The 105,571-nt window shown below is 42.1% G+C and overlaps 3 protein-coding genes across 6 annotated transcripts; 1 reads left to right on the forward strand and 2 right to left on the reverse strand.

Moving 5' to 3' along the window:
• The first annotated feature begins 1,554 nt into the window (after positions 1-1,554).
• On the forward strand, positions 1,555-66,884 carry LOC121640440 (butyrophilin-like protein 2). Of its 4 annotated transcripts, none has more exons than XM_041986192.1 (9): positions 1,555-1,687; positions 1,769-1,919; positions 11,069-11,416; positions 12,708-13,043; positions 13,153-13,254; positions 19,286-19,612; positions 41,633-41,959; positions 66,235-66,567; positions 66,652-66,884. In XM_041986192.1, the coding sequence occupies exons 2-9, from the start codon at positions 1,883-1,885 to the stop codon at positions 66,729-66,731; spliced, it is 1,890 nt and encodes a 629-aa protein (XP_041842126.1). In that variant the 5' UTR covers positions 1,555-1,687; positions 1,769-1,882; the 3' UTR covers positions 66,732-66,884. The 4 variants fall into 4 exon arrangements, with proteins under 4 accessions (XP_041842126.1, XP_041842127.1, XP_041842129.1 ...); XM_041986193.1 differs by having other exon boundaries at positions 1,772-1,919; XM_041986195.1 differs by lacking the exon at positions 19,286-19,612.
• Positions 66,885-83,712: 16,828 nt separating this feature from the next.
• Positions 83,713-88,379, reverse strand: LOC121640450 (zinc finger protein 721-like). The gene has a single exon (XM_041986213.1). It carries the CDS (start codon positions 88,377-88,379, stop codon positions 86,259-86,261), a length of 2,121 nt encoding a protein of 706 aa, XP_041842147.1. The 3' UTR covers positions 83,713-86,258.
• A 23-nt stretch (positions 88,380-88,402) lies between these two features.
• Positions 88,403-103,690, reverse strand: LOC121640290. Its single transcript, XM_041986001.1, has 5 exons — positions 103,642-103,690; positions 102,627-102,844; positions 101,370-101,554; positions 101,187-101,270; positions 88,403-88,793 (listed from the first exon to the last, which is right to left on the reverse strand). The coding sequence occupies exons 1-5, from the start codon at positions 103,688-103,690 to the stop codon at positions 88,628-88,630; spliced, it is 702 nt and encodes a 233-aa protein (XP_041841935.1). The 3' UTR covers positions 88,403-88,627.
• Positions 103,691-105,571: the final 1,881 nt, after the last annotated feature.

A 105,571-nucleotide genomic window follows, 5' to 3' on the forward strand; every position in this document is an offset into this window, starting at 1 on the left:
ATCCAAACGAACCAAATAGTTTCAGGCCCATATCGAAGCTACCCTTCCTGTCCAAAGTTTTGGAGAAAGTTGTTTCGGAACAATTGATTTCCTTTTTAGAGAATTTTAACATCTTTGATCCTTTTCAGTCCGGTTTCCGTAGGCATCACTCAACAGAAACTGCTTTGCTCAAAGTGTCCAGTGACATTTTGATGTCTGCGGACTATGGGAAATGTACCGTTTTAGTCCTGTTGGATCTCTCCTCGGCATTTGACACTGTTGATCATGACAGCTTGCTAACCAGATTGCGCGATCAAATAGGAATGTCAGGCCCCGTTTTATCATGGTTCACTTCGTATTTGTCAGGTAGGAGTTTTTGTGTATCAGCTAACCAGATCCTGTCTGACTCAGCTGATTTGCGGTGTGGAGTACCTCAGGGTTCTGTGTTAGGTCCTTTATTGTTTTTATTGTATGTTCTTCCACTGGGAAAGATAATCAAGGACTTTGATGATGTTTCTTACTACATTTATGCTGATGACATTCAGCTGTACTGTTCTTTTAAGACTTCTGAGATCCATAAATTGGACTCCCTAATGAGCTGCCTAAAGCAAATTAAACAATGGTTGGGTGCTAATTCACTGCAGTTAAACTCAGACAAAACTGAGGTGCTGGTGATCGCCCCTGATGATGCCAGCCCATGTATTAAACAGTACCTGGGTGTTTTGAATGAGTCATCTAAATCCCACCTTAGAAACCTCGGTGTCATCTTTGACAAAGATATGTCCTTAGAACACCACTCTAAGCAGCTAACTAGGAACTGTTTCCATCAGCTAAGGAATATCTCTAAACTGAGAACTGTTGTTTCAAATAAGGACCTTGAATTGGTAATTCATGCATTTGTATCGTCTCGTTTGGACTACTGCAACAGCCTATTTACTTGTCTAAATAAAAAGGAATTGTCCCGTCTGCAGCACGTCCAAAATTCTGCAGCCAGGCTTCTGACTCGCACGAACAGATGGGCACATATTACGCCAATTTTAAAGTCTCTTCACTGGCTTCCAGTCTCCGTTCGTTTTGCTTTTAAAATCATGGTGCTGACTTTTAGACCCCTACATGGCCAGGCTCCTTCCTATATTAGAGACTTATTTTGTCCCTACACCTCCCCGTCTCGGAAGTTGAGGTCTTCGGACCAAAATCTTCTAATGATCCCTCGTACTCATTTATAAGTCCCGGGGTGACCGCTCCTTCCAGGCCTTTGCGCCGAGGCTATGGAATGACCTCCCGCCGTCCCTGCGTTCCCCCAACTCTATAGATGTTTTAAGAGTAACTTAAAACTCACACTGTTTTCTCAGGCTTTTAATAATTGACGTGCGAGGGCTTGTGTTATGCTTATTAGTGTCTTTCAGATCTTAATGTCTTTTGCTTTTATTTTAACGTATTTTATTTGTATTTTGGTTACTTGTTGTGTTTAATTTATTGTATTGATGTAAAGCACCTTGTGATGTTCATTGTCTGTGAAAGGTGCTATAGAAATAAACTTTACTTACTTACTTACTTACTTACTGTAATCATCAGGTAACGACACCATAAACCAGGGCCACACATCGCTATGTAACCAGTTTAAGATGGAGGAGACAAACTGGTTTACCTGCACTGTACTGAACTGGAGGAGGGGCCTGTTCACACAGGAAGAATAACACAGGTGGAGGTGAGTTCCAGCAACACTGAGGCAAACTGGATGAACAGGAATGAAACTTTGAGGAAGATGAACGTCCTCCTCTTTCCTCAGAAGTCGTCCTGAAGCTGATTGTGTGATAAGAAGCTTCTCTGGAGGTGAAGTGAAGTGTTGTCAGAGCTGCTGATGTCCTGAAGGACTTAAAGTCTCTCTTAGTCTGACAGGAAGATGAAGATGTTGCTGGTGATGGTCCTCCTCCTGCATGGTAAGATCATCTTCCTCTCATCATCCTCACTTCCTTCATCTTCCTCTCTGATGGTGAAAACGTCACATTTCTTCTTCTCGTGTGTGTGTGTGTGTGAAGCAGAAAGCAGCTTTGTGTTGGAGTGTGTGAAATGTTTCATGTAGAGAAACTGTGGAGAGCTGCCGCTGTTTCCCCTAGATCCTCCTTGTAGCTGAGGGAAACGTTTAGTCAGTGAGGACGGTTGCTGGAATTTACTTTGGAAAAATCCAGGAATTTCTTCTGGCTGGAATACTGATCTGCAGAGAATCCAGCTGATCCACAAACGTAACTACCAGATTCTACTAAATGATCTGTTAGTTCATGGCTTTCCCATCATTTCTCAGAGTTTGTTGGTCTGCTGCTGCTTCATGAAAATATTCCAGATGAGAGGAACCAGTCTTGGTGTGTTAGAGCCAACAGTCAGAATAAACAGAGAATCCAAAGCAAGGAAAGAGTCCACGTATCAGAACAGGTTAGAAATATGAACCAACATGCAGAGGAAATAAATGACATGCTGTACAGATTGTTGAGGAGAGTTCAGGTGTTCACAGGATGAAGTAGGATGAAGTTTCTCATAAGAAAAAGAAGGAAACTTTGAGAATTTCAGAGCTAGAACTCAGAATTAAATCCTTAGAGGACGCTTATCATGTCTCCCCAGAAGAACACACACTAAAGGCTATAAGAAAGCTAAAGTTGAACTTAATGAAATAATAGATAAAAGACCGCAATTCTTGGTACAAAGACTTCGCTTGGAGAACTTTGAGCATGGCAACAAATCTGGAAGGTTCCTGGCTAATCAGTTAAAAACAACAAGGAGAAAACAACCATCTCCTCTGTCAGAGATCCAGAAGGAAACATCAGCCACGGCCACTGACAAGACAATAACACTTCAAAGAATTCTATAAAACATTATATACATCACAACTAACTACAACAGATGACAATATTGATAAATTTCTTAGTAACATCAATCTTCCACAATTAAAACATGAAGATAAAATGGTCCTGGATTCCCCCCTTTCAACTCCATGAAGCTCTCCAGCATATGCCCAACAATAAAGCTCCATGTCCAGATGTTTACCCAGCAGAATTCTACAAAGAATTCTCGACAATGCTGGCACCCACTTTCTACAATATGATATTAGAAATAAAGGAAAAACAAAAAATACCTTCAAATATGAACCTAGCTAATATTACTCTATTAAAACCAGGTAAAGACCCGACACTTCCTTCCAGTTACCATCCAATTTCATTAATAAATGTAGATCTCAAAATAATTAGCAAAGCTTTGGCCAGAAGAATAGAAAAAATAACCCCTCTAATAATACATCCTGACCAAACAGGCTTTATTAAAGGTATACATTCCTCTACTAACATGCGTAGATTAATTAACATCATAGATTATTCTACTCTACATAACCTGGAATCCACAGTCATTTCTTTAGACGCAGAAAAAGCATTTGACCGAGTAAACTGGAAATTTTTATTTGTAACGTTAAACAAATTTGGGTTTGGGTCATCTTTCATAGATTGGATAAAAATATTATATAACAACCCAAATGCATGTGTGAAGACCAATGATCAAACTTCTCCAAGCTTCTGTTTGCAGAGAGGCACCAGACAGGGCTGCCCGCTTTCCTCCATCACTCTTTGCTATTTTTATTGAACCCCTAGCTGCTGCCATAAGACAAAATAAATAGATTAAAGGAATCCATGCCAAAAATATAGAACACAAGATAAGTCTTTATGCTGATGACGTATTACTTTTCCTCCAGAACTCACCTACCTCTCTCCCCCAGACAATCACACTTATTAACACATTCTCATCAATATCTGACTACTCTATTAACTGGTCTAAGACTATTATTATGCCCATCAGCTGTGACCTACAAAACATACCCAATACTACAATACAGTCTGGAAACATTAGATATCTAGGCATAAACATTTCCCCCAGGTTATCAGAACTAACAAAGCTAAATTATGTCCAGCTACTTAAAGCAATAGAGGATGATCTCTCACGGTGGAGGTGCTTACCCATATCACTCATGGGGAGGGTTGCCACAGTTAAAATGATGGTTCTATCTAAAGTAAACTACCTGTTTTTAATGATACCCACTAAACCATCCTCCAGCTGGTTTAAGTCACTGGACTGACATATATCAAAATTTTTATGGAAAAATAAGCCATCACGTATCAGTCTAAAAACTTTACAACAGACTAAAGATAGAGGCGGATTGGAGCTACCCAACTTTAATCATGTTTTCTTAGCTAACAAGCTGCAGTATATCTTCAAATGGCTTAAACCTAGCAGTCTGGATGAAACATGGTTAGATGTAGAGCAAGCATTATGTGAGGATGTGTTTATCTCTGACCTGCCATTCATCAGCTCAACCATCAAAACACATAAGTGTTTTAAAAGCATCAATATCAGTTCCTTTTTAGTGGCTTGGTGGGATTTTCTAAAAATAACCAAATCCTCACTTTTTCCATGTAAGTTTACACCCCCCTGGAACAACCCTGACATCCTGCAAAACATAAAGCTTATCAATGTTACTCAATGGAAAAATAAAGGAATAAAACAGAACATATAATAGAAAATGGAAACTTCTTGTCTTTTAATATTCTCACTTCACAATATGGAATCAGTAGCAAAACATTTTTAGAATATCACCAGCTTAAATCTATTATATGTAAAAAATATACCATTAATCAATTAAACTTACAGCTACCTATTAGGGTGGCAGAATTCATGAATTTCAATGTCCCAAAGCTATTATCAAAAACATATAGACTATTATCTAAACTAGAAGACTCAATCTGTCTTCCAACTTCAAAATGGGAAGGTGACTTATCCAGTAACTTTAATAAAGATAAATGGTCCCAAATATGTTTAAACACCTTTAAAATGACTAAGAATTCAAATATGCAACTAATACAATTCAAAATTCTGCATAGAACTCATTATACAGGACAAAGGATGTTCAGGATGGGTCTGTCACAATCAAAGATCTGCACATACTGCAATGAAAACACACCAGACAACTACCTCCATGCCTTGTGGTCCTGCACACCTGTCCGCAGGTTCTGGCTTCAGGTATGTGTGGACATGTCAACATGGTTTAAATGTAATATTCCTACAATCCCAGCACTATGTCTACTAGGTGACTTGGGTGACATTAATATGGCAATTAACTCTGCACACATGATTCGCACAGCATTATGCATTGCAAAGAAAATCATCCTTGTGAACTGGAAAAACAAAAATAATCTGTGTATTCAGCAGTTTAGGAATCTCTTAGTTGACCACATCAGTAGTGAGACAATGTCTGCCTCCTCAAAGAACTATTTAGCTGAATCTCATTCCTTCTGGTCCCCTGTGCTTAGTTCCATCACTTAGTGTAGGTGGAGGACTGTGACCTCGGTGCTATGGGGGTTTGAGAAATGGCCGGGAGTGACTGGTGGTTGCGGGTTCTTTGTGGTTGCCCGTGGTGCGGGACCGGGCTGCTCTGCGGTGGGGGTGGCTCTGGGTCTGGCCCCGTCGGGGGCTGTGGGGGCCAGCGGTTGGAGTCGCCTCGTGGCGGTGGGTAAGGCCACTGGTGGTGCCTGGGTTGATGGGTGTCGGTCCTGGGCCGGGCGGCCGAGCTATTCCGGGGCGGGCTGGGCGGGGGTTCTGGGCTCTGGTGCCCGGGGGTGGTCCTCCTCCCTCCAGGGTGGTGGGCTCCCTATGCGCCGGGGGTCTGGGCCTGCCCGGATGTGCTGCCGTGGTGTGGGTTGGTGCATGCCCTGGTGTCTGGTTGACGCTCTGGGACCCAGGGTATGGCCCGGGGGCAGGGGGGTGCAGGGGTTTGAAGGAGGGCTGAGTGGGATTTGGGGGATTATAGGGGGAGGTGCTGAGGTGTGAGACAGGGATACCTGTATGTTGTGTGTGTGTGTGTGTGTGTGTGTGTGTGTGTATGTACTTTGGATGATGTTTGTGTGGATGTGGGGGTATGTTTGTGTGCATGTGTATGCATGTGTTAGGATGAGTGGGGGTGTGTCTGGGGAGTGAGAGTGGGAGGGTTGGATGCTGTGTGTGTGGGTGGGGCTGAGAGGGCATATATGAGTTAGGATGAGCGGGAGTGTGCAAGGAAACAGGTGTGTGCATGTGTTTATGTGTGGTTGGGGCGGGGTTAAGTGCACTTGTGTTGGGGGGGCCTGGGGGTGGTGGGCCGTGGGTCTGCCGCTGTCCCCATCCTCTCATTCCCGGTTAGGGGTGTGGGAGGGTGGGTACTTTCTAGGGTTGGTGGCGGCTCACTGGCTGTGGTCCCTGAGTGGCCCTGTCGTGGGGGGCGGCCTCTCCTGGCCTGACTTGCCCTGGGGGGCCTCCTGGGGAGCGGGGGTGCCTAATGCCACTAAAGGCTCATCATCCAGAGGGAAGTTTGCTTCCCCCTGGACGTACATCCCCAGACCCCTCCTACTTCCCGCTCTCTCTGTCTCACACACACACACGCTCACGTAGGGAGTTGAGAGGCGTGGAGCCATGCGTGGTGGAACGGAGGAGACCATTCAGTGGTGTCCTTGGATGCACCCCGTGGCGACTCGCCTCTCAGTTTTAATTGCACCAAGACACCAAAACACAAGAAACACAACACACAAACAACACCTGGGGGGCATGGCATGCGGTGCATGTCGGGCGGGGCCACTTAGGTGGCCCGGCTCCCTGCTCATTGCGGTCATTGCCCCTCAATTTTAATTGCACACAACACACACTACCTAAACAGTCAGGAGCGGGGAGGGAGAGGATATTGGGGACCTCTCACATCCCTGTTCCCCCTGTGTGTGACCGTGGGCGGGCGGGGGGAGGTGGTTGCCCTGGGGTGGCTGCGCTGGTGGGCTGCTGGCTCTGTGGGTGTTGGGTCAAGGGGGGGGTGCTTGAGGCTCGCTGTCCTCTGGTTCCCCTGGGGTGTTCCCCACGGGGCATGGTTGGTGGGTTGTGTGTGGGCGTGACTGTGTGGTGGTGAGTGATAGTGGGTGCGGCGTGGGGTAGGGTGTGAGTGTGGGGTTATATAGGGTGCAGGTGGGGAGTGGGGGGAGGGGGCCGACAGCACCCTGGTTCCCGGGGTGTGCTGCTGGAACATTGGGGTGTGTGCTGGCCTGCGCCGGGTGGCTGTCTGGGGGGGCCTGGTCCTCCTAGGCATGTTGCGGGCCCTCTGCCTTTGGGGGGTGGGGCGGCTGCCTCTGGGCTCCTGGGGCCCTGGGCCCTTCGCTTGGACTGCCCTGGGTTGCCGTCAGACATTGCTTTTCAACTATACTTCATCAGAATTACTTAAAAAAATAAATTCATGAGACAGGCCTGGACAAAAATGATGGTACCACTTTAGAATAGTCCAGTGTTTTCCTCTTAGCCATTCTTCTGTGTTTTAGCTGTGTTTTGAGTCATTGTCCTGTTGCAAGACCTATGACCTGCGACTGAGACCAAGCTTTCTGACACTGGCCAGCACATTTCTCTCTAGAATCCCTTGATTGTCTTGAGATTTCATTGTACCTGCACAGATTCAAGACACCCTGTGCCAGATGCAGCAAAGCAGCCCCAGAACATAACAGAGCCTCCTCCATGTTCCACAGTAGGGACGGTGTTCTTTTCTTCATATGCTTCATTTTTCCGTCTGTAAACATAGAGCTGATGTTCCATTTTTGTCTCATCTGTCCATAGGACATTCTCCCAGAAGCTTTGTGGCTTGTCAACATGTAGTTTGGCTTTTTTTCATGATTTGTTTTCAACCATGGTGTCCTCCTTGGTCGTCTCCCATTAAGTCCACTTTGTCTCAAACAAGGACGGATGGTGCGATCTGACACTGATGCTCCTTGAGCTTGAAGTTCACCTTTAATCTCTTTAGAAGTGTTTCTGGGCTCTTTTGTTACCGTTCGTATTATCCGTCTCTTTGATTTGTCATCAATTTCCCTCCTGTGGCCACGTCCAGGGAGGTTGGCTACAGTCCCATGGATCTTAAATTTCTGAATAATATGTGCAACTGTAGCCACAGGAACATCAAGCTGCTTGGAGATGGTCTTATAGCCTTTACCTTTAACATGCTTGTCTATAATTTTCTTTCTAACCTCCTGAGACAACTCTTTCCTTTGCTTCCTCTGGTCCATGTTGAATGTGGTACACACCATGTCACCAAACAGCACAGTGATTACCTGTAGCCTATATATTGGCCCACTGACTGATTACAAGATTGTAGACACCTGTGATGCTAATTAGTAGACACACCTTGTATTAACATGTCCCTTTGGTCACATTATTTTCAATCTTTTCTAGGGGTACCATCAATTTTGTCCAGGCCTGTTTCATGAGTTTATTTTTTTAAATAATTCTGTTGAAACATGGTTGAAAAGTAATGTCTGACTTTCATTGGTTAAATTTCATAGAATTTTATTTATTATTACTTTTGTCAGATTCAAGTTATTTCTGTGAGTTTTTCTTTCATTAATCAAAGGGTACCAACAATTTTGTCCACGTGTGTATGTCGTTCTGTATAATCTATTCTATTCTATTCTACAGTCATTTAGCAGACGCTTTTATCCAAAGCGACTTACATTTGAGAGTAAGAACAACACAGGCATGAATTCAAACAAGATGGGACGTCATAATTAAGTGATAGTCAGACTGCTTTGAGTCCAGTTGGACCCAGGTGCTGTCATGTAGTGCTAGAGGCAGTGCATATAATTTTTTTTTTTTTTTTTTTTTTTTTTTTAAGTCATTTTGTTTAAATACAAGATCACGATTTCATCACACAATATCTCGGGCATAAGTGCACACAGCTTCTTCAGTACTTGGTTGAGCCAAAGAGCTGGACAAATCTTTCTAACTCATTTAGTTAAGCTAAGTGTGGAAAAGCTCGTTAAACAACTGAGTCTTTAGCTTGCTCTTAAAAGTAGATAAGGACTCTGCGGAGTTTGATGGAGTTTGGTAGATCGTTCCACCACCGAGGAACAACAGAGGAGAAGAGTCTAGCTACTGATTTTGTGCCACGTTGTGGAGGGAGCACTAGGCGTCTTTCACTGATTAAGGAGTGGAGGTAGACAGGAGCCGTTTGGGTTATTGTTTTGTAAGCCAGAAGCAGAGCTTTGAATTTGATGCATTCTGCAACTGGAAGCCAGTGAAGAGCAATTAGCAGCGGAGTGACATGAGCTCTTTTGGGCTGGTTGAAGACCAGACGTGCTGCTGCGTTCTGTATCATCTACAGAGGTTTAACTGAGCATGCAGGAAGGCCAGCCAGTAAGGAGTTGCAGTATTCAATGCGTGAAATGACCAGAGCCTTTACCAGGAGCTGGGTCGTGTGTTCAGTCAGGTAGGGTCTGATCCTCCTGATGTTGTAGAGAGCAAATTGGCAAGACCGGGAAACCGAGGCAACATGGTCTTTAAAGGTCAGCTGGTTGTCTACCATGACACCAAGATTCCTGGTAAAAGACGTAGGCACAAGTGTGATTGAGTCAAGCTGCACTCTTATCTGTGGCGGTAAAGAAGGATTGGCTGGAAAGACAATAAGCTCAGTCTTGGACAGATTTAGCTGAAGGTGGCTATCCTTCATCCATGCGGAGATATCAGCAAGGCATGCTGATATTCGCATTGAGACGGTTGTGTCGTCAGGTGGGAAAGAAAGGAAAAGCTGAGTGTCATCTGCATAGCAGTGGTAGGTGAAACCATGAGAGCTAATGACTGCACCGAGTGAGGAGGTGTATAGTGAAAAGAGAAGAGGGCCAAGCACTGAGCCCTGATGCACCCCTGTTGTCAGCCCATGTGATCTGGACATTCATCATTCTCTACTGTGTTCTAGATCATAATGCAGAATTCATCCAGCATCATCTCACCAACCATCTACACATGATCACATGGTGAGAACATCTGTCATAAAACCACCAGATGTTGACAGATGAAGATAAACAGCTGATATTGATGAAGAAACTGATAAAACTGATGATCTGGCTAAAAATGCAAAGGTCTCATTTGTGCCCCTCTTCTCCTGGCCAGTACCCCTACCTGACCCCCCTTCAAAGTTTTTCTAGACAGTTTTTTAGCTGTAATCTACATTTGTGTTATTGAATGTATGATTTACAAAGTTTAATTGATTTGCTTTCATGACATAACTTTAATAGCTAGCACTAAACCAGAGTGAGCCTGACCAGCAGGGTTTTGCTGGGGGAAAGATTATTATAGGCCATTTTCCCTCTATAGTTTTGAAAATAGCTTCGAGCATCGAACACCATCTTTAGTGTCCAGTTTGAAATTTTACTATCATGACAACCCGATTCAGACCTGTCAGTCAAACATCCCTTCAAAGTGGACGTGTCCATCAGAAAACATGTCAAAGACAAACATGAGAAGATCTCAGAAGGTTTGTTGATGTTAGCTGGTTCCTCACTCTGTGGCCCAGAGAACTGAAGTCATATGACCAGATATTAGGGGACAACAGGAGGACGGGGAGTGTCTCCATTTTTATTGGACGTTTCACCCTCTGATGGAGCTGCTGACATGGAGCTTTTTCACAGGGTAACAGATGCTTCTTCTTCTTCTTCTTCTGTGGTGGATTCCCAGCAGTCAGTCCTGCTGTGGTGTTGTTTCTGACATCAGCACATGTGGACGATATGATGTCTTCAGGTCCATCATCTGCTGCATTGATTTGTCTCAGCTGAGGACAGACGAGGAATGAGACATGAAAGCTGCTGAGACTGTTCCTCTCTGTCTGTCCTCACAATGTCCTCTCTGTCTGTCTGTCCTCTCAGCGTCCTCTCTGTCTGTCCTCTCGGTGTCCTCTCTGTCTGTCTGTCCTCTCAGTGTCCTCTCTGTCTGTCCCCTCAGTGTCCTCTCTGTCTGTCCTCTTAGCGTCCTTTCTGACTGTCTGTCCTTTCAGTGTCCTCTCTGTCTTTCTGTCCTCTCAGTGTCCTCTCTCAGACAGTAAGACATCAGGAATCTGGTCTGTAGGACACTATCTGGTCCAGTTTCCAGTGTTTCTCTTCATTCTTCCTGACTTCTGAGCTGCTGCCTGTCGGCCAACTTAACACCATCAACTTCATTAAATGAATCGCTGTAAATGAATGTGAGACAAACCCACAGCTGATCTGTCTTTCTGTTTGTGTCCTCACAGTTTCCCAGCATGCCCTGCCTGGCGTGGTGGAGGTGAATGAGGGGGCGGAGTCGGTCCTTCTTCCCTGTGAGTTGCATGGTATTCCAACTAAAGAAAACTTAAGAGTCGTGTGGACTTGCAGCGATCTCAGTCCCAGATTTGTCCACCAGAGAGGAGAAGAAGGTGATCTGGAAGAACAGAACCAGCGTTACAGAGGACGGACATCAATGAAACCTGATGCTTTAGACTCTTTAGACTTCAGTCTCACTCTGAGAAAACCACATCTGTCTGACAGCAGCAACTACACCTGCTCCATCACTGACGGAGTAAATGTACGGAGAGTAACGGATGTTGAGCTGAAGGTGAAAGGTGAGCAGCAAACACCTGCTGTAGATACAGGTCAGAGGTCAACCTGAAGGGAAGAACAGAGTGAAGGAACAACCTGATGAGTCCTTTATTAGAAGAGTAGAAGAAGAAGAGAACAGAACTTTATGTTCATGCTGCAGAACAGTGAGAAGCAGCTTGTGGGTAGAAGATGTTCCTGATTCTGTTCTGGTTTTGTCCTGAGTGCTCTGTAGAGTTCTCCAGAAGGCAGGACGGAGACCAGGGTGTGTCCAGGGTGTGTCAGGTCCTTAATAATACAGCTGGCTTTCTGCTGGAGTCCACCAGTGTAGATGTCTCTGAGGGGGACATGTGGTCTCAGTCTCCACTCTGGTCCTCTCACCACCTGCTGGAGGTCTTTACTGTCCTCTGCTGAGCTGGTGTGGATCAAAATCAACAGGGACCAGCTTTGATGTGAGAGAGGACGAGTCTTTTAAAAACATCTGGTGGTGACGGGGTGAGAGCGACTGGACAGGAATCATTCAGACAGTTTGATGGAGGCTGACTTAAGGCAGGTGGGGACCACAGACTGCTGTAGCAAGAGGTTGGAGATGGTTGTAAAACCTCTGCTGGATCATCTGCTCATGACTCCAGTATCCGTCCAGTAAGTCCATCTAGAGCAGCTGGACAGGCTGGTTCTGACCTGATACTGCTGGTGGACTGGTTCTTCTCAGGAAGACCAGGATCAGTGTGAGCCTCTCTGTTGTGATACTTGAAGTGAATGAAAAAGTGGTTCAGAGGGTCCGGTAGGGTGCAGTCCATGGAGTCCTTCTCCAGGCTCTGGTGGGTCTTTATAAACCTGCAGATCCCCGACTTGAAGGCAGCATCTTGAGTTGCCTTCAAGTCCACATTCTCACTGTTGGCTCCTGGTTCAGGAAGACTTCAACAGTTTTAGTTGTGGTCAGACGTTGATGGAGGAGAGTCCAGCTGATGTGTGAGCGTCCAGGTCTGTCCCCTCTGCAGATGTCCCCCAGTCTGTAAAACTGAAACGGTTTTTACTAAAGGTCTCTGTCTACCGATGAGGGTTCATAGGCAGGGATCAGGGACAGAGATAGGTGGTCTGAGAGTCCCAGATGTGGTGGAGAGGTTCCTTCATCGGCATCTTGGAGGTTTGTGTAGAACTGGTCTAGATATTAGCAAACCACTGCATGTTTGTGGTTCACTTCATGTATTCAGGAGAGTCCAGTAACTAAAATGGTGTAAAATTATTTAGTTTTCTTTCTGTTCCTGATAAAAAATGAAAAAGCTGTGACTAAATAACATTCTTCTGTCTTCTCAGACCTTCAGGAGGAGGTGAAGGTGACTGAGGGGGCGGAGTCTGTCATCCTGCCCTGCAGAACAACACCTGACCTGCCCAAAGACGTCACTGTGGAGTGGACTCGCTCTGATCCAGATTTAATGATGGTTCATGTCTATCCAAGCACAAGTAAGGAGTTTATGAAGCAGAGCAAGTTTTACAGAGACCGTACAGAGATGTACGAAGACCTGCTGAGATCTGGAGACGTCAGTCTGACCCTGAAACACCCCACAGACAGAGACACGGGAAGCTACATCTGCACGGTCTACAGAGACAAAGACATCCTGAGACAGAAAGTAGTTCTGATACACGTCAAAGGTCAGTGATGTAGATACAAGTCAGAGATGTAGATACAGGTCAGAGATGTAGATACAGGTCAGAGATGTAGATACAGGTCAGAGGTCATAACTTTTCCTTTTTTCCACAGAACCATTTCCATCCTGGGCCACAGCTGTTCTGGTTCTCCTGGTTCTGGTTCTTATTGTCTCTGCTGGTGTTTTATATCATTTTAGGTTCTGTTTCATGTCAGGTGAGTCTAAAAAACTACACTACCCATAATGCTGATGGTCAACATGAGTCTTCTTGTGTTTTTTTTTTTTTTTGTTTCCAGATGGAAAGTTTATATTTATAACACGTACATCATGCTGCAAAACATAATCATAGATGATCAGTAACAAGAACATAGAAACAAAAACAAAACGGTCCACTGTGGGTTAAACTTAAGTTTATCTGCCAGACGCACGTTTCCAAGTATTCCAAAGCACTTCTGAGTCAGCAGCGATACGTTTATTCTTTCCATGCATAGTTCCAATAAACAAATCCAACTAATGAATAAACGATATTCTAACTGAAACAAACTTATTATAAATTATGTGATACGCGGTCAACAGAAAATGTGACCACCACTGAGCTCACCCCACCTCCTCATCCATTCATCCTAAACACGGTGAGTTGGTACCTTTCAAACTTCATGACACACATGCCCACAGCAACACACCCACCACCCAGATGCCGATGCTGCGTGTCACCTGTGCCACCTCATAAATATGCAAACATACTAATATGGCTCCTACACAACATGTTAAAAAAGCAAAAATAAACACTACATACAGATAATTCACAAGGAGGTTCAAACAATGATATATTTATAAAGTTTACACAGATGTAGGTTTTATTAAGCTTTATTTTACCACATTTCAACTTGTTGAAGTACATTAAAATAAGAACTCAGTTCAGACTTTTTAAAAAGAGAAAAAGAGAAAAGTTTCTTCAAGAATTTCATTTTATGTTTGTAAAACTTTGCCAAAATAATCAGTAAGTTGATGATATGATTCATTGTTAGTGGAGTTAGAATTTCTAAATATAAATATCAGGTCAGACTCATTTAGAGAGAAATTCTTCTCCAGATGTTTCTTGAGATCAAACTGAAAGTCAGACCAGAAATTAGACACGTCCACAAAATAAGTGTTTTACAGTTTCAGAGTCATTTTGGTAAAAACTGCACTTTTTACTTAAACCGTGTTTTTATTTATAAATGAGACAGTTAACAGGAGAATATTTATGTGTAATTCTGAAGAGCCGTTCTTTCATCTTGTTGGGCAGTATGAATTTATAGGGAGGAGCAGATCTAGCGTTCCAGGTTCTACCATCTAGTGATGCTTCTAGCCATCTGTATCCAGCAGCTTGTTTTAGTAGAAAGCAGTTTTCTCATGAAAGCGCTGTTAACCTTCTTATCAAAGATGGAAACTCCGTCCACTTTAACACTGTGGTTAGTTCTACTGAAGGAAACGTGTATATTTGGTGGCACCGTGATGGAGCCGTGGTACCGGATGGGAGGGCGTTAATAACAGTGTTATATTCTCCTGGAGGAACGGGAACACTGGATTTGCTCTTAAACTCATCGTATGAATATAACTGAGCATCGTTATCACAGAGCTGCCTCACTAGCAGGATGCTGCTGTCAAAGCAGTGTGTGTAGAACAGACTTATCTGTGTGTGTGCTGCAGGCGATGTTCCACAGAAAGAACCTGTGTGGAGAACAGCTGTGTTTAGAAAGAAGAACCAACACAAGAGAAGTCGTCTATGGAAACTTGACTTGATAGGAAGTTTTCCAGCAGCATACGGGCGTATTGATAGGAACTTCAGACCAGCTAGTTTTTAAATAAAACATTTGGGAAGATGTTCCACGTACTATCAGGGTTTTTAAGAATTTCTTTAACCAGTTTACTTTGATTGTAACATTAAGAGCATGAAGTCTAAACGATGAGCCTCCCTCTGAGAGAGACAAGCACAGAACAGCTTCTACCGTTTTCTGAGGCTTGTTTTCCACATAAAGTCAAATAAGAGTTTGTTTAAATGGTTCATGTTTTCCTTGGTTACCTCCACAGGAGAAAATACATCAGAGGTTCTAGAGAGACCTTCAGCTTTACTTAATAGCTCTCGTCCATAAAGAGAGAGCTGATTTTTTTATTGGTTCAGATTTTCCTTCATTGTTTATCATCTTTGGAGATTGTAATGCTGAAGTATTTGACTATTATTTTAACTGGAATAGCACCGATATGAGTGTGTAAAATGTCTTTAACAGGGAGAATGTCACACTTATTCAGATTTCCATTCAAAGCAGACGCTTCAGAGAAGTTTCCAACAACAGAGAGGACAAAGGGGACTAAAGAAAAGAGAAGCTTCTTCATCCAGCTGGATGTTTTCATTTGTTTCTCATTAAATGTGAAGCCTTTAAAGGAATGCTGAGTGATTAGTAGGTGGAGAATTTCACCCACAATAAGGAAAAGATGAGGAGAGATGGGGCATCCCTGGTGAAGACCTCTTCTTCCTTCAGACCTGGTGATGTTCCCTGATGGAGCTGGAGTTTTATTATACAAGGTTTTTATTGTTTTTAAGAAGAAATGATGGAATTTGAAGAATCTGAGGGAGTCAAAGACAAAGTTATGAGATGCAGCATCAAAGGCTTTTTGAAGATCTAAGACTAGAATTAAAGGGGAACATCAATTAGATCTTTCTAGTTCATCAAGTGGATGACAGGCGGATGTTGTTAGAAACATGGCGACCGTTCATGAAGCCGCTTTGTGATTGGTGGCTTCATTTAGGCCGAACTTTAAACCTTTTGCTAAACCAGAAGCAATAATTTTACAATCATTGTTTAAAGAGTGATTGGCCTCCAGTTATCACGGAGGAAAATCTCTTTATTTGCTTCTGGAATGAGAGCGAGTCCTTGTTGCCATGATGGCGGCCGTTCTTCTTTGTCAGCAGCTTCATTACAGAAGCTGGAGAAATATCTCCATTTCTCTGTCACACCTTTTATAAACTCAGAGGCTAAGCCCTCAGACCAGACTGGAATGGCCTCCTAGAAGGATTTTAGCCAAAGGGAGTTTCTGTATGAGAGCTGTGGTCGTTTCCTCTCATTCTTCCAGCATTAATGAGTGAGATGTGGAAGAGTTATAACCGTAGACATTTCCCAGTATAAACTCTTGGTCAGATATTTCAATAGTTACAATCAGCCAACGGCCATCTGAGTCTTTTAGATTCTTCTATTTGTCTCTGAGGAGGGCGACCCCAGCTGAGTGGTCTGGGCCATGTGACCACCAGGTGTCACTGCCCCTCTGAGTTTTCCACAACTTCATGTCATCTGCACAAGAACGACTTCTTCTAAGCCTGGATTGCTTTAACAGAACACATCATGAACGGATCCTGAGGGAAAGTTTTTAAAGATTTTTTTCATTTTTTTTATGACATCTTTGCTTATTTTTATGTCATTGATTTCATTGTGAACATATTCTAGTGATTTTTAAGTTCTTAAATCGTCTCCATGTTGCTGCTAATCAAACCTTCCAGTTTGTCTGCTCGTTCATTGATTCTGATGGTGTTGATAATATTTCTTTGTAGTTCCAGCAAGGAGGGATCCATGCTGTTACTGTTCTTGGGAGGCGGGCTGTTTAACGATGTGTCTGGGAGAGGCTTCAGGGTTATGTCTTCCTCTTCTTCCATGTTTATGCAGCTACATTTATCACTCACCTCAGAATATAAGTGGTTGTTTGGAGTCTTCAGAGTTTTGGCTGTCTTCTTGTTTTTCTCACTGTTGGGCATGTGACTTCGAGCTTCGCCAAGAGAGCTATCTGTGCATATAGGCTGTGCAGAATTATTTGGCAAGTTGTATTTGTGAGGATTAATTTTATTATAGAACAACAACTATGTTCGCAATGAACACAAAAGACTCATAAATATCAAAGCTGAAAATTTTTGGAAGTTGGAGTGGGGCTTTTTTAGTTTTAGTATCTTAGGAGGATATTTCTGTGTGTGCAGGTGACTATTACTGTGCATAATTATTAGGTAACTTAACAAAAACCAAATATATACCCATTTCACTTATTTATTTTCACCAGGGAAACCAATATAACAACTCAAAATTTACAAATATACATTTCTGGCATTCAAAAACAAAACAAAAACAAATCAGTGACCAATATAACCACCTTTCTTTGCGAGGACACTCAAAAGCCTGCCATCCATAGATTCTGTCAGTGTCTTGATCTGTTCACGATCAACATTGCGTGCAGCAGCAACCACAGCCTCCCAGACACTGTTCAGAGAGGTGTACTGTTTTCCCTCCCTGTAGATCTCACATTTGATGAGGGACCACAGGTTCTCTATGGGGTTAAGATCAGGTGAACAAGGAGGCCATGTCATTATTTTTTCTTCTTTTAGATCTATTCTGGCCAGCCACACAGTGGAGTACTTGGATGCATGTGATGGAGCATTGTCCTGCATGAACATCATGTTTTTCTTGAACGATGCTGACTTTTTCCTGTACCACTGCTTGAAGGTGTCTTCCAGAAACTGGCAGTAGGACTGGGAGTTGAGCTTGACTCCATCCTCAACCCGAAAAGGTCCCACAAGCTCATCTTTGATGATACCAGCCCATACCAGTATCCCACCTCCACCTTGCTGGCGTCTGAGTCGGAGTGGAGCTCTCTGCCCTGTACTGATCCAGCCACGGGCCCATCCATCTGGCCCATCAAGACTCACTCTCATTTCATCAGTCCATAAAACCTTAGAAAAATCAGTCTTATGATATTTCTTGGCCCGGTCTTGACGTTTTATCTTGTGTGTCTTGTTCAGTGGTGGTTGTTTTTCAGCCTTCCTTACCTTGGCCATGTCCCTGAGTATTGCACACCTTGTGCTTCTTGGCACTCCAGTGATGTTGCAGCTCTGAAATATGGCAAAACTGGTGGCCAATGGCATCTTGGCAGCTTCACGCTTGATTTTCCTCAGTTCATGGGCAGTTATTTTGCGCCTTGTTTTTCCAACACACTTCTTGCGACCCTGTTGACTATTTTGAGTGAAACGCTTGATTGTTCGATGATCACGCCTCAAAAGTTTGTTAATTTTAAGAGTGCTGCATCCCTCTGCAAGACATCTCACTATTTTTGACTTTTCAGAGTCCGTCAAATCTCTCTTCTGACCCATTTTGCCAAAGGAATGGAAGTTGCCTAATAATTATACACACCTGATATAGGGTGTTGATGTCATTAGACCACACCCCTTCTCATTACAGAGATGCACATCACCTGATATGCTTAATTGGTAGTAGGCTTTCAAGCCTGTACCGGTTGGAGTAGAACAACATGCATTAAGAGGATGATGTGATCAAAATACTCATTTGCCTAATAATTCTGCACACCCTCTAGATGTTTTAGGTTTTTATCAGGTGTGTAGCTGTAAAAAATACAAAAATGCAGATGAATTTTACGACACATAAAACGTATGTCTTAACATGACGCCATCTTGGCTCCTCCCCTCTTCTTGTGGTTCTCTGACAGTCAGATTTGTTCCAGAAGCTGAGACAGAAATGTGAAGAGAAAGTTCAGGTTTTGTTCCAGAAGTCAGGAAAGCTCCTTCAGACTGAGTCCTTCACCAGTGAAGCAGCTCCACATCATGACTTTACCAAACAGAGTTGAAGCTTCACTGCATTTATCTCACACAGAGTCTCCATGTGGAGCAGCTGTTCTTCTTCTGTGGTGGTAAACAGCTGGATGCAGCAGCTTCAGTACATGTTCCTCCTGGAGCTGAGCTCAGTCGTGGTGGAGTTCAGATCAGAGAAGACTCATCAGATCTTCATGTTTCTGAGCTGATGTGTGTCAGACATGAAGACTGTGGAGGATCAGCCAGCGTCTGTTTAAGGAGTGGAGAGTTCTCAGCTCTCTGATCTTTATCTACTCCACTCTCTCCTCACTCATCCATTCATCTGATTGCTTCCTCCTCAGCTTCTGACTTCTTCTTTGGTAGCTGCTCCAAATGTCCTGAAGAAGAAAACAGGTCTTCATCAGAAACTGGTTTCACTGGTTTCTGTCAGACGTGTGATGGACGTCAGGTGAGCTCAGGTCACCTGGTTGATCCACGTCCTCAAAGAAACTGCTGGAACTTCTTCTGTCTGAACACTGAGAGTCCTCCACCAGCATGAGACCCAGAGACCAGGATGAGACGGTCATGTGACCATCAGAGCTGCTGCTGCTGTCTGTACAGCTGATGGTGTTTGTTTCTCTCAGTCTACCAGGTGAAGGTGGAGTCAGGGGCGGAGTCTGTCCTGCTGCCCTGCAGAACCACAGTTCACCTGCCTGGAGACGCCAAAGTGGAGTGGAAGGATAATAAATACAGGAGGGTCCATGTGTATGAGAACAGTTCTGACCAGCCTGAAAAACAGAACCAGTTCTACAGAACCAGAACAGTGATGGAGAGAAACCCTCTACAATCTAGAAACCTCAGTCTGACTCTGAAACACCCTACAGATGTAGAGAGTACAACCTTCACCTGCAGAGTCTACAGCAAGGAGGGAAACATCCTGATGGAGAAACAAGTTCGTCTCACAGTCAGAGGTCAGTGGATTAAATCTGATGTTTGAGTATTTTTCCAATCAGCTGATCAGTTGTGATCAATACTGATCAGAGTGTGATTAGAAGGTGAAAGTGAAATGTGTGTGTGTGAGAGTAAATGTGATTGAATGAGTTCAGCATTTAGCTGCAGTCTCACAACGCTGCTCGTAGAGTTCTTGTTTGATTGGACCTTAGGACCGCACAGGAACCAGGACCAGTTCAAATATGAGATCTTTATTTAACTGGTCTTCAAAGTCCAGGACATAAAATAAGAACCTTAAAGCACAAACAGAGAACATGAAATATCATGCTCAACCACTTATATCATTATAATTATAATATAATTATAAAATTTAACAATTAAAATAAAAATTACGATTATCTTGTAAAGAAAAGTGAAAATGTAGGAAAAATTAATTTTTTTTTATTTTAACTTGGACTTTTGTTCCAACATGTCCATTCTCATCTATTTAAAACATTTAAGATAACAAATGGAGAAACAAAGAATCCTCACAACCTGAACACAGTGAATTCTGAACATCCCAAATATGCAGAAAACCTCCTGCTTTCTTTGTGAGTGTGTAAAAGTCAAATTCTACTTTAATTCGAGCAGCTAAAAGCCTCTTCAGCACCACAGTCCTGTGATGACGTATGGAGGGGGTTGGAGCGTGGGGAGGTGGGCTTTATGTGTGTCTAGCTGTCCTGGATCTGAGTTTAGGACAGCTGGTTTTGTCCATTAAGGTCAGGTCTCCTTAATTCAGCCAGTCTGGACAGGACCGGAGAGGACACAGTTTCTTTTAACTGCTGCTGACACTTTGGACAGAAGTCCATCCAGAAATATCAGCAGAGCTGCTTTCAATGTGTCCCAGTAGTTGTCCAGGTCTGCGGGATGCTGGATGCCTCCATATGGATCAGAAAGCTTTGTGAGTCTGGTCAGGAAGTGGACAGATTCATCTTAGACCAGATGACTTTGTCTTTTCAGTCCATCCCAGAGTTCAGTGACTGGAACTCTGGACGCTGCGTTTCCATCTGCATTCTAGTTGAGCTGTTCACACCTGGCCAGTCCCACAGTCTTTGCAGCAGGTTTCTGGAAATCTGCAGCTGACGTTCTCACGGCTGACAGATGACGGATTTCAGGCCTGGTTGCTCTGAATTCATGACAAAAGTCTTTAAGGGCTGCTGGGAATTCTGTGGTGCTGTCAGCTGGGTTTGAAAGTTCTTTTCTTTTTTTCAGTCCCAGACTGGAGTCCCCATCTTTGTACAGATCACACTGGCCCCTGCACAAATAAAAATACTCTTTTTATTTTAATGCTAGAACACCAGCGGTAATTCTGACGCTGCATTTAAACTTCATTCATTCCCTTTAGAAGTTTAGAGTTTAAATAACATTAGCTAATTCTAATCAAAGAAGCTTTTAGGAAACAAAGTGTGAAGCAACAATTGTCGTCTTGTTTGCCACAGAAACCATCAAAGTCTAAACTTAGAACCAGAACCAGAATCCACTTTATTGTCGTTGCACAGGGTGCAACCAACCTGAGGAAGCAGCTTTCATGTTAAGATAAAAACACACTCCCGATAAAATAATGATGAAATGAAATAATTAAAATACATTTAACATTTGACGGACAGCAAGAATTATTGCACAGGCTCTATTTCAGCCAAATGACTCAGTACTTCATGGAAGCAGAGTTCAGGCATGAGACAGCTCTGGGATAAAAGCTGTTTTTCACTCTGTTGCTTTTTGCTTTTATCTTTGCTTTTATTGTCACAGCCTGAATATTAGTAAAAAGCGGAGCAGGGGTGGAGGAACCTGAAGTGATGGAGAACAGCCAGACAGCATGACAGAAGTAAGAGCTCGGCTATATGAAGGCAAGAAGAGGAGATTTATATGATCATGAGCGTCTCCACTAATTACTATGAGCTTAAATCAACTATTCAGAAGTGTCAGCAGCTCAGATCAGGTCTCTGCTCCTGCTGCAGCACCTGCACATGACTATGCAGCGTGTGCATTTAATACCTTAAAAGTCCTTAAATTAGACAGTTTGACCTTAAATGTTATACGGTAGGTCTTAAATCATGTCGGTCTAAAGTTGTAACGCTGTGTTGAGTTAAAATGTGTTGGGAAATGTCTGAACTGCAAAGTGACGGAAGTGAAGTAATTTCCTCCCGTTCCAACCCGACCATTATATTGAAATTAGGAACCAATTATCACTGACTTTGCAGGGAGAAATGATTGGGGAACATTTAGCCCGACACACACGAAGCCTTTATTTTCGTGTGAAAGAAAGCTAGCAGACAGTAACTTGAGGATTTAGTGGGTTCGGTGAGTAAAATGTGAAAGTGTAAATGTAATATTACATGGCTGGACAAAGGATCGTTCTCGGCCTGGTTGACACCGGTGGAGAACCCATTCGAAGCTCGGTGCAAGAAGAACATCAAACTGGGAACGATGGGGATCGAGGCTTTGGAGGCACATGAGCAACCAGCGAAGCATATCACCGCCTTCAAAGCAAACAGCAAACTCCCCCTGTGTTTATGTCTGGACCGTCAGGTATTTGTACCTCGCAGGCTCCATCTGGCAGGGTGACAAGTTCAGCAGCAACATCGACTAAAGTCGACCTCCGCGCGACGTTTGGCTGAACCCCAACCCTGACCACGAGAACCAAGCAGCTGGATGTCCACCATGTTTCTGGGATTAGGGACAGGTTCATTCAAGGTACCTGGGGTCTCATGGGACACTCGACAGCACAGGACCTGCTGGTCAAGTTTAAAGTAACTCATTTATATTATTTACTATTTTATTATTAGTATTATTATTGGTGTTGCTTAATAACATACAGCCTTAATAACCTGATTATAAATAACAACCTTAAAATCAGTTCTGCTGAATTATTTATTCATGAGCTCTGGAACAGGTAACCTCCCCATTACAACATTACTGTGTTAATATGACTGTTGCGGCAAAACGCTAACTTATTTGAAGGCCGCTGTGGGCTAAACTCGAGGTTATCTGCCAGACGCGTGTTCCAAAGTATTCCCATGCACTTCTGTCTCAGCAGCGATACGTTTATTCTTTCCATTCATGATTCCAAAGAAATCCAGACAACAACTAAACGATATTCTAACTGAAACAGACTTATACTATCAATTATACGATTACACGGTCAACAGAAAATGTGACCACACCGAGCTCACCCCACTTTCTCACCCATTGATCCAGAACACCTGTGAGTTGGTACCTTTCAAACCTTGTGACACACACACGCCCACAGCAACACACCCACCACCCAGATGCCGATGCTGCAAGTCACCTGTGCCATCTCATAATTATGCAAATATATGTTGCACCCTTGAGAAGGACGATTGCACTCATGTGGGTTTTTATGGAGCCTTTAATGGAACAGTTCTGTAAACAGACATAGCATGTATTTATCACTCCTGTCAGGGTGCGTTTCATGCAACAACTGGCCCTGACAGATTACCTTCTTGCCCTACTCACTTCAGGGGATACTCCCTCTGGTGGTGAGGTAGGGAAATCATGCATGTTCGTCAGCGCTATGTCTTATGGGGATAGAATTACAGTTTTTGAAAAATAAAAATATATTACAACAGGAACACAATTATATAACAACAAAATATATTTGGGGGAGGGGCTTTTCCCCTTACACTCTCCCCTCAAAAATAAAATGGTGTCCCGACATGACACTAACTGACTTTAAACAGCAATTATCTATTGCTTCCAGGCAGGTTACGTCTAAGTAGGAGTCAAAGTTGAACAATGTCCATAAGGATGCATGGTTTGTGACCACAGTAACTCATATGACAGGTATCTCCCATTAATGCCATATGTTTGCAGTTGATGTCATTGTGCACGATGACAGTCCACTGCTACTTCCATCACTAGCATGGGTATCTGCATCCTCTCTGAGTAAGGTCTATTAACATAGTTTTGACCTCCTGTTTATATATATAGTACAATAGTCATAGTCAGATGCCAAAATTCCATTCTATATTTCCAATCTACAACTGAAATATCACAACCTTTAATGATTTTGCTGTTCTAACAATAATCAACATTCTGAACTGAGCTCCTTCTAATAACTTCACCATCACATTTACTCTGCACGTCTAGCACCTCTTAATCAGATGCTACAGTAGGATGTCCTAGCCTATCCTAAGTAAACCTCAATTTTGGTTTTCTCATTCTGAAAGGATACTTCTTTCCTCTGACAGGTGATGGCTCAGCATCTTCTTGATCACTGCTCACAGCTTCAGGCTGATGATCGGGGTCAGCACATTGAGTAGTTTCAGGCTCCAGTGTCACAGCATCCTCACAGTGTTGATCCCTTTCCTTTCCTGGATCCTCTTCATCCTCCTGGTCCCTGGATACTGCTGCAGCATTTTCCGGTTCAGTTTCAGGTCCCCTTTTCCAATGATGCTGTATTCAAATTCAAATTCAAATTTCAAATTCAAATATTTATTCGTCACGCACAAATTATACACAGTACAAAATGCAGTGAAATGCTTAGTACGACTGTCCAAGATGTAAGAAAGATGTAAGAAATATACTATTAACAATAAGTAAAAACTTTAAAAGATTTTAGATTACGGGGGGTGGGGGGTAGAAATAGTAAAGTAAAATAAAATATGCATATAGCAAAAATATAGGATTCCAAAAAAATAAATAAAATAAAATAAAATATATAAAAATATATAATGTATATGAAATGTAAAGAAAAATGTAAACCATATATAAACATATCTGCAACGTAGAGAATGTAAAACATGTCAAATATAAAGTATAAATGTGCAAGGCTTGAGAGTCCGAAAGTGTCTGTGTGTAGAGGAAAAGTGACAATGTCTGTAAAAATGCCAACGTGTCGTGTGCAACAGTCAGCCGAGGTAGATGTTGTGTGTATGGAGTCTACAGTGTCCAGGTACTGGCGTTCTGGTTCAGTACCACCTGTTCCTGGTACTCTGATGGCAAAACTCTAACTCCTCTCCAGTCATCCTCCTCCTCTGAACTGTGCTCTTGCTGAAGTTGTTCATGTCTGTTTTTGTTGTTTGTTTGCCTCTTCTTTCTTGGTTCTGTATGTGAGTCTTCCTCAACTGGTAAGAAGTTACACGGCAGTAGAAGATTCCTGTGGACCACACGGACTCGTCCTTTTCCATTTTCTGGCTTAATTTCATATACTGGGCTCTCCTTGTATTTTTTTTGTGTCACCACAAACACTTGGTCCTCCCAGAATGACCTCAGTTTCCCTGGCCCTCCTTTTTCGTTTAGATTTCTGACCAGTACTCTGCATCCTGGGTCCAACTTTGCACCATGGGCTTTCCTGTCATAGAGTGTTCTCCCTCGCCTGCTCTCTTTGCATGCTGTTTCAGAGGCGAGTTTGTAAGCATCACTCATGCGAGCCTTCCACCTTTCAGCATAATCTCTGTGTGACAGACTTTGGTCTTTAACCGTGATGTCAAACATGAAGTCGATGGGGAGTCAGGGATTTCTCCCAAACAACAGAAAGTGGGGTGCATATCCGGTTCCTTCACTGCGTGTACAGTTATAAGCGTGGACCACTTTTGCCAGTGATGTCTTCCAGTCTGCCTTAGCTGTCTCTGGGAGGTTTCGGAGCATTGCCAGCAAAGTTCTATTAAACCGCTCCACCTGTCCATTTCCCTGGGGGTGGTACGGCGTAGTTCTGGACCCTTTTACTCCACTGTATTCTTCCAGCTTGGCGAACAACTTGTTTTCAAACTCCCTACCTTGGTCATGGTGGAGTCGTGTGGGAAAGCCGAACCTCAAGACAAAATCCCCAAATATTTTCTCACCAGCTGATTTGGCACTTTTGTCTCTGCAGGGGTAAGCCTGGGCGAACCGCGTGAAGTGGTCCATCACGACTAGGATATATTTGTATCCTCCCTTACATTTTTCTAAATGCCAGAAATCTATAGAGACCAGTTCAAACGGGTAAGTGGTGATGATGTTTGTGAGGGGTGCTCTCGTAGGTCTATTAGGACGCTTGTTTTTCAGGCAGCTGCATTCTTTCTTAGTGCTCAATATCTTTCTGCATGTGAGGCCAATAGAAGCGGTCCCTGGTGAGGGTCAAAACTCTCTCAACCCCTAAATGACCCATGTCTTCATGCAGTTCTTTGTAAACAAGCTTGTGAAACTTCTTTGGCAGGAGGAGCTGTGACCGGTTAGAAGTTTTTCTAAACAGTAAACCTTCGTCGTCCAAGTGCAGCTTCTGTTTTTCTCTTGCCAGCACAGCTACCCCCTTGTTGAAGGTCTGTTTCCTACCTTTTGGCCAGTAGTTCCCGGTGATATACTTGAGCACTTCACCAATTATAGGGTCCTCCTGTTGGGCCTGTCTTAAATCAGCTTTTGGAATCTGCCCCACTGACAACTCAATTTCCTTTTGCATTTCTGCTACTGCTGTTGAGATGGTCAGAGGACACAGCCATGGCTCATCTTTTTGCAGCTGAACAGCCAGAGCCTCAGTCACACTGTTCATTCCCTCAGGTGTCACAGCTTCTGTACAGGTCTGGATGTACTGATCCATATCTAGAGGCATGCGTGAAAGGCCATCGGCATCTCTGTTAGCTCTGCCCGGTCGATACTTAATGGTGAACTGGAAATCTGCAAGTTCAGCTACCCATCGGTGGGTTGTAGCATTGAGTTTTGCAGTTGTGAGCACGTATGTGAGCGGATTATTGTCAGTGTAGACAATAAACGGAGGTGAGTAATAAAGGTAATCCCTGAACCTCTCACATATGGCCCACTTCAGGGCAAGGAACTCCAGCTTGCCTGAATGGAGGTGGTAATTCTTTTCGGAAACAGTCAGCGATCTAGTCCCGTAAGCAATCACCACCAATTTTCCGCTCTGCCTCTGATATAACACCGCCCCAAGTCCTTCCTGTGATGCATCACAGTGAAAGATGAAAGGTTGCTCAAAATCAGGATACCCCAGAACTGGAGGCTGAGTGAGGAAGTCGACCAACTGACCAATCACCTGTCTGTGTTCAGCTGACCACACCACTGGGAAGGATGATGGTAACTGTCCCCCTTTGGATTGTGTCCTTGGGTCATGTTTCCTTTTTGTGTCTGTCTTTTTTCCAGTGTTTCCTCTAGACAGAAGGTCATACAGCGGTTTGGCTATCTTTGAGAAATCTGGAATGTAGTTGCGGTAGTAAGAAATGAAACCCAACAACTTTCTCACTTCTCCAATGGTGGTGGGGTTTTTTTGTTTTAAAGCTTGAACTGGGGCGATGTCAGCAGGGTCCATGGTATGACCATCTGGAGTCACCAGCCTCCCCAGGAACCTCACCTGGGTTTTAAAAAGCTCACATTTTCTGGGTGTCAGCTTAACCTCGTGGCTCTCATAGCGCTGCAGGACCTTTCTCAGATCCTTTAAGTGGTCCTCAAAACTCTGAGGGTGAACCAGATTGTCATCCAAGTAGGGTAAGCATACATCATCTCTCAGTCCAGTCAGGCATTCTTCCATTGACCTCTGAAACTCAGCAGGGGCGGATGTGAAACCAAAAGGGATTCTTACCCACTCATACAGTCCCCATGGTTTAATAAATGCAGTAAGAGGACGGCTGGATTCTTACAGGAAGCCCTGATGGTACGCCTTCCCTTGGTCTAAGACGGAGAACCAGGAACTTCCTTTCAAGGTGTTGAGCATATCCTGTATGCGTGGAATGGGATGCCGGTCGGGGATGGATTTCATATTTAGCTCCCTGTAGTCACAACACAAGCGTAGACTCCCATCCTTCTTCCTCACACAGACAATAGGACTGGAGTAAGGCGATTTGGATTTTTTTATCCACCCTCTGTTTAACAAGTCTTCCAGGTACTCTTTTACCTCTTTATGTAGGGGTTTTGGGACTGACATGTAAGTTCTTCTTACCGGTGTGGGGTCACTGAGGCGAATCTTGAGTTGTAGGGATGGTATAGTGCCCACATCATATTCATCACGAGCAAAGGCTCTGCACTCTTCCCTTAACAGCTTTTTCACCTCTTGTTGCTTTGCTGGAGGGAGGTGGTCAAGAGGGACAGGAGGGTCCCAGGGATCATCATTGCTTGTGTAACTCCCCTCTGATGAACTACGGACACAAGGCGTTCTTTGTCTACTGGCATTTATTTGCACACACGTGCTGTCAATTGTGCCGTGAGAACTAAAGGAAAAATACAACACATTTATATTACATAAACATTACAATCACATGAAACATATTTAATAGAGTAAATGATCATAAACTTGGAGCTTATAACAATCGCGTTCCACAACAGAGTAGGTAAAGTGTCACGTGAACTCAGCTAACACATTAGCATGTACATTAACAGATAAAGAAATCAACACATAAACCTGCATACCTTATTGGTCGCATAAACTCAAAGGGGGTTAAAAATCATCCCGTTGTGAATCTACTTCAGCCCCAAAGTGCTGTTTGAGCTTTATCATGTTGTAGAAAACATCTTATTACATTCTGACGGAATATCAGGCTGCCTCTTGTCAGTGCATAGTGAGCGACAACAAAACAAGTCCTGACTTCAACAGCACCAAAACTTTGGTTCCGCTATGAATGCTGATTAAACACATATGGAATAACAATAACACAATGAAATATATTTCCTTTTAACAAACAGGAAATATTTATCTGTCTAAATCAAATTATTAAATGAACTTAAATGCTGACACTGATGGCAGCTACAGCTTGGGTTTGTTCTGTTGTCTGGTTCTATTGTCAGATTCTTTTGTTGTGTCTGTGCTTGCTCAGTGGTTAGTGCCTGTCTTGTTTCTACAACTTTTGCATGGGCGGGGTAACTTGTCCTAACCCTCTGAGTTTGCCCCAGCACTGTTCTCGGAGGCAGAAAAATCTCATGAGCTGTATTATTAGTAACTGGGAGGGTAACGCAGGACCATGTACCTTGCTGTAGCTGTACGATACCTTCCTGTACCTCCAAGCCCTCTGGCAGCTGCACGGGTGAGTTCGGCTCAAATAGGGCCTCCTGACGTTCTGGGAGTGGACCTGCTCTCACGCAGCACTTGACAACCCTTGTCTGGCCAGCGGGGATGCTCATGACTTTTCTCCCTGTCTTCACTGTACCCTCCTCAATCCCCTCGTCTCCACCTTTCATCACTTTGAGGAAGACTTTGGCTTTCTTACAGTCTATGGAGAATGGCGCACTGATGGCCTCTGTCGCAACACGTGGTGGTTCAATTCCCCGGTCCAGCAGGTGTTCAATCACATTTAAGCCAATGATTGGCTCCTCTGCCACCCCATCTTCCTGAGAAACAAGAACTGGAACTAATAAATCTAATGGTGCTGGCTTTGTTGTTGGTAGACGAAAGTGGACTTCAACCCACCCTGAGAAGGGAATTGTAGTCTGTTTACTGCTCTTCCCTCCAGTACACCGGGTCCAATTATGCCTGTTAAATGTCTCACACTGGTGTGTGGAATGTTCTGTTGTCTCCATTTTTCATTTATGAGGCAAACCTAAGACCCAGTGTCCCACAACGCTTTTGTTTCTGTGCCATCTAGTAGACAGGAAATCATGTGTTTCTTCCCAACCAGGTTCATGAGCTGAGCCTTCCGTTTCGGGGAGAGGAGGCTAACGGTGACTGCACCATTCAGTTGGTCTTGGGTGTTCGCTTCCTTTTTACCCTCCAGGTGTTTGATACTGTCAATGATGAGTTTGTATGTGTCTTGTCTCTGTTCACCCTGGACAGGTGTGTGTTGGGATGACGTCACTGTGTAAGCCAACATACCAATTGGCTCTGACTTGTCTGTGGTTTTGCGTTGGGCTCTGCATCCTTTCGACAGATGACCACTCTCTCCACATTTAAAGCAATGATCACAATGCTCTCCCTTGTTTCTGTCCTGACAGTCTCTGCAGCCCCGTTTCCTTGCTGTCTGACGTGGTCTAGGGGTTCGGTGTGAATCCTGAATGGCCCCTTTAGTTTCAGCTATTTCTCCCTTTAACTGACTGATGATCTCAAGAAGCTCTGTTTCTTTATGAGTAACTGCTGGTTGTGTTTTAGCCATTTTATTCTTTGCTGATGTGGAAAATGACTGTTCCTGTCCACCTACTGCACCAACTGTTGTTTCGTGGACTGGCTGTGGCTCAACCTTTACCTCCCTCACCCTCGGTTCTTTGATGTTCTTCCTGAACTTTTGTTGTCTCTCCCACTCAAAGCTTGCTGCTTCATTGATCTTAGCAATCAGAATATCATCAGTGGTGGTAAGGTCATCTAGATAGCTTTTAATCTGATATTTTACATTGTCACTGATTAAACCTGTACCCACAGCTCACAAAAACTTCTTTTGTATCAGTTCAGCACTGTACTGTTCATCTGCACCTGGTTCTTTGGATGATGCAAGGAGCCTCTCTTTTAGCTCTATCGTCCTGAACAGGAAGTTCTGTGGTGACTCATTATGCTCTTGGACAATATTTATCAGCCTATGATAAAGATCAGTAGAGCCATCTTCCTTGTAATGTCCCCTCAGGATGGTGCGAAGCTGTGCGAGTGTGAGGTCTGTTTTGATCTCTAACATGTCACGGAGGCTTAAACCAGGACTGATGGCTCTGATAACAGCTTCGATAATTTCAGCCTCGCTGTGGTTTCTTCTCTGCCCTGTTTCAATTTGATGAATCAGATTTGAGTAAGAAAGTTTGTCTTTTTGGCCTCGTTCTCCAATTTGACCATTTATTCGGAATTCTCTGCGAATGGTCAGCTCCGGTAGTTGCATTGTTGGGGAAGCCGTCAAGTTGTAGCTTGGACGATGCCCTGGTCCCTGGGAGGACATTTTTTGGGTAAGCTGTGCCATTTCTTCCTCTAACTTCATGGTTGCAGTCTGAAAACTTAGCTGTAATGCTGCATACTGTTCGTGAAGACTGGTTAAGGCAACAGCATCTTGACTAACATTATCTTCACTGTCCTCTGAATCGCCGCCTCTTTCTTTAATTTCTTTTGCAGTTGTAATTAATCTTTCCAGAAATGCATTTGCAATCTCCTCATCTTCCTTTTCAATAACTGTTTCTACTGTTTCACTCAAGGCTCTGATCAGCGCGTGCTTCTTTGTCCATTTTTCCGTGGAGATCTTAGCGTGAACGCAAACCTCCTGTAGTTGGTCAAACTTCAGCTGCAGGAGGACCTCACTCAGTTTATCCTGCAGTTTCTCCAACTCCATCTTTACTGTTGCACTATGGTCTTGCATCCTCAGCAGCACTGCTGATCCCACCAAATTTTGTTGCACCCTTGAGAAGGACGATTCCACTCATGTGGGTTTTTATGGAGCCTTTAATGGAACAGTTCTGTAAACAGACATAGCATGTATTTATCACTCCTGTCAGGGTGCGTTTCATGCAACAACTGGCCCTGACAGATTACCGTCTTGCCCTACTCACTTCAGGGGATACTCCCTCTGGTGGTGAGGTAGGAAAATCATGCATGTTCGTCAGCGCTATGTCTTATGGGGATAGAATTACAGTTTTTGAAAAATAAAAATATATTACAACAGGAACACAATTATATAACAACAAAATATATTTGGGGGGGGGGTGGCTTTTCCCCTTACATATACTAATATGGCTCCTACAATGACACATGTGGGAAGGACTAAATCATTTAAAGATCATATGACAGCTTGCTGTGAAGTCACGTCTCAAATTCCAAACTTCATCACTGACAAATTTTCCATAAATGACTGATGAGCGGTGGAAAAAACTCCGGACAGAAAAAAGTTTCTTGTTAAATGTCCTGATTAAACAGTTTTATTCAGTCGCCGCACATATTCTTAAAGTTCAGATCTCAGAAAACGTGGTGACGTTAACAAAGCCTGTAAAGAATAGTAAATCCATTTTAAGCCGTAATGCGACTTAGAAATGAAAATGACGTCAGATTCAGGCTGTTCTGCTGTGCGCGTTCCCGTGATGTGCACGGCTTCATCAACGTAACACCGCAGTGAGAGAAACACTCCGGTTGCTCCTCGGTGGAGAGCGAGTGTTTCACCTCCTGGTAGAGTTTAAAACACAAACAAATAAAACTGGGTGTGTTTTCAGGTGGTAGATGACTGTATGCGGTGCTGGCAGAAGTCAGCTCACCTCCCCCACTCTTCACTACATACACAGGTAGGGCTGTGGGAGGTGTGCTTGTTGCGCTGGGCGGGGCAGGGGGGTCATCATAGTGGCCCTGTTGCTTCGCCGAGCGGCAGCATGCCTCCCAGCTTTTAATTCCACTTAGTCACTGAGCACAAATAACATTTGCAACATACAAACACGTTTTGGGGGGTGGAACATGCGAGGTCAGGTGGGTGGGACTGCTCAGGTGGCCCCACCCCCTCCTCAATGCAGTTACTGCCCCCCAATTTTAACCCTCTTTTTTTAATTGCAAACAGCACATAATATATTCCATCACTAGTGGGGGAGGGAGGGGGGATGGGGTCTTCAAGCGCCCCTGTCTCCATGGATGGCCCGGGGGCGGGGCGGGCCGGGTGGCCTGTCGCGTTGGCCCGGGGCGTAGGCGGGCTGTCCCGGGGGGTTTTGGCTGCTGGCCCTGGGGGGAAGGTGCTGTTTTGGGGGTGGGGGGGCGGGGGCGGGGTGGGGGGTTAGGGGCCTGGCTCGTGTCTCCTCGCCTCCTGGCTGGGGCTGTCCCCCCGTGGCGTGGGGTGGCGGGAGGATGGTGGTGGGGGGATGGTGTTTGTGTGTGTGTGTGTTTGGGGGGGGGGGGTGGTGTGTGGGTGGGAGAGTGGTGTGGGTGTGGGGGGATGGGTGGTGGAGGGATGGTGTGTGGGAGGGTGGGGTGTGTGGAGGTGGATGCGTGGTGTGTGGGAGGGGGGGTGGTGTGGGTGTGGGAGGATGAATGGTGGAGGGATGATGTATGTGTGGGAGGATGGGGTATGTGTGGGAGAATGTATGGTGCAGGGATGGGGGAGTGTGTGGGAGGATGGATGGTGGAAGGATGGTGTGTGTGCGGGAGGATGGATGGTGTATGGGAGGGAGGATGGTGTGTGTGTGGGGGAGTGGTGTATGTTTGGGAGAGTGGGTGATGGAGGGGTGGTGTGTGTGTGTGGGAGGATGGGGTACGTGAAGGTGGATGTTTGGTGTAGGAGAATGATGTATGTGTGGGAGGATGGGTAGTGGAAGGAAGGTGTGTGTGTGTGTGTGTATGGGAGGTGTGAAGGTGGATGAATGGTGTGTGAGAGGGAGGATGGTGTATGTGTGGGAGGATGAGTGGTGGAGGGATGATGTGTGTGTGGGAGGATGGGATAGGTGTGGGAGAGTGTATGGTGGAAGGATGGTGAGTGTGTGGGAGGAAGGATGGTGTGTGTGTGGAAGGATGGATGGTGGAAGGATGGTGTGTGTGTGTGGGAGGACAGAGTATGTGAGGGTTGAATGGTGTATGCGTGGGAGGATAAATGGAGGAGTGGAAGGAGAGTGTGTGTGTTTGTGTGTGTGTGTGTTGGTCTGGGGGGGGGCAGGACTGGTTCTCGGGGTGTGAGGCTGGGCGCTGGGGTGTGGGGCTGGCCTCTGGTGGTGGCCGTCTGGGCGGGCCGGGTCCCCCCGGGTGGCGTGCTGGCCCTCGGCCTGTGGGGGGGGGGGGGGGGTGTCCCTGCGCTCCTGGGCCCGGGCCCTCTGCCCCGTCTGTCCCGGGCGGCCGGTGCCCGGGGGGGTCGGGGACTGCTGGCCTCGGCCCGCCGGGGCCCGTGCCCTGGGTCCGCGGGGCGGCTCCTGCTGGGGTCTCCTGCTGCTGCCTTCCTGGGCGGGCAAGTGGTCGTCTCTGTGGACCGGTCGGGATCTGTTGCCTGCGGGGGGGCTGGTGGCTTGGGTCTCGGGACCGCTGGCCTGACTCTGGCCTCTGTTCAAGTGAGGTGGCATCTGCATGATCACTCTGCATGGTCACTCCTTCCTGAACGTCTCCACACAGTCTTTGCGTCGCCGTGTGGCCGAGTTCTCCAACACATCCACACAGGTTTCTCTGCGCGTGTTCTTGAATACAGCAGTTTCACTTATATCTATTATCATATTTTGTTTCTTTTTTTAATTATTTCTGTTCTTATTATTATTATTATTACTCTTACTCTTATTATTATTATTGTTACTATTATCAACTAGTTGTGTAATGACCTACTGGCTAGGATGATCTTAGCTATATATGTTGTAAGTAGTATGGATTACATGGTCTTCTGTATGATGTTTCAAGTCCCCACCCGCACTCCCCACACCCTTTCTGTCCCTCTCTCTCCCCTCCCTCTTCTCTCTACTTTCTTTTCTCTCTCTCTCTCTCTGTCCCCTCCGGTCGAGTCCAGCATTAAGAGTCTGATTTAATAAAGTTTTTCATCAAGAGGGACTTTATACATGTAGTATAAATCCCTGCTTGATAGAGTAAAATTGCCCAGCACCAGACAGCAGCCAGACAATCATTCTGTTTGCAACGATGCTGGACAAGACAGGTTAAAAAAAAAAGAAAAAAAAAAAAAAAAAAAAAAAAAAGAAGTCAGCTCACCTGTGTGTGCGCGCTGGTCTGTGTGCGTCGCATCACGCCAAACTCCAAGAGCGTGACACAGAGCAGCTGACACACTTCAGACTGCTTTGTTTTAATAAAGCTTCTATCTACACTGAGACTATAAATAAAAGGCTGTGTAGTTTTCAGCAGTAGCTCAGTCAAGTCCATTATTCCTGTAAATGATCAGTCAGCTGCTGCTTGTCGCTGCCTGACTTCTACTGGCTGGTCTTGCTTTGATAAAAACCACTTTGAATTGCTTTGTGTTGTAAGGTGCTAAACACATTTTTCAAGCAGTGTAAATGAAGCATTGCACCTTACACACACACCCAGGTCATTGTAATAATCACTGCTGATGTAAATATATACATTTTCTTCAATTGTAGGAGTCATTTTTGACAATGTGGCCCTGAAATGGGTATTAAATTATGTTCCAAGTTGTCTTAAAAAGGTCTTAAAAAGTCTTAAATTTAACTTGTAAAAACCTGTAGGAAGCCTGGAATGAGTCAACTAAATGTGTGCACCCAGTTAGTTAACCACCCAGCCAAAGCTGCTAATAAAATGTCAAATATAAAAGAAATGGTCCTTGTTACAAATAAAGTGTATATTGAATTAACTGAAATAAAGAAAAAGGTTACCAGACCGAGCTCACATCACAACATGGAACATTCCAGAATTGGAGGACATTTTACGTCCCACCTGTAAAATATCAAGTAATGTGTGTACAGTACACTAATACATGCACTGCTTGTGTAAATTCTACTTTTCTTGAGAAAAAATGTAAATATAGTTGTTGGAAGATTTGTTCCAAAATATTGTTCAGGCTACCATATAGACCTCAAGCACCCTCTAAAATGTCCTTTTTCTCCTGTCCTTACTTCTAGATGACAAACTTGCATGTGAAATAAAAGCATTGGAATAAGTTTTTACTGCACTTGTTTTGGACGATCTTGTCTAAGTGTTTTATTATTGGAACAGTTAACTTAATAATCAGCATATCTTAAATAACAGTAATAATGTGCTGAAGTTCTGTTCCACAACATGCGTGCAGCCCTGTTACTAAAACCTACTGAGCATGGCAGAAGAAGAAAAACAGTGGGTCACATGACACAGGGGAAAGCACTCATCAAGATTTATGCTAACAGCATGGACAGACCAAGGTTCAGGTTTCTCTGCAGATTTTTCATATTTTCTCAAACATTGCAGCCGTGACTGAGTGTGTCGCTCTAACCAAAGCAACCCTGTTACTCAGTTGTTATTTTCTTTATTATTTAATATAACCAACTCTGTCCTCAATGTTAACAGTAACATTACATTTCACAGCGAGCATATTGTCGCTAATACAAGCTAACGTTAGCATTGATTTTCAACCCTGTTACTTTAATTGCAGGAACAGGGTTGCATCTATTTCCTGTTAATGCTGGGATGGGCTCCAGCTTACCGCGACCCGTAATGGACTAAGCAGTACAGAGAATGAATGATGAATGGTTGTTTAAAAGTACTACTGTAGTATTTATTATATGACTAGCCCCTCTTTTCATTTTATTGCCACCTGGCAGCATAATGTCAATGTGGCAAAAACTTCCTGGATTATTAACTGAACATGAATTCAGCTGTTTTACTGTAAATGTTTTTAACTGTAAGTTATATATGTCCTGAATATTTACAATAGACATGATGTTTTTAAAATGTATTTATGCAGAGTTCCTGCACGCCACTCAGTGCTGCTGAAAAACAGAGACGGTACCGTGCAGGCGTGATGCTGATGAACAGAGGAGACAGCAGTACTTAGAAAGAGAGCGAGAGAAGTGGAGGAAAGATGTAGAAACAGGACAGAAAAAAGGCAAAAAGACTGCAGTTTGAGAGAGCAGCGTGTCCAGAGAAAGAACTGGAGAGACTCGCAAGAGGTGTAATGCTAGGAAAACTTTACTTGGAGGTTTAAACACCCTCCAGTCAGCCCAGAATCTGAAGTCATTTCTCAACCTGGAACGTCAAGGTCAGGACAGAAGTATGTAGGGATGCAAGTTAGTGGAAGCACAGATCAAATACCAAAGTATTCACAATGTTACAGCAAACATCTATTTTGCTGCAGCTGAAATAAAAGACATTTATAAAAACATGTTTCTTTTTGGCAACGTGATCTGGGCAGAAGAAAAAGAAGCTAAATTAAAAAGAAAGTTGAAGAAACTTTGAAAAAGTTGAACACAAAGCAGAAACATACAGGAAGCAGCTTCAAAGACTGAAGAAGAACATCTATCTCCAAGATCTACGGTGTTGTAGAAAAATGACCAAGAGTCTGGGATGAGTGAAAGTATATAAGGTTTATTACAGGAGAAGTATAAAATACAGGCAATACTAGCATGTTCGAGAACTATCTTGCTGACCCCGAAGCCGACAAGAGGACTCTGCCTTGCTGCATTTTCGGAATCAGTTTTATTCAAACTGATCTTAGCTGAAGGCCAGTCTCTGAACTGATAAAAGGAGAAGAGAGACTAGAAGGTGCCTCTCTCTTACTGTCTCGCCCAAACAGGCTGTTATTTTCTAAACAACTGTTTGTATCTAGCAGCTGCCCATCAGTCTCTACTTTCCCCATATCACGAGTCTGGAAGAAAAGTGGTCAGCCTGACCTCACACAAGAACACAGCAGGAGAATAATAACTTCAATGTTCTGTATAAGGAAAATACACATTATGAAATGTAATTTGAGGGTAATGCATGAATATATGTATTATATGAATAAAAGAATGATTACACTTGTGATTATTATATGAGTAAGTATGATTGATTACCGTATGCATTACAATTACTTCCACACAGTTAACAGGAGAATATTTCTGTGTAATTCTGAAGAGCCGTTCTTTCATCTTGTTGGGCAGTATGAATTTATAGGGAGGAGCAGATCTAGCGTTCCAGGTTCTACCATCTAGTGATGCTTCTAGCCATCTGTATCCAGCAGCTTGTTTTAGTAGAAAGCAGTTTTCTCATGAAAGCGCTGTTAACCTTCTTATCAAAGATGGAAACTCCGTCCACTTTAACACTGTGGTTAGTTCTACTGAAGGAAACGTGTATATTTGGTGGCACCGTGATGGAGCCGTGGTACCGGATGGGAGGGCGTTAATAACAGTGTTATATTCTCCTGGAGGAACGGGAACACTGGATTTGCTCTTAAACTCATCGTATGAATATAACTGAGCATCGTTATCACAGAGCTGCCTCACTAGCAGGATGCTGCTGTCAAAGCAGTGTGTGTAGAACAGACTTATCTGTGTGTGTGCTGCAGGCCATGTTCCACAGAAAGAACCTGTGTGGAGAACAGCTGTGTTTAGAAAGAAGAACCAACACAAGAGAACTCGTCTATGGAAACTTGACTTGATAGGAAGTTTTCCAGCAGCATACGGGCGTATTGATAGGAACTTCAGACCAGCTAGTTTTTAAATAAAACATTTGGGAAGATGTTCCACGTACTATCAGGGTTTTTAAGAATTTCTTTAACCAGTTTACTTTGATTGTAACATTAAGAGCATGAAGTCTAAACGATGAGCCTCCCTCTGAGAGAGACAAGCACAGAACAGCTTCTACCATTTTCTGAGGCTTGTTTTCCACATAAAGTCAAATAAGAGTTTGTTTAAATGATTCATGTTTTCCTTGGTTACCTCCACAGGAGAAAATACATCAGAGGTTCTAGAGAGACCTTCAGCTTTACTTAATAGCTCTCGTCCATAAAGAGAGAGCTGATTTTTTTATTGGTTCAGATTTTCCTTCATTGTTTATCATCTTTGGAGATTGTAATGCTGAAGTATTTGACTATTATTTTAACTGGAATAGCACCGATATGAGTGTGTAAAATGTCTTTAACAGGGAGAATGTCACACTTATTCAGATTTCCATTCAAAGCAGACGCTTCAGAGAAGTTTCCAACAACAGAGAGGACAAAGGGGACTAAAGAAAAGAGAAGCTTCTTCATCCAGCTGGATGTTTTCATTTGTTTCTCATTAAATGTGAAGCCTTTAAAGGAATGCTGAGTGATTAGTAGGTGGAGAATTTCACCCACAATAAGGAAAAGATGAGGAGAGATGGGGCATCCCTGGTGAAGACCTCTTCTTCCTTCAGACCTGGTGATGTTCCCTGATGGAGCTGGAGTTTTATTATACAAGGTTTTTATTGTTTTTAAGAAGAAATGATTGAATAAGAAGAATCTGAGGGAGTCAAAGACGAAGTTATGAGATGCAGCATCAAAGGCTTTTTGAAGATCTAAGACTAGAATTAAAGGGGAACATCAATTAGATCTTTCTAGTTCATCAAGTGGATGACAGGCGGATGTTGTTAGAAACATGGCGACCGTTCATGAAGCCGCTTTGTGATTGGTGACTTCATTTAGGCCGAACTTTAAACCTTTTGCTAAACCAGAAGCAATAATTTTACAATCATTGTTTAAAGAGTGATTGGCCTCCAGTTATCACGGAGGAAAATCTCTTTATTTGCTTCTGGAATGAGAGCGAGTCCTTGTTGCCATGACGGCGGCCGTTCTTCTTTGTCAGCAGCTTCATTACAGAAGCTGGAGAAATATCTCCATTTCTCTGTCACACCTTTTATAAACTCAGAGGCTAAGCCCTCATTACCAGGAGATTTATGGTTTTTAGCTCTTTGATGCTTGTTAGAATCTCCTCCAAAGTTCATTTCTGAACATTTTCTGTCATCATTTCTGCTGTTTTTGGTTCTTTAATTGTTTCTAAAATGTTAGTTTTGGTAGAAGGTTGATAAAGTTTAGCATAAAAGTCTGTTATGTGTTTGGTTATGAGCTTATTGTCTTTGCAGATTGTGTCATTTATTTTCAGTTTGGTTCTACTGTTTACTTCAGCATTCCTTCTTTCTAAACTAAAAACACATTTAGTATTTCTCTCCTTCCTCCAACCATTCTTCCCAGAGTGAATGAAAGCTCCTTCAGCCCTCTCTGCAGGAACATCATCCAGTTCCTGCTGGAACTTTTCCAGCGTGAGAACGTGGACTTCATGGTTCAGGTTCTGAGCAGAGGGAAGCTCAGATATGTCTGTAATTCATTGGTTGGTTCTAGATTTTCTCACCCAAGCTTTTTCTTTCCACAGGAAACGGCTGGTTTTCATATTTTAGATTTTAGAAGTTTCCGGTGTTTTCCATCTTCTCTGCTTCCTAAAGCATCTGCCAGAACTTTTTAATAAGACTGTCCGTGTTCCAGATCAGCTCGTTATCATGAAGAAGAGAGTTGTTTCACTTCCAACAGCCCACATTTCTTTCTTCCTTCCCTTCTCTAGAATAAAAAGTTTAGTGTTATCGTGGTGTGATGGGTCATGATAGAAGGGGAGGTTTCTCTTCACAGACGTGGGGCTCAAGTTCTGCTGAGATCAACAATCAGTCCTTGATGTGATGTAAAACTTTTGTTTGTCCAAGTAAACTGTATGTTTGTTTTGTTCTGGTGCCTCCAAACATCCAAAAGTTGCATGCAGCTGCAGAAATGAACTAGTTTATTTTCAGGATTTGTGGTTTGAGGTGGGGATCGGTCGCAGGACTTAGACCAGACCAGACTGGAATGGCCTCCTAGAAGGATTTTAGCCAAAGGGAATTTCTGTATGAGAGCTGTGGTCGTTTCCTCTCATTCTTCCAGCATTAATGAGTGAGATGTGGAAGAGTTATAACCGTAGACATTTCCCAGTATAAACTCTTGGTCAGATATTTCAATAGTTACAATCAGCCAACGTCCATCTGAGTCTTTTAGATTCTTCTATTTGTCTCTGAGGAGGGCGACCCCAGCTGAGTGGTCTGGGCCATGTGACCACCAGGTGTCACTGCCCCTCTGAGTTTTCCACAACTTCATGTCATCTGCACAAGAACGACTTCTTGTAAAAAGATGATGTCTGCTTTGATTTCCCTACAAAACAAGAAGAAAGCTCTTCTCTTTACTTTGTTGCGTATTAATAGAAAGCAGCTTTAAATCATCACATGTGTGAGAACAGCTGGAACGGCTCCTAACAGCTTTTATACCTGTGAACCTGTGAAGAGTCAGTGTTGTGTAAAACACCGCTATGTGTTACCAACATCCATCACTTATGAAACAAGTTTAACTTCTAAGCCTGGATTGCTTTAACAGAACACATCATGAACGGATCCAGAGGGAAAGTTTTTAAAGATTTTTTTCATTTTTTTATGACAGTTTTGCTTATTTTTAAATCATTGATTTCATTGTGAACATATTCTAGTGATTTTTAAGTTCTTAAATCGTCTCCATGTTGCTGCTAATCAAACCTTCCAGTTTGTCTGCCTGTTCATTGATTCTGATGGTGCTGATAATATTTCTTTGTAGTTCCAGCAAGGAGGGATCCATGCTGTTACTGTTCTTGGGAGGCGGGCTGTTTAACGATGTGTCTGGGAGAGGCTTCAGGGTTATGTCTTCCTCTTCTTCCATGTTTATGCAGCTACATTTATCACTCACCTCAGAATATAAGTGGTTGTTTGGAGTCTTCAGAGTTTTGGTTGTCTTCTTTTTGTTCCCGCTGTTGGACATGTAAACTTATGTGTTCTTTAGCTTCTCCAACAGAGCTAGTTAGCTGGGGGACAAAAAGGGTCTAGAGTTTGTTTAGTGTCTTCACAGGATTTAGTTCTTTATCTGTACATAAATGTTTTAGGCTTTTATCAGGTGTGTAGCGATAAAAAATACAAAAATGCAGATGAATTTTACGACACATAAAACGTATGTCTTAACATGACGCCATCTTGGCTCCTCCCCTCTTCTTGTGGTTCTCTGACAGTCAGATTTGTTCCAGAAGCTGAGACAGAAATGTGAAGAGAAAGTTCAGGTTTTGTTCCAGAAGTCAGGAAAGCTCCTTCAGACTGAGTCCTTCACCAGTAAAGCAGCTCCACATCATGACTTTACCAAACAGAGTTGAAGCTTCACTGCATTTATCTCACACAGAGTCTCCATGTGGAGCAGCTGTTCTTCTTCTGTGGTGGTAAACAGCTGGATGCAGCAGCTTCAGTACATGTTCCTCCTGGAGCTGAGCTCAGTCGTGGTGGAGTTCAGCTTCAGATGGTTCAGATCAGAGAAGACTCATCAGATCTTCATGTTTCTGAGCTGATGTGTGTCAGACATGAAGACTGTGGAGGATCAGCCAGCGTCTGTTTAAGGAGTGGAGAGTTCTCAGCTCTCTGATCTTTATCTACTCCACTCTCTCCTCACTCATCCATTCATCTGATTCTTCCTCCTCAGCTTCTGACTTCTTCTTTGGTAGCTGCTCCAAATGTCCTGAAGAAGAAAACAGGTCTTCATCAGAAACTGGTTTCACTGGTTTCTGTCAGACGTGTGACGGACGTCAGGTGAGCTCAGGTCACCTGGTTGATCCACGTCCTCAAAGAAACTGCTGGAACTTCTTCTGTCTGAACACTGAGAGTCCTCCACCAGCATGAGACCCAGAGACCAGGATGAGACGGTCATGTGACCATCAGAGCTGCTGCTGCTGTCTGTACAGCTGATGGTGTTTGTTTCTCTCAGTCTACCAGGTGGAGGTGGAGTCAGAAGCGGAGTCTGTCCTGCTGCCCTGCAGAACCACAGTTCACCTGCCTGGAGACGCTAAAGTGGAGTGGAGGGATAATACCTACAGGAAGGTCCATGTGTATGAGAACAGTTCTGACCAGCCTGAAGAACAGCACCTGTTGTACAGAACAAGAACAGTGATGGAGAGAAACCCTCTACAATCTAGAAACCTCAGTCTGACTCTGAAACACCCCACAGATTATGACAGTAGGACCTTCACCTGCAGCGTCTACAGCAGGGAGGGAAACATCCTGATGGAGAAAGAAGTTCGTCTCACAGTCAGAGGTCAGTGGATTAAATCTGATGTTTGAGTATTTTTCCAATCAGCTGATCAGTTGTGATCAATACTGATCAGAGTGTGATTAGAAGGTGAAAGTGAAATGTGTGTGTTTGAGAGTAAATGTGATTGAATGAGTTCAGCATTTAGCTGCAGTCTCACAACGCTGCTCGTAGAGTTCTTGTTTGATTGGACCTTAGGACCGCACAGGAACCAGGACCAGTTCAAATATGAGATCTTTATTTAACTGGTCTTCAAAGTCCAGGACATAAAATAAGAACCTTAAAGCACAAACAGAGAACATGAAATATCATGTTCAACCACTTATATCATTATAATTATAATATTATTATAAAATATAACAATTAAAATAAAAATTACAATTATCTTGTAAAGAAAAGTGAAAATGTAGGAAAAATGTAGATTTTTTATTTTAACTTGGACTTTTATTCCAACATGTCCATTCTCATCTATTTAAAACATTTAAGATAACAAGTCAGAAATGGAGAAACAAAGAATCCTCACAACCTGAACACAGTGAATTCTGAACATCCCAAATATGCAGAAAACCTCCTGCTTTCTTTGTGAGTGTGTAAAAGTCAAATTCTACTTTAATTCGAGCAGCTAAAAGCCTCTTCAGCACCACAGTCCTGTGATGACGTATGGAGGGGGTTGGAGCGTGGGGAGGTGGGCTTTCCAAATTCCAAACTTCATCACTGAAAAATTTTCCATAAATGACTGAAATGCGGTGAAAAAACTCCGGACAGAAAAAAGTTTCTTGTTAAATGTCCTGATTAAACAGTTTTATTCAGTCGCCGCACATATTCTTAAAGTTCAGATCTCAGAAAACGTGGTGACGTTAACAAAGCCTGTAAAGAATAGTGAATCCATTTTAAGCCGTAATGCGACTTAGAAATGAAAATGACGTCAGATTCAGGCTGTTCAGCTGTGCGCGTTCCAGTGATGTGCACGGCTTTATCAACGTAACACCGCAGTGAGAGAAACACTCCGGTTGCTCCTCAGTGGAGAGCGAGTGTTTCACCTCCTGGTAGAGTTTAAAACACAAACAAATAAAACTGGGTGTGTTTTCAGGTGGTAATTTTTCAAGCAGTTTAAGTGAAGCATTGCACCTTACACACAAGGCAAGGCAGTTTATTTGTACAGCACATTTCATATACAGGACCATTCAAAGTGCTTTACATAAAACAAAGACATTACAGATATTTAGAATAGTAAAAGGCATCAACACATAATCACAATAAAATAATAAATTACATTAAAATGATTAAAAGCAAGATAAATTTAAAAAATTACCGTGCAGATTTCATGCATAGGTGCATGAGAAAAGAAATGTTTTTAACCTGGATTTAAAAATGTCTACATTTGGGGAAAGTTTAATCTCCACTGGCAGTTTGTTCCATTTGTTTGCAGCATAACAGCTAAATGCTGCTTCTCCATGTTTAGTCTGGACTCTGGTCTGGACTAGTTGACCAGAGTCTTTGGATCTAAGAGCTCTGCTAGGTTTATATTCTCTGAACATAACACAGATGTATTCTGGGCCTAAACCATTCTGGGATTTTTAAACAAGCACAAGGGTTTTAAAATCTATTCTGTGACTGACTGGAAGCCAGTGTAAAGATTTCATAACTGGTGTGATGTGTTCAGATCTCTTAGTCCTGGTTAAAACTCTAGCAGCAGCGGTCACACACCCAGGTCATTGTAATAATCACTGCTGATGTAAATATATACATTTTCTTTAATTCTAGGAGTCATTTTTGCCAATGTGGCCGTGAAATGGGTATTAAATTCTGTTCCAAGTTGTCTTAAAAAGGTCTTAAAAAGTCTTAAATTTAACTTGTAAAAACCTGTAGGAAGCCTGGAATGAGTCAACTAAACGTGTGCACCCAGTTAGTTAACCACCCAGCCAAAGCTGCTAATAAAATGTCAAATATAAAAGAAATGGTCATTGTTACAAATAAAGTGTATGTTAAATTAACTGAAATAAAGAAAAAGGTTTCCAGACCGAGCTCACATCACAACATGGAACGTTCCAGAATTGGAGGACATTTTACGTCCCACCTGTAAAATATCAAGTAATGTGTGTACAGTACACTAATACATGCACTGCTTGTGTAAATTCTACTTTTCTTGAGGAAAAATGTAAATATAGTTGTTGGAAGATTTGTTCCAAAATATTATTCAGGCTACCATATAGACCTCAAGCACCCTCTAAAATGTCCTTTTTCTCATGTCCTTACTTCTAGACGACAAACTTGCATGTCAAATAAAACCATTGGAATAAGATTTTACTGCACTTGTTTTGGACGATCTTGTCTAAGTGTTTTATTATTGGAACAGTTAACTTAATAATCAGCATATCTTAAATAACAGTAATAATGTGCTGAAGTTGTTCCACAACATGCGTGCAGCCCTGTTACTAAAACCTACTGAGCATGGCAGAAGAAGAAAAACAGTGGGTCACATGACACAGGGGAAAGCACTCATCAAGATTTATGCTAACAGCATGGACAGACCAAGGTTCAGGTTTCTCTGCAGATTTTTCATATTTTCTCAAACATTGCAGCCGTGACTGAGTGTGTCGCTCTAACCAAAGCAACCCTGTTACTCAGTTGTTATTTTCTTTATTATTTAATATAACCAACTCTGTCCTCAATGTTAACAGTAACATTACATTTCACAGCTAGCATATTGTCGCTAATACAAGCTAACGTTAGCATTGATTTTCAACCCTGTTACTTTAATTGCAGGAACAGGGTTGCATCTATTTCAGTTCACTCAGAAGGGCCAATCCATTACCTAAAGTAAGATTAAATGTGTGTATAGGAGCCAATTATTGTAGATGTTGTATGTACCCAGTAGGGGGCACTGTATTGTTACCTGGAAAGGTAATAGACAAGGGTATATAAGAGGAAGACGTCATTACGTCACCAGGTGTTTTGACCCGGAAGGGCAAAAAGGTTTTTGATCGCAGTGGCGCGAGTTAACAAAACTGTATTGTCTGTCTTGAAATGCATGATTGCAGAATAAATAGAAAAGGTCTGCATAGCAATTAGAAATGGACATTTATTATTGGTTTAATGACAGCGACAAGGCGCGTCAACCACCACCGAGTCAAACATTCTCAGTGCTCTGCAATAGGCTTAGCTCCTTTAACATTAGTCAAAAACCTTTTCTGTTGGAACTTTGTGGATTACTTCGGCACTTTGGCACGGATCGGAGTACGGAGGACAAGGTTAGCTGCTGGATCGGATTGGAAAACGTCTGCGGTAGAGGTGAAGGGGAACGTTGGAGCAACGGTGCGACGGCTGAGCTGGATATGGAGCATCTGACAACCTGTTCACTGGATTACCTGTTTACCGGACGACAGCAAGGCGCCCAATGCATCGAGGTATTTGTAGCGCTACACAATATGGCCTGTTAAATGTGTGCACACAAAATTGGGTATAAATCCAATGCATTGGTTCCCGAAGTGGAGTAGCAATAAACTGTGCGCGTTCTTTCGCCGCAGATTGTAACCGGATTGACGTTTCATAATGGAGACGCGCGATGAAGTGTCTGACATTAACTTAACCGGAGCTGATGTGCAAACTGACAAAGCATTTAGTAGTGAGTTTGACTATGACGCAGCACAAACTGAAAAACGCGTGGTTAAGCTTACGTCAAAGGCGCTTGCCAATGAATTGGAAAGATTGCAATCTGGTAGAAAGGCAAAATTAAATAAAGCAGCGAACATAAGGAAAACAATACAAGAGTTGATGTTAAAACAAGATAAAACACAGGTGCAAAATGCTCTTGAACAATTGATTGAAGTGTGTGGTGATGTGATAAAAATGCATAACTCTTTGCTGGGTTTACTGCCTCGAGATGAAAAGGAAAAACATGATGTATGGTTTAAAGCAAAAATGTTATCTGTTAATGAGTGTATTGCTAATACAAAAGGATGGATCTCATGTGATGAAGGAAATGCTAATGAAAATTATGTTGTTGTGGATGACATTAATCCTGAGGATAGTGTTTCTAACATCAGCAAACGCTTAAGTCATAGGAGCCATCACAGTGGCAGGTCAAGCACCACATCTTCTGCTGTCAGAAAGGCTGCAGCAGAAAAGGCTGCACTTGTTGCTCGTGCTGCAGCATTAGCAGCCAAGCATGCTTTGGAGGAGCAGGAACAGCAGCTGAGGAGGAAAAGAGAGCAACTTGATTTGGAAGCTGAGATAGCTGCATCAACAGCTAAGTTGGCTGTATTACAAGCTCCAGACAAAGGAAGTTCTTCTCAAGGTCTCACCAATGGTATGAACTCATACTTGGAAAAAGGAAAACCGAATCCATCAAGATGTTAAATCCTTTGGCAACAGAATATCAACCTGAAGCAAGTAAACCAGCTCAACAAAGGGATTCAACACAATGTTCATTACAACCTTATAAAACTCTATCAAAGGATGTGCGACCAAAGGAAATGCAGCAATGGGCTACAGCAGCATCAAGGCAACAGTGCAACTACAAAAGACCAAATCAGGAAAACATGTTGGGAGCATCACAGCATTTTCAACAGACATCTTCTCATCAACAAAGCATTCTGAATCAACCTGGAGAAATGCTCACCATTATGCACAAGCAAAATGAAATTACAGCAGCTTTGGTGCAGCAGCAGCATTTGACAACACTGCCACCACGAGATATTCCAATATTTGATGGGGATCCTCTCCAATACAAAACATTCATTAAAGCCTTTGAGCAAGGAGTGGAGAAAAAGGCTGGGAAGGCAGACTGTCTGTATTATTTGGAGCAGTTCACCAGAAGGCAGCCACGTGAGTTGGTGCGTAGCTGTCAGCACATGACTCCTGTTGTGGAATTTTATTATCAAAGATCACACACTAAGTGAGAATCAAACAGAGTATTTTATTAAGAGCTGATCAGCAATGAGAGTCACACAGTCAAACAGTTTTGGCTGAGCAAATCCGCAGAAACACACATGGGCTTGGTTAATATAGACTCGCATGACGTGATGGCATCAAGGTCGTTGGTTGCAAATCTTCAGTACATTGTCTGCAAACCCTGCACAGCCTGGTACAATGTTTTCTAAAGACTGTTATCAACATCTGCGATGGGGAGGAGAGCTCACTAAATATTATCTGGGTACAAGTCGTTCTCCTCCCCAGTGAAGCATAAGTCAAGGTTGTTAATAATACAAAAGGTAAATTATAGAGTATAAGGGCTATGTGTATAAATTTTCCATTACACTCCAGAGCGCGGCTACGCAGTGGCAAAGGATCTTCTTCAGAAGCATTTTGGAAACCAGTACAAAATTGCATCTGCTTATATGGAAAAAACGCTGACTTGGCAAATAATAAAATCTGAGGATGTTAAACCATTTCAAACTTATGCATTGTTCTTGAGAGGATGCTGCAATGTGATGGAGGAGCTTCAGTACATGCAGGAGCTGGATATGCCAGTAAACATGAGAGTTATTATATCCAAGTTGCCCTTTAAATGGAGAGAGCAATGGAGGACAATAGCTCATGACATAATGGAGACAACAAATCAGCCAGCTTGCTTTAATTACCTGGTCATGTTTATTGAGCGTCATGTCAGCAGTCTTTCTGATCCACTGTTTGGAGAAATAAAGGATTCACCTAATACTGCTGGCGGGAAGACCTTTTCTGGTTTTATAACACAACCTAGAACCAGAATAAAGGGAAACATTGTGGCCACCACTGTAACATCTATGGAAACACCAGAGGGAGACAAAGAGTCAACATCCCAGCAAGAAAGGATTAAAAGGGCTGGATGTCTTTGTTGTGGTCAAAATCATTCTTTGGAGGAATGCAACCAGTTCAAGGAGAAGAAACACAAGGAAAAGATTCACTTTTGCTTTGCCTGTCTACGTGTAGGACACGAGCCGTGAATGTGCCAGGCGCATGACATGTAAAGTTTGTGGCCAAACCCATCCCACTGTGCTTCACATTAAAAGACAACCAACATTGGAACACCAGGGAACATTTACCCAGCCAACTTCATCTCAAACATGTGGACATACAGGGGCCGGTCAGGATCGGTGTGTATTGCCCATCCTCCCTGTAAAGGTCAGAAGTGCAAAGGGAAATCATTTCATACAAACTTATGCCTTTTTGGATTCCGGAAGTTCAGCAACATTTTGCTCGGAACATCTAATGCAGCAACTGAAAGTCACAGGGAGAAAAACAAACGTTTTGTTGAGCACAATGGGACAACAAGCAGTGGTTCAAGCCTACTCGCTGACTGGTTTGGAGGTTTCTGGTCTGAACAGTAACAACTATCATGTTCTTCCAGAAGTTCTCACACAGACAAAAATGCCAGTCAATGTTGACAACATGGTTACACCTGAAGAGCTTGCAAAACGGTCATATTTGTCCAAGATTAACATCCCAAAGACAAAAGCAACCGTCGACCTGTTGATTGGTACCAACTCCCCCAAAATATTAGAACCATGGGAAGTCATTAATAGTTGCGGAAATGGTCCGTATGCTATTCAGACGGTGCTGGGGTGGGTGGTCAATGGCCCACTGACTGGTAACAGTGGTGCGTCAGAGGTGGAGCTGCCCTTGGCTACTGTAAATAAGATCTCTGTTTGTAAGTTTGAGGAAATGCTGGTCAAACAGTACAACCATGAGTTTAATGAAAAAAAACCAAAGGAGAATGAGATGTCCAGAGAAGACCTCAGATTTTTAAAAATCATGAAGCATTCAGCAGTACTTCAAGAGGGAAGATATTGTTTGAAATTGCCCTTTAAGAATGAAGAAGTGCATCTGCCTAACAACATTGCAGTGGCTAAGCAAAGGATCCAAGGTCTGAGGAAAAGATTCCTGAATAATAAACAACTACATCATGAGTACACCGAGTACATGAACATGCTCATTAGTAAAAACTACGCAGAACAAGTGCCTCAGGAACAACTCCACTGTAAGAACGGGAAAGTGTGGTACATTCCCCACCATGGCGTTTACCATCCAAGGAAAAAATCTTTGCGTGTGGTGTTTGATTGTGGAGCCACATTTCAAAGTGCATCATTAAACGGTGAACTGTTGCCAGGCCCTAATCTTACCAGCTCGTTGCTTGGAGTTCTGCTTCGTTTCAGAAAGGAACCTGTGGCCTTTGTTGGTGATATCCAAGCTATGTTCCATCGTGTGAGAGTTGTTGAAGAAGATAGAGATTTTCTTTGCTTTCTGTGGTGGCCAGATGGGGACATCACTCAGGACTTCATAGAGTATCGAATGACTGTACATCTATTCGGAGCTGCATCATCTCCTAGTTGCGCAAGTTATGCTCTGAGGAAAACAGCTGATGATAACCAGTCTATATTTTTGGATGAGGTGGTTCAGTCCATCAAACAAAATTTCTATGTGGATGACTGTTTGAAGAGTTCAGCCACAGAAGGAGAAGCCATCCAAATGATTATGGATCTTACTGCTTTGTGTCAGAAAGGAGGATTCCACTTGGAAAAATGGATCAGCAACAGTCGTGCTGTATTGCAGGCCATCGCAGAAGATCAAAGAGCCAAGGACCTAAAGGAGTTATATCTGGCCCGAGATAAACTGCCAGTGGAAAGAGTTCTGGGTCTACAATGGTGTGTGGAGACGGACTCATTCAGATTCAAAATGGATATGAAACAACAGTCTCTGACCTGACGTGGCATGCTGTCAGTTACCAGCTCTGTGTATGACCCGCTAGGTTTTCTAGCACCAATCACTTTACATGCCAAGATGATGCAACAAGAGCTCTGTAGGAGAGGTTGTGGATGGGATGAAGATTTACCAAATGACATCTTGCCTCAGTGGAAAAGGTGGTTGGAGGGCTTGGATCGACTAACTGCATTCAGCGTGGAACGATGCATCAAACCAGTGAGTTTTGGAAAGATAAAGCATGCTCAACTACATCACTTTGCAGATGCCAGTGAAAAAGGATATGGAACCGTGACATACATACGGATGTTGAATCAGAAAAATGACATCCAGGTTGCTTTCCTGCTCGGTAAAGCCAGAGTGGACACCACTGAAGACTGTAACTATTCCCAGACTGGAGTTAACAGCAGCTGTCCTTGTTTCCAGAGTGGATTTATTGCTAAAGACAGAGTTGGACTTTCTGGTGGAGGAGTCAGTCTTTTGGACGGACAGCACATCTGTGTTGAAATACCTGAACAACAAGGACAGACGGTTTCATACATTTGTGGCCAACAGAATTTCAACCATCAGAGAAACATCTGAACCCTCACAATGGAGACATGTTGGCTCAAAGGATAATCCAGCGGATGACGCATCGAGGGGAATGAAGATCTCTGAGTTTCTGAACAGTAGCAGATGGCTGGAAGGTCCCACATTTCTTTGGAGGCATGAGAAGGAATGGCCTAAAACTGTGTTGGATGTCTCAATGGATTCTGATGATCAAGAGCTCAGAAGGGAGACGACAGTAAATGCCATCAAGGTGTGTGACATCTCCAGCCCAACTGACCAGCTTATAACCTACTTTTCAGACTGGAGGAAACTCAAATTCGCAGTTGCCTGGATCCTCAGATTAAAGGCTATTTTGTTGGATCAAAGCAGCTTGAAGAAGCAAGGACATCAGGTTGATTCAAGTCTAGTTAATGGAAAGGGGGTTACATCAACAACTAGGAGTGGCATTCTGACTCTAGATGAGTTATCGGCTGCAGAGAACGCCATAATCTGCTATTGTCAGCGACAGACATTTGGCGAGGAAATTTCTGCTCTGTCAAAGGGAGGAACAGTGAGTAGACAGAGTCCCATATATAGGCTGGATCCAGTTCTGGAAGATGGGCTTCTGCGAGTTGGAGGAAGACTGAGCAGGGGAGCAATGCCAGAAGAAACCAAGCATCCGCTCATTCTTTCCAAATACCAGCACATCTTGTTGTGGAATTTTTAGTTATCAAAGATCACACACTAGGTGAGAATCGAACAAAGTATTATTTATTAAGAGCTGATCAGCAATGAGAGTCCCACAGTCAAAGGAGTTTGTCTGCGTGAGTCTGGGGAGATACAAGTGAGCTTGGTTAATATACTAGGAATGAACTGATAACATCACAGTAGGTCATTGTTGTAAATTCCTCACAGCCTGGTACAAAGAAGAAAAGTAAAAAGGGGGAAGGGGAGCTCACTAAATCCTTATCTGGGTACACAGTCATTCTCCTCCCTCAGTCAAACATAAGCCAAGCTTTAACAATGCAAAGTGTAGTCTACAGAATATAAGGGTATGTGTATAAATTTTCCATTACAATCCACCCCTTTGATTAAAATGCAACATATTAATCACACATAAAGAGAAAATTTACTCAAAGAACTTCAAACCACCATATGGAGAAATACAAGAACCACTAGTAAGCCAGTCCCAGAGATCAGTAAGGGCATCATGGATCACAGACAAGTTAACAGATGTATCAGGGACAAAGGTACAACATTGATCTCCAATCAGATCACAAGTGTCACTTTGTGTAGCTAATAAAAATCAAGAGCCATCCTGTTTTATAGAGACATTATTCTCAAAGCCTAAACTTCTTTTTGCAGCAAACTAAAGCCAGAATCCACTAAAGAGGTTAAATTTTCCAAAGAGATTGATAGATCTTCCACAGTCCATGCTAGTTCCCCAACCCCCCCAACCAGGGCAAAGCCATCATAAATCCTTTCATCTGTGGAGAGAAGATACCGCGTTTAACAGATGGGGGTGATAAAAGGGGTCAGGAAAAGGCCGTAATGTTTAAACACAACAACTCTTAAGCCTCACTCTGTAGAAAGAGAACAGTCAGGGAATAATCACAAGAATTTAAGGTGAACGAGTCAGAGCATTTGGGGCAAGGTGAGGATATACATGAGACTGGAATAATACGCTGACAAACTAGAGTGTCCTAAAAAGAATAGTGCATCTGTCCCGTTTCGCTAAAAACAGAGAGATGGAGAAAAATATGATCTCTTAAGCGGAAAACAGTTCTGGATAAAACACATGTGGAGTTTGTATTGTTGGAAAATTCAGCGTTGTCATGATGCTGAAGGGTGTGGTCATCTCGGCGGTGCCTCCTCAAAGAGGGTGCTTCTGTCCCCTGCAGTCATCTGGCGGGTTGGGACGAAGCTAGGGTGCACTGTGTTGGGCGAGGACCGGTTGGGTCCAGGTACCAGAGGAGGAAGGCGACAAGGATGAAGAGGATGACGCACGACCATCCCCTCCCGGCAGCCTGGGTGTACTTCATGTTGTCACGTGGAGAATGGACTATCTCGCACGGGGCTGACCTCAGGGATTATTCTGCCCTGTGGTTGAGAGGTCAGCTGGAGCTCGGGTTGGTGTACCTTGGAACCTCCTACAGTGGGATGTGTGAATCCACGTGGACCTTTCAGCGACCTTCACTGCTGTATGAGTGACCAACAGGACCTGGAATGGACCCAGTCACCTTTCAAAACGCCAGTGCTTTCTTCTCGTCTCCCTGACCAAGATCCAGTCTCCCGGAACCAAGGAGTGGAGCAGATCTGATGCTGGCGTGGCAGGCCTTCCTTAGCCACACTGTGCACCTGTGAGAGAACTTTGGACAAATTTTAGCAATAAGCAAGCATGTTACCTTCACAGTATGTGGTAGACACGGAGAGTCCTGGGGGATCCAGACTAGTGTGAGGAGGTCTGCCAAACAGAATCTCAAATCTTGCTGAGGTTCGTTTCGGGCACATTTCCTCATTCTCATGTGCGAGTGGGAAGGCTTTAGGCCAGGACTGTCATGGCCCACGCTCATCCTCACCCCTGGTTTCCTGTTGACCATATTTGACACACCCTTGGTCACCGCAATCAGGACGGCGCAGCTAGAAGACACCTACTCATCATCTCACCTGCTCTGAAACTCCACTCAGACCTCCAGTCGCTTTCATTATCTTGTCTGCACCTTGTGCTAACTCAGCTAACCTTCGAAACCTTCTCTCTCTTCCCAAGAACCCATACCTGGACCAGACCGTGCCGCGAAGATCCCAGTCTGCCCGCTCCAGCCGTACTCCCAACTAACCTGACTTTTCCTCTGCACAATAAAGTATTCTTTGATCATTCTCAGTTTTCAACTTTCCTTTAATCCATACATCAAGCCCTGACAAGGACAATCCTGTTTCTTCACAACATTTTGCCAGCTTACCTTACAAAACGGTATTTTCACGCTCGATTGCTCCGCCTGATTTGTGGGTGATAAGCACAATGAGTCTTAAGCTGGAACCCCAACAGTCCACTTACCTCTTTCAGGGCTGCATTGACAAAGTATGAACCAGTGTCAGATGAGACCTTAACTGGAATCCCCATCTTGGAACGATCTCAGTCACCAGAGCCTTAGCCACGACTGAACTTGTAGCATGCTTTGCTGAAAAAGCTTTAACCCATTTTTGGCCACATGTCAACCATGACTAAACAATATTTCTTATCTTCTGCAAGTGTTAACTCAATGAAATCCATCATCACGTGATCAAAAATGCTGATTAGGTGGTGTATGACCAGCTGGAGGGCAGGCAAGAGGGCGGGCTGTATTGTAGCCTGCACAGATCAAACATTTTTGCAGTACTGTTCAGCCACCACAGTGAAGCCTTTTGTAAACCAAGATGTTATAGAAGATACCATCCCCCCTTTTGGCACATGGTCCACCCCATGTGACAACTTAGCAAACTAGGGGAAAAAATTGACAAAGAAGACAAGGTCTTCCATCAGTAGAGCGCACAATACCTGCAGAACGAGAGGTGCATGGTGGAATAGTCAATTTACCAAAAAACTGACATACTTTCCATTTTTGTTAATATGTGACAGTATCCCAGGTAAGAGTAAAATCGTACACAAAACATTAAAATTCTTGTATACTTGAATCCTGGAGTTGCTTGTTCTGGCTTCCTCCTGTGAAACAATCCTCATCAGTACAAGCACATGTGTACAAGTTTAATTTTCTCCACCTGTAAAAGTTCTATCTCAAAATGTCATAAGGGTCAAAGCCATTTTTGATTTTAAAATGCACATACACATATTTTACAAAAAGAGATGTAGAGTAGACGTCTCCTCCTCCTGTAAACAGATTATCAGACCTTCTTTTCATGACAATAAATGTGTGTAACTGTTAATGGCAGCAGAATTAACAGCATTATAAAACATCAATCAGCCCTCTGTGGAAACAATCCTGGATAAGAACCTGCTGTAAGGAAAGTTCATTCAATATCAGTCCATCAGTGGTTTGTCGTCAGGTCAGAGTCAGAAAACTTTGTCAAAGTCACGTCAGTAGTTCTGCGCAGAAAGGCCAAATCAGAGCAGGTCAATTTTTCCTGCATTCATGAGGATCCTTAAAGTTCATTTTGAAATTGTTTGGAAAACATTAATTGTTTTTGAGATTTTTATTATTAATGCTTTCAACTCCAAGATGATATGGACGTAAACCCAATTGGAATTTCTATGAATAATGTGTCCATCATCAGCCAAATTTGCTCGAGCAGCGCTTTCCTCTTTTAGTCTTTTACAAATCCCTTTTTTCATTATTATTATTTGTATAAGAGAATCAGTTTAAAATATCCATGGATATCAGACCAATATAAAACAAGTTTTAATTTTCTTCTGGTATCTCAATGGTCATCTTATAGTGCATTTTCCTGTTTTAATGCAGAGCTAACAATGACCTAAAAGTAATTTTATCTGCCTCAACATTTGTTGTTTAAGTGTTTAAGGTTTTCTTTGTTTTACTTAAAGTAATTTGCATACAGTTACATCTGATAACAGTAAATAGAGGAGCTCCTTTAACGTCATTTAATTTATACATCAGCATTTTCTTTAGGTCATAGGAAATTTCCTCTAAGCAATTTATTTATTGATTCATCTGTTTTCAGACAGATGTCAGATCCTTAGTTAGCTTGACTGAAAAATAAATCTATTATGTCTTCAGTTTGTATCTTTAAAACTGTTTCAGATTCAATCCTTGTTTAATATAGATTATAGATACCATACCAAGAGTACTAAAACCTTAACTTAAGCCATTTGTGAAAGATAAAAATTTAAAATAATCAGGACCCAGAGACACATGAACGGTTTTGGTGCAAATCACGCACACACTTAAGGTTTTCAGGAAATCAGGGGACTTGCAGTTTGCATCACCACACAGAACCAAGCAGGGAAACTGCCATTCAGTATTACAGAAATGTACATAAGAATCAGTATGTTGGCATTTCCACCTCTGGCAGGAAGGTTTTACTCACTCTCACTACTTCAGCTGTAGTAATGAGAGAGAAACCATCTTATCTGATCCTGGGTCAACGGTTAGACGGGTAATGTAGAGAAAATATAAATTCATGTGTCAGTGAGTAACCATTAGAATGCATCTAGAGGGATAAAATAAACAAAATATTATTTTCACCCCGTTTTACTCATTTCTTTCTTTTATAAAACAATGAGCCGATCAGTGTTGGATAACTGAGGAAAGGTTGTTGTCACCAGCTCACTAAACATGTTCTGTTCTTTCTAAATCATGAAAACAAACAAGACAGGGTTAGTAGCTCATCATGTCATGTTATGTGATGTCAGTAGCAAGCAAGTACTTCGTTGCAGTGAGCGTGCGTGTATTTGTGCATGTAAATGTGTCTCTCGTTCCAGCTGTGAACGAGTCTATTGTGTGTGAAATGTCTAGAAGTGAAGCTTTCTTCTGTTTACTCTTTAGCACTTTCTTTCCATAAAAGATGTAGATCTGCTTAACTTCACTAAAGATTTTGAATGAAATCATTAATTATTTCGGGTAAGAAATCAGAACAATCTCACCATCATTGTTTTAACTGGTCACATGACTGCTTCATCTCCGAGTCAGCTCTGCCGTGGATCAGTCAGATGGCCAACCGCCTTTTGATTTTTATGGCCAATGACCCTTTTTCACCACATGGATGTTCTCTCTCTGGTCAGTAGAATCGGATGGTGTTTCACCCTTGGGTCCCAGCACCCACCTCTCTGTTCGCCCCGCAAAGTCCAGCGGCCACGCCACCTCGGAGCTGGTCGAAGAGCTCTTGTCCTGGTTTGTCCTCTGAATAAACGCATGATCAGGAGCGTTGTGAAGGATGGTGTTCTACCATCCAAAAACAGATGTTTACATGTCCATCAGACATCTGGTTTCAGTCTCTTTGAAACTAGAAGCAGAGGAACTCTGGTGGTAAATGCTGGATATCAGATGTCTTTGTTTCTTCTCTTGAATCTTGTAGAACTTCAGGTGGTGTTGGTAGATATGGCATCCGTATCAGTTCGTAGGACATGGTGGTGATAGAAATTTTATATATATATATATACATATATATATCAGTGGGTCTCTGCTGACTTTTATCCAGGCGGAAGAACTGATTCGGGTCAGGTATGCAGCCTGTGAGCTTCAGGAGAGGGTGTCTCCGACGGCGACGGAGGAAGGAGGAAAAGAAGGAAAAGAAAATAGGGGTCAATATTTATCCTACAGAGATTATGTATGTGTCTGAGGAAAGCTGCAAGTGTTTTCTCTCAGAGATTTGACAATGCTAAAAATAAATCTTCAGTGTGTATATAAGCAAAAGCATTCTTCATTGTAAGCAAAGTGTCGTTCAGATTTAACAGATCTAATTTCCTTTAAGGTAAAATTATTTATGTTTTACAAGTTTAAAAGAACACACAAATTAAGTAGAAAGAAAGCAATAAAATTAAAGTATTGTGATGAAGGTGTCCATAAGAAAGGAATGAAATTCTTATAAAAATATTTTATAAATGCAAATACAAGCCAGCTGAGACTCAAAAAACTATAGTTTTTCAGATAGACTTATGGATAAAATGTTCTATTTTTCTTTCCAAACAGACAACCAGCTTTTACAACCCGAAAGTGTCCTTAAGTATTCTGGAGCAGAGCAAAACATTTCCTCAGCCTGATCAGATCATTTTTCATTATCTGGATCTTTTCCATGCGTAAATTTAGCATCTCCTTCTAATTTAGTTTTTTCTGTTAAAAGTACCCATATTATTTCTTCATGAGATTTCTCAATCCTACTTAAACTGTTAGACAGAGCTTCGTTATTACCAGCAACGTGTCCTCTCTCTCTGCTGCTTCGGAATGTGAGAGAATCTCCAACCACACACACACTCACACACTCTTTGACTCTTTTTGTTGTTATCTTCTTCTTTGGTTTCATTATTCTTTCCTTTTATGCTTCAGCAATACGCTTATTTATTTATTATATATTTATTTCTTCTTTATTTTATAAGGTGCACCTATTTGACATCTGTTTTTTTTATTTTATTACTTATATTTACCCTTAAATATTATTGTTTGGCCCTTTTATCTATTTATTTATTTTTTCTTTGTTACATATTGGGGGTCCCATTTACCCTCCTTCTCCTTAACAGCTGTATTTCCCATTGCAGCTAGGACGTCTCCTTGCTGGATTTTTCTTCTTCGAGGAGCCCAAACTTAGGCACAAAAATTGACTAAAACGCCTATTATTCCCACCGAAGTTTCCACCTCAGTGCCGGACTAACCCTACCCTACCGCAGTAGAATAGTGATCTATCGTGGGACCCTACCCTATTTTACATAAGATAGTGAGAGAAGGGTGGTAAATGAGACTCCAATATGAAAACTTCTCACCGTGTGTGATTCTGGGTGCTGCTCCACACGCAGTCTTCGTTCTGGATATCAGTGGTGTCTGAACGGAGTCCCTCCGCCGTCCCCTGACGGTTAAGGCTGACCCAGGGGCTGAAGTATCCTTCAGGATGCGCGATCACGGGTTCTGGTCCTCCGGTCAGTCACTCAAGATATCCTGTTCGTGACGCCAAATTGTTGTGGAATTTTTAGTTATCAAAGATCACACACTAGGTGAGAATCGAACAAAGTATTATTTATTAAGAGCTGATCAGCAATGAGAGTCCCACAGTCAAAGTAGTTTGTCTGCGTGAGTCTGGGGAGATACAAGTGAGCTTGGTTAATATACTAGGAATGAACTGATAACATCAGAGTAGGTCATTGTTGTAAATTCCTCACAGCCTGGTACAAAGAAGAAAAGTAAAAAGGGGGAAGGGGAGCTCACTAAATCCTTATCTGGGTACACAGTCATTCTCCTCCCTCAGTCAAACATAAGCCAAGCTTTAACAATGCAAAGTGTAGTCTACAGAATATAAGGGTATGTGTATAAATTTTCCATTACAATCTCAACACTCATTCTTAGACACGTTCATCAGAACCTAGGTCACAGTGGTCGAACCCACACACTGTCCAAGCTGAGAAGGAAGTTTTGGATCACAAATGGCAATTCAGCCGTCAGGAGAATTATTGGTGATTGCAGCTTTTGTAGGCGTTACCATGGAAGAGCTGTGGAACAAAAAATGGCTGATCTGCCAAAGGTGAGAATCCTTCCTGATTTACCACCATTTACCAACACAGGAGTAGATTACTTTGGACCAGTTGAAGTGAGGAGAGCACGATCAACCTGCAAGCGGTATGGAGTCATCTTCACCTGTATGGCAAGCAGGGCCGTCCATCTGGAAGTAGCGGTTTCCTTGGATACAGACGCATGCATTAATGCATTACGGCGTTTTATCAGCAGGAAGGGACAGGTGAAACATCTGACTTCAGACAATGGCACCAACTTCCTTGGAGCAGACAGAGAATTGAAGGAGGCTCTCAATGCTTTGAATCAAGACAGGATTCAAGAAACTATGGCACAGGTTGGAATTCATTGGAGCTTTAATCCCCCAGCAGGCTCACACCATGGTGGTGTGTGGGAAAGAATGATCCGCCTGGTGAGAAGAGTCCTCAGTTCTATCCTGCATTAACAGAAGCTGGATGACGATGGGCTTCATACTGTGTTTTGTGAAGTGGAGGCCATTTTGAATGACCGTCCTATCACCAAGCTTTCTGATGACACTAATGACCTGGAACCTCTCACACCAAATCATATTCTTCTCTTAAAGGGTAAACCAGCTTTGCCACCTGGAGTATTTGAACAGCATGACCTGTACGTGAAAAGGCGCTGGAGGCAAGTCCAGTATATCTCAGATCTTTTTTGGAAGAGATGGATACAGGAGTACTTACCTTTGCTCCAGGAAACACAGAAGTGGAACGAGAGGAAGAGGAGTTTGAAACCTGGGGATATTGTGGTGATCATGGATTCTTCAGCTCCACGTGGTTCATGGCCACTTGGAAAGGTTCTGGAGGTTTTTCCAGACAAACAAGGACTTGTGCGTTCTGTAAGGTTGCAGACTAAGGTCAATATTATTGAAAGGCCAGTGACAAAGCTTTGTTTGGTTCATGAAGTGTAAACTGGTCTATGACGTACTTTATGGATCATAACTTTTTTTTTTTTTTTTTTTTTGGGCTCCTTTCTTTTCATTGATGTGTGTTTGAATTGTTATGTCAGTCTGCCATTAACAATTAGGGGCCGGTGGATAGGAGCCAATTATTGTAGATGTTGTATGTACCCAGTAGGGGGCACTGTATTGTTACCTGGAAAGGTAATAGACAAGGGTATATAAGAGGAAGACGTCATTACGTCACCAGGTGTTTTGACCCGGAAGGGCAAAAAGGTTTTTGACCGCAGTGGCGCGAGTTAACAAAACTGTATTGTCTGTCTTGAAATGCATGATTGCAGAATAAACAGAAAAGGTCTGCATAGCAATTAGAAGTGGACATTTATTATTGGTTTAATGACAGCGACAAGGCGCGTCAACCACCATCGAGTCAAACATTCTCAGTGCTCTGCAATAGGCTTAGCTCCTTTAACAGTGTGTATAATTTAGCATAATATGCTTGTTTAAATCTCGGCTGGGGGAGGTTCAAACCTTGAGGGCGGTGGCCTTTCTGTTTGGAGTTTGCATGTTCTCCCCGTGTTTGTGTGGGTTCTCTCCGGGTTCTCTGGCTTCCTCCCACCGTCCAAAGACATGCATGTTAGGTTAACTGATGACTCTAAATTCTCCCTAGGAGTGTGTGTGAGTGTGAATGGTTGTTTGTCCCTATGTGTTGGCCCTGCGATGGACTGGTGACCTGTCCAGGTGTACCTGCCTCTCACCTGTTAATGCTGGGATGGGCTCCAGCTCACCTGCGACCCGTAATGGACTAAGCAGTACAGAGAATGAATGATGAATGGTTGTTTAAAAGTATTACTGTAGTATTTATTATATGACTAGCCCCTCTTTTCATTTTATTGCCACCTGGCAGCATAATGTCAATGTGGCAAAAACTTCCTGGATTGTTAACTGAACATGAATTCAGCTGTTTTACTGTAAATGTTTTTAACTGTAAGTTATATATGTCCTGAATATTTACAATAGACATGATGTTTTTAAAATGTATTTATGCAGAGTTCCTGCACGCCACTCAGTGCTGCTGAAAAACAGAGACGGTACCGTGCAGGCGTGATGCTGATGAACAGAGGAGACAGCAGTACTTAGAAAGAGAGAGAAATGGAGGAAAGATGTAGAAACAGGACAGAAAAAAGGCAAAAAGACTGCAGTTTGAGAGAGCAGCGTGCCCAGAGAAAGAACTGGAGAGGCTCGCAAGACGTGTAATGCTAGGAAAACTTTACTTGGAGGTTTAAACACCCTCCAGTCAGCCCAGAATCTTCAGTCATTTCTCAACCTGGAACGTCAAGGTCAGGACAGAAGTATGTAGGGATGCAAGTTAGTGGAAGCACAGATCAATTACCAAAGTATTCACAATGTTACAGCAAACATCTGTTTTGCTGCAGCTGAAATAAAAGACATTTATAAAAACATGTTTCTTTGTGGCAACGTGATCTGGGCAGAAGAAAAAGAAGCTAAATTAAATAGAAAGTTAAAGAAACTTTGAAAAAAGTTGAACACAAAGCAGAAAAATACAGGAAGCAGCTTCAAAGACTGAAGAAGAACATCTATCTCCAAGATCTACGGTCAGTAAGCTGCTTCGGCTAATCTCAGGCACATCCTTAAGAAGAACCTTCCTTTTTCACACAGCAGTGGCTGAAGAAGTTCGTACGAAGTGACAAAGTACACACTTTGAAAGAGAGACAGTCACCGACAAACAATCGCAGGAATATTTACTAGTAAAATCTTAAAGAAGCACAGGCTGCAGAGATTGGCAGAGGAGGTGTTTGAACTTTCAAGGAGGAGATGGAAACAACAAGGTATTGAAAATGCCTGCAGGTACCAAAAGAAGAAAAATGAGGGTCTTGCTGCCGAGCTGAGATCAACAGTGACGTTGTTGTTTTTACGTGACGATGTCAGCAGGATCACAACAGGAACAAAGCAAACTGTGACAAAAAAGAAGAAGAACGTACAGAATCTATTACTGGTGGATTAAATAAAGATCCTCCATTTGAAGTTCTTAGCTGAACACACCGACCTCCATCTATCACACTCACTTTTTTTACACTTCCCCCTACTGGGTTGAGCATCCAACACTGGCAGATGGTGAAACATACATGTGCAAACTGCATGAAAATTTAGGCTTTCTTGCTAAAAAGCTTCACCAGATGCACATCATTGATACATCAGATTTGGAGAGCCTGACCCACGCTATCACATGCAACACCTCAAGAAAGAAATGTGTGTATGAGGGATGTGAGGAGCGCAGCAATAACACCTATACAGACCACTACAGAGCCACCGATCCATCACCGACCTTCACCGACCTTCAGTGGGCCACAGTGAGCACAAAAATGATCCTGGAGCAATCTCAAAGATAACTTTTGGTGTGGTGGCACATTGAAGAGGAGGGCAGGCAGGCTTGTCAGCCAAGGGGTTGATATTCCCACAGCTTTCTCCTTGTACCAGGTTCTGAGTGAGGGACAATCCGAGGTGAAATAGTTTTCCATTAAGGAGCAGCTGTGGAAGATGCAGTGGAGGAAATGCCAGCTGACCTTCCAGCTGTACCGTCTACAATGAGGCTCCACCAGGTGTCACTCTGTCACCCGCCAAGATTCTCTACCGCCATGTCAGCTGTATGTGCTCTGCCACAGGGAATCTGGGGCGTGATTGCCAACAAACAAAGTGCTTCAGCTTCAATCTTACACAGAACCACACAGATGATCCCGTCACACACACCAGAAGAAGAGCAATGGTGCTATCCAGAGAATGTGGGAGAATGGTGTGTCCTGGTGTATGACCATACAATCTACCAGCCATCATCCAAGAGATGAATGCGGCCCACTGCCAGGTGAAATGTATGCAGAGTAGGGAAAATAGTCTTTCTGGCCATTGAGGGATGATCTCCACTGGTATCCTCTTGAGGATGTGTTGACCCTCATTCCTCCCCAAAGAACGTTCCCTCACGCCACCTGGCCGTTGTAAGAGACGTACGGGACACTTTGTCCAGCCATGATTGTTAAACATGGACATCACCCAACTTGTGTTCTTGTTCACGTGTAAATGTTTTTGTATTTTATTCCTGCTCGATGTTCCTTTATTGCAAATGTTACATGATGACAACTAGTTATAATTTACAGCCTTTATGAAAACATTCCTGTGGTTCTGAGTATCTATTTCTCACATTTAAGTCCTGATCTACAATCAAAAGTAAGACGTAAATTCAACCCTGTTACTTTAATTTCAGCTCTGCTACCAAATAATTTTTATTTAAATAATCTTAAATGGTTTTCTAAATTCATACAGCGTTGAGCTGTTGTCCTTGTAATAGTTTCAGTTATTTATGCAACAAATTTGGGCGAATACTTGAAAATAAAAAGCATCCAGCCAATAAAACGTTCCTTAATATGATGAAGATTTATCTAAAATAAAATTTTATTTCAGCATGAATATGATTTTTTTTATGTCAAAGCTGGACGAATGAAATTTTTTCTTTATTATGCTGTTTTCAAAAATACATGACAAAGAAAATCCTTAAATAAAAAGTTAATTTTTCTAATGTTTCTATTCCCAAATTGTTCTCCAATTCTGGAATGACCCAGTTATTGATGATGAGGAAGGAAGCAAGGAAGGAAGGAAGGAAGGAAGGAAGGAAGGAAGGACGTCTAGCATGCGTATCTTCTCCAGTTACTTTGTCGTTTTTCTCCAAATCCAAATCATGTGTGTTTAGTTGGTGTAAACGAAGCTTCCTCCATAGCGCTCCTGTTCCTCAGTCACCAGGAACGAGGAAAGCAGAGACCACGAGCAAAGTTTGAAAGCAAATAGTGTTTTAAATCGTGTCGTTTGGCTGGTGTAGAAAAACTAAAACGGAAGGAAAACAACATAAAAACACATTCAACACGGGAGCTGCTGCAACAGGCGACCGTCTGGCACAGCGCCGTCTTTGGCCATGAAATCCAGCATGGATCCATCTCTGCATATCAGCCTTTACAGAAAACGTCTACATGGTCTGATCCAGAACGTCGGGAATCTAAACATAGAACAGCACAGAATCCTGTGTGGTGGAAATAAGCTGAAATAGGTAGAAATGATCATATTTCCTCTGTTTACAGACTAAATATTAAACCTAGTTTTAATGAAGATTCATGTAGTTTTAGGAAAAGTCAGGGACCAGCAAGGCTTCATGCTTTTATTGGACAAAGTTGAATATGCACATTTTAAACAGTCAATATGTCCACCTTCATCATTCTAGAGTAAAAATTCTGCTCAGATTACAACAAACGCAGCATCATTTAATATATTAGAACAATTCCAGTAATGTTAAAATTATTTCCACAGGATCTCTGTCCCACTATCAGCTAGTAAACATCTCAGTTTTATTAGAAACGCTCTGCTATGACTTGATTAGAAAATCAGCTTTAAATAAACCACATTTCTGAATAAATAATGTGTGGAACACCAGTAACACACCAGTCTGGGCTCCCTGCTACGGCGGCCATGTTTGCTTCTCCACCGTCTCTCAGGAAGGCAGGAGGTCCGCTCGGTACGGTTCGGTCCTGTACGGTGTGATGCCCCCATCTTCTCCAGCATCACCACACTCTTCTGAACTGGAACTGGCTGATGGTTCCACCAGACAAAGCAGACTGGATGTACTGGAACCATCATCCATGTTCTCATGCATGTAGAATGATCTTCCAGCCTCCAGCTGTTCTCCCGCTGACGTAGATCCGACCCAACAGAACTTTTGTTGACATTAAATAATAAAGTGCTGCTGGTGGTGGGCAGGGGAGGGAGGGATGGAGGGAGAGGGGGTGTTTTAGGGTTAAAGGATTTAATCCATAAAACCATCTGACTGATGACATCATGTGTTTAGTTTTCCAGGAAAAGTTCCAGAAAATTTGCTCTTTTTTCCCAGTTTGAGAGTTTCCATGAAGGGATGAGGAAGCTCAGGTGCTTCTACAAAGATCTTCTGTCTTTTAATGACGAGTCCGTCTGGAAGCAGAGGCTGAAGTTTCCTCTGTTCTTCCTGCTGAAGGAGTCACATGATCAGGACTTCCTGTATGCTGCTTCCCAGTAGTGGACTTTGTGTTTGACAGGAAGCTTCCAGACAGAAGAAGAAGGTCCGTGTTGAACATGTGTTTGTGTTCAGAGGAGCTTCTTCCAGCTCTGATCTGAGCTGCTTTGAAACGTGTGTGTTCATTGAAGCTGTTTGACTTTCATCTGTTAGATCATCTGAAGCATCTAGAAGCTTCTCTGCTGAAAGAACTGCCAGTATCTTCTCCTGATGGTGGAGAAGAGAAACAGGACGCAGCTGTCCAGAAGCAAAGAGGCTGTTTTTGGTTGGGAGGGGTTCTGTGGGGGGCCGGGGGAAGGAAGTCCCTCTCAGTGCTTCCACTGGATCCTTCCTAAACAAAAGGGACTGGTTCTGCTGGGAATCATTTCTACCAGTGGGATCAAACACCATCAGAGCTGCTGACTTCTTCTTTCCATCAGACCAACACAAACAGCAGCTCCATCACAAACGTGTCTGAGTGAAACTTGAACTGATCCACACCCACATAAAGACGGAGAGTTTTCCTCCGTCTGGAGGTTCATCACTGGGACCTGTGTGTGTGTGTGTGTGTGTGTGTGTGTGTGTGTGTGAGGACGTGACAAACACTCCTTCAGCCTCACATTTAAAGAGCATCCAGCTTCTTCCTCCTCACAGCTGGACTCATTTCTTCTTCTACTGTTTCTTCTCAGCTCACACACTTCCAGACTTTCTGACATGTTTCACACATGACCAGTTTCCACTTCCAGCTGAACTGGTTTCCAGCTTTCTGACACACCTCTCCATGTGTGTGTGTTGGGCGGTGTAGTGTGTGTTAGATGGACTCACTGAGTCTCAGATGGAGACCTGAACCTTCATGGAAGCTGGTCTGGGATCTGCCAGTGGACTGTTTCCTGCAGCATCCTGTGCTGAGGAGACCCAGATCAGCTGTGTGAAGTGGAAATGTGAGTGTGAGGGAATTTCTCCTCCACATCTCTGAGATCAAACGCTGCAGAAATCATCTGATGCTCAGACTAGTGGAGGAAGGAGGACCAGGGTTCAGGTCTCCTCCAGGATGTTGAAGCAGCCAGTAATGTAGAGCAGCTTCAGGAAGAGCTGAGAGAGAATCCTCTTCCTTCTTCCAGAGGCTGAACTCTTCCTGATGAGCAGCATCCATGGTGTCCCTGAGGATCCAGTCTGAGCTGCTGTTTCAGTCAACAAACAGCTGCTGAACGTTGTGCTGCAGGAGAAACCACAGCAGCTTTCCTCCTCAACACATCTGGAGGAAGCTCATCTGTAGGAGACAGCTGGGTAGATGTAGCTGGAACATCTGGAAGAATCCAGTTTGGAGTCCTAAAGTCCAGAAGTCGGGCTGAATGTGGATCAGGAGAGATTTGGGACTGAAAGCTGTGGTTCTGCTCTCAGAGACTGAAGCTTTGTCACGTTTGCTTCATCCTGCAACGATGCTCCATCTTCCACCAGGACTGATGGAACAAATCCAGTCAGAGATGCAGTTTGTTGGAGGAAGCAGCAGATCTGAGGTCAGTCTGGTCAGCAGCAGCTTCCACTGGGATTGATCTGGATTCATTGGTCATCATTTGACAGTAAACTGGAGCAAAGTGGGACTCCAGTGAGAATCAAAGCTGCTGTTTGATGGGAAGAAATGAGGCTGGAAAGCTGCTTCTCAGATGTGATGTTGATGTGAAGCTGGAGTCTCTTCACTGATCCAGATTCTCTTCTTCTCTGCAAACATGATGTTTGTGATGTGAAGAAGAAGAAAGAGCAGCTGCAGCTTTAAATCCACTCACTTCTTCATGGATCTGCTTCTGCAGCAGCTTCTTCACACTGGATCATCTGATCTTCACTCACTGTTTGATCCCACTTTCTGATCACTCATCAATAAGCTGATCAGCTAATTTTCTTCTTCTCTCAGACTGTCAGGTGGAGGTGGAGGAGGGGGCGGAGTCTGTCCTGCTGCCCTTCAGAACTACACCTGACCTGCCTGGAGACGCTGAAGTGGAGTGGAGGCGCTTGGAAACTAAACCAGAAATGAAGGTCCACGTGTACCAGAACGGTTCTGATCAACCTGAAGACCAGGACCAGGTCTACAGAAGCAGAACTAAGATGAATCAAGATCCTCTGAAAACTGGAGACTTCAGTCTGACTCTGGAACATCCCAAACATGGAGACAGTGGACGGTACATATGTAGACTCTGGAGGGGAGGAGATCTCATGAGACGTAAAACAGTTCAACTCAAAGTCAAAGGTTTGTTTGTTTGTTTATTTATTTGTTTGTTTGTTTGTTTGTTTGTTTGTTTTCTTGTCTGACTGTCTTCTGTCTCCTCTGCAGGGAGAGTTCAGGTCCAGGATCAGAGGACATCAGGAACAGAAGCAGATCCGACTCCTCTGATGGCTGATCAATCAGTCTGATCTTTGATTATTGATCCAATCTGACTTTGGATCAGAGAGAAAATATCAGTGAAGGATCTGATGGACGATGGATGAAGAGAGGACTTGTTCCAGCCTGCAGACGTAGTATTGATCAGTAGTGATCAGTGATGTCAGAGTGGAGTCAGTGTGATGTCACATGTTGATCAGCTGTGTGTTTTGGACTCCAGCATCTTGTTGTTGTTTGTTTTAGACTCTTAGGCCCTGATCTATTAACGCTTTGCGTGTACTAAAACAGGTGCAGACGGCTTTGCTCAGCTAAAATCGGCCCAAGCTTATCTATCAAAGCCGCAAACATGGAACTGCGTCAGTTATCCTGGCAAAACTGCGCCGCTCTCCACTTTGCGTTTCTGAAGCTACTGCATATGCATTATGGGCGTTCCGGCCAGAAAGTGCACATTAGTGGGAGGAGACTATGCAAATAAATCTGGTTTGCGCAGCAGTGGGATTCATGTAGCCCGCAAATAGTTTGCGGTGTTTATGTTTGCTCTAAAAATAGCGTTTCTGAAAAGCAGGTGCTAATTGGCACAACAGTATACGCGCAATGGCTGCAGTAATAATTTTGAGGAGGCACAGACACCATGAAAGGCGACTAAGATAATGCATTTTTTTCTATTATATTAATATATTTAGAATGCCAGAGAAGAGGATTGTGGAGACGATCCAGCGTTGCAATATTAGAATTGCTGGATAAGTTTAAAGACTTTATCATGCCTGTCTTTTATTATTATTATTATTATTATTATTATTATTTCTTTATAGCTTTTAAACCTTTATTATTTCTTATTTGTTCCTTGCATGTTTTTATATGTACAATACCTTGGTTCCTAAAGGTTGTTGTTAGTGTGCCTTATAAATAAATTGAACTTGAATATGAAACTATATTGCAGCATTTCTGGTGACATTTAGATTTTTTTCCTCGACTTCCGCAATATTTTTATTTGTCTCCTTTATTTGTCTCAACTTCTATCGGATAAAAGTTAATTTTGCGTTTGCGGTTTCCTTGCTCTCCAGAACCTTACATGACAGAGCAAACAGCGCCGCTAAATCCTCATTTAAATACTGCTGTTTGCTCCGCAAATGATAACAGGAGCAGTCTTAATAGATCAGGCGCTAATCGTAGAAACATAACCAGAGCAAAACTGCGCAGCAAATGTTAAATAGCGCAGCAGTTTTGCCCTCGTCATAACTCAGCCCCTTAGTGTCATGAAGGCGTCCTGCTGTAGATCCTGTTAACTGTGACAGAGGTCTCACTCTGGACCAAACTTTCCAGCATCGTGGAGGACGTTCCCTCACCGTAACATCTGGAGGAAGAGGAGAGGGAACTTTCCAGATGTTCCCTCGCTGTAACATCTGACCCATCCCCCTGATATTATGTAGAAAATCATTCAGTTTTTGTCTTGTTTAGCAATAAATATGCAATAATTCAAACCGGCATTTAGAGGGTTAAACTAGTGATGTGCTGATCGATTCCAAAATATCGATACTACCGATACCAGCTTTTTATGTTCTAGAATCGATTATCATGTTAGAATATCGATATTTCACTGATTTGGGGTAAAAATAACGTCCATCATGAAGTGAAATAAAGTGGAAAGTAACTAGAATATCAGGATCTTCTCTAAATTATACCAAGTTCTCAGGAACTACTTTTTCTTCCGCCTGCCATAGTCCTATGTGAAGTGGCCCAGTGTAGGGGCGCAGCAGCATCTCTCACTCAGGTCGTAGCATCACGTGTGGAGCTGAACAGCAACGGTGTCATGTATGATGTGTGTGTGAAGACATAGAGATGTTGTAGCAACACCACAAACCTCCTGAAACATCTGAGAGTCGACCAGAACACAGAATATAATTAAATGATGATGAGGAAGAGGAGGAGATTAGCGGGACAGGTGCTGCAAGGTGAGACACGTCACTCTTGCAGTCCTTTGATGCTGCAGCAGGTACTAACCACTATTCAGAGGGAGGAGACGTGGAGCTGTGGACCACTGATGCTACATGTTGGGAAAGTGGTTTTCATCTGTCTGCTGGGTTCAGGTTTTTGTGTTGATGTTCAAACAACAGGAGTTCCCCTCGTTCTAAAGACTATTGCATCTTGTTTGTTATGTGCAGCATTAAATGTGGTTATGAAATAAGAAAATGCTGCAATAAATATCTGTATGAGTTCAGCTTGGAGTGAAATGTGTCCCTGAGATCAGCTCACATCAGTTCAACAGGCCCAGATTCAGTCGGTAAGGAAGCTGCTCTCATTAAATATCTAGTAAAACAGCCATTGGAGGGTTTTATAAATAAAAATACAGATGAAAATATTTAATAGGATAGAAAGACAATAACATCGATTCCCTCTCATTGTTTAGACTGATGGTAACTAAATATTTTAATATGTAGGTGATGACAAACACATGAATTATTGTGGCATTTCTATATTTATTGATGTATTTTGCTGGTAATTTCAGTTTGAGTCAGAAAGTTTTCTATAAAAATGGAACTAGCGCTTCCTTTCCCCTCAGCGTAGCTGCTTTGAAAGTAATTTTCCAAACACATGAAGTTTCTGTACAAAGTATCGGTGTGGGATCGGTATCGCCGATACTGGCTTGTATTTTACTTGGTATCGGATGGGAGAGAAAATAAATGGTATCACACATCACTACTCAGTAACCAGCAGCAGGATGGAAACCAAGTTCCTCCAAACTCGGTCCTGTTGTAGTAAGAGGAGCTGATCATTTCTCCTGTAGAAGAAATTTTATTGCTATTCATTTACTGCGTTTATTATTCATTAATCATCCTTTATTACATTTATTCATTGATCATTTTTACATTTATTATACATCATCCATTATATATCCATTTTATCCACATTAACATGTTATTCCACTTCTACATGATGTGTTCATATCATATCATACTTTGTGTTTTCTGACTTTTCTGTGTACAAAGTGATGACCTGAGAGTCTTGGACCCTGGGCTGGAACAGTCTGGCTCTCGTGGGAGACACTGAGTTGTTTGCAGACGGGACATCTGCAGGATCAGACCGGTTGTTCTGAGAAAGGTCTGAAGGAAGGAGACGGTTTTATCTGGTCTCTCTCTGCATGGTGAACAACACAGAGCTAGAAAACTACTTGCCTTAGTCCTGGTTCTGTAGAACCTCCTGAGACCTTTCCTGAGTCTGATGTGATGTTCTCCTAGTACAAGCATTATTTTTCTTTCCTGTAATAAACGTGGTTAAACTTCCCTCATCCAGACTCTTGGTAATGTATTTTTCTCCAACACTCCCCCATCAGAGTCTTCCTCATTCCTTTGTTGGAGCAGAGCCGAAGCTGAGCCACATGTTTTTATTCTGTTTTCACTGCTGTTAAGTTTGTCTGTCAGCAACATCACTCTAAACGTTATAGATAGATTTTCATTAAATACTCAGAAAACGGCAGAAATGGAATAAAAGAACTGATTAGATTTTCGGGACGATCCAAATCAACGTCTAGATCCAGGGATTTTTTTTTAAGGATTCTTTGTTATGGGGAGATAATTTTGCCGTCAAAGCTTCTAACTCTGCAGAAAATGTCCAAAATTAAAAAAAGAAGACAAGATTTCATCATGGTAGCTGTTATAATCTCACATTGTTTGATTTGGATCATGTTGATATTCTGGATCTGATGATCCAGAAGGTTCACCTGTAGAGACCTTCATCAGACCTGGTAACACAATGGAGGGTCATGTGACCTGTAGACTCAGTCCTGATGAGGGAGACAAAACTGATGCTGGTTCTCTCCACCCATCATTTTTCTCCTCTCAGTCCATCCAGCAGAGCATTGGTCCTCCTCACAGCTCAATCTCTAGAGAACAATTCCCACTTTGACCACCAGAGGGCAGCGTTGCCTCACAGTAACACCAGTTCAGACTGTTAATTTATAGTGAAGAACAACTTCACATTATGTCTACTTTACTTGAGTATTTCACCTTTTTTCTTTACCTTTATAACTTCATAAATCAAAGAGAAATGTTTAATTTTTAATCCTTCTTACATGTTAAAAGCTGACTTAGTTATTTGGTTAATGAAGGAGAGATTTTCTTCTTCTCTGTATTGAGACAAGGGAAAATCCTGGAACTGCCAAGTTAATATAAATTTAAAACCAGGTCTCACAACTAAACATGATACGCTGCAGAAACAGAAGAATATTTGTTTAGTTGGTTTCTCCCACAGTGAGTATTGATCAGTGTTGACTTATTGATCAGTGATCAGAAAGTGGGAGTCAAACACTGAACATGATCCAGTGTGAGGAAGCTGCTACCAGACTCCATTAATAGTTCACTGCTTTCATTCTTCTTCTGCCACAAAGTTTCAGCAGAAACATGATGTTTGTGGAGAAGAAAAGAACATTTGTTCCTCATCTATTTTCTCAGAGAGAGATCAGATGGAAACGATCAATCCTTCTTAAATCAAAACCACAGTTTAAGACGTTGTAATTAGCAAATAGCAAAGCAGAAGGATTCGTGTTACACAACGCCTGGTCCAGGTTTCACATCTGCAGCATTCATGGTTTTACAGCTTCCTTCTTCCTGTCGTCTTCCATGTGAGACAGACTTTATATTTCATTCAGTAAATCACAACTCATTTTAAAATCAAACACCTTCAATCAGATGTTGAATGAAAAAGGAGCAGCAAGAAGTAAAGTCATTTAAACATCATGGAGCAGCTACACTCAGCTCAGAAGTCTCGTCTTCAAACCTCATCACGGAATAATTCTCCAGAAATGAGAGAAAACACAGAAATGTCCTGATAAGACGGTTTTAATGAGGAGAGTCGCTCTAAATAATCTGAAAGTTCACATCTCAGAGAACGTGCTGATGTTAAGAAAACCTACAAAGATTACTGGATCCATTTTAAGCCGTAACACGACTCAGAAATTCCTCCAATGACGTAGATTCAGCTTGTTCAGCTGCGTCTCTGTGATGGACATGTACGGCGAGTGGAAGGGGCCAATTCTGTGTTCACCTAACACAGAAGAGGATTCTTCACCTCCATGGGAGAGCTTTAAAATGCAGATTTTTCTCTGGTTTCCAGGTGGCTGATGCCACATATTGTCCCACATCTCATGTAGAAATCTGATGTAAAACAAATATTTCTGCAGAAACACTGAGTGGAAGCTGGAATTTAACACATTTAATCACAATATCTGACAGAAAAACCACAGTTAGATTTTATTTCCCTCATCGTGTTCACACAAAAGAGGAACTGATATCTTTTTTCAAGATGGCTGCCGTGCTGATGTGTTGAAATGACGTAGCTCCACATAGCTCCATAATCTTAATTATATCAAGAAAATAAGACAGCATCCAGCTCACCTGCAGCAATCTTTCATTTGTCTGAAAGAACGTGGACTTCAGTACGAAAGTATTTTGAGTTTTGATTAAATATCTACACATTCATGGACAAGTGGCCCATATTTCTGTGTAGCATATATTGAAGAGAGTCAAGACCAAGTTAGCTTGCATAGCCTAACTAATCTGGGCACATTTGTGGATACAATGACCAGTAAAAAACTGGCTGAAGATATTGAAGATATCAAGAAATCTTTGGGCTTCATGTCTCAGGAAATAACTATTGTGGCAAAAGAGCAAAGAGGCCTCAAGGAATTGCTTGAGGAAATCAAACAACTAAAGAAATTGGCACAAGAAAAGGACAAAAAAACTGATCAACTGGAAAGAAGAATTGACGATTTGGAACAGTATTCAAGAATGGATGATCTCCTGATATCAGGGCTTGCCATACAATGTACCTATAAACAGGCTGCAGCCGGCAGTGAGATGGATGGAAACCTGCAAAATCCTGTCAAACCCTGATCTGATGACACTTGAACAACCGGTAATAAAGTTCTTTGACAGCAAAGACATGATAATGGACAGTAAAAACATTGCTGCTTGCCATATTTTGCCTCAGAAACACAGTAAAAAGCCAAATATTATTATTCGCTTTACTAATAGGAAGTACAAAATGGAGGTGATCAAGAATGCCAGAAAATTAAAGGGTACAGACGTCGATGTGAATGAGCACCTAACCAAGAGAAATGCTGAAATAGCAAGAGAAGCAAGGATGTTGAGCAAAGAAAAGAAGGTTCAAGATACCTGGACAAGAAACTGTAAAGTCCTGATTAAGCTGAATGGATCGCCAGAGCAAGCAAAAGTAATAGTCATAAAGGATCTGAAAGAACTGGATCAATATAAAGACCAAACCATGTTGTGGATTACCAAGAAGGAAGAATGAAGGTAACAGAATATGATGAACAATTACTGGTCTCATGACAGATGGAGCGGACTCGACTACAAACACAGTAAGAACAGACTTTGGTAATTCTGATTCTGATTCTGAAAGACTGCAGTTCAAAATGTTTGACTATACAGAGTATAAACAACATGATATGCAAAATGATCTCGATCCTGAGAACAATTTTTACATAAAAATGCAGAACAATTGTGAAAATTTTACTGAGAATCAATTTGACACCCATTTGATTATCAAAGACTCATTATCCATTATTCATTTCAATTGTAGGAGTCTTAACTTTAATTTATCCAAAATCTTAAACTGTTTGAGACAAACAAAAGATAAATTCTCTGTAACTGCAGTCTCAGAGACCTGGCATTGTGAAGATCAGACTTCTTTGTTTTAAATGGAAGGATATAAAGCATTCTTCAAAAGCAGACCTTCTGTTAAAGGTGGCGGAGCAGCGTTATCTACTGATCAGAATCTGAGATGTAAACTGGTTCGTAACAAGAGTTTAGCCGTGGACCAAGTTATGGAACGTGTCACTGCTGAGATTGAAATAGAAAAGTCAAGAAATGCTCTGATAATTGTGTAAAATCGAAAACCAGGGTCTTGTATTAATACATTTCAGAAATTAATGATTGATCTGTATGAGAATAGAAATAACAGGAAAATGATCTTTGTTTGTGGGGATTTTAATATTGACTTGTTGAATCCTAAAGAACAAAACGCAGTCAGAGTTTATCCACCATGTATAGTTTATGTTTGTATCCATCAATAACTAGACCATCTCGCATCATAGCACAACTTTGATTGACAATATATTTACCAACGTTATAGAAAGTGAAATATCTAGTGGACTTTTGATTACTGACATATCTGACCATCTACCCGTCTTTACAGTAATAAAGAGGCTGATTCAATCAGCAAAAGAAAACTAAACCTTTGTAGTGACTCAAGAGGCTTTTCATGCATTTAAACGAGAATTAATGGAACAAAATTGGGACGATATTTATGTAGATGGCATAAATATGGCTTATGAAACGTTCTTGAACATTTTTACCACTCTTTATGAAAATCATTGTCCTCTTGTTTATAAAGAAAAGAATAACAAATTTGAAGAAAAGCCTTGGATAACAAAAGGTATTCAAACAGCATGTAAGAAAAAGAATAAATTGTACAGAGATTTCCTGAAAAAAAGGACAAAAGAGACTGAGTGTGCTTATAAAACATATAAGAATAGACTAACAGGTATTATCAAATCAAGTAAAATTAATTATTTTAGTACTGCTTTTGAAAAAAGTAGAAGTAATATTAAAAACATCTGGAATGTATTAAATAAATTAATCAAAAAGGTAAATCAAACTGTTGACATTCCAACTCAATTTTTAACAAAAAAATCAAATGATTAATCAATCTAAGTAAACAGCAAACCAATTTAATGATTATTTTACTAATATAGGGCCAAAATTGGCCAAAGAAATAGTGAATGGTAAATGGTCTGTACTTATATAGCGCTTTTATCCAAAGCGCTTTACATATACGTCACATTCACCCATTCATTCACACACTGATGGCGGAAGCTGCCATGCAGGGCGCTAACCACGACCCATCAGGAGCAAGTAGGGGTTCGGTGTCTTGCTCAGGGACACCACCACATGAGCTCTCCGGGCCGGGATAGAACCGGCAACCCTTAGGTTATAGGACGACCACTCTACCCATTGAGCCATGCCGCCCCACCAGAGTGAACTCCTGTCAAGCTGATGATGCTTTAAGTAAAATACAGAATTTTGATAAAACTATATTTATTCAAGCCACTGATGAAAATGAAATACTTACTATTGTAAGAAAATGCAGATGTAAAAAGTCAGCTGACTGGAACGGACTGGACATGTCAATGCTGAAAGAAATGATCGAATGTGTTGTTAAACCAATCACCTTTATTTTTAACCTGTCCCTAGAGTCAGGTGTATTTCCAGAAGGGATGAAGATCGCAAAAGTAATTCCTGTTCACAAGGCTGCTGATACACAGGAATTTACTAATTATAGACCTATTTCCATTCTGTCACAGTTTTCTAAGATATTGGAGAAGTTATTCCATAAAGATTATATACTTATATAGAATCACATAACATACTATGTGAACAACAATATGGCTTCAGACCCAACAGGACCACGACCTTAGCGTTAGTGGATCTTGTAGAAAATATTTCAAAAGCAATAGAAAACAAACAATATGCTATGGGGGTATTTCTAGATTTAACCAAAGCTTTTGATACCGTGAATCATAAATTATTATTAAAAAAAACTGTACAGATATGGAATTAGAGGTGCAGCACTTTCTTGGATCAGGAGCTATTTGGAGAACAGATCCCAGTATGTCCACATTAATGGTTCTGGTTCCCAGCTGCTGGCAGTGACCTGCGGTCTCCCACAGGGGGCAGTGTCGGGTCCTTTGCTGTTTATTTTGTACATAAATGACATGTTTATTTTAAAAAAAGTTAACATTTTGTCTTATTTGCTGATGACACTAATATACTTTGCTGTGGTCAGAACTTAGAAACATTGATAGATACAGTCGGAAGAGAATTAACAGAGTTTAAAAAATGGTTTGATTTAAATAAATTAACTTTAAATTTAAACAAAACTAAATTTTAATTTTTTGGAAATCGTGCTGTGAACAGGGACAGAAAATTAATAATTAACGACACTAACGTAGAACAAGTGAATGAAGTCAAATTTCTTGGAATTATTATACAAAATAAACTTAGCTGGAAACCTCATATAAACCATATTAAAGCAAAGATCTGTAAATCACTAGAAATTATTTCTAAAGTCAAATTGTTTTTAAATGAAAAGAATTTATATCTTTTGTATTGTTCTCTGGTTCTTCCCTACATGACCTATGGCTTAGAGGTGTGTGGAAATACATATAAAACTAATCTTAAATTGATCTGTATGATTCAAAAAAGAGCGATCAGAATAGTTCATAAAGCGGCCCATAGAGAACACACAAACCAGCTTTTTATTAACCTGAACGCTTTAAAACTGAAGGACATGGTCGTCTTTAAAACATCACAATTTATGTAAAACATTAAGAATAATAAATTACCAGCTTAAATTCAGGGATTGTTTAAAAAAAGAGACTCTGTTTATAATTTTAGAGGGGGTGAAATGTTCATAAAACCTCATGTGAGAACAAATGTAAAGCAGCTTGTATTTCTGTTGTTGGGGTTAATGTTTGGAGTAAGTTGGACCCAGAACTAAAAGACTGTCCAACATTAATTCAGTTTAAAAAAATGTTTAAGAAAAAAATGATACAATCCTATGTTGAAATGGAAGACTTTCTAGTTAAAAATGAAATGATAATGTATATTGTTTGCATCCTGTGGAATGTGATTTTGAGTTAGTATTGTCATATAAATTGTACAAGTAGTAAAAGTATTATATGAGATGTGATCTACAGAATAGGCAACTATGCTTCTGTTAAGTTAATGTAATGTGGGTGAGTTAAATAAGCTTAGGCTTCTCCCCACTCCTTTTCAGACATTTATGTGGTGTTTTTTTTAAATGTATTTTTTATTTACCTATTTTTCTGTTTACTTATTTTTTTGTTTACTCATATTTTGCTTATTTATTATTACTATTTCCTATGTTTAAGATGTCTGAATAAAGTGTTTTTCATCATCATCATATAGCCAAGCTCTTACTATTCAGGCTGTGACAATAAAAGAAAAGATACTTGCTCTACATCTAACCATGGTTCATCCAGACCACTAGGTTTAAGCCATTTGGAGATACATTGCAGCTTCTTAGCTAAGAAAACATGATTGAAGTTAGGTAGGTCCAATCCACCTCTATCTTTAGTCTGCTGTAAAGTTTTTAGACTGATACGTGATGGCTTGTTTTTCTATAGAAATTTGGATATATGTGAGTCCAGTGACTTAAACCAGCTGGAGGATGGTTTAGTGGGTATCACTGAAAACAGGTAGTTTCATTTTCATTTTCAGCCTGGTCATGAAACATATAGAGGAGGTAAAGTGACACAGTGAATTAATTAAAAAATCACTAAATAATTACTTAAATGTGTCATTAAATAATTAAAATGATAATTAAATACACAAATGTATTGTTAATTAATTAAAAGTGACACAATGAATTAATTAAATATATCATTAAATAATTACTTAAATGTGACTGCAAGTTTAGAAGTAGTACTCCACCACTTCTCTGGTACCAGGGCACAACAAGCAGAACACACACAGGGACGGGAGGGGCTGGAGGTTCACATGCTAGCTGCAGTTCTGGAGCACCAAGTAGAAGTTCTGTTTAGAGCTTCCATAATTAAATCCGTTGCTTCTCTCAGCAGCTCCTTCACCTCGCTCACTGCCCAAAATTCTGTGGTCGTTAATAAAATTTGTTCTATGGGTTTCTTTAATAGAGTATCTAAACCAACATAGAGGAATAACGCCACACAGTGTATTGGAATGCGTTCACTAGCTCTGCACAGTCACTCTGTGGTCAATATTTTGGTCAAAAAGTGACGAAATATGTCCAATAACTTCAATAAATTCTCTGCTTTCCTCGCTACATGCTCTGGGTTAGCCCCACCCACTGAGTTTGATGGGCTAGGTTGACAGATAAAATAAATTCATGATGCTCTGCAACACAGAACCATGAAATAATTAATTAAATAATAAAATAATTATATATAATAATTATGTCTCCTCCCTGAGCCACCACCTTATCATGGTGGAGGAGTTTGTGTGTCCTGACGATTCTAGTGGCTATGTTGTCGGGGGCTCATGCCCCTGGTAGGGTCACCCATGGCAAACAGGTGTCTATGAGAGGGACCAGACAAAGTGCGGCTCAAATCACCCCTATGATGATGAGAAATCAAGGACCAAGGTTTCCCTTGCGCAGATGTGGGTCACCGGGGCCCCCCTCTGAAGCAAGGCCTGGAGGTGGGGCACGGAGGCGAGCGCCTGGTGGCTGGGCCTTTGCCCATGGGGCTCGGTCGGGCTCAGCCTGAAAGGGTGACATGGGCCTCTCCTCCCGTGGGCGGCTGCCAGAGGCGGGGACCCTGGCGGTCTGATCCTCGGCTGCAAAAGCTAGCTCTAGGGACGTGGAATGTCACCTCTCTGGCGGGGAAGGGGCCTGAGCTGGTGCGTGACGTTGAGCGGTTCCGGCTAGAAATAGTTGGACTCACCTTGACGCACAGTTTGGGCTCTGGAACCACTGTCCTTGAGAGGGGCTGGGCCCTCTTTCATTCTGGAGTTGTTCCCGGTGAGAGGCGCCGAGCAGGTTTGTGCATGCTCATTGCCCCCCGACTTGGCGCCTCTATGTTGGGGTTTACCCCGGTGGACGAAAGGGTAGCCTCCCTCCACCTACGGGTGGGGGGGACGGTTCCTGACTGTTGTTTGCTTAACTTCCATTTTAAGCGTTTTTGAAGCCTTTTGAGCCATAAGCCCCTTTCTAACTCTAGGAACCTTTTGCAGTTCCTATAACCTTTTCAGGAACCAGGCCGTTTTTTCGCGCATTCGGACATATAGGAACTAGGGGCCAAAGCCCTCAGTTCCTATAACCATTTTAGCTCCTGCTCCGAGGCAGGGTCTTTTCGAGGTTCTATAGGAACCCTCATGACGTAGGTCTTTCGTAACTGGTAGCTACGCCCCTTGCTAGATTTCTGCATCTTGTGTACCCGCCACATTTAAAAATCCCGGTTGCACATACGGACAAAAACAACAACAGAGCATGTGATAAATGGACCGACGAGGAGGTCGAAGCTCTTCTGACCGTCTATGCCACAGAGGATTTTCAGAGAGGTTTTGAAGGTTCGCAGCGGAATATAAAAATATTCCTGACGATCAGTTCTCAGTCAGAGAACGTGGGGATAAGGCAAAGCAGCGCAGGTAGAAAACTCACATAAGACTACAAATAAATTAAGGACCACGGCAACCGGAGTCGGATGAACCGAAAAATCAGTAAATTCGACAGCTTGGACCAACACAGGCAAAGCCGCAGCAAATGACTCCTGCGTGCAGAGGCGATCATCCGCAGTGAAAACATCTTCAGAGGAGTTTGAAGGTTAGTAAACAGGACAAAAAGCATTAAAGCTTCTGTATAGACCTATGAGTTGTTATCAGATACCACCCGGATAGCTGAACTGATCTACTTGACCTGTTTTCCATCTTTTTTGTATATAATATGGTTCTGATCCATGTTTACTTCATCAGAGGAGCCAAACTGCATCCTGCTCCTGCTGCCACCAGCAGCCCTTGCCGCATCGATCAGGTAAAGAAAGTAGATTTAAAGCACATAAAAATCTCTGCTCTTGATTTAATGGAGATAACAAAGTTAAATGTTAACATGTATGCTCATGGGACTGATGGAGCCACACAGAACTGATTGTAAAAGCAGACTCAGTCATTTCAACTGGACTTAAACTTGTTTTATGTTTAATTCCAGTTTAAATGACTGCTATTACAACTTGTGTACTTCTGGACAATTGAGAATTTTACACTAAATATTATAATGAAAAGTTGGCTTTATTAGCCATCCTTCATGTTTATAACTTGTATTTTAATTCTAAAATGTTTATCCATTCAGCAGCTACCAGAGCCAGCGTCAACCATCAGCCTGCTGCCAGGTAAAAACATCCTATTGTACATGCATCTTGTTGAGTGTCACTATTACAACTCAACATATTTTATTATAGTTGCTGTGTGTTAAGTATCTGTCTCCACCCTGTTTTTTCCATGAAATAGGAAAAGGGCCGACACTCTTCTGGCTGCTGTGCAGGACGAGCTGTTAGATGCTGAACAGCAGAGGCAAAGCGATGCAGCTTCAACATGCTGAAGTCTTTCAGGAACAAAGGAGGCAGAAGAGCGGAGGTGAAGCCAGCGGAGATCTGTGATGGAGGGTCTCTGGGTGTACTGGACAGGATGGCAGGAAAAGCCAGTGTGATATGCAGAATCATATACACACATGTAAATAGTTATTTTTGCTCTGCTGTATTCACTATAAAAAAATAAATGACTTTGTAAAGAGTCTGAAGTTTTCAGTTTGTGTCCGTTAGATGTGGTTTGGCCACATCTATAAAATATTAGCTAATGAAAATATTGAGTAGTTATTAACTTATCACAGCTATGAAATATTAAATAATCCATCTTTGGTCGCTATATTTTAAGTCTTATCCATGGGTGTAATTACATTAGTTAATCACCTTTATAATATGCTCCAAATCACAGAACAAAGTTTATCATGTTTAACCAAGATCTGGCATCAAATACTTGAGGACACAAATTACACACCTGTAAACATTTCACCAAACCTTTCTATATTTTTACCTTCATATACACTAAATCTGTAAAGCATAAAGGCTGTTCTCCATCTCCTTCAGTATCTGCAGCAGGTGGTTGTGTCCATTCTCTCCAGTGCAGCTTCAGGTGGCCACAGATGTATTGAAATGTCTCCCTGGACATACAGAAATGCTCTACCTACTGCTCATCGGTAAAATTGAGAACAACCTTTTCCCACTAGTTATCAGCTTTGCTCCGGACCAGCTGGACGGTGAGGAGTGTTAAATGAGCTGAAACAGAACACGAGTTACAATAAACCCGCCGTCTGAAATATTTACTTATTGTAATCTGCTCAACACAGACAGTAGAAAACCGTCTGAAATGTTAATTCATACAACACGTATACAATCGGCGCATATTTAATAAGTTAAACTTAAACGTCGTCTCCTTTCTCTGCGGCGTATCTCCTGCCACTGGATTCTTCATCTTCTGACTTTCAGGAGTCTTCCAGCCTCGACGTGAGACGCCTGATTTTATCGTCCATCAGTAACATCTCCATCAAGCAGAGCATGAACACTACGATCTCTTCGTTCTCCATATTAGCTTGCCGGTGTTACTTTGAGCTGTTTGGTTTTTCATGTGTTTTGTTTTCTTGTTATGTGGCGCTAAAATCACACGTCACTGTCGCAGACGTATGTGTCTAATTGGTCCAGCTACCGCCCCCAACTCATGTGGGAATGCAACATGGAACAGTTCCCCTGGAGAAGGACCGTTCATAGAACTAGGACAGTTATTAGAACTACGTTCTTAGAACTTCTCTGTCCAAATGTGCCTATACATGATGTCTGGATAGACTTCCTTCTGCATAAAAATACCAAAACAAACGTAAGATAAGATGAAATAATACTTTATTGTCCGCTTGCTTGCTCAGAAAATTGCACTGCAGCACTGAATCAACAATTATTCATTAGTCATACAAAAACAAAGTCTATAAATATCCATTAAAATATCAGCAAGAACAAAAAACCCCATAAAAACATATTTTAAAATGTGAATGTATACTTCTTGTTGTCTTTGTGTGTTTTAGGTGAAAACACATTAACACTGTAGAAAAGCCAGAAAAACATAAAATATACCATGAGCCTTTTAAATGGTTTGAAATTTCAATAACTTGTTTGCACAGTTTTTTTTTCTTTATCCAGTAATAAAAATTTTCTTGTGTCCCTTTATTTTCTTCAGCTCTCCCACAACATGTCATCAAAGAAGAGGAGGTTCTTGCCAGCCAGCCCTGTGATCCAGAGAACAAATCCAGCCAGAACCAGGAGGAACCAGAGTCTCTACCCATTAAAGAGGAAGAGGAGGACTTCATCCCTACTAAGAACTCAGAGCAGTTGGTACTGAAGCAGGAGACTGAAAGTTTGGGGTAATTCCTATTTATGAAGATAATGACCTCTGTAAACAAGAGCTAAACAGAGAGCAGCATATCTCTGACAACACTCCTGTTCCTGAGAACCAAGACAACATGTAGACTCAGGATCAGCAACATATACACGACAGAAGAAAAAGAAAAGAAGTAACAGGAACAATAAAGACGACTCTCCCTTATGGATGACTTGGTGTAACAGTGATGAGGTTAATAAATCTACAAACTGTGTCATTTGTGGAAAAGTCTTTAGAGTATAATGATGAATCATGACAGAACCCACACAGGTGAGAGACCATATTCCTGTAAATTCTGTGGGAAAAGTTTCAGATGTGGTCGACACTTACAGATCCACATGAGGATCCACACAGGTGAGAAACCTTATTCTAGCAAAACATGGCAAAAGCTTTATTCACTCATCACTGTTACATATTAAAGGCCACACTGGAGAAAAAACATATACCTGTAAAACATGTGGGAAAAGTTCATTTCAAGTTGTAGTTTAAATGCAAGAAAATCCACACAGGAGAGAAGCCATGTCCTTGTGAAACGTGCGGTAAACGTTTCAGAGATTCTGCTAAACGGTCGGCCCACATACGATTTCACACAGGTGAGAAGCCATTTATATGTCATACATGTGGGAAATATTTCAGGCTTCAGGAAATACCGGTGACCAAAAAAGAAGCCACACAGACGAAAGGCCATATTTTATATTCAAAGTGGTGCTTTAAATAAAAAGTCACAGAGAAGCTGCTTCATCTTTGTACAACGTGGTGAAGATTTCACATATCGTGGTGCATCGTTGGTCCACGCGAGAATCCACACAGGTGAAAAGTCGTTTTCTTGTTAAACATGTAGGAAAGGTTTTATTATAAATGTCAAAAGTGGACGCAAAAAAACTCCCACGGGTGAGAGGCCACATCCATTTAATTTACTTGGTAAATATCTGAAATTTAAGTTCTTGGAGTAAGAATCTAATTTAGTTTTGAGCCACAAATCTGTGGAGAAAGAAATGACTGTAAAAAGGGTCGAGTCCCTACTGTTGTTTTCAGCAGTGATCAAACTTATTTTATTTAGGAACTTTCAGATCTTTTATTAGAGTCATTTATTGCAGTCATCCTCAAAATAAGTGTCTGCACTTTTGTCTTTGTTCTTAGCTTTCAGAAAGTCTTCTGCATGTTTAGCATATTCCAGCACCTCATCTGGACCTGTTGTAGGTGTGTTACCATGTACTGTGTAATGCATGTCTGAATTGGGCTCAATACACCTGTTATGAAAGCATTCATTAAATGTTGATCATAAATGTTGGATTTGGTGGGTTTGGTCTGGTCAGACCACTGTTTGTATCAAAAACGCATCTCAGTCTGTCAACTGCTTTCTCGTCTCCTTTCTGAGTACATCTGTTAATGTTAGTCCAGTCTGTGTGTTTCTGACATCTAGCTCTCATTCGTTCATACAAAGCATCTATTCTCTGAATTAAATCAGCATTGTTAAATGAGAGAGGATTACCATCTGCATCATTTGCATTCCAGTCTCCAGCAACAGAGTGCCACTGTGCACCCAACCAACATCTCAGCACTCTTTCCACCTCCAAACCATTCAATCTGAAACTCAGCTGCAAACCAGTCACATCTCTCACACATGCTTCAACTAGGGCTGCAACTAGTGACTATTCTGATGGTCGATTAGTTACCGACTATTAAAACGACTAGTCGATCAATCGGATTATGTATCTCATGATTATTATAAATGGATCTTATTTCACTTTCAGCATTGAAATCTTGCATGAGGTTGTTAAGTAAGTCCGACGTGCCTCCTCTTTAAATGTTCGAGCGACTTTATGTGCAACTCTCAGCAAAGATAAAAAAAGAAGACGATGTCTCACTCTTTATTTTTTCCCTTCTTTGCACATGTGCATTGCACAACTCTGAGCAGAGATAGGATTAGAAGACGATGTCTCACTCTGTAGTTTTTTTTTTCTTTTTGCTGACAATAGTCGACGGCTAAATTCGTTGTCGACTATTTTTATTGTCGACTACTGTCGACTACTGTCGACAACGACGACTAATAGTTGCAGCCCTAGCTTCAACAGTCCAAGGCTTGGGAATTCCTTCAGTTGTCTTCATTACATCAGCGTTTGTCCATGCTCTGTACACATACATGTCTGGCTGACGATTTACACCTTCACCTGGATTTGGGTTTGGCACTACAGGATTCTTTACCAGGCGAAGGTCTAGCTTATTTCAAGAGAGAATACACACCACACTCACCCCGCACAGAACTTTGGGATTTATTTGCTATTTTGGAGGAAACTTCTCATGTTTAATAATAATAATAATAATAATAATAATAATTACAATAGGCCTTCGCACCGCCTTCGGTGCTCGGGCCTAATAATCGTTACGACCCACTTTTGGGGTATGAGAGAGTGCAACAAATAATGTCAGCAGTGGACAGCTGTTAAAGTTAAATAAACCAGTTTCTATTGTTTTGAGTGAAAATGAAGCCTGAGCCTCCATTAATGTCTCGCTAGCTAGTGGTAATATGTCAGAATCAGGGTCTGATGACAAGACTTCTCCGCTAGTCTGTTCATCAGCTTCTGATGGAGCAACGTCCTCATTGAGAGGAATGTGAACAGGAACAGGTTCCTCTGCAAATAAATGTGACAAGGCTGTGTCTGAAAGACTAGCCGCATGGCCTTGGCTTTAAGCTTATGCACAAATTACTGCGCAAGCTGGATACAAACTGAATAACAAACGGGAATCTGGTGAAGCATCAACTACAGGAACATCTAATATTACACGACCACCAGATATATCATTCCCCATTAGCATATTAGCATAGTTATCCCCTTCAGAGGTAATTCTGGACATACGGCTACAGGAAAAATACCACTAATTAAATCTGTCCTAATGTGCACACGATGTACCGCTCTGGGCACATATGCCATCTCTATTCCTTTGTTCACTACATTATGCCCACATGAAGTAGCGTCGGAGAAAGACAGTGCGTCAGCCAAGATGAGGGACTGGGAACCTCTGCAGTGAGCCTGTGTCCAGACCAAACATACACCTTGCGGCTGTGGTTTGCGGTGGTTCTTGCATCTCAAAACTTCACACTCAGCAATGAGATGACCGAGTTTGTGACAATAAAAGCACTCCTGCACCTCAGGACTTCTCACAAATTAAAGTTCTTTCACAGGGTGAGTGCTTGTTACCTCAGCACTTTTCTGAAAGTTGGAACAGTCAGAACGATTGAGGAACTTATCCTCACAGACTGGCAGTGATATTTTGTGTGTCAGCACATATTCATCCACTAACAACGCAGCAGATGAAAGCGAACTCACCTTTTGCTCGTTTAGATACAACACGATGCACTCTGGTTTGCATTTCTTAAACTCTTGTCAAAGAGAGTACTTTTCATTTCCATCTGTGCTCCACATAAGTTTGACCCGCAGATTGTTTCTGCTGGCGAAATTTCTGGCAATAAGCTTCAGGTACGAGTTCGTAAGCATGGAGAACTACGGGTTTGACTGTGTCGTAGCTCAAGCTGTCCTTTAATGGCAGAGCTGAAACAACCTCTTGTGCTTTTTCAGTTCACTTTCACTGCAACAATGCCACACGTCATATGGCCATTCCAACGTACCTGCAATGTACTCAAATGGAGCGAAATACGAGTCCACCTCTGTATCCCAGAAATTAGGCACAGAGGAAATGCACTTGCTCACATCAAAGGTGGCAGAAACAGAAGGAGCTGCCGCTGCAGTGGTGGCCAAAGTGGGCAGTGCCTGGGCTTGAGCTTCCAGCTCCAACCTTTGGAGTCTGACAGCTTAGTCAGCTTCTATTTCCAACTTTCATAACTCAAACTCAATGTGCGCTTGGTGAGCCTCAGCCTTCTCACGGGCTTCCAGCTCCAATCTTTCCAAACGGACTTTCAACCGAGCCCCAGCATGGGCATCCAAACTGTTTGAGGAAAGTGGATCACACCGGGCCAGAGTGACGGGTGTCACCGACTTTTCAGCCCCCGGCCCCTCCTCAGTCTCCGGGCTGGGAGTTCAAATTCTGCTTCTGCAGACACTTTTAACACCCCACAAGCTTCCAACTGCTCCACCAGTAGAGCCTTAATCTGGCTCTTGATGGCCTGTTTCAGGACCAACAGGGAAAAGGCTGCATAAGATCAGCTTTGCGGAGACAGTCAAGAGCTACACAGGAAGGAGCAGCAAGAAACCGTTCCAAGTCAAAGGACGTAGCCATCTCGATCAGAACAATAAAGCACACTGCTTCACACCAACTGTGCTAAATATACTACGAGAAAATAAGCTCCCGGACGAGCCCCCACTTTGTTACGACCCATTATAGGGGTATGAGAAACTCAAACTCAAAAAGCAGCCAAAACAGATGTATGCAATGTACACAAACAGTCAGGTTTAACCCTGCTGAAAACTCAGGTGGCAGCCGTAACAATAATAATAATAATTTATTTATAACGCACTTTAAATTTTAGAAAACATTCTCAAAATGCCGTTTCTATGTTGCATGGACACGCATGTGTCTGTTTAAAGAGACAGGCCACCTAAATAATTCACCACACACCTCACAGGGAATAGGTCTCTGACCTGTGTGGATTCTCATGTGTTTGTTTAAGCTTGTCTTGCAACTAAATCTTTGTCCACATTCATCACAGCTGAATGGTTTGTCTCCTGTGTGGATTCTCATGTGTTGTTTTAAGCTTGACTTGTGACTAAATCTTTGTCCACATTCATCACAGTTGAATGGTTTGTCTCCTGTGTGGATTCTCATGTGTTGTTTTAAGCTTGACTTGTGACTAAATCTTTGTCCACATTCATCACAGTTGAATGGTTTGTCTCCTGTGTGGATTTTCATGTCTCGTTTTAAGCTTGTCTCGTGACTAAATCTTTGTCCACATTCCTCACAGTTGAATGGTTTGTCTCCTGTGTGGATTCTCATGTGTCGTTTTAAGCTTGTCTCGTGACTAAATCTTTGTCCACATTCCTCACAGTTGAATGGTTTGTCTCCTGTGTGGATTTTCATGTGTCGTTTTAAGCTTGTCTCGTGACTAAATCTTTGTCCACATTCCTCACAGTTGAATGGTTTGTCTCCTGTGTGGATTTTCATGTGTCGTTTTAAGCTTGTCTCGTGACTAAATCTTTGTCCACATTCATCACAGCTGAATGGTTTGTCTCCTGTGTGGATTCTCATGTGTTGTTTTAAGCTTGACTTGTGACTAAATCTTTGTCCACATTCATCACAGTTGAATGGTTTGTCTCCTGTGTGGATTTTCATGTGTCGTTTTAAGCTTGTCTCGTGACTAAATCTTTGTCCACATTCCTCACAATTGAATGGTTTGTCTCCTGTGTGGATTTTCATGTGTCGTTTTAAGCTTGTCTCGTGACTAAATCTTTGTCCACATTCATCACAGCTGAATGGTTTGTCTCCTGTGTGGATTCTCATGTGTTGTTTTAAGCTTGACTTGTGACTAAATCTTTGTCCACATTCATCACAGTTGAATGGTTTGTCTCCTGTGTGGATTTTCATGTGTCGTTTTAAGCTTGTCTCGTGACTAAATCTTTGTCCACATTCCTCACAGCTGAATGGTTTGTCTCCTGTGTGGATTCTTTGGTGTATGTCTAAGCTTGTCTTGCGACTAAATCTTTGTCCACATTCCTCACAGCTGAATGGTTTGTCTCCTGTGTGGATTTTCATGTGTCGTTTTAAGCTTGTCTCGTGACTAAATCTTTGTCCACATTCCTCACAGCTGAATGGTTTGTCTCCTGTGTGGATTCTTTGGTGTATGTCTAAGTTTGTCTCGTGACTAAATCTTTGTCCACATTCCTCACAGTTGAATGGTTTGTCTCCTGTGTGGATTCTTATGTGTATGTCTAAGCTTGTCTTGCGACTAAATCTTTGTCCACATTCCTCACAGAAGAATGGTTTGTCTCCTGTGTGGATTCTCATGTGTATGTCTAGGCTTGTCTTGTGACTAAATCTTTGTCCACATTCCTCACAGAAGAATGGTTTGTCTCCTGTGTGGATTTTCATGTGTTGGCTTAAGTGTATCTTTTGATTAAATCGCTGTCCACATTCATCACATCTAAATGGTTTGTCTCCTGTGTGGATTCTCATGTGTTGGTCTAAATTTGTCTTCTGACTAAATCTTTGCCCACATTCATTACAGCTGAATGGTCTGTCTCCTGTGTGGATTCTCATGTGTTGGTCTAAATTTGTCTTCTGACTAAATCTTTGTCCACATTCATTACAGCTGAATGGTTTGTCTCCTGTGTGGATTCTCATGTGTCGTTTTAAGCCTGACTTGTGACTAAATCTTTGTCCACATTCATCACAGTTGAATGGTTTGTTTCCTGTGTGGATTCTCAAGTGTTGGTCTAAATGTGTCTTCTGACTAAATGTTTGTCCACATTCATCACAGTTGAATGGTTTGTCTCCTGTGTGGATTCTCATGTGTCGTTTTAAGCTTGTCTTTTGAGTAAATCCTTGTCCACATTCCTCACAGGTGAATGGTTTGTCTCCTATGTGGATTCTCATGTGTCGTTTTAAGCTTGTCTTTTGAGTAAATCTTTGTCCACATTCATCACAGCTGAATGGTTTGTCTCCTGTGTGAATTCTCATGTGAAGCCCAAGTTTTCTTTTATGACCACAGATGTGACCACAAACATCACATTTAACGGCTTTTGTCTCTGTGTGAACTCCTCTACGCAATTTTATATTTTGTGTTACTTTCAAACATTTCTTATGGTTCAAACAACTCAAAGGATTCTCTGTTAAATGTCTCTGGAGAGATTGTTGGTTGTCAAACTCTTCACCACATACAGAGCAGCTGAGGGAGTTATTGGCAGTATTACACTCTACATCAAGGTTTACACCTGACCCATGTGCCCTGTTGTCATTTGAACTTTTTCCACTCTTTTCACATCCTGATTGGGCCACAGTTCCTCTTCTATGCAGAGGGGATCTGGATCCAGCTTGTCCTGACTCCATTTCCAGGGAACCCCCTCTTCAATCACCAACAGCTGCTGCAGGTAACACTGAAATAAAAAAGAAAGATAAAACTGGATTTGAAGGAGCCTGAACAGTGATGTTGATAGGTTCTCAATGTAGTGAGTCTCCGGCACCCATAGCTGGTGATTTGAGTCGGTCCCTGGGAAATTCAGTGGCTTCCCAATGTAAAAAAATCTATCTTTTAATTTGTTATATTCTTCTACCTCTTAAACTGTAGTGTTAAACTTCTTTGATGGGTGTATGGGGTATGACATGGTTATAATTAACAGTCTCCCTGTGTTGCACTTTGGTCCATATCAAGTGTTAGGATAAGTAAAAAGTAATAAAATAAGGAATAAAATAAATAACAATGAAACAGACTCTTGTATAGTGTTTACTATACAGAGCAATATATGCAAACATACATGCATTATTGTCTGAAACTATAAATAAAGTTTATAGAACTTAATTTCCTATTGTCACATGCCCAGGTCTGTGGCCTGTGGTTGTGGTAATTTACATTCTGCTGCTCGGTTGCTTCTCTGCAATTGGGTGTGGATGCGGCAGTGACCTCCCTCCTCTTCCACCTCCCTGATTGGTCGCCTCCAGTCCAGCTTACCCTGGGACCAACCTCCGAAACCCCTGCTCTTCTGTTATTGGATGACTACAGTCCCGCACTTCCTCTCTGCCATCCAACCAGAAGGACTCCAGGCCTTTAAGGAGGAGGAAGTGCCAGCATTCAGGGCAGCTGTGTACCATTAGGCCCACACCTCGCCACATTAGGCCCACACCTCGCCAATTGGGATTGTTGCTGGTCTGAGTAACCCTGGTGGTGTTTTGTAAGAGCATTTAGAATTCCCTAAGTTTAGTACACAGTTGTGTTTTTGGTTGAGATAATTGAGGATATACGCTCTGGTCGTGTGTGAGTGGCTTTTGAGTTAACTTTTATAGCAGATTTTGGTTTGTAGTTTGAATAGTTTTTCGTTTGTATTGAAGGCTACCGTTTGGTATTGCATTTTGGTTTTGGTTTGTATAAAAAGCTCCATTTTGGTTAAGATTAAGGTTAAGAGTAAGATTTTTGGATTTGTATTAGAATAAGTATTTTGTTTTCGTATAGTATTTGGGTATTCTAATAAGTAAAGAGAATTGTTTATTATTTTGTTTAATTGTTAATTGTTATTGGTAATTATTACCTCAATTGAGGATACATTATGTTAATTGGTTTACTTTTTACCTTTACAGTTCTTGATATACCGACTATTGGACCCCTTTTGTTGTTTTTTTTCTTTTTTGAACCTGGTTTTGTAATAAATTTATTGTATATATCTTTAAGTTTGGTCCAGCTCGTTTTTGCTATTGAACCCAATTCCCCTGGATTTGAGACAGGGTTGTAACAAAAGTGGGGGCTCGTCCGGGAGCTTGTTTTTTTTTTTTTATTGGAGGATACGGTGCGAGCATATAATCTCAATTTGTGTAGTAGTTGCCCGTTCCTAACATCTGTATTCTTTTAGGGAATGACATCACCGGAGGCAGAGTAACTCCTGCTCTGGAAGTGCTGGATGCCCCTAAGATCAGTAAACAGACATGTGTGGTAACACGCTCTCAGGCACTCCGACATAAGTTGAAAGAAGATGATTGATTTGACTGACAGTTTTCTTTCAACATCTCTTTCAGATGATGTTAAGCTGGTGGGAGAAACAGAGGAAACGGCAACAGCCTCTGACGTAAAAGTTCGGGAGGCTCAGCCGTCCCGTTAGCTCCCCCTTACCTATTTCATGTGCACGCTTGGGTGACGCACAGAGGAGGGACCCTACGTTACACAAGTGCTTCAAAGAGGTGGTAAGTGCTGACAAGTTAGCAACAGTTAGCAGTGGTTTTTACATGAAAGACAAAGTGCTAATGCGACGTTGGTGTCCGGTTGCTATGTGAGGACTGGAATGTAGAAGAACAGATTGTAATACCGGCGCCGTTCCGACAACAAGTACTGCACCTGGCGCATGATGATCACTGGTCAGGACAGATGGGAGTAAATAAAATGTACAAGCATGTGTTGAGGCATTTCTTTTAGCCTGGTTTAAAGAAAGACGTCATTCACCATGTTAGTAGCTGTCATGTGTGCCAGATAACTGGGAAGCCTCATCAGAAGAAGATTCCATGCGCCCCGTTGCACCTGATCCCAGTTGTGAGTGAACCACGTGAAAAAGTTATTATCGATAGTGTAGGTCCGTTGCCGCGCACACGATCAGTTGTTAATTGTAAATTGTCCAGAATTAAGGACACCTTTTCTCATTTATTACCTTTTGTTTCCGAACTTGATATACTACCTGAGATAAGGATACCTGTTGTTGATTATTTGAGTTTGTGTCTTTATTTTGAACCCGAGTTTGTATAATAAATTATTATTGTATATCATTTTGTTTGTCCGGCTCGTTTTGTTACCGACTCCGTCACCCCTAGTTACAGAGGGGGTCGTAACACCTTCTGTGAACTTTTACCACCTGGTTGCACATATTTTAACAATCCAAGGGCTTCTGGTCGTGGAGGAGGAATGCAGCTATTTTTAAGAAGAATTTTGCGTGTAAGCAGGTTGCACCGACATCTCTTCCCTTCCCTTTTGAAGTTAATTTATTTGAGATGTGCTTCACCCCTCGGATGGTGTGCGCTGTCATTTACAGACCAACTAAGTACTGTAAAGATTTTATCCATGACTTTGGAGAACTTCTGGCTGAAATAATGCCTAAATATGACAGAACTTTAATCCTTGGAGATTTTAACATCCATGTGTGCCGTCTTGAGAAACCGTTGACAAAAGACATTTTAAATTTACTTGATAGCTTTAATCTTTCTCAGAACGTGTCGGGTCCAACTCACGAGTGCGGACATACCCTTGATTTTGTACTATCACATGGTTTTGATGTGTTGAATTTGGAAGTTCATGGTGCTGTGTTTTCAGACCATATGCCTGTTGTTTTTGATATACCGTTGTCTTGTCATGTCATTGAATCCTGCGCTCCAGTGCGGCACTCTCGGGTTATTAACCCCTTCACTGCTACTAAGTTCTCTGCTGTTTTTTGTCATGATTCTGTGTCTTGTTCCATTTTTAATGTTGATACTTTTACTTCTCACTTTGACTCTGTGTGTAAAACCACATTAGACATTGTGGCTCCATTGAAGACAAGACGTCTCAGACCCAGGCATGAGCCCTGGCTAAATGACATTACACACGCTGCCAGGCGTGTGTGCAGAAGAGCTGAACGTAAATGGAAAAAAGACAGGTTGCAGGTGTCTTTCCAGATGCTAAGAGATAGCTGGCAATCTTACCAATGTTCTGTGAAAGCTGCAAAAACTAAGTATTTTTCCGATGTCATTGTTTTTAACAGGCATAACCCCTGTGTTCTTTTTAAAGTTATTGACTCTGTTCTTTGTGCACCAGAAACAACCTGCCTGGAGAACTCGACCAATATGTGAGGATTTTTTTTAGTAACAAAGTGGTGAGCGTTAGGGCCCTTATCACACCGCCCTCTTGTGATCCCTCTGTTGCAACTTCAGGCTCTGCTGTTTTTCACCAGTTTGAGCCTGTTACCCTGCAGTTTCTGGCTGATCTAACAAGACATATTTATAAACATATATATATGAAGAAATATTTTAACTGTTGCTGTTTAAAGTGAAAACTGCTGCTAAATCTGTTTGTGTTTAGTGCAGGTGTCTGCAGCCTTTCCAATCCAAAGAGCCATTTTTCCCTCAGCCAGCTAAATAAAACTCCTTTAGAGATGCAAATGTTACAAGACTTTTCAAAAAGGAAACTTAATATATATTTTTAATGAAGAACCACCATAGGATATTATTTCCATTTTTAGTTTTAAAATAAAGAAAAACCTTTACAAAAAGAGGACAAACAGACTTTCTTCTAAGGGATGGAGATATTTGTGGAAAATTATGTAAAAGAAAAAAAAGCCCCTGGTTTCCAACCTAATGAAGATAAGAAAGATAGATTTAAAAAAATATTATAGCCACGTATTTAGAGACATTGTGGAAGGTCCAGAGTTGCAGGTTGGAAACCCCTGATGTAGTGTTTGTAAACCAAAATTTCCTGCATTTTCTTTAAATAACCGTAGGCCTTCTTTTAAAGGACAGAGACATTTTGCGCGTAATGCAAATAATCGCGATTAAAAATCTTATTCGTTGCCCAGCACTAATATATATATATATATATACACACACACACATATATATATATATATATATACACACACACACATATATATATATATATATATACACACACACACACACATATATATATATATATATATATATATATATATATATATATATATATATATATATATAGATAGATGCGTGTGTGTTTGCGCATTTACATGTCTTGTTATTACATATACAGTTTATATTACAAAATTCACTATAGTACATAGAACCTAAAGAAGAACTGCATAATAAAATATAACACAATGTGCTGTTAAATTGGAAGTTGGTTATGAGTTTAATCTACACTATGCTTATGGCTCTGGAGTAAAAACTTGTTAGAAATTGTGTGGTGCTTCTTCTTAATGGATCTGTATCATTTGGAAACCAGATTTTCTAAGATTTATCTCCCTGAGTATTTCTAAAATGTATAACAGTCAATGCTATTTACTCCCAACTTGTTATTAACAGAACATGAGTGGTCCTCTGTGATGTGGGTGCTCAGGAATTTAAAGCTTACATCTTCTCCAGATTCTCACTACAGTGTTATCATCCTCCATCCATCCATTTTCTTCCGCTTATCCGGAGTCGGCTCGTGGCGGCAGCTGCCTAAGCAGAGAAACCCAGACTTCCCTCTCCCCGGGCACATTCACCAGCTCATCCGGAGGGATCCCGAGGCGTTCTCAGGCCAGCCGAAAGATGTAGTCCGTCTAGCGTGTCCTGGGTCTGCCCCGGGGCCTCTTTCCGGTGGGACGTGCCAGGAACACCTCACCAGGGAGGCGTCCAGGAGGCATCCTAACCAGATGCCCGAGCCACCTCATCTGGCTCCTCTCGATGTGATCTCGTTCTTTCGGTCATTACCCACAGCTCATGACCATAGGTGAGGGTAGGAACGTAGATCGACAGGTAAATCGAGAGCTTTGCCTTTTGGCTAAGCTCCCTCTGCACTACGACAGACCGATGCAGAGTCCGCATCACTGCGGACGCCGCACCGATCCGCCTGTCGATCTCCCGCTCCATCCTTCCCTCACTCGTACACAAGACCCCAAGATACGTGAACTCCTCCACTTGGGGCAGGACCCTATTGCAGACCCGGAGAGAGCACTCCACCCTTTTCCGGCTGAGGACCATGGTCCTCATTCTCATCTGCTGATTCTCATCCCAGCCGCTTCACACTCGGCTGCGAATTGCTCCAGTGAGAGCTGAAGATCACGGCCCGATGAAGCCAACAGAACCACGTCATCCGCAAAGAGCAGAGACCCAATCCTGAGGCCACCGAACCGGATCCCCTCGACACCTCGGCTGCGCCAGGAAATTCTGTCCATAAAAGTTACGAACAGAATCGGTGACAGAGGACAGCCTTGGCGGAGTCCAACCCACACTGGAAACGATTCTGATTTACTGCCAGCAATGCGGACCAAGCTCTGACACCGGTCGTACAGGGACCGGACAGCTCGTACAAGCGAGTCCGGCACTCCATATTCCCGGAGTACCCCCCACAGGAGTCTTCGGGGAACACGGTCAAATGCCTTCTCCAAATCCACAAAACACATGGTTGGGCAAACTCCCATGCCTCCTCAAAGACCCCAAAGAGGGTGTAGAGCTGGTCCACTGTTCCACGACCGGGATGAAAACCACACTGCTCCTCCTCAATCCGAGGTTCGACTATCCGATGGACCCTCCTCTCCAGCACCTCTGAACAGACTGAATAGCCAACGGATGGTGGACCAGAATCTCCTCGAAGCCGTCCGGAAGTCATTCTCCATGGCCTCTCCAAACTCCTCCCATGCCCGAGCTTTTGCCTTAGTCACCGCCGAAGCTGCGCTCCGTTTAGCCCGCCGATAACCATCAGCTGCCTCTGGAGTCCCACATGCCAAAAAGGCCCCATAGGACTCCTTCTTCAGCTTGACGACATCCCTTACTGCCGGTGTCCACCAACGAGTTCGGGGGTTACCGCCACGACAGGCATCGACAACCTTACGGCCACAGCTGCAGCTGGCCGCCTCGACAATAGAGGCACGGAACACAGCCCATTCGGACTCAATGTCCCCCGCCTCACCCAGGACATGGTTGAAGCTCTGCCGGAGATTGGAGTTGAAACTCTTTCTGACAGGGGACTCTGCCAGACGTTCCCAGCAGACCCTCACAACACGCTTGGGTCTGCCAGGCCTGACCGGCATCCTCCCCCACCATCTGAGCCAACTCACCACCAGGTGGTGATCAGTTGACAGCTCCTCCCCTCTCTTCACCCGAGTGCCCAGGACATGCGGCTGCAAGTCCGACAACACGACTACAAAGTCGATCATCGAACTGCGACCTAGAGTGTCCTGGTGCCAAGTGCACATGTGGACACTCTTATGTCTGAACAAGGTGTTCGTTATGGACAATCCATGACGAGCACAGAAGTCCAACAACAAAACACCACTCAGATTAGGGGGGCCGTTCCTCCCAATCACGCCCCTCCAGGTCTCGCTGTCATTGCCCACGTGAGCATTGAAGTCCCCCAGCAGAACGAGGGAGTCCCCGGAAGGAGTGCTCTCCAACCCCCCCCCCAGGACTCCAAAAAGGGTGGGTACTCTGAACTGCTATTTGGTGCATAAGCACAAACAACAGTCAGGACCTGTCCCCCCACCCGAAGGCGGAGGGAGGCTACCCTTTCGTCCACCGGGGTAAACCCCAATGTAAAGGCGACAAGTTGGGGGGCAATGAGCATGCCCACACCTGCTCGGCGCCTCTCACCGGGAGCAACTCCAGAATGGAAGAGGGTCCAGCCGTCCTCGAGGGGAGGGGATTCCAGAGCCCAAGCCATGCGTCGAGGTGAGTCCAACTATATCTAGCCGGAACCGCTCAACCTCGCGCACCAGCTCAGGCTCCTTCCCCGCCAGAGAGGTGACATTCCACGTCCCTAGAGCTAGCTTTTGCAGCCGAGGATCAGACCGCCAGGGTCCCCCGCCTCTGGCAGCCGCCCAGCTCACAATGCACCTGACCCCTATGGCCCCTCCTGCAGGTGGTGAGCCCACGGGAGGAGAGGCCCATGTCTCCCTTTCGGGCTGAGCCCGACCGGGCCCCATGGGCAAAGGCCCGGCCACCAGGCGCTCGCCTCCGTGCCCCACCTCCAGAGGGGGGCCCCGGTGACCCAAGGGAAACCTTGGTCCTTGTTTTTTCATTATCATAAGGGTCATCTGAGCTGAGCTTCGTCTGGTCCCTCCCCTAGACACCCGTTTGCCATGGGTGACCCTACCAGGGGCATGCGCCCCCGACACCATAGCCGCTAGGATCGTCAGGACGCACAAACTCCTTCACCACGATGAGGTGGCAGCTTATTTTGTATTTTATTCTTTGTTTGTTTGCTTATAGGTAATTTTGCACCTCTCGATTTTTTTGCCTCCTTGCGCCATGTTGAGCTTCTGCCCGCAATGCATTGTGGTCTATATTGACCCGTCTCGTGACCATCCATAGATAGAAACACCGAAACCAAGATAAGAGGGATAACATTTCACAAGTAAGAAGAGGTTTTATGTGATTTAACTGTTATGAACTTGTTGAATTTGACGCATTTCTTAAGCTAACATAAATGAAACAGGCTTAAGTCAGCACAAGAAAATAATTAAATGTTTCTGTTAGACGATGTAAGTAAGATGGTTTAAGGGGCATTTGGCAATCAGCCACTTCATATAACTGTGCTAAGTAGGTCATTTCAACATTATTTATTAAATCCGTTTCATGGCGCTAACATGAACTTTAACTGCTGACCTGTAGCTACAGAAGAACTGAGAACTGAACGACGTTCAGCTCGATTTGTTTTGTATGTTTCCAGCAGATAAATGGAGGAGGCAGCATGGGTAGCAGCACTCAGGAGGAGACTTTGTGCTGAAAAAATGTTCAGCCGTCTGCAGCCGTCATTTTAACCCAGAAGACTTTAACAGTACTGGACAGTTAAATGGTTTAAAGGAAGGAGGGATACCATCCATTTTCAATTCTCCTGACCATCTTTGCAAAGTTAGTGTCATGACAATTTCTCATGTAATCCTAATAATTCACTAACACAACGGAGTCCTCTCTAAATGATTATAAAACACACTATTAGAAATGGTTTCTTTTTAATGAACCCTTCAGTACTTACTCATCTAATTCTATGTTTATTTTATTTTTTTTTGACGTCTTAAAAAACATCTGTTTTATATTGGTGTTGTGTTATTTGGTTTAGATTATTGATATTATGAATATAATAGAACTCCATATATGAGCATTTCTGTTATTTCTCAGAGGATTGTAGAAAAAATTCAGTATGCATGTGGGTGTGTCTGAGTATGTGTTAGTGTATGATATAACAGGGGCATCTCCAGCTTTTGAGGACATCCTGGGCTTAGCCTGGACCAGATGTAAATTTAAAATTTAGGGGAGCTTGATTTTTATATATATATATATATATATATATATATATATATATATATATATATATATATTATATATATATATATATATATATATATATATATGGCAACGATTAAAATTTATATTCACAATTAATCGCATTGTTAAGCGAAAATGTCTCTTTTCTTTAAAAGAAGTCCTACAGCTGTATAAAGAAAAAGCAGTATGTTTTGGTTTACAAACACGACATCAGGGGTCACCAACCTGCAACTCTGAACCTTCCACAATGCCTCTAAATACATGGCTAAAATATTTTTTTTAAATCTATCTTTCTTGTCATTACGTTGGAAACCAGGGACTTTTTTTCTTTTACATCATTTTCCACAAATATCTACATCCCTTAGAAGAAAGTCTGTTTATCCTGTTTTATTCATAAAAGCTTTACATTTTTCTTTATTTTAAAACCTAAAAATAAATATAAATTTAAATAAAAATGTGTTTTTTCAAAATAACAAATATCCTATGGTGGCTCTTCATTAAAAGTATATATTAACTTGCCTTCTTGAAAAGGTCTTGTAACATTTGCAGCTCTAAAGGAGTTTTATTTATTCGGCTGAGGGAAAAATGGCTCTTTGGATTGGAAAGGCTGCAGACCCCTGCACTAAACACATAAACAGGTTTAGTAGCAGTTTTCTCTTTAAACAGCAACAGTTAAAATATTTCTTCATATATATTTATAAAATCAAAAATTTATGAGAAAGAAGGATAAAATGTTCAGGATTTACTAAATAAAAGGTAAAAAATCAGCAGGATGAATTTAAAGCTGTGAAGCTGCTTCCTTCTAAACACAGAAGGAACAATATGTGATGAATATCAGCATCAGGTGAACACACAGAAAGCAGGATGAGAATCTCACAGCTTCTATAAATTCTCTAACCTTTCATTCTTAGCTTGACTGTTTAGCTTCACCTCTGCACCTGCAGCCTCGCTACCGGGAGTTAAAGAATTTTGTTTCTGTGTTTAGCATCAGATGTGCAGCTATAAACATGTGTGGTATCCACAGAAAGTCCAGAATCTCAGCTAACCGCTCAGCGAAACCATTTCTATAACCAACAAACACAGTTAAGACAACAAACAATTAAAAGACCTGGTACACAAAGTCCAAAAAACATGTAAACACAGATGATGTCTCCCCGACGGCATGAACACGAACAAACGACTCCTCTACTGAAAGCTCACATCTCACAGATTCCACAGCTGGAAGTTTCATCTCGCTACGACCAAGATTCACCGAACCAGAGACAGAAGAAGACCCGATTTATGCTTCACGTTTGTAAAAGTCAGAAAACATGTCTTACCTTTGCTGTCTTGCATAGATTAAAACTGCAACGCCATTAATTAAGCATTGTGTTAAAGCGCCCAGCCCTAATATATATATATAACCCCCAATTTCCATAACTAATCTTCAGAAAAACACTATCAGTGTTTCCCCTAACATTATACCCCTAACAGATCAAACTGAGCTATTTTGATCTGAAGTCACAGCAGAAGTCCTTTAAGTCTCATTTGCTCAATAAACGGTTTGTACTGCGTTCTTTTATTAAAAAAAAAAAAAACTAAACAGTCTGATGTAATTATCTTATATGCACATAGACTGTATAGGACATACATGACATATGTCAGAGCTGATCTCTCTGTCGTGCATCTCGAAATTTCTGCCGAGATGCGCGCACACACTGACACCTGCGCGCGTGTAACATAATGTCCTGTGTAGCGACCCCCGACGGAGATCTGCTTGTGTCAAACAAAAAAATACACATATTTGGGACAATACTGTATATCTTACCCTTTACTTTTCCTCTAAAATGCTACGGAGTTGTAACTGCTTTATTTTAGATTTTCTGTCCATTTTGCTAGCTCTGGTTTGCCACGCTCAGACTGCTGCTGCTCTCTCCTCTGCACATGCGCGCACAGTCCCCCCCTGTTATAGGCTGTGGGTTTGTGGCACTATAGAAGCAAGTACTGTAATCTGAAACCCAAAAACTTCATTTGACGTTAGTGACAGGGCTAATCAGCACAGCGTTGCTCTGGATGTGAGAGTGAGTGAGTGTAGCCTGTGGTTGCTACTGGAGGAGCGGGCGGCAGTTAAGTTTAACAGACATTGGTCTTTGTTGTCGGGGCTAGACTCAAAAGACCCGGGGCTAAAGCCCCGGAAAAATCGGCTGACGACGCCACTGTGATATGAAATAATAAAAAAATAATCTGTTGTATTATGAATATGTTTGACGTTTCTAATGAACCAAACAGATTAAAAAAATCGTATGAAAATTCAGCGACTTGTGGTGATTTTAATCGTTGATAGACCTCTGCCTCTGTTGACTGATGCAGGAAGTAGACGGGGCCTACCCCGGCCCAAGATGGCGGCCGCGTTGACTCATCGTTCCAATGGACAGCAGCATCAGAGGCAGCATCTACGTGTATATATCCATGGTGACCATCGATGCTCACTACTTTTTTAAAGATGCATTGTGAGTAATTTTGAGTGCCCTACTTTTTTCTCTCTGGACATTCGGACACTCTGACAAAATGGGGTGAGCCCTAAATAGGGCACTATGTAGGGAATAGGGTGCACATTATGACACTGCCTCTGTCTACTGCTGGTTGCTCGGGCATCTAGTTGAAATAAAAGATGTCTAAATGGTATTAATTACTTTAATAGTTTTACTAATTTGCAACCAACTTCATTGAGGACTTTATTTATCCCTCAGTAAAAGAAATTAAATAATATTGAAGTCATCCTCTTGTATGAGTGGTTGTAAATTATAGTAAATACTATGAAATATTAAACACTGTCTATACATAATTCTGTCGTGTATATATGCCATCAACAGCTTTGAGTAGTTGTTACCAAGTATTCTCATTAACCTGTTATTAATCTACTGCAGTCACATGAAACATGTGTTTTAACATCCAAGTTACACATTTAGACCATTTTCACTCATCTGGGTCTTGTATTATATAAAATGGATGTGAATCCCCAGGAAAATCTAACTGGTTTGTCTTTGCATTCATTAGATGAACCTTTCTTGCATGATGCCAAGTTACAGCATGATGTCCATTAGAAGGATGCAGCTCTATGAAGTCTGGATCGTATTAACTGATAATATTACTGCTTTTTATTTACCTTTCAGTCTTTTGAGAACCAGTAAAACTGAATTGCTGTTTAAGGAGAAGGAAAAAATAGCTAAGGTTACAGAGATTTTTCCGTTATAAAATGTTAGGGCTGACAAGAAAACCGTTGGTCCATAAACTGATTTTACGACACAAACTCCAGGTTTTCCGGCACAAACGTTTTTTAAATTTATACAACAAACTTTTTTGGATATTGGATAAAAACATGGAAGAAGTTGGATGATAAAATTATCGATGACTATCATCAAAACACAATGCCACCTTCTTCTAAAAACACACTACAACCTTCTTCTCTGTAAAATGAATTATTCTCCAGTTTTCTGGCTAATAAAATGCTGCACATCGGACGAATTATAAACAACCATTTTCGTGGGGCTGCGTGAACGGTCTAACTTTTTAAATATTATTTAGCCTTTAGAAACTAAAGCAGCACAAACGATTTTTTCTGGACAAACCAGCACTAACGCAGCACAAACGATCGAGACCATTTTCACTGTTTTGCGTGGGGTGGGGGGGGCAGCTTCACGCAGGTCTGGACAACTGATCTCGACACGAGACCAACTTAACATCACTAAGCACCAAACATCATAACCACACAGTTCACAGGAATGTTACCACTCGCCGATGAAACCAAACACGTAACACACACCAAGGTGTGTTAATTCTCACCTTCCTTCCCGACGAGGGTCCCTCGATAACGAGTCTTTGTCCGGTCCCTCTTCCACGCCGTCGTTTCTCCCCAGCGAGCTGAACCTCCGCAGAGGACAGAAACGTACAATCGTAAGAATCCAACATACGTCGAAGTCTCCAACTATAGTTTAAAGTTTTTATCAATTAAGGTTGCAGAAATACCTTGAAAAGAAGTTAAATTGATCCTCCAGGAGTGATGTGGCTTGCGGGGCCAAGACGTTGCAGCGTGCAGAGTAAACCCGGAAGTCAGATTTTTTTCCCTTCCTCTTCTTCTTCTGCTGCTTTTTTTGTAAACTTTTTAAAGACAAGATAGGCTGTGTCCGAATGTCCACCCTACTTCCTAACCCCTACACTACATAGCTGCACTACATAGCACACTACATGATACGATTCGGACACGAAGCGCCATATTTTTTCTTCGACGCAAACCACGTGACTACCGCCGTCACCACGGCAACCACAACCCGCGTCACTCAATGCCGTACTCTTTTTTTTTTTTCTCTCAATGCAGCATTCTCCATCGGAGAAATGGCACAAGTTTTAAATTCTTATTGACGCTTATTCAGCTTTTAATCGGCAATATAAGTAAACAACGGCAGAGAAGACGAAGGAGACATGTGATGAGGAGAAAACGGATGAGGAGAATGGCACTTGTTGCGTTAGTAAGTAAATAGTAGGTAGTAAGTAAATAGTTTTTTTTTTGTTGTTTTTTTTTTTGTATCCTGTTTATCACAATCAGACAACGCCATCTTCTGGGCAAAGTTAAATGTACTTTTGGTCCTCATCTCAAATTAAAAGCTGCCGTTACAGCTAGTTTTATGGGAGATCAGTCTCCTTTCTCTATAGAGAACACTGAAGGTCTTTATGTAGACCAAGAACAGGGCCTCAACTCCAGCTTATATCACATCTTAGTTATACATGTTATAAATTGTATGTACACTGGATTTAAACTAAGAATAAATTGAGACACTAAATAAAATGACTATTTACATAGAATGAACTTTATTGGTTAAAAGAACACCACATTGGAAATTAACCAACAGAATAACATGCTTAACAACAAACAACACTGAGCTCCTTCAAACATTGAATTTTAAGTAGCTACATTACTTGGAAAGTTTTTTTTTTTTTCTTTTTCATTTTAGTCTTTTGTTTTATTTTTTTTCCTTAAGTGTTTCACACAAACTCACAAAGTTTTATTTCTTTTAGGGACCACCACTTTACTGCCAGGTGAATAAAAACGTCCCCCTCCTGACCATGTATTTTGATGGTCACTCTGACCTCCGCCCTGACTTCCGCCTGAACCGAGACACCATCTCGGGTTTGATTGGGCAGCTTTGAGCCACAGATCACCATGGCTGGGGGAAACACCTGGACACGCTGGTGTTTCTCTTCTGGCTGGCAAGCGGCACATCATACTGTGTTGTGGCCCGGGCCTTTGACATGCCCAAGGCCACGGTCTGCGACGTTGTCCACAGGGTTGCAGAGACCATACTGGCTCTGCGCAGAAGGGTCATCAAATTTCCCTTTGGATGGACTGGCAGAGGTTTCAGCTGGTTTCCAGAAGCTTGGTGGATCTGCAGCATATAGGAAGGTGGTGGGAAGCATTGATGGCTGCCACGTCAGGAACAAGCCCCCTGGTGAGAATGCGGAACGTTATTTTAACAGGAAGCTTTTTCATTCCATTCAGTTCCAGGCAGTGTGCGACCATAGAGGCAGATTTCTGGACATTTTTGTTGGATATCCAGGATATCCTGTGGGTGGTTTCCTGAGCTCCTTCAAACATGGAATTTTAAGTAACTGTAACATGGTATTTACATTGTACTGTATATACCGATCACATCTGAAACTACAAAAGTCACAAACCTTGTAGGTTTTTTTAGGTTTTCCCACTTTTTGGCTGCCCAGGCAGGGCTGACCTCCCTGCTCTGCCCCATTTTCTACAGCTCAGCCTGTAAACCACACACAGTATTAAATAATTGTAGCAGTAGTTTTACTTACATTAAATAAAAATAATAAGCTTACTCCCAGCTGGCAGCCGAAGCAAACCTCCTCCCATTAAAGAGGTGGTCCTCCGCCACACGGAGGCAGACCAGCCTCATCCGTCCCTAAAAAGACAAAAAACGGCATATATCATATACTACAACATAGCCTAAACATGTACCCAACTTATTTTCTGATAAGCAGTTAATTAATAATTAGTGTTAGAAGATGTCATGAACATCGCTGAGCAAATGCACGGAAAGCTAACAGAAGCTGAATGCTATCGTTGACTGTCCTCAATTTATATATATATATATATATATATATGTATATATATATATATATATATATACGTGGTCACAATGACCAAAAACCTTCACATCACAAGTTGTTTTTTATTTCAATGCATTAACAACACTCAATTATTGAATATGATTAATAAAATACTTACATTTATAGGTCATTTTACGCCACTCGATATTTTTGCCTCCTTGCGCCATGTTGAGCTTTGGCCCGCAATGCATTGTGGTCTATATTGACCCATCTAGTGATCATCGATGCTCACTACTTTTCAACATGCATTGTGGGTAATTTTGAGTGCCCTACTTTTTTTCTTTCTGGACATTCGGACACCCCTACAAAATGGCGTGATCCCTATATAGGGCACTATGTAGGGAGTAGGGTGCACATTCGGACACATGTGGAGCAGCTGTTCTTCTTCTGTGGTGGTAAACAGCTGGATGCAGCAGCTTCAGTACATGTTCCTCCTGGAGCTGAGCTCAGTCGTGGTGGAGTTCAGCTTCAGATGGTTCAGATCAGAGAAGACTCATCAGATCTTCATGTTTTTACACTGAAACACTGAAAGGGGATTACTGCGTCGTCACCTGCTTTTTGGTTCGGAGACCAAACATTACAGGATCAAGAAAATCATCCAGTGCTTCTGGATGGCTCGCAACCACTTTACTCTCTGAGGTTAATACATTAGTAAATTATTAATATTTTCTATCAGGATTACTTTGTGATATTGTATATAGATATTTTATATGGCAGTTCCATGAAAAGACGACTTTGTAGAAATATAAATACATATCTATTTAATTGGGTTGTACTTAAAGCAACAAAGTAATGTTAGGTGCACAAAAGAAAATAAAGGACTCACCTTTGAATTGTCCGATTCATCCTCTCAACTAGTCCATTGGTGTGTGGGTAGTATGGAGAACAGAGGCTCCTTTGGATATTCAGAATACCACACACTTCTTTGTTGATCTGCAGATTTAAAGCTTTTCTTTTTAGAACTAGAATTCCCAAATTATTCAATTATGGAATATGAGTTTTTATAAGTTATATGAACTTTAACTTGATCATTAAAAAATGGCTATGTTTTCAAAGTATTACAGTTTGTTTAAAACATGTTTATACCATGGTGATAGGACAGGAGTACTTATGGAATTAACAAATTCTCTTCCCTGGTCAGTAAGGTATGGAGGAGGTAAATGACACAATGAATTCATTAAATATATCATTCAATAATTACTTAAATGTGTCATTAAATAATTTAAATGATAATTAAATACATTAATGTTTTATTAAATGTATCATTAATTCATTAAAATGCAAATGAATATATTTAAAAACATATATAATTATTTCTCTATTTAATTATTTATTTCACCATTTAATTAATTATTTCACCATTTAATTAATTATTTCATGGTACTGTGTAGTAAGGGCCCTTTTCGGGGCTCCAAACTGATATACAAATTGAAGTATACATCCAGGAACCTCCTTGGCAGACTTTGACTTCAGTGCATAAGCTGTGGCCACTTAGTAAAATAGTCAACCATTACACATATGTACTGATTTCCAGTAACTGATGTCGTTAATTTGCCAATAAGGTCCTTTCCCACCAACTCAAATGGCTCAGAAACCTAAAACAAGAAAAGATTTTAAATTTAACGAACATTTTTCAAACCCCAGTTATCATATATTAACATTTAGTATCTCTAAATGTTTCCAAAGTTTAAAAGAACAGATATTTTCTTTAGGTGACAAAAAGTATAAAATGAGCAGCGTTAATGAACTAACATTTATTGTGGTAAACGTTGATGGCTTTTTATTGGACGGACCTCTGGCCTGGCAGGATAAATACTGTGAGACGTGTAAATACAGTATGTTAAATAAAAAGAACAAGTTTTTATTAAAAGTAATATAAATACTAGACAAAAGTTCTTACATATCCCTTTAAAATTTTTAAACATTTTATAAAACATTTGTTAATGAAATACAAAGTATTATCATATTTATTCCGGAATAATTATGTTTAATTATCAACCCTGCATGCAGAATAAAACACCCAAAGTTTGAGCTTTAGATAGAAAGGA

Source organism: Melanotaenia boesemani, chromosome 5 (genome assembly GCF_017639745.1).
Source record: "Melanotaenia boesemani isolate fMelBoe1 chromosome 5, fMelBoe1.pri, whole genome shotgun sequence".
In the NCBI taxonomy this organism is placed as follows: Eukaryota; Metazoa; Chordata; class Actinopteri; order Atheriniformes; family Melanotaeniidae; genus Melanotaenia; species Melanotaenia boesemani.

Coding starts and splice junctions, on each gene's coding strand:
- LOC121640440 (XM_041986192.1), top strand. CDS start 1,883: ATGAAGATGTTGCTGGTGATGGTCCTCCTCCTGCATG. Junction 1,920..11,068: donor GATGGTCCTCCTCCTGCATG/GTAAGATCATCT, acceptor GTGTCCTCACAG/TTTCCCAGCATGCCCTGCCT. Junction 41,960..66,234: donor AGTTCGTCTCACAGTCAGAG/GTCAGTGGATTA, acceptor TTCTTCTCTCAG/ACTGTCAGGTGGAGGTGGAG.
- LOC121640450 (XM_041986213.1), bottom strand. CDS start 88,379: ATGAGAATTCACACAGGAGACAAACCATTCAGCTGTGATGAATGTGGA.
- LOC121640290 (XM_041986001.1), bottom strand. CDS start 103,690: ATGGCGCAAGGAGGCAAAAATATCGAGTGGCGTAAAATGACCTATAAA. Junction 101,271..101,369: donor CAATTTAACTTCTTTTCAAG/GTATTTCTGCAA, acceptor TCCTCTGCGGAG/GTTCAGCTCGCTGGGGAGAA. Junction 88,794..101,186: donor GACCCTCGTCGGGAAGGAAG/GTGAGAATTAAC, acceptor TTTATTTCAGTG/TTACCTGCAGCAGCTGTTGG.